Below are 143331 nucleotides of genomic sequence, written 5' to 3' on the forward strand. Positions count from 1 at the left end.
CCTCTTTTTTTTCATCATCTGTGTTATACTTTAGTGATTAGGGCTTTGTTCTGCAATGAACGTAAGAGTATCCTTAAGAGCTTGGAGAAAATCAATCTTAGAATACATGTATATAAATAGTTGGCCAACTCAAAGGAAGGCAAAATAACTCAAATACATTGGGAAACAAATACATAAAAGCTCAGCCCAAATAAATAAACTGAAACGGGAACCCAAATCCTTAATTTTCTACCATAGAAAGCAGCGTCCGTCACCATCATTGCCACGAAAGTCTTGCTAGCAACTACCGAAGTAGCAACACCAGAGTTCATTGTTCATATATCCCTGACTAGTCAAATACTCACTTAGATGATTATACCACATTCTTCCAGATTGCTTCAAACCGTAGGGTAAACTCTTCAACCAAATTGAGAACATGTTCTGAGGTTTGGAAATATTTGATCCAGTCAACATAAGTCCTTCGAGAACTTTCATATAAATTTTCGTATCACGATCCACATAGAGATACGCAGTTTCTACGTCCATTAGTTGCATACTCAGTTTTTCGGAAACTACTAAACTAATAAGGTAGCAAAAAGTAATCACATCCGTAAAGGGTGAATAAGTTTCATCATAGTCAATCCTGGGGCGTTGTGAGAAGCTTTACGTAACAAGACGAGCTTTGTAACGCATAATTTCGTTCTTCTCATTACGCTTCAGAACAAAAACCTACTTGTAGCCAACGGGCTTCACATGTGGAGGTAAAAGCTACAGGTCCAAACACCTTACGTTTCGCAAGCGAATCAAGTTCGACTTAGATTGCTTGTTTCCAGTTTGACCAATCATTTATACGTCGACATTCATCAACAAAATGGGGTTCAATGTCATCACTCAACATGATCCCAGTAGCTACTGCATATGTTAATGCATCGTCGACGATCATTTCATTTTTACACCACACATTATCTAAGTTAGCATAATAGACTGAAATCTCATGATTCTCGGGAGGTGGATTCGTCTCTTTAAGGACGTTTCCGTAATCTAGAATTTTATCATGAGTTGGATAAAATGAGTAAGCGACAGTCGAATTCACGGTAGGCTCTTCAAGTGCCCGTGTCGTGGGTTTCCTCTTCCAAGGGTGTGAATCCTTTGAACCAAGTGGTCTACCATGCTTTTGTGTAGGGGCGGATGATTGGCTAGCCGCTAATGTACATGGAGCACCAAAGTTAGCGTCCTAGGCCTCCATGAGGGAAGTCCGTCGTACATTTGGTACATCTATTTTTACAGGCACATTCGCAGCTAGAATATGTAAGCTTGTCACCCACGCTAGATCGGTGAAAGCATCTAGCATGCTCTGAGCTATGCTCTAGAAATCTAATATGCGCTGCACTTCAGTTCAGACTAAGCAGTGCCAGGATCTAAATGAGACAAAGTGGGAGTCGTCCACGATAATTCACGTAGTTCTTCAGGAGCGTTGACGTTCTTATCTCCCCCTAACGATAGGAATATTGTCTCATAAAAGTGACAATCCGTGAAACAAGCGGTAAACATATCGCCAGTCAAATGCTCTAAGTAACGAATAATCGAAGGATAATCATATCCGACATAGATTTTCATCTTTCGCTGAGGCCCCATTGTGTACGTAAGGGCAGCGAAATTAGCACATAGACCACACAACCAAAAACGCGCAGATGGGATATGTCAGGTTCGTATCCGGTAACCAACTGAAGAGCTCTATATGGTTGGGTCGTAACAGGCCTCAGGCGGATCAACATAGCTACGTGCAATATTGTATGGCCCCAAGCAGCGATCGGGAACTTGGTACATATGACCAATGATCGAGTAATGTAAGCGCTTAATGAATGCCTCTGCAAGGCCGTTCTAGGTGTGAACATAGGGTATAGAGTGTTCAACTTCAACCCCAACCAACATGTAATAGTCATCAAAGGTTTTAGATGTGAATTCTCCAGCATTATCTAATCGAATATATTTGATCAGATAATTAGGATGGTGAGCCCTAAGCTTGATAACCTGAGCCAATAGTATAGAAAATGCAGCATTATTTGTGGACAATAAACACACGTGTGACCAACTTATGGAAGTGTCAACCAAAACCATAAAATATCTAAATGGTCTGTATAAATGGTGAATCGGTCCACAAATGTCCCCCTGAATCCTTTGCAGAAAAATAGGAGGATTCAAACATATCTTGTCATAAGAAGGCTTAGTAATAAGTTTTCATAAGACATACGATTCCTTGAATTGAACCTAAACTTCAGGTTAGTGGATGCATGTGTGATGATTTAAGGATATGGCACATCGTTGTTCGTCCAAGATGTTCCAAACGATCATGCTAAATTGTAATTTGGTGTGCGATCCAAGAGGTAGGGCCAGCCACGTAATGGCTTTCTATGAGGCGTATGGTCGTAGTATACAGACCACTCAGGATACGCTATGTCTTGTCTATGTGGGTTTCAGCATGGTAATTGTTATCTTTAATATCCTTAAAACTCAACAACAATTTTTTGGAACGCGGAGAATAAAGTGACTCATCAATGGTCAAAATTGTACCATTGGATAACATTATACATGTCTTACCGTATTCTTCAATCAAGTTGGATGGACCTGAGAGGGTTGTCAAATGTGCATTATTAGGTATGAAGTTAGTGAAATAGATGCATTCACACAAAACAGTGTGTGTGGTTGCACTATCTGCTAGACAACTAACTTCCTCACTAGTCATACCTAGAATTAAAAATTAATTCGAATCAGTCACATGCATAAAAGTTCTTAAAAGAAATATCCATTCAAAATAATTTAAGTATTCAAGGACGAAAATTAATTAAAAACTCAATATCCAAAAAACAAATCACCAACAAATAATCCAAAGATAAAGGAAAATTGTTCAAAATTTAACCAAAAAACACAAGGGGGGTTCAGCCACTACTATGTATGGAATTCGGCCCCAATGTCTAATTGCAACTAAAAAATAGTTTATGTCTAAGATTCTAATCTTCCATAGGGGTAACGGCCTCTTGAAAGTCAGAAACCTCCATCTTGGTACTTTTCAATTTGTCCACTTGCATAAAGTTTGATTCAAACTTCTTATGAAGAAAATGATATTCAGCTACAACCTTCTGGGGAGCTCGGCAAACACAGGACCAATGGTCCTTTGAACCATAGTGATAAAATATGTTTGCATCCATGGTTTCAGGTGCTTTGCCTTTATTCTTGAAGTTTGGGGCCTTGGGAGCGAGGTTAGGACACTTTTGGGCGTCATTTCCTCTTTTAGATGGGCCTTGGCTTTGTTGACCTTGACAGGGTGGCTTCTAGCCACCCCTACCATGCCTCTTTTGGCGTTTTGGGTGTTGGTTCATGCTATAGTGTGCTTCGGGCACAGTAGTCACCCCAGTAGGTTGAGCTTGATCATTTCAATAGCTAATTTTGCTTTTCAATGAGAAGTAAAACAGAGATCAAATCCGAGAACTTAGTGAACTTTTGAGCTCTATATTGTTGTTGCAGGACAATATTAATAGCAGAGAAGGTCGAATAGGTCTTCTATAGGAGATCCTTTTCAGTCAAAGTCTCATTACAAAACTTGAGAAGTGATCGGATTCGACAAACTTCATAATTATATTCATTCATAGACTTAAAGTCTTGCAAGCATAAATGCTGTCAATCATGTCTTGTTTCAGGCAAGAAGATGTCATTTTGGTGATCAAAACAATCAGCCAAAGCGACCTATAGTGCTTATGGATCCTTCTTAGCAAGGTACTCGGTTTGTAGTACGTCATGAATATATCCTCGGATGAAGACCATGGCAGTGGCTTTTTCAACTTCCCCAACTTGGTTGTTCGTCGCATCTTCAATGGCGAGACGCAAATTCTTTGCAGTGAGGTTGAGCTTCACATCTTGGACCAACTTAAGGTAGTTCCTTCCAAAGACCTCTAAAGCGATGAAGTCGAGTTTGTTCAAATTCGACATGTTCCTATCACAAAATAAATGGAAAAAATGTGGTTAGCGTAATGGAGAAAAAAATCAATTCATTCACATATATATTAGAACCTTCAAGTTCTAATAGACATGTATTAGTTAAAATTCGCATGAAAAAATATTTTTAAGGAAAACTTCAAGTTTTCAAACAAGGCATATTTCTAGAAACTTCATGTTTTGAAATAATTATGAACTTCAGGTTCATATGTTCCTGCAGACAAACACAAATATATATACAGAAATATGCAACAAGAAAATATTCAAATAAAACTTCAAGTCTATGATTAATTATTTGGACTTCGCACCAAACTTAAAGTGTGGGTGAAAAATATAAAACCCAAATTGTCTAAAAAAAATAAACAATTAAACTTAGGACCCAAAATAAGGCCAAAGCCCACAAGTGGGCTAAGCAAATTTGGAGCCATGCGCCCTAGGCCAAAAATTAGGCTGGAGTAGGCTCGGGTTGATCAAGCCATAAATACATGGTGGGTTGTAGGCCCAGTAGCAGCAAATGGTCTGCAAGTGTGTCGGGCCCAAAATAGATGGCCTAGACTGGGGGGGGCTCATCAGGTGTAACGTAACACGGGGGAACACCAATAACTGGCTTGGGCTGGTGTTATGTGGGCCGGGTCCAACAAGAACCTAATTGGTTTGTTGGATTTAGGTATGGACAGCAATTAGCAACCCAAAGGATGCTGTGCGATGCAGGCCAAGAGTCCGAGGCCCAATACAGGCTCGGGTCGAGAATACCCAGGACACCCCAACGACTCTGGGTGTCAGATTCGAACCGGGAAAACCTCTGGCGTCACTTTAGGTTACTTTCCTAGGGGGTCACGGCACGGGGATGCACAGGGGGGTTTAACTGGGAACCCAAATTGTGGATGGAAACCTAATTTTGGACGTCTGGGGGGGGGGGGGTCCGAGAACATAGAGGATTTGAGGAATCCGTTGAAAAATTCTTCGATGTTCATCGGTTTTCTAAGAAAAACCCATCATCATCGACGATGGTGAGGTCCTAAACACGACTACAAGTCATGATTTCCCAGGAAAAACGGTTGTGAGGTCGTGGCCTACTGTCGACGGCCCTAGGTTGTGGGTTCGATGCCAAAACGGCATCGTCTCAAATGGAGCAAGAGTTCTACTTTGATGCATCGCTGTCCAAAATGGCTCATGTGAGCCGTATTGTGTCACGGGTCATGGGTTCGAAGAACCCTAGGGTTTTTTCGATTTTTTTTTTCAATTAATTCAAAGCATATAGAAATTTAATGAATGAACATATATTTGATTCAATTCATAGCAATATCAAATTCACATAATTCAACAATTATGAATATAATGCATACACAATTTATGTAAAATCTAAAATTCGAAAAACGTAAAGTTGGGTCATGCATTATGGTGAATGTTCATGCTATCAGGGCTGCAAAAATATGAAGATAAAAACCGTTGTTTTGGAAGAACCTGATTGCATGATGATATGGATGAACTGGTTTGATGCAGAAAGCTTGCACGTCATATTCCTAAGCGCAACGATATGAGCGTGCTGATAACGTGTTGTAGCCTATTTTATCTGACAAGGGGAAGGGGGCCAACAACAGAGAGAGGAAAGAGATATGTTTGTAGAATTGTGTAGAGGGATGTGTGTGTTATTCCCCCTAAGTAGTACCTTTATTTATAGTAATAAAAGGGAGAATAATTTCTTCATCCCCAAGGAATACAAGTCCATATAAGAAAGAATAACTAGAATCAAATCTAATCTAGGATTTACACAATCACAATTAAACTAGAAAGTTTATAATTAGAAAATAATTTTTGTTTTTTAATTCATATACTACTTAAATAATAATTGCATATTAGAATATATATATATACCTGATTTAATAATAAAATTTCATGTGGGTGTACTTAATATTACTTGAGGTGCTAATATAAACTTTATTAACCAAAAAAAATAAAAACACACACACTCATTAGTATTGATAAGTACTTGGAAGCTTGGATTATGTTTTCATTAATTAGTCACATTTTAAAGGTGTGACTAAATTATTTTAGACTAGACCTCCCACTTTTTCTTTTTTGATAATAGCTGTTCATCCATATTTAGCATTCCATTCATTAATAGCTGTTCACGTTTCAAGGCTGTGACTAAATTATTTTAGACAAGGCCACCCATTTTTTTTTTTTTTTTGATACTAGTTGCTCATCCGCCAATTAGTACTACGGTCTAGTAACATTCCTCTTTATTTGTAAGTAAGAGGTCTTAGCGATTCTCGTTAAAAGCGAATTTGAACCACATTATTGCTAAGTCATTGCGAGGCTTAGCTCTCCCCCATCCCCTTAGTGTAGATAATATCGTTTGTTAAAAAAATGATATTATCTACACTAAAATGAGGAGGTGGGCTTAGTCTCACAATGAGCTAGCAATAATATTGTTCAAACTCGTATTTGGTGAGAATCAAACCTAAAACCTCTCATTTACAAGTGAAGAGGAATATCACTAGACCATAATACTAAGTGGCAATAGTTCACGTTTTAAGGGTGTGACTAAATTTTTTTTTTTTTTTAAGAGAAACGATAGCATTTTATTGAGAGAGCAAACATCAAGCAACATCAAAGAAGACCTCCACAATCGAGTCCATAGGCTCCTCAAATCAACGAAAATCAATAGAAGAAGAAATAGTCAACTTGGCCATACAATGTGCCACAACATTAGCAGTGTGACGCACATAACAAACCTACGAATCCACGAAGGCCTGCAAGCTAACATGGATGTCATCCACCAGAAGATCCACGAGTGAAGACCCCTAAACTCGGCTGCCAATAGCTTAAACCACCTACAATGAATCACTCTCCACAATAATTCGAGGCAAATTCCGTTCCAAGGCCCACCGAGGGGGTGTGACTAAATTATTTTTTACAAGACCACCCTTTTTTTATATAATATATGTTGATCCATATTTAGAATTCCATTAATTAGACTAGCCACTCACTTTTTTTTTCTTTTTTGATAATAGCTGTTCACCTTTTTTTTTTCTTTTTCATTAATTAGTCACGTTTTATGGGTGTGACTAAGTTATTTTAAGACCAGACCACCCTTTTTTTTTTTTATGATAGCTGTTCATCCTTATTTAGCATTCCATTAATTAGACTAGACCACTCATTTTTTATTTTTTGATAATAGCTGTTCACCGATGATAGAGATTGATGCTTCGAATGTTATCAATACCCTCAACAACGCTCATTTGGATTCGTCGGCTTTGGGGATGCTTGCGGAGGACGTGCTGCACTTTACTCCTGCTTTTACTGATTTTAAATTTAATTTTGGTACCCGTTTGTGTAATGGGGTGCTCATTGTTTAGCTAAGTTTGTTTTGTCTATTGGCAATGAACTAGTTTGGATTGAGGAGGCTCCCACTCTTATTCAGGAGCTCCTCTAAGACATATGTAACTCTCTTTGAGTTTGCTTCAATATAATCATTTCACTCTAAAAAAATAATAAAATAGCGGTTCACCGATTTTTTTTTTCTTTTTCATTAATTAGTCACGCTTTGCCACTTAGTACTACGATCTAATGATATTCTTTTTTACTTATAACTGAGAGGTTTTAGTTTCGATTCTTACTAGAGACAAATTTGAACCATATTATTACTAGCATATTGTAAGGTTAAGTCCATCATCTTCCCCTTAGTGTAGATAATATCGTTTGTTCAACTAACTAACAAAAAAAAATAGTCACAGTTTAAGGGTGCGACAAAATTATTTTAGACTAGACCACCCATTTTTTCTTTTTGGAAGGTAGCTGTTCATCCATATTTAGCATTCCTATTTAGCAATGTGCAAAATGAGATCAATTGAGAGTTGGATTTAAGCTTATCACTCTCCAACTTTTATGCTTCACATGTGGTTAGGTTTTCCTAAATCAAACCCTAAAACCATCCCTTATAAGTCCTTTCAGTTCTAGTCGATAATCCATATCAAGGTTCTAAAAGACGTTAGGCACTAGTCGGGCAGCGGGTTAGGATCTAGAGCTTAGGCGGCTAGGCAGGGACTAGGCGGTCACCTAGGTGGACTAGGCGGATTTAATTAAATCTATTGTATTTCGTGTAAATAAGTGTATGTTTATGCTTAAAATATATATGATTTTATCATAAACTATAAAATAGAATGACATATCTATTATGAGCTATTGGAACATAACAAAAACGTGGGAATAAGCATATAATATGTGTTCATTTAAGTATTCAACAAGTCTCTTACAATTTATTGAAAAAATAAAATGCAAAATGAAATTTCTATTTTTTGTCTAAGTGAGTTGCAACCTAGGCTGGTCTGGACGAGCTAGGCGGGTGTCTAGGCGGTCTAAACTGGCACCTCAGTAGGTCTAGACACCCTTTCTTAATTTTCAAATGCCTAGACATTAATCAGGGCAGTGGCCAGCCGTCTAGCACCTAAGCAGGGATTTTTAGACCAGTGATCCATATATTTCCCTTTGTTGAAATGGTACCAAGCATATAGTTTTTAAGGTTGATTTTACAATAAAAGCTTGAAGATTTAATACTGAAAAACTAGAAGTTTGTAGAGCAGAGAGAGAGGAGCAAAAGGTGCTTTATTTCTTGTGAGAGTATCGAATACAAGTTCATCTGTAGGGTTTGTCATCTGCAAGTTAGATTTAAACTTGTGAGCAGCTTAATTCTCAACACCCCTTTGTCAGTAAACTCTTTATTTCTCTCTCATCTAGTTTTTTATGTGTTTCCATAAGTTCTCGTTTTATATATATATATATATATATATATATAGGCTCTTTATAAAAGAGATTTCTATGGAGTCAAAAATAATTCAAAAAACCATGGAGGCGATACGTGAATTTTGAATTAAAAAGACGAGATTATCCTTCAGATACACCGAGATTCCCACACGCATGACACAGACAATAAAGCCTCAATCAAGCAAGAGTCAAAGGTGATCAAATATGGAATTTATTCAAAATTCCCTCATCAATCCCTTATTGATTTTATTCAAAATGTAACTTCTAAAACTTCCTATTTAAGTTAGGAATAATTACCATATTAATTTCAAGATATTATTTCACATAATATCTTGTAATTATTCTTCCATCATCACCATAATGTACCGGCCACTCTCCTCACCCTAGAGGTTGGCCACCCTCCTATAAATACCTCACTTATCTCACTAAAATGCTAAGTCATTTGCCACTCACAAACTCCTAAATACATTCTTTTTAGAATTCTAACTTTCGCATAGAAGATTCTTCGGCCAAAGCTTCATCTATTCATCATGGACACGTGAAACTTTTGACCCTAATAAAAAATGTTATTATATTGTAGATGCATTTTCGTCAAAAGAAGAGACAACAGAAATTTGCATCCACAATCTCCTTTTTTCTTTAAAAAATGGGGACTATTAGTTGTAGGACCCACACAATATCGAACTTCAACTATTTGAGCAGTTTATTTTGTAAATCTCAATTCATAGATCATCTTTCCAAAAATTCAATTCAATCTGAAACCATTTGCCTATTTAATTATCATGATGAATTTCATTGTTTCATATAAAACAAAGTGTTCGTTAATTTTTTTGAACCCAATTAGATGTCTTAAATATTTCAGATTTGGCTAATATTTTGCAAAGATGACCTATGAGGTACAACTTGAAAATAGACGGTTTGGATTATTGAAGTTCGATGTGGTGTGGACCGCACAACTAATCTATGTTTAAAAAAAAATGAGAATGATCCATTCCCTTAAAGGCCTTTTATATACTAGTCTTCATGCACGCACAAAAAAACATTTTTTGAATCACGACGTTCTACGCACGACTTATACATTTTAAATGTATTTATATGCGTAAATTGACGAAAGGAAAGTCAAATATTTAAAGTAAATGAATAATCTTATATCATGCTAGAAGAAACCCCTCATAAACCAATTAAAGCATCTGAATCCATATAATAAAATCAGTCTCTTTTGAATTTATATTAAGAATAGAGAAACACTGTTCATTGGGCCTTGGCTTTTTATATAAAGATCTATATGTTGAAACACATACTAAGTGGCATTAAATATCACAATACAAATATAGACGGTCCAATGGCCCTGCAGCTAGAAGAAGAGGAGAACTTCTGCAATGCCATTGAGCTGGTGTCTTCTTCTGTGCCTTCCATGTCTATGCAATCAGCAATCGAGCTAGGTGTTTTCGACATCATAGCAAAAGCCGGTCCTGGTGCCAAGCTCTCTTCATCAGAGATTGCAGCCCATATCGGCAGTGGCACCAGGAATTCTGAGGGACCAATGATGTTGGATCGTATTCTGAGGCTTCTAGCCAGTCACTCTATTCTCAGCTTCTCTGTTGTTGCTTAATGAAGAAGATGGGCCTGATTCTCAGAGGCTCTACAGCCTTGGCCCTGTGTCCAACTACGTTGTGACTAATGAAGATGGTGTTTCTTTAGTTCCCTTGATGGCATTGATGCAAGACAAGGTCCTCCTAGACAGCTGGTCTGTTTAGTACTAATCTCTTGCCCTAATTAACCATTGTCTCAACCCTTCTATTTTAATTCATCCATATTTTGCCACATAGTACTACAGTCTAGTGGTATTCCTCTTCACTTGTAAGTGAGAGGTCTTAGGTTCGTTTCTCTCCAAAGGAAAATTTAAACCACATTATTGCTATCATATTGTGAGGCTTAGCTCACTCATTCACCCCATTAGTGTAGATAATAATAATATTGTTAGTTAAAAAAAAATGTTTTCGTAAAATTATTAGAGATAATTGGAGCAATGGTCCTGAATTTTAGCTTAATTAATTTTTTTTTTTTTGGAATAAAAGTTTAATTGGAACTTGATCCTTAAAATTAAATATGTGAGTACTAGTATATGAACTTGTTAATGATTGTTAGAGGAAACTCCGTTAGAACTTTGTCCTTTTTTTCCACTTTAAACCTTTTTAATTTTAAATGGAATTACTAATTAAGTGTGTTACTTCAAAAAAAAAGACTATTGTTTCACAATATGACAAATTCAAAGAACAATACTTATAGGTTTTCATGTTTGAAATCACTTTCAACTTATTTATTCACAAACAAATTAGAAATTTCCACATCAGCCATGTCTCATTGGTGAAAAAGTTTTGGTGTCTCTCTAGTTTTATATTCTTTCTAATTAGCCTAATTAATAGTAATTTATCCTTTTAACTCTAACTTGGGTGGTACACATTTCCATTGATAGGTCCCAACTGAAAGATGCAGTTGTTGAAAGAGGAATTCCATTTAACAGAGTCCACGGCACTCATGCTTTTGAGTATGCAGGTTTAGACCCCAGGTTTAATCAAGTTTTCAACACAGCAATGTTTAACCACGCCACTATTGTCATGAAGAAGATTCTTCAACTCTACAAGGGTTTTGAGAAACTTACCCAACTTGTTGATGTTGGTGGTGGTTTGGGAGTCACTCTTAGTCTAATCACTTCTAAACATCGTCATATTAAGGGTATCAATTACGACTTGCCTCATGTCATAAAACATGCCCCTCCATATCCTAGATGACTTTAGTTAATTTGATTTATAATACTTAGTTGGAAAGTGATTTCTACACAACGATCCTTTGCCTCTCCAGCTCTCCCTACACACTTATGTTTCAGCTTTACATTGAATAAATCATAGAGAATCAAGAGACATAAATAAGCAGTGTACAAAAGAAGAAAAATACGTGCGGAAATCATTTTCCTTCTTAATTAGTTTTTTTTATCTTGCACAAGCCATGCAACTTAAAATATCAGTTAATTTATTTTTGCAGGGGTGGAACATGTTGGAGGAGACATGTTTGCAAGTGTTCCATCTGGGGATGCCATTTTTAAGAAGGTAATTTTCAATTTATCGAGCATTAATTTTGTTTTTCCTTTTCAGTTTGAGGTCATACGTACAATGGTAACAATGTATCTTTATAATAAATTTGAAGTTAATACTTCACGATTGGAGTGACCAGCACTGCCTAAGTCTGTTGAAAATTGTTACAATGCTATACCAGACCGGAAAGTGATTATCGTGGAAGCACTTCTTCCAGTGATGCCAGGGACTAGCACCACCGTGAAGAGCACCTCCCAAATTGATGTGCTTATGATGACTCAAAACCAGGGAGGAAGGGAGCGGAGCCGAGAAGAGTTCATGGCTTTGGCAACTGGTGCAGGATTTAGTGGCATTAAATATGAATGTTTTGTCTGTAATTTTTGGGAGATGGAGATCTTTAAGTAAACGCCTGCTCAGGAAATTTATACCACCTTATGGAAAGTGTACTTGTCCTATAGCCTCTTGCTCCACCAAGAACAAAGGCACTCGATGTAATTCGTAATCAATTAAAAACACTTGCCTTTGCATTGAATAAATCCTTCATAAGTTTTCCTTGAAGTTTAACCCCATAAACTGCAAAATGTTTATATGTATTGTTTCCGCAGTCAACACCTTTGGGTCGAAGAAACAATGCATTTTAATCAATTTATCACCAGACTGTCATGCGTTGAGACTAGTTGAATTTCTTTAGTCATGAACTCCCACCTTAATTTATTGGCAAGAGAGATTTCTGACTAATTCAAATATGTTTGCATGATATCACTAGTAAAAAAAAAACCCTTGCGCGACGAAACAGAAATAGTCGTGCAGGGACTACTTTAAAAGTTATAATAACTTTAGCCGTTAGATTAAATTTTAATAATTCAAATCTCCTAATTTGATGGATTTGGAGGAAGGGATCCGCCTTTCCAAATTAAAAAACCTATTTGCTTTTGTTCTCACCCATCCCTGCTGTCTTCAGCTTTCCTTTCTTTACTCTCGCACCCCGACTCCGACGATCAACCACCTGGTGGTTGCCAGCTACAACGACCACCACCTCTCCTTCGTCTCCCTCCCTTGGCCACCCTCTCACCCCCTGGTGCTCATTATCTAACTTTCCTCTCTCTGACATAAATTGACGAGATTGGGGAAAGAGAAATTGGGTATTTTATCGAGTTCTTCAGTCGACGACAAGATACCTATTTCTTTCCCTATATTTCTTTAATTGTTTTTGGATTTTCTTCTTCAATCAGTTGTTTAGTTGCCAAGCTTAGACACCCAGTTATCAATTTCCTTTCTCTCCAAAAATCAATGAATAATGGGGTGAATTTGTAGAAAGAATAAAAGGAACCAATTTATTGTGATTGTGTATTTATTTTGAAGAAGAGCGATGTGGTAGATAAATTAACAGAAGTCGGTTTAGTATGTGAGATGTTCTTAGTTTTAACCAGGTCCTTAGAATGTGAAACTTTAGTTTTAACTAGAAATTGGTATCCTGCGCATTACTGTGGGATTAGAAATTGTAAAAAAAAATTATCATAGACGATTAATATTATTTATATTAAAAATGTTATAAGATTTTAACAAACAAAAGATTTAATCTATACAGTCCACACACAAACAATCGTAGAACTTTTGTCTCTACATAAAAAAAAAATTAAAAATTAAAAATTAAAAAATTAAAAAATTAAAAAAAGAGACATAAAATCAAAGTCAATCACTGAAGCACCTAAAGTTTCCCTCCAGTACTCTTGTTTGTGAAGAAAGCAACCTAGGCAAGGAATAATATGAAATATTAAAATACATGTGCAATTAATTTATACATCAACAAGATTATACTACCAAAAAAAATTGAGGATAAAGTATGGTTACCTAGTCTTTTTTTGGTGGAAAAGAATCGTTTTATACCAATTAGAGAGGAATTTTTTCAATGATTTTATAGTCTCTTATTTAGATCAGTGCATTTTTATATTGTAAATGGTAAATATTGAGATTTTATGTTATAGCTAAACTGTCACAGCCCGTCCTGGAGATGTACGTTAATTATGTTATCGACGGTGTGAAATTACCTAAATATCCTAGGATGTTGAGAATTATTATGGGATGTAGTGGTTTAAACTTAAGATTTTGGACCAATTAATTATATTCCTCTTTTATTGGATCCAATTAGAACTAAGTGTCCTCTTAGTTGTGATTGGTGTGCATTTTGGGACCACACAGACATCCCTACCCTCTCTCTTTTCTCTCCCGTACTCTCTCTCTCAGTTTCACTCTCTCTCTCTCTCCTTGCTATACGTACGGACAAGGGCAAGAACACCCCAAACCTCACAGATCGAGGAAGAAAATGGTACCATTGTGTTCGTGAAGACCTTACGAGTTCAAAGGTATCAATTTCAGGTAAGGAAACCTTCGATTTCACGTGGAAACCCTAGCCCCGATTTTGGTCACTATTCATGTGGACGTAAATATGTTGGTTTCAGGGAATTTCAAGCTCATAGAGAGCTTTAGGAGGTCCTAAGGAGGCTTGGGGTGGTTCGTTGGATAAATTTGGGCGTCGAGATAGCTAGTTTGGAAGTTGACCGGATTATCGAGCTTCCTCAAGTAAATTCTAGTGGATTTAGAGGCTTAAAAATAGTATAACGTGATTCTACATGTGGTTAGCTTTCCAATGGTTCAAATTCCATGAAAAATGGTGCAAAAATGAAGAAGTTGTGACGATTTTAATATTTTTCCAGAAACCGGCGAAGTCACCGGCGATCGGCGACTCGCTGGAGAAGACAGGGGAATCTTTCGTCAGTTTTGACGGAATATGCTAACGCCGTGAGTTAGTTTGGACGGTTACCGTTGGGTTTAACGGAATATTCCTAACGTCGTTCCTGTTCCGTTACATGTGCCTAGCACATGGCCGCACGTGGGGGGCGCGTTTTGCCGTGCCCTTGCCGGCGCATGGCAGCCCGTGGGAGCTCGAAAAATTTATCTAAAAATTTGGGGATGATCCTGAGGTTGTGTAGGTCACTGTGGTGTATTCATATACCCATTTTGAGCAATGTATGAGAAGTTATTAGCTAGTTTTGCCTATGTGCTTTAAAATAACGTTTTTATAGTTAATTTGCATATAAGTGAGACTTATCCCGAGGACGAGCGTATCCAAGGGCGACTCGGGGGTTACGACCCCGTCAACATACCAATGAGTGGGCTTTTGTTTTCAGTATATATTTATATACTTGAAATATTTCCCAGAAATGCATTTTTAAGGAAAGTATGCTTTGAAATAATATGCCAAATGCTTTTATATTCTGAATATGCATTTCATGGTTGCATATATATATAAATGTGGTGCTGTGGGGGCACAGGTAAGTTCAGGTAAGTTATGTTTGGTTATGTGAATCATCGATGATATGACATGTGATTGAATAATGTTGAGCTCATAAAACTGCACCTATGGTGATTGTGATTTAGCCAGAGATATGAAGTACATGCCTGTTTATTTATGTCACCTCCCGCACTATATGCTCATATTGGATCCAACTTAAGTGCACAGTCTTGTTGTACAGACCTTATTTATGGTTCCGACTCGTAGGTGACTAGCGATTTATCGCCTGGCTATTATGAGAGAGTAAAATTGAGCATAATTATATTACACCCAATCTTGTCGTACAGACCCCTTTTTAGTGGTTACGACTTATGCAGTATATTGCTGTATAGGTCATTGTAGCGACTTCGGCTAGATTGACTTTTGAGCTATGAATTCAGCCGTACAGACTACCACAGGGGTTCCGGCTAACATGTCATATTTTTATGAATTTATTCTTACCTGAATTGCTTACTCTGTTATATCTTAGCATGACATACATTTGAATATGATTATATGAAGCATAAATTGAATTGATATGATTTCATATATATATATATATATATATATATATATATATATATATATATATATATATTATGCATATGCTTATTTATTGATTCTGGGAAAAATTATACATGTTTTACAACGAGGGGTTAGTATATTGATAAATGAAATGGTTTTGTAAACATTTGTTTTTGCCCACTCACGTTTTCTATTTTGCGCCCCTCCAGGTTTTAAGTAAGCTTGTTGTTGGTGGCTTAAGGACGTCGGCAGTTCTGACTTATCTAAATAATAGTAGGGCATTCCTGGTACTGTATAACTAGTACTTGTCCTACTGAACTGTACCTAGACTTTTATGCTCTTAATATGAGTGTTTACTGTTGTAACTAACTCATATCACTCCCTGTTTAGTAGTGCACTCTAGTAATTTGGTTTTTGATTATTCGTATAATTCTTATCATTATTGCTTCCGCATTGTGCAGATGGCTACGTCACTCTCACATGACGGCCAGCATGCCTTGATCTCGGCCGGGTTGTGTCATAAACAATCAATCTAAAAACCAAGTTAACACCCATAAAATTATCCCCTGCATTATCAAGAGGACCTAATTCACTTCTTAATTCTACCTAACATGTATAACATTTCATTTGTAACTTAAAACAACAGAACAATAATGAAAATGGTAGAAATCAAACATTAATTTTGAAACCAATGAATAAAAAATAATCACCATTAAGAAATTCAATAACCAAGCACACCTCTTGTGCTTTCCCAATATCAATATTTCACACTACAATTGGTAGTGAGAACACATATAGGGAAAAAACAAGTTGAAGCAAAACCCTTGATAATATTGTCATGGATAAAAACAGTGGGGCAGAGCGTTGATAAAAAAGAAAACAGTGATCTTTTCTCTTTGTATTTTCCACACCATACAGTTCATCAAAGAAAATAAAAAGAGTGAGGTAAATCTTGGAAGATCGCCTTAAACCAAATAGAAAAGAGGATGCCTATTGAAAGTAAGAATCCAAGTAACAATCAAACCAACATAGTAAGTCATGAATCAACCATCTGTGTTTTCCATTTGAAAATGGGAAAGGGCCGATTCCACCGCAGAGAGGGTCAAGAGAAAATTTTGGCTTCAAATTAAAGTCAAACAAATCGACCAATCTGTATAATTGTAGAACTATCTAACATAAATTTAAACATTCATAACTCTATATGTCAATTTACAATACCCAATATGTGGATTCATCTAGAATCCCGCCACCAATCTATAACTAAAAGAAAAAATAATAGAATTGTAAGACAAAAGGTACCTGCTTTGCTTTCTCACCCTCTTTTCGGCGCCTCTCCTCTACCCTCTGCTTGTTCTTCAACTCCTTTTCGTGCACTGTAAGCACCCCCACACAAAATTCGACACAATCAAAACCAAAAAATAAAAAATAAAAAAAGAAAAAATAACAGCTCTCGTAACTAAAATAAAACCCATATGGATTAAAAACAAAAACCCAGAAGTGGGAAATAGCCCAACAAAACATGACATATATATACATATATATATATATGTATATATATTTAAATTGATATTAATAGGGAAAACACAAAACTTGATAAATCTAATGAACAATTTCCTTCAACCCAATAAATATTTTTCCTTAAATAATCCAGAAACTCCACTGTCTTGTCATTAATACTACACCTATGCCTCAGTCCAATACTAATTTTTTTTATTTGCCGAAAAGTGGAAAAAACCCAAAAGGCAAATAAAAAATTAAAGTGTTATAGATGATTTTAAGATGATATTATTTTACATATTGTTGATACACAAAACCGGAGGTCTTGGAACAATGTAAATTCGACCGTGAATCTGCAAGAAATGTAAATAACACAAGATGTATTGTGGTTCACCCTAAGGTTTGTGCTATGTCCACACTGATATTGTATTTCTGAGAGGATTATGAATGAGAGAGTGTGAGAGCCTCTGTAATGAGAGTGAGGCTTTGAGAGGGGGTGAGAGGGCCTAGGAATTGGTCTCCCCTAATTGTGAGGGTAAGGAGTCCTTTTATAGAATAATGGCTCCTCACTTATTACATATTTGCCCCTTCCTTTATTACATAATTACATTTAAGTCCCCCGAGTATTTATACGAGATCTAAATACGAAGGCCTTAAGTATGGTATAAACACATATAATATGTTTATACTTAAAGAGATGATTTTAAAGTGTTATTTACCAAAGTGATGATACTATTTACAACCAGCTCAAATCACACTGACAGTTTGCTCTTTGAGCAAGTTTTTGACAAACCTGAACAGTAAAATGGACAAATTAAAGGTTGTAGGAGATGAATGAAAGGGACCGCTCCACTGCGTATTTTTTTTGCTTTTGCTTTCTCCAGACATCCCTTGCTTTTTCTTTTCATTTCCTTAACGAGTGCAATATTTGCAAGAATGACAGGGACCGCTCCACTTGCAAAGCCTATGACCAAGATGTTGGCTCCCCAACTCAAAACCTTCATGGCCTCTTTCGTAAGCTTACCTCCAACCAGATCATACAAAACATCAACCTTTTTAAGCTTTCGGGGATTTCAAGAAATCCTTCACACTTAGGATAACATTTTTGCTGCTCGAGTCCACCATATGATCAACCCCCAATTGCTTCAAATACTCCACCTTTTCAGCTCCCCTAGCTACAGCGATAACAATGGCTCCCACAACCTTGGCAATCTGTATGGCTGCAAGGCCAACTCCTCCAGCTGCACCAAGGACCAGCAATACTTGACCGGAGGACAAATTGGCCCTATGAACAAGTGCCACGTCTTGAGCTTGAAGTATGAGCAAGTGTCCTTGCGGCTGAGCTGAGAGAGTGTCGGAGTGGAAGTGAACAGAAGACGGTCGTTGGGTCCCACATCAAGCGACGGGTCCTTCTAGTCTACTTGGAGCTGGGGTGCACGAGAATTTCCACCAGGGAGATCCGCGTCGGTCTCCGATACGTCATCGCCGGCGGTAGCTGATGGTCATTTTTGGATTTTCCCGTCTTCTTCGCCTTCTTGGCCATGGTATCCTTGGACGTCGAGTAGTTCATCGTCGCCGTCAGCCTCCAAGGGTCGGGTCTTAGGCCAACCGACCCGACTGCCCATCGGAGAATGGTCTGGAACATTTTGCTGTTCTCAAAGGTTTTGCGAGGTTTATGGGAGGAGGCCAACGAAACAGCAGAGAAAGAAGAAGGTTGAGAAGGTGGCTCGCTGGAGAAGGTGGCTTACTGTTCCCAATTTGAAACCCTAAAAGCAGCAGAATTTGTGAAATCAAATCTAGGGGCTTTTGGTAGCGTGATTTTGGAGCGAAGGAAATGAGATCGTTAGAGCAGAAAAAGCTCTACGAACAAGAACAAAGAGCATAAGAAAGAAATAAACTTTTCTGAATAACAGACACATTTTTTTTTTTTGCAGATTCATGGCGGAGGTGAAAAATTGAGAGAGAACCGACATAACTTTTCGTGTCGATTCCCACAGACGGCGTCAAATGTTGATGCACAAAATCGGAGGTCTTGGAACAACATAAATTCGACCGTGAATATACAAGAAATGTAAATAACACAAGATGTATCGTGGTTCACCCCAAGGTTTGGGCTACGTACACACTGATATTGTATTTCTGAGAGGATTGTGAGGGATAGAGTGTGAGAGCCCTTTGTAATGAGAGTGAGGCTTTGAGAGGGGATGAGAGGGCCTAGGAATTGGCCTCCCCTAATTGTGAGGGTGAGGAGTCCTTTTATAGAATAAGGGCTCCTCACGTATTAATATTTGCCAATTCCTTTATTACATAATTACATTTAACTCCTCCGAGTATTTGTACGAGATCTAAATACGAAGGCCTTAAGTATGGTATAAACACATACAATATATTTATACTGAAAGAGATGATTTTAAAGTGTTATTTACCAAAGTGATGATACTATTTACAACCAGCTCAAATCACACTGACAGTTTGCTCTTTGAGCAAGTTTTTGACAAACCTAAACAATAAAATGGACAAATCAAAGGTTGCAGGAGATGAATGAAATTTCAAATTTATTAACCATTAATGGATTAATGAAAATTTGACAGTAACACTAAACATGGTAGTCATACAGATTAGGAAGTCATCCATCTATAAACCAGTCCTCATAAGTTCATTCACTTGCACTATTCTTCTATTGTCTGATAAAGAAAACAAAATTCCTGTAAGTACTCCCTAACCATATGAGCAATAAAATCTTTCAAAAGGAATCCCTATTTTCTCCACATTAAAGAAAACCATAAAAGCATTATTAATGACTATATCTGCAAACCAAATCTCTTTTTTTGTACCCGCTAAAGTACACATATGAATATCAAAACAAAAACCTCAAATTATCATAGCATTTCCTTTCTATCTTAATTTTTGAAAAAGGAAACACAATGGAAGAAAAAAAATCGACAATTTTATCTTGTAAATCATTACTACATAGAGTCAAAAGAACTTCAATTAAAGAAGGAGGGAAAAGAGGTGCAAATAACTGGTGCTTAATAGAAATCACTGCCTAGTCATCAGCTCTTTGTAAGCAAAGATTAGAAAAGTTTAGGATCTAGCATGATAATTTAAGTTACTTGAGATTTTTCAATGTTCGCAATCATTATGCTACTATATAAACTGATGTATTCTTCGAAAGAATATAATTGGTGTGTACTTATACGTAACACCACATATTAGCCTTAAAATCAATATTAGAACTTAATTAACTTGCACAACACTCATTTTATTGCTTACTCACCAACTTAAATATTGGCTCTTAGATAAGAGATGTAATGGTGACTTCTTAACCTTATATGATGCACGGTACCAAAAATCGCAGAACCTCCAAAACTCTCTGAATGCCCAAAATTCACAATTATATAATCAACAAAACCCCTTGGAAAATGTTTTATACAATAGTTTTCAATATTGTTAACAAAATGCACATGTTTATGCAAGGAGTTAAACAAAATGTAAATCTTGGTATTCTTCCCTAAACTGTAGAAGCCCGCCAGACCTAAACTCTTTTCAATCTACCCCGAGTTAGTAATGATCTACTGTAGGTTCTTTTGGTCTAGATAGCTATTGAATGCAATCTGAGCGTGAAGGTTACCTGATGCATGGTGGTTTAATTATCACCTGTTGCTTTTTGAGATGGAAAGGGACTAATTCTTGTCTTTAGCTTAATGATATCAAATTCAGCTTGGTTCCAAACGTACTGCAGAAGCCAATTGAAAGTTAATGACATCTTTGCAAGTAAACAATAGTTTAATTTGTCATAAAATTTGATCAGCTCTGCATCACAGAGATGAGAGCACCATATAAATTTAGGTTCCTAAATATTTTCAGCAAGTCAAATGACAATATTCTAAAAACGAAAACTACATTCTGGTTCTCAAGAAATATTGTAAGCTAGGAAACACCTGAAGTTGAAATAAAGAAGTGTTGTCAGAAATAACAATTCCCATCTGTTTTGGTCTTATGATCACTCACTCCCAAATTATCAGATTCTTAATACCATTTTTTCAAAACCTTGCATCTCCCAAATTATCAGATTCTCAATACCATTTTCTCAAAAACTTGTATACAACAACTAACCTTCTATTGTTTTCAATGTTTATAGATTACCGAGCAGTGTAAATTTCGGATCCTTTCTTTAAAGCCAGAGCAGATAGACAAACTAATTGTAAAATAAAACATAAAACTGAGAGAAAAAAAGATACATGGGATAGGTGGAAACTTGTTTGCAATTTCCCATGTATATCCATAGCACGATTTTGAATTAATCTGCACAAAAAATAAGTTTTGCAGGACACATGATACCAGGGAAAAAAGGGTATACAGAGATTATGATAAATTGTGGGATGTTATGAAAGACTTCTTGTTAATACTATATGTTACCTCAGATTCTTTATAAACACCTCTAGGGGTAACAAAAGTAAGTATTCTTCACTAATTAACTCTCTCAAATGGGCTCAATTTTCAGTTTAAATTTGGTCAACCGTTTAGAGTGCTTAACGTTTTTAGATTCTTCATTTCTTAAATAGACTAAAAGAGCAAAAATTAAAATGAAATTAAAAAGGTGAACCTGGTGGTCGCCGCCACCGCCGATGAGGAGATCGAGGGGATTGATTTTAGCTTATCGGTTGAAAAGCTAGCTTTCTTCTTTCTTATTCCCATTCAGGTTCTATTATGTATCTTTTTGTTCCTTCAAAACACTACCAGTAGTTCTAACCACGTGCCATTGGATCATAGTCCAAACAATAAAATTAAAAAAATTCTATCACATCAAGTTCAAGCCTCCACTTACAACAAACTAATGTGTGCAGATTGGGCATTCATGTGGCTTCCCTTTCTCCAGCCAAAACCAAACAACATCATGCTCATCCTCTGCAATTAAAATACAACAACAAAAAGACATCAAAATGATAGGAATAAGAATTTAAATGATTAATTTTTTCTCAGATTCTCAATCTTCTCTAATCAAATCAGCTAACCCTTTTCAAAACCCTACAAATAACAGATCGAAGGGTTTATGCAGACCCAAATTCAACCATTAGAGAAAAGGAAGTGGCGATGGACTTCTGGAGAGATAAAGTTGTTTGAATGAGGAGAGAGAAATTGAATTTTGGAGAGAGATGGAATTTTAAAGAGATAAAAAGCAGAAAGGCGAGCAAGAGGAAGAGAGAAGGAAGGCATTTGGTGGATTTGTGTTTGTCGTTCGTGGGTTCCGATTGGAGAGATCTGCACTGGAAGGAAATGGAAAGGTTTACTGAACCTTCTAGAGAGAGCTCGAGAAATCTGAGAGAGAACACGCGTCCATGATCAGCAACACGCGTCCAATATGTATAAACCTGGCAAAAATGAAATTAAACAAATCAAGTAAGGGTAAAATTAGAAATACACTGTGCTTATGAACATTATTTCAGTTCATTTTCTCTTTTAGTAAATATATAATTTGCTATTATTTCTTTGTCTTCCTTTTTTTTGTTACGGCTACTGGCGACCAATAGAAGCAATGAGCAAATGGACATGAGAACTTCAGAACTTTCTGGATGAATATTAAGAAAGTTGGTGTACACCTTGATACATGCACTCAACCCTTTGTAATTTATGATGTGCGTTTTTTCGTACGAACTTATTGTGGGTTCACACTAATTAATTTATTCGTCTATTATCAGATCAAATCCTCGTCACTAAATAACAAAGACCAAATGTGAGGTGTGCAAGTTGAGTAAGGTAGTGTGCTCACCCATTTGCACTCTAAGTTCGAATTTTCCATTCTGTAGTTTAGGATATCATTTTGTGAAAAAAAAATATCAAGACAAAGGCACCATCTATTGATATATAATGATAAATAAGTGTGGTGTTTAATTGGGTCAGCCTTAAAAGGTGCAAGACTAATACTGGAAAATCCTATGGTTCAACAATTGAATTGATACTAAATCATTTTGTTGACTTGGAATTATAACAAGTAAACATTTTTGGCTTCCCAATTTGGTGGTGCTCTTCCTTTTCCCTTCTGTTATGATGAACGTTGTTGCAGAAATGTGTTATGCCCTGTGATTTGTAGTTTGTGGTGTACAACCAAAAGTTGAGATATCAGTGCTAAATAGAAAATGTTTTGTTGGGAGGATAGGAAGCTGAAAATATTAAAATGATTGAACGTCTATAATTTGATAAGTCAGCTTTTAAAATATCTATATTACGCTCTAATCTAATTATGTTTTGATGTAGATTTACCTTTGTTTATACATATATGAAATTCTTATACTTTCATGATTTTCAGGATTGAAGGTGCTCAAGCTCTGATGTAGATTTATCTTCCAGTTGCTTGTGAGTCTAAATTTAATTCAGTTTATTTATAGTATTTTCAAACACTCACTTGCATATATTTATGTTCAATAATAGGTATTATTTGTGGTAGACCTATCCCATCCGAAAGATGATTGAATATATTGAAAAGAAGATGGCGAAATTGTACTCTCAATTTAGGCATCGGTTACATCGGCACTACTTATCATGTGAAACACCTACAAGAGGACAAGGTAAACTTCCAAATGATCTAATGTTGAATGGGAGACCAAGAAGTCATTTGGAGTGGTTATGCGATGATGTTTACGCTACTACACTCTTTTTTATATGTATTCTATACAATCTTTTCTTGTATAAGTCCAAGTTAGATACCAATGTTTTCTTATATGGTTAAAAAAACAATTTTTTAATTAAGAGTTGATTTTGTGATAAAGCTGTGATAAAGCTCTGATAAAGCTGTGATAAAGCTCTGATTTTGTGATTAAGAGTTGATTTTGTGATAAAGCTCTGATAATCTATGTAATGTTACCGTACAGTAATATAGGGGTGCTTTACAAGTATTTTGTTAACATTAGTCATAACCATATGCATGTATTGTTTGCATTCGTATGCTTCTCATCGCTTTTAATTATACATTTCAGATTGGTAAAATTTGAGAATGGCTACAAGAGTACTAGAGCTGAAAGCAATTTATATAGTGTTTATGAAAATTTGAATTAATATGTACAACTGAAATATATCACTTTATGGATGCGTTTGTTGCACCGAACTATCTCGGACTGGACTAACTTCAGGGACTAAACTAGGCTGGCTTGGAATAGAATAAGCTTGACTGATTTAGTAAAGCGTTTGGTATAGTATCGAACTAAGAAACATGAGTCAAATATTATATTATTTAATTTGTACCTATTAAAATTTTATTATTAATTTATATTTTAATGAATATTATATTATTACTTCAACTTTTTCTTTTGTTCTTTTCTAGAATCATGTTTTCCTATTGTTTTCTCCCCCACTATCTTCCTCCCCTCTCCCCTTTTTCTCCCTTATTTCACCCTCCTGTTCTCTGTACCAGGTTGCTCCTTGCTTTGTTGTTCCTTTTGCTTTTCCTTTGCCTTCATGTGTGAGATAGGGGTTGAATTTTGAGTTGGGGGCAAAATGCATGTGTTATTGGCTCGAAGGTGGGAGTTAGGGGCTGAATCTGGTTTGGGTTTCTGGTTTTTTTGGTTTTCTGGGTTTTTTTATTTTTTGGGTTCAAATTTTGAGAGTTGGATTTGGTTTTGAAAAGGAAAAATTGAAAAAGTTTTGCTTTTTTGTTGCGAGTTTTGCAGGATCTGGGTTTGAAAGGGTTGTAGAAGGCGAGGAATGAGCAGATTGGAGGGGTGAAGCAGGGAGGGTGAAGCGTTGCAGAGTTGGGCTTAGCCGTCAGCCTGATTTTAGGGGGTCTCGCTAAGACCCTCTAGCGAAGCTCGTAGTCCGGTTTAGTCGAAGCGAGTCTCATTAAAGTTAGTCCCCGTGTGTAACAAACACAAGATTACACTACCATTTAGTCTAGTGTAGTTCTGTGAAAGCTAAGGAAGGCAAACAAACGCGCCCTATATATTACAAGTATGGGATTTCGGAACTTTCCAAATTGTACACGTGTCTAGTTAACTAAATCTTCTATGTATGTCATATACCACAAAGAGTCAAATGGGATGAATTTTTTCATATTTATGTGATGAATGTCAGTTGCCACAAAAACCATGTTTTCATATTTATATTTCACTCAAATATAAAGTAGACCCGGGAGTCAATAGCGGAGCTAGGAATTATTTGGTGGGTGGGCTAAACTAAAATTATTACTAAGAGATCAAATGGTTAAAAAAAATTTGTTACTTACATAAAGTTACACAATAACAAGTCTGAAAGCAATAATTTAAAGTAAGAAATTTAACTATGAATAAAGCAAGTTTCAACTAGATTTAACAAAGAAAACATTTGAAGTTGCAACTTATAGTAGAAAAAAACATACATCATCAATCTTGTCATAACAACTTAACAAATAAAAGAAAAAGTACCTATTCAAGTTGTGCCCTTCGATCCTCAATGGAATTGAAATCCTTTGTTATTTCTTCTGAATCCATCTTTTCGGCAAGCTCTTTTCAATGTATAGAACCATTGAATCTACTAGAAACTCACTTTCCATCTCCATCTATCAAACTATCAGAAAAAATATATTAAACTTGAAATTGAATTTTTAAAGTATGAACTCTTAAAATTAAAGCAATAAACAAATAAAATCATCAAGACATAAGAATAAAGTGATCAAAAACTTATCTATTGATGAGAAAAATCAATAAACTTTCTTATGTTTGGTTACTATAAACTACAGATGAGACGAGACGAAAGCTTTCTAAAAAGTGAAAAAGGGTCACTGTTGTACCCCAAAAGTCAAAAAAATAATAATAAACTACTCATAGGAAACCTAAAATAATAAAATATTAAATCCATTCTTTAGAACCGGATGACTACTCCTAGGAAACCTAAACTAATCACTATAGACTACTTCCTAGAAACTAATCAAATAAAAAGATTTATTGAAATGTGTGTGTCAATGTGTATGATTTGAAATATAATAATAATAAATTTTGATATTGATTAAAGTAAATAATTTATTTAATATTTATTAACTCTTACCTTCTAAAAGTAGTATTATTTTTCAAAACTTTTACTTATTGGGTGGGCTATAACAATTAAAAATAATAAAATAGTCTAAATCATCAGTATTTTTAACCTTAAACAATTAAAACTCTCCCTATGCTAGAGCCCACCCTAGCCTTGTTACTGCCTCCGCCGTTGCTGGCAGTTTCTTACACAACACAAAAATGACGGGTTTCGAGTCAACACGATAATTAATCGGGTCATTATCGGGTGATCCGTTAAGAACCCATTAATAACGGGTTCTTAATGGGTATACACGCGAGTAACACGTGAGTAACCAGTTTTGACCCATTAAGAAAAATAAATTATAATTTTAAAGTTTAATTACTAAAAAATTTATTATAAAAGCCATATTGTATATAGTGGTATATTCTATATTAAATATATATATTTTTGTATTATTATTCTATGTAAGTTAAAAAATTAAATTTTATTCATTTAATTATTTTTATTATGAGAGTTTCTTATTATCACTAATAGGATAAATTTTACTTTCATATGTTGTTGTCCAAAATTAAAATCAACTAGTATAGTAGTAGTATAGGCAATAAGACATCCCTACAAGTATAAAACATGTGAAAGAATATATAAACACTCGTGATTCATCATTCCTCCACGAGTAGACAATGGTTACACTTACATTATCGTTTAGATTTTTAAAACCCTCCAAACCGTCATGAATAGTGTTTTTTATTTGAGTGTAAAAGTAATAAAATTAATAATAATTATTGTAGAAGTGTAAGAAATGTAAAAAAAAAAAATATATATATATATATACACACACAATCACTCGTAGTGACAAGTTTTACAACTTTCGTGAAGGGGTCAACTTCGAAATCCGACACTATAATCGATAAACCTTAAACTTGTATTTAACCGTCGATTGTCGTTTAAGCTTTATTCTTTATATTGAATATCATTTTTTAAATTGTCTTTTTTTGAAAACATGATCTTTTAGGGGATGTAGGAAGATGAACGGCTCGGATCTTTGATATCACGTCCCGATATTTACGGTTAATTGAAATATGAGCCGATGTTATGCAGTTTGTAGAGACTTTATAAACACCAAGCAATATTTTCACTAATGGTAAAACTTTGAAGATAATATCAACGATCCGAACCGTTCATCTTCATATATCCTCTAATAGATCATGTTTTGAAAAAACAAAATCTGAAAAAACAAAATTTGGTGAGAAAAATGAAGCATAAATGTAAACAACAATCGACGGTTAAATTTTGATCTATGATTTATATGATTATAGTGGCACATTTCAAAGTTAAGCCCTTCACGAAAGTTGTAAAGCTTGTCATTACGAGCGTTTACATATTTTTTCTATATTTTCACACCTCAAATAAAGCCTCACTGAGAAGAGAGTGCTAATGTAGAAAGCCTCATTGAAAATATCATCAATATAACTCTTGAAGACAATATATCAAGCCAAAGTTCCAATACCATTTCCCATGGTGATTGATGAAAATTGAAGAGTTTGATTGTAAGAAAATGTGCAAGGTTCCAAACCTTGAAACATAACTCCCTTAATTTTGCAAATCTTTTGAACATTTGATATTTTGTAATGTTCTAATGTTTTTTTATTTTATTATACTCTTATTTTGGTTATGTAAATATGTAATACTTGAAAGACAAATGTGTTTTTATGTTTTGAATGTGATAATATAGTATGTATATACTTATTTAGTATTATGTTTTTCATTTGATTATTTATTGGTTTAAAATATATTTTCCTTAACGGGTAACGGATCTGGTCATATTACCTATTAATATTATCGGGTAGATTTCGGCTCAGGTCATTTTACCCGTTTATTTTAATAGGTGTTACACAACACGACCCATTAAGATATCGGGTATGACACGAAAATGATACGAACATGAGAAACACGACACGAATGTCAGGTCTAATATAAAGTGATAATTTGGTAGGAATCCAGATCCTAACCCAGCAGGGCCGGCCCTGAGGGTAGCCAAGGTAGGCGGTCGCCTAGGGCCCCCAAGTTCGGGGGGACCCCAAATTTTTTTATACATGTATATAAAATATAAATAAAGAAAACGTAAGAAAATCACAATTTGTTCGTTGGTGCAGTGGAAACGGTTCCACTCCGTTTTCATTGGGGTGGGGTGGGCAGTTCGAAACACCTTTTAGGCATTAGTTTTTTATTTTTTCAAATCTATGAAATTAAAGATTAAAATTAAAGATAAATTGCTCTTTAAAATTTTTAAAATTACAAGAATCAAAGGGAGTTAAAATAATTCAACAAATATTAATTTTGAATGAATTTAAAATTTTCGACTTTAGAAAAAAAATAACAAAACCTCATGTTAGTGGGTTGTTTATGTTTAAATTCTTATTTATTTTCAAAAATATTTTAAATAAAAATTGTATAAATAGAAAAAACTTGAGTTTAAATAAAAAAACATACAAAGGCCACACGTGTGACAAGAAGCTAGTGAAATTAATGGCCTCAATCTGTCCAAATGCATTTTTTTTTTCTTTTGCTTTTGAAAATAACCTAAAAAAAATAACAAAAACTAAAATAATCATAACTTTGTAATCCTTTTTCTTTCAACTTCCCAGTCTTTCTATTTCTATTGAATGTTTAAGCAACTATCACTTTGTCCTGAAGATTGTAATTTGAGGTAACCAAACTTTGAATTTAAATTTTCTTTTTCAATAATTTATTGTTAAACTAGGTTATTCTAAAATTTGATTCGCTAGTGTGTGTTGATTTTAGAAAGAACACAAGACAACCACTTGGCATTGTTGAATTATTATATTCGTCAATCAAGTTTTATTGTTTTTTACTCTCTTGATCATCAAGTTTTATTGCTCTTCACTCTCAATCTTAGTGCATTTGTGTCTAAAGACATGTGACATGTAATATTAAGTAATGTTAGTATATCTTTTTTCTTTTGATATTATTTTTTAATGATATTCGATGAAGAAATATATTTTTTATGTAATTAGCGATTTTTGTTTTTACTACATACAAATATACAAAGAGTCAGTGGTCCAAAAACTTTAGGGCCCAACTTTGAAGACTCGCCTAGGGCCCCCAAATTCTCAGGACCGGCCCTGCAACCTAGATATTCTTTCAGAACCCCAGCAGAGGGAACACTCTTCCTTTCATCTCTCTCTATGACCTCTAGGTTTTGTCTCAATTACTTTCTCAATTGATGTTATAATAATTGTTAAAATTGTTAGATTTAGGGTTTGGATAAATTAATTGTAGGGATATTGATTGTGGTTTCAGTGTTTTGGTATGTCCCCTGCACAGTGCAAAATTCCGGTACTATTTGGGAGTTTTGGTATTGCGAGTCCTGTGTTTGGCTTAGATGTGGGCTTGAATTTGGCTAGTGCTAGTTTATCAAAAATAATAATACTTAGTCTTGTTATTTTTATTGCAGGTGTGGGCTTGAATTTAATGTAATTGCTCTTACTTATGAGGCTAGTGATGATGAATTTTATTTCAGGAATATCGTATAATTTGTCCCTTTATTATGTTTTCTTGTTGGTTACTAACTTGTGTTAATCTCCCATTCAACTGATGATGAGAATATTGTATATTTTGCCCCTCTATTATGCAGAACACACTGAGCAAGGAGCTTTCTGCAAGTAAGTTTGATTATGCTAGGTATATATTGTATATTTTGGTTTTTTGTGCCTTGTGTTTACACACATGGATGATGTCCTTAGCATTTTCTTGGATGTCGGAGTAGTTTGTTCATGTCCAATGCTAGACATGAGCAAGGAGCATTGTGCAACTAAGTTTGATTCCCCTACTAGTTACAAACTGTAGCCATTAATATAATATCAAGTTGTTGTGAGAATGTTCTTAAGTTTCAGAATTTCCTTTGTTTTCTTGAGGGTTACTAATCAATCCCAGAGTTGAATTGCTGCTTAACTATTATTGTGTTGGCATCTAGAATAGCTTTCGACATTTCCACCACAGGAGACTTCCTTCAGGTAATTTATCTTTTGGCGAATTCATATTAAATTGTTGTTGGTTACTAATCTTTCCTCTCACTTAATCTTTCTTCTCACTCTCACGCACTCTCTCATCTCTCTCTCTCCCCGAAATGTATTTTCTACCCAAATTTTTTTTTCTTTCATTAATGTGTTTTTGGAGTTAATTAATTGCATTTGGTGTGGGTGGAGTTTGGGGTATGCCAATTTTAGGAGAGATTATGCCGATTTTTTGGTATTATTTTATGTTGTTTTTTGGTTATTTGACCATGTTTGTTTTGTTCGTAGGGAATCGTCGAGACTTTGAAGGCGAAAGTTGAGGATTAGGACGCTATCGGACCATATCGCCCACCACTACCACCACATTAGAATTGTATTATAATTTTATTATTGTACTCTCTTAATTTATGTGTACATTTTTAATATAATATATATTATGGATAATTTGATCACTATTTTTCATATGTAATTTTATTTTGAATATGTCAATTTAAATTAAAGTAATTAAGAAAATAAAGATACAATTAAATTAAATTAAAAAAGTACAAATTCGAAAAATCTTGCGCTACCAAATATTTCGTCGCGCAAACAATTACTATAACTAAATTAAAATAAGAGAAATAATAAAACAAAAATAAAATGCCTTGTGCAACAAAATATTTCGTCTCACAAACAATTAATTTCGTCGTGCAAAGTATTAAATTAATTTAATTAAATAAAAAATAAAAAACCAAAAACTTTGCGTGACGGATATTTATTTTTTTCGCGCAAACCCTATCGTAATGAGTTTTGCTCGACCAATCATGCGCACCAAAAATTTCGTCTTGCAAGATTTTGAGCGACAAAATCATACTTTGCACAATAAATCTTATTTCGTCGTGTAAAGTGTTTTTTTATAGTAGTTTATATTGTGTCACTATGATTTGAACATGAAGATTGAACTTTATTTGGAATGCGATTCAGTGCTCATGTTATGAATAGTGTGATGCTTGAATATTATTCATATCTCAGAACCACCTATGTTTGTGAGTATGATCGGCAAAATATTTTTCTTAGAACTACAAAAAGGAGAGATATTATGGCAACATGTGTAAGTTTATATTTGATGCAGTAAGAATTGGGTGTTTATTTAATTTTTTTTTAGTACATCGATATTTTTACACTAAGGGGAGGGGGAGTTCAGTGAAACTACACAATGGGCAACCTAATTTGGTATCGAATTCACCATCCACGAGATTCGAACCGAAGACCTCTTCCTAAGAATTGGGTGTTTATAAATACACGTTATAACTTAGTAGAATAATTTGTTGAAATATCCCACATCGATTATATCTATGTGAAAAGAAGAGTTTAAACATCTCAACCTCACTCCAACTAATACCGAGACCTTTTGTGATTATACCTCACATCTAACACATTGAAAGAGATGTTTTTGCTTTTATTTATAATGAGCCTATTATGCTATGCTTTTCATGACATAAAACCTCACCTACAACAATTACAACTTGTTTGTATTCATCATTATGAAGTTAATATTGTCTACTATGTCTTAAAGGTTTGGTTGTCTAATATTTTTTGGGACCTTTTGCCCTTTTCATCCCTTTCCAGCCCTCAATTCCTAACTTCGTCACTGGCTGTGATTGAACCCGTATTGAAGTACCTTTCTTCGCCGCCCTTCATCATCTCTTTTTGCAAGTAATTTGTCACTAATTATATAAAAACAACTAAAAATTAGATAATTATAAAAATAAAAATAAATGCTCTTGGTTTCAACTTTTTCCAACATTTATCCATCAATCAACCAAATATATTGAACGATCTATTAGTTGAGAGTGATAAATAAGAGAGGACAAAGAAATTAAGAAAATAGGATAATGGCCTCAAAAGATTGGTAAATGTTCTTAATTCTTCTTCATATGTATATATTAGTCTCATAATAGATTACCAATAATATGATTCAAATTCACTTCTGACGAAAATCAAACCCAAAACATCTCATTTACAAGTGAAAAAAAATATCACTAGACCGCAATACTAAATTGCTTTTCGTACATAAATTTGTTCCAATGTGATTCATCATTTATCCATCATACATACTTTTGAAAAACATTAAGCAATAGGAAATTGAAACATTTATTTCAGCCAACCAGAAATTGACATATTATGTGCCTATACAAATTTTGGCAATGAATGTAACAATTTCTTCCTATGGGATAGAGATCCCAGTCGGATCTCCCCCACCAAGTCCTAAGAATCTAGAGATTTGGACTAATGAAATTTGATTCAACTGTTACAATTATTATCATTTTTAGAAAAACTCTCTTATTTGTAGTCGTTTGATCAAATTTCAATAATCTGGTTCTCCAAATCCCTAAGATTTGATGGGCTGAGATCTGGCTGGGCTCCCGTACGTTCCTATGTTACGTCCACCACTATTTCTTTTTGAATTATCTTTTGTTTTTAGTAAACAAATTATTTGAGGCTGCTATGATTTTATGCCACGTGTCAAATCGTTTGTGGCTGAGTTCATTTCTTTTGGCTGAGTTTGTTTTTCCCCCAAAACATGCCGAATTTAGTTTTGTTTATTATTTTTATTTTTCACCTTTGAACCTCATCCACAAACTCTTTCTTTCGAGGTTACATTCGTAGTGGAACGAAATCCACTTTGGATCTTACACTCATGCCCATGGACCGAGCACTTTACACCATTCATTTTAAATTATACAATCCTTATTAGCTCATTTTATTTACACATATAATTTATTTTTAACGTCCAGACATATCTTTCTTGAATGGTTCAGATCTCACTTCACAATCGCGAACAATGATTTTAATATTTATTATGTGAACGACCTATACTATATTAGAAAAACAAAATTTGTCCCTTTTTTTGGTAAATCTGCTACGTTCACGTTGTAGACTTAATTATGGTATGTCATGTGGCATGGCTTTTCCTCATGTATTGGAGAGCAACGCTAAACTCGTATTATTGATACAATGTTATTTACAAAAGCAATTTTACACATTATATTACCCCATTAGCACAAGTCATCAGAATAGTAGTGTATATGAGTTATGAAATCTTTTTCCATGTAAAAAACTATAACATGTAAGGAATTTCTCACAAAGGAAAGCTTCCCGCGAACTTTTATCTTGGTATACTTTTATTTAAGTTTAATTTGGATTGGTGACTCTATTGGATGATCCTCTAGAGCAAACCAGGCAAGGCAATGAGTCACTCTATTGGATTGGCGACTAACATGGCCAAAACAAGTTTCAGAGATCCATATCCTATGTATCTAATAAATAATATGAAACTTACGAATGATTAGTAAAGACGTTTACATGGATTAATAACTTAATACAACAGTGTGAAAAATATCATGTCGCAATTGATGTCGCTTTTGTTTCATGATATTCAAGTTTGAAATTTGGAAATTCATCTTCTGTATAATCTTATGAGGTTTGATTAACATCTTATTCCAAAAGTAATTTTTGATGTACTGTATTAAGATGAAAGGTTGAACAAAGAACTGTATCAATTTGGTGGCAGTCCAAGATCATTTGTCATGTTTCTCTCTCATTTATGTCGGCGCCCTGTGAACGGTCTGTTCTATGTCCACGTGGCAGCTTGCGCAAACCGCGTTCGTTGTTCCGTACAGTATACGAGTCACCAAACCCTTAAAAGGATCCTCTTAGTGGGATCACAGATATTTATGAATTGTGTCCATTCATTGTATATTGTGCTTTTAGTTTTTATCAGGTTCGAAATGATTTATGATATGATAATGTACGATAAACGAATTTGCAAATTTTCACAAAGAAAATCCAAATACGATCCGGATTCAGCAAACCCAACCGGCGACCGACGCGTTTCCCGGGTTTGTTTCCATTACCGACTCTTCAAACGCTACGTCATCGGGGGGCCCACAGTGCACAGCTGGAGGCGCTTTTACGGACGTAGCCTCAGGAGTCAGGAGGATGAGTTTGTGGATGAGAATCCAGGATTAAAGACGGAAAAATAATTAAAAAAAAATGCGAAATAGAAAAAGCAAAAAGCGGATGTGTGGGCTAGAGCCTACGACGCACTGAGCCGCTAAGTGGTCGACACGTGTCGTGATCCTGAGGCACGTCGTGGGAAGGAGGGAGGCTGTGAGGCTTCGGCAGCCTCAAATAAATAAATAATTAATTAATTAAAAAAAAAGGAAAAAATGGGTGGAAAATAATTTGTGGCTGAGATTGCTCGTTCTGGGAGCTTTGGTGTTAGGTCTCTCTGACTGAGAGCGCTTTCTCTCTACTCACCCAAACTCTCATTGTTTCTCTCTCTTTATTAGACTCTTTCTGTGGAGGCTCTTGGATTTGGTTTTTGGTTTTTGAGTTTTCGAACGGTTCCGATCCAGTCGCCATTGCCGGAAACTATGCCTTCTCCGGCGAGTGTCCGGTGAGCTACCGGACTCTGTCAGTCGCTCTTCTCGAATAGAAAGCTCTGAATCCGCCATGGATGTCTCAGAAGGTACGCTTTCGTTTTCTTTTGGAATCGACCTTGTTCTTTACTCTCCGTTTGGTTGCTGATGAGAAAATTCAACAATTTTATCAAAATTAACGAATGAATGAGTGAAAGATGAGCTTTTGAGCTTCGTTTTCGATTGAGAAACCGACTCGGAAGTTCATCTGTGCTGAGGAAGTGGCGAATAAGCTTCGATTTTGAACAATTGAGCTGAATTTTCTGGCTTGATTTGATTGATTTTCTCGGCAACCAAACGGATGTCTTAAGATTGGAGAACAAGGTCCGAGTCACTATAGAAATGGCCTGTTTGTTTACTGATCGAACTTTCTCTCTCTTATTGTTCGCCATGTTTGTTCTTGCTTCGTAGTTAAAGGTTTTGGCGTGTACCGGTTCGTTTTGGTGAGGATTCTGAATAAAGAAATTTATTTTTGTACTTTCGGAGAAGCGTCCATCTAGCTCTCTCTGTGTTGCGGTGGAATCTGAAATTTTAATTCGATCACTTGTGCTTTCGATTCGGTTTTCGATTTCTTTTACTTTCATGTGAAAATTGGACTGCTTAATTCTACTGCTTTAGAACCAGAGACGGATCTCTACCGATTGCTGTGCCTTATTTTTCTTTTGCAGTAGCTGTAGGAGTAGAATCACCACTTTCTCGGCCTTTCTTTAGTAGTACAACCGAGACGGCTTTACTCGTAATAGCTCTCGGTGCTTTTACAAATGAGAGAAGGTCCTTGTTCTATCCATTGCTCGTCAGGGAGGATTTGAAGCAGCGCGAGCTACCCGGTTCCGGTAAATGGACACAAACTCATCTGGAGAAGACCTTTTCATCAAGGTAACCTAGGCTGGAGTCTGCTTTGTTGAAATTGGAAGTATATTAGTGAGGGCTAAGTAGATGAATCATTGGATTTGAATGTGTATTAGTGAGTGCTAAGTAGATAGATTATTGGATTTTTGTTAATGGTAGGCACGAAAGCCTTATACGATTACCAAGCAACGAGAGCGATGGACAGAGGAGGAGCATAATAGGTTTCTTGATGCCTTGAAGCTCTATGGCCGAGCATGGCAGCGCATTGAAGGTTCCAATTCATTAGCTTTAATTTGGTAGTATCCCTTGAGTTCATTTCTATACTTACAGCTATTGGGAATGGGCTGCAAGTGGATTGATTTTTATTTATGAACTGTATTTCTTTTTAGTCTCGAGCTGAATCTGCTAAATATCTTTTGTTAGAAATGACTCGAAACCTTATTTTTGACGTTTTTTTCCTTATTTGAGACATCATCTTTCTCCTCTTCTCCCCCCTTTTCTTCTGTTTTTGTTTAACAGATCATATTGGAACGAAGACTGCTGTGCAGATCAGGAGTCATGCTCAGAAGTTCTTTTCAAAGGTTAATGGGTACCTTCTCGCCTTATGGTTATTTGATATGTACATTTTTTATTCCGATTGCTTGGTTTTCCAAAACATTGATCCTTTCATTTGCACTACTAGGGTTTTATAAAATGCAGTTGGTAATTTGTTTTATAATAACAGGTGTCACATTTTTCTGTTGCCGTGACTATAATCATCCTGTCATCTCATTTAGCTATGAAATACTATGAGGACCGTTACAGATTCTTGTAAATGCTACTCTAGTAGAGTGCATTTGTTCATTCATAAGCTTGCTAGCCATGCTAAATTTGATAAAAAGGATAGACCAGTGCATATGGTTCCCATCAATATGAGGTCTGGAAAGGGTAAGATGTAGCTGCCCGTACCAGAGTTTTCAGTGATGCTGTTTTTCCATGACGCAAACCCTCAACCATCAGTAGTTTGGGGCAAGCCATACATTGGGTGAAAATGTTATCTTTGCATTTTTAATGCTTATGCATGACATATCAAATGTACTGTGAATAGACTGAAATAAAATTTCAAACTTGAACAAACACGGCTATTAGTTTTTTGAGTTTTGAGGGTAAGGGAATTTAGTTTAGCTGCATGGTTTCTTGCTCATTCTCACTCTTTGTCAAGAAATTCCTCTACAATAGTTTATCTCCAAAAATAGGTCTTAATGGAAAATTTGGAAAGAAACTTTTGTTAAAAAATGGAGGCCAATTGTTATGATGTTGTCAAGGAGATTTCAGCAGTATACGATAGGTCTTAGATATAACATGATAAAGTCTTTATCGACCGTCTGACTGTCCATATTCCATCTACAGTTAGGAAAATATCGGTGGATGGACTGTGTTTTTTTAATACCCTGAAGATGTTAGCCATGAAACCAAAAAGTAAAAGATGTCAGTTAGCGCCTTAGTGAACGTTTACTAGTCATCCACTCTAGGGGATGGCTTGACCTTATAGAAAAGGGCAGCCTTGAAAGTTTGGAAAGCTATATAGGTTGGTCTCGCATCATTATACCTATGCAGCCATCTGTACAGATCAGTAACTGGGAAGTTGCAATATATCATTTATGTCAAAAGACCACAAGCAAATTATGGACTATGATGTGTACACTAATTATTCTCTCTGCATACTCAGAGTGATGTTTGCTAACTAAAAACCGACACTTATTACACGAATTAGCTTAAGATTGACGGATCTACGACAACTTTGATTCATGCATAAGCCTTCTAGGATGTTTATTAGGTGTGGATGGAAAGGCACACGATTTTTATTCTTACTACAGTCCGTTCGAAATTTTGGCTCAACTACAGTGGTTACTCTTAGGCTTTAATGAAAGAAAACTTTACTGTTAGGTTTAAAGGTGAAACAGAGAGTACAGTTTGGGGAAATATATAGCTTTTTGGTCTTTTATGGGTATAGATGTATAGTGGGAGTAATATGAAAAAGTCGCTATGGACCTTATGACTCTCCCCTCCTCTTGGAACATTTTGTTAGAAAACGATGTAATACGCAATCTGCAGTTGGGAAAATATCAATTAATGGATTGTGTGTTTTTTTTTTCATGCTGTGAAGATGTCTGTCATGGTCCTTACTGAGCGTTTTCTAGTCATTCATTTTAGGGGAGGGCTTGACCCTAGGGAGTTTGAAAAACTATATAGGTTGCTCTTACATGATCATACTAGTGCAGCTATCCGTAGTTCGGTTACTTCCATACATATCAGTGACTGGGAAGCTGTTGCAATATACCATTTATGTGACAGGCTAACAGTCAAATTTTGGACTAAAAAGTGATGGCACTTAGTAGATGATTAGCGTAGATTGATCTGTCTACTAGGACTTTGATTAGGTGATTGGAAGGACACATGATTTGTTTCCGACTACACTTTGGACAAGCTTTAAACTTAAAGACACGGAAGCTCAATTCATCAGGCAGCAGAGATAAACAGAAAGATCTTTGCTCCAGTACCTCCATCGTACTTGGTCTCATAGCCACCTCAAATCTTTTTGAAACCGTGAATATGATCATTTACTGTTTCTAATGCTTATCTGTACTATATGAATATTTAAGTTTCCATTTGTTTGGTATCAGATTTTAGAAGCTATAAAGGAGAAACAAATATCGTATACAAATTTATTTGGTAGGTAAACAAAAGTAAATTCTGGGGGACCATGTTAGATGTTGTCGTAAATTGGTCAGTCCCAATGAATTAACATGCCATCAACTTCCTCCGATTATTGTTGTATCCTCAATTGGAACTCATCTCTCATCTGAAACATAGAGTTCAATTTATTGAGGGTATCAATGGACGTCACCCTTTTAACTTTACAATGGAGTTGTTCCAGAATGGTCTTGATTGGAACTTTAGGGCAAAAAGCTTCTGCTCTTATTCAAGACTTTCCAGTGTCGTACATTTTAGCCGCTTACTCATGGATAGTTGAAAATGACCTTCAGTTTCAAGCCATCGTCCTCTTCATATTAACACTCCTTGACCATACCATGAGGTCATTATCCTCTTTCTTTCTCCTCTTCCACCTAGAGACTAGAGTACACATTTCTTAAGCATTGTTACACATTACATTGATATGCACTAGTTTTTTCTGGGTCTACAATTTCTGTATGGTTATCACATACATATTTCAGAAAAGAAAAAAAAATGGGTTAAATTTTTTATTCTCGAGCTCTTCCAATTTCACCTGAGTAATTGAGACATTTCGCTCCATTCCAATAATTCTTATATCAAACTTTGAACATGAATACTGACACAAACAGGTTTTGCTTTCAGCTGGAGAAGGAGGCACACAATAAAGGTGTTCCAATGGGACAATCAATTGACATAGATATCCCGCCTCCACGTCCCAAGAGGAAACCAAGCAATCCTTACCCTCGAAAGTCTAGTTCAGCTGCCACGACATTGACCACTCCGCATGTGGGAGCAAAGGATGGAAAACTTTTATCTTCAGCATCTTCTTCACACTGTCCACAAGTAGTGGATTTGGAGAAAGAGTCACCTCATGAGGTTATTATTTATATTATCCATTTTTTCAATCCGCAGACTTTTTATGTTCTCACGGTTCATGTTATAGTACTTAATCTGCAATTTCCTTATCAGAGACCTACTGAAGAAGAAAATCCGAAAAATGGAATAGAAAATCAGGATGAAATTTGCTCAGAAGCCGTCACTTTGCTCCAAGAACATAATTGTTCCTCTGATTCTACTGCAAACAAAAATTCTCTACCTACACAGGTGGTGCTGAGAAATGCTTGCACTTTTCAGGAGTTTGTGCCTTCGCTGAAAGAGGTAATAAGTCAAGATGTAACAACTGAATCTTATGTTACTATTGAACTTAATGGAAATCAGAATATGAAGAAAAATGATGCCAAAAAGATAGTTCAAGTTAATGGCACAAGTGGAGCCTCAGTGTCAGAGAACACTAATGCTCTTCATAAGAAGTTGGTTCAAGGTGAGAAAGCAGATGATTTGAATTGTGCATTGCCAACAGATGGGATGCAAGGCACTCAGAACTACCCAAGGAATGTTCCTGTACATGTACTGGATGGCAGCGTAGGAGCGTGTAATCAAACTACACCTGCAGATATGTCATTCCCTGACTCCGGTTTCCATCCTATGGGGAAGGTTCATGGACAGCCTAACCTATTTGCAAATCCAGCCGCATCTACTACTACTGAACATGAAAGTAATGCATCAAGATCTACTATTCACCAATCGTTTCCAGCTTTTCACCCTCCCTTCACACCATTCCACCATGGTCAAAAGGACTACCAATCATTTCACCACATTTCCTCAACATTTTCTAGCCATATTGTGTCGTCTCTGCTACAAAACCCTGCAGCCCATGCTGCGGCTAGCTTTGCAGCCACATTTTGGCCTTATGCAAATTTGGAAAATATGGAAGACTCTCCTGCATGCTCCTCTGCTGGAGGTTTTCCACTGAACCCCCCTCCAAGTATGGCAGCAATTGCTGCTGCCACTGTAGCTGCTGCAACTGCATGGTGGGCAGCCCATGGATTGCTTCCCTTGTGCGCTCCTGTTCAAACTTCTATGAGCTGTCCTCCCATGCCCATGACTGGGGAGATTCCGTCTGTGAATACTGATCAAGATCCTGCAGTGATGATAGAGAGAGGCGAGAATTCTCTTCAAATTCCTTCTGTGGAGGATCAACAATTGGAGCCGGAACACTTGGAAGCTGTGGATGCTCAGCATTTAGCTTCACAATCACCAAACAGGTCATCATCGCACTCTGATAATGGAGGTGCAGAGCCAAATACAGAATTGAAGTCTGCTGATGAGGAGAAGGCTGTAGCATCAACTGCTCAAGTTAATGATTCAGACAATGCAAAGAGTAGAAAACAGGTTTTCTTTGATATTGTTCGGTTGCATAGTACTGACTACTAGTCCTCCTTTCAATGCTTTGTACCCTTCATGTATTTTCAATAAAACGTGTGTTTCTTATTAAAATAATAAACAAATGTCAGGTTGACCATTCTTCGTGTGGCTCCAACACACCTTCCGGCAGCGACATAGAGACGGATGCATTAGAGAAGCATGAGAAAAGCACAGAAGAACCAGAAGAACCAGAAGAACCAGAAGAACCAAAAGAACCAAAAGAACTTGATCTAAATCTGTTAGCATCTGATTCTAATTATCGTCGCAGTAGAAGTATCAGCAACATCAATGATCCATGGAAAGAGGTTTCTGAAGAGGTAGTTTAACATATATCTGAAGCAATCGATTTTGATCAATCTTTCGTTTTTTTTTTTTAATCAATTAGTCTCTTATCACGTTAAATACCTTTGTTAGGGACGGATGGCCTTTCAAGCGCTATTCGCAAGAGAGGTACTGCCCCAGAGTTTTTCACCGCCTTCACACTGCCTCACAGTTAATGAGCATCAGTATGCTACAGAAGCAGCAAATCAAAATTCTGACGAGAAAGATAGGAATGCATCTGCATCACAATTTGACTTGAAATCATGGATGTCATTTCCGTATCCTCCAGAAGCGGAGAAAAGTGTGTCACCAGCACGAGGCAGCAACACTGAAGGGCTACTGACACTAGGACTTAGCCAAGGGAAACTCAAGGCCCGTCGAACAGGATTCAAGCCTTACAAGAGGTGCTCCGTAGAGGCCAACGAGAACCGGGTGGCCAATGCCAGCAGTCACTGCGAAGAGAAAGGCCCGAAGAGGTTACGCTTAGAAGGGGAAGCTCAAACTTGACATTCCATATTGCGTGCAAAATCAACGGAAACCTTTGTTTTTGCACGCAGGTTGTATTTTCCGCTCCTTTATATAGTTCGTTTGTGTTTTAATTTCGAGTCCAGCAGATCAGAAACTTGTCTTTGGCGTGTGTACCATAATCTATATACATTTGATCGTTTCACTATCTCGAAGCTCTGCAACTGCAGTTGTAGACTCGCGTAATTAGACCCTCGATAAAGATCATTTCAAGTGTTTGATTGATGGACCTTGATGATTACATCTTTTATTTGTATTATTAAGAGAAATCCTTGATGCACAAGTAATTTTTCGGAGTTTATAGATGCTTTGTTTTGACGATTTTACTCATCATCGCTATTGAAATGCAGCCTGCAAGGTTGCCCAGAAACCCTCGTGTTCTTGCGAGTTCAATGGAACACGCATTTTGTCATGTCATGTGAGGAGCTTTTGGACAGAGACATGTTTTCATAGCCATTTCAAGTCTGCTAAATTGCTGATGCCCTAACCCTAACTTTAGATCCCTTATTCCTTTACCCCTTGTGTGTTTCTTCAGCTCATTTTATAGTTGTAGAAAATGGGTTGTGGGTTTACATGTTGATTTCAATCCCTTTGTAAGTAAAAATATAATGTGTTTTATACTAATATTATGTTTCGGGCTAACTACATTTAACACCCTTTAAGTTTATAATGGTTTTCATACTGAGTTACGTGATTCCTATTTTCTTACTTTGCACAAGGTTTTGGAATTGTATCAATTTATTCATTCTGTCTATTTGAACATCCAATCTTCCTAAAATGGATGAGTTTCTTTTCTCAAATGTGGAACAAATATGGCTTACGTGTCAACTCAGCATATCTCTAAAGAAGATGTCAAATTTTAAATATAAAATTTAAATTTGAAAGGCTATGTGGGTAGTCTGATGTTTTTTAAATTTTCTTTATAGCGGATATGTCAAATTAAACTATTATTCATTATATTATTATTTTTTCTAATATAATAAATATTTTTTGTGATGACCCGTCCCTAATCTTCCATGTAATTTCTATGTGAATTGACATTTTTGCCCCTGTTGGCAAGTGACGTGGGCATGTTTATTCACTCTTAAATTATTTTTCTCGCTATCATAATTAAATATTACTCGTTGATACAATCGCCTGAGCGAGAGTTTGACCCAAATCGGATTTGTAATGAAAAGGTTACGTCTCATTAAAGTACGTAAACACGGGTAGAATTGTACACACGTGTGTGCTAATTTATCAGTGTTAAGAACATTGATTTTCTAAGCACTTTTTACTGTTTAAGTCTGAAAACCCTATCTCCTTCTTTCTTTAAAATTGGACCCATGCCATTTGTTTTTTCACCAATCAACATCTATCCCTCTCTCACGCAACCAATCAGAAACCCATTCCCATTTTTTGTCACCCAATAAGAATTCACTTCACTCCCTCTCTCTTCTTCTTCCTTCTCTCTCTAACCCTAGCTCTCTTTCCTCTGCAACACTCAAGAACGACATCAAACAATCACAGATTGAGACTTAAAATACCACCATCGTGATCCTCTCATCCTCACGAACTCAACCATACCAACCGATTCTCGAATGGTTGAGTTTTAAGTGGTCAACGCAGAGCAACTCAGGAGCTCCGACTCGGTCGAGTTGGTATCGTCATGATCCCGACCGAGTTACAAGATTTTAGGATGTGGGGAAGCTTCTACTCAACTCCCTGGGGTCTTTAGTGAAGGTTTGAGGAAGCTTTGACGTGAAACAACCCGATTTTGAGAAGTCAAGGTTTTGACCAAACCTTGCAAGGCTTTTTCAGACCATTTCCCGTCCATTTTTGGACTTCCAAAAGTATAGATTTGTTCTCCTCATCACGAGCTTCATTTCCATATAAATTTCGTGAAAAATAGTTGAGAAATGAGCAAGATATTAAGGTAAATTTTCAAAAACCGACGAACCAAACGATGGTGACCAACGATGACCACCTGAGAAGACGACGGAATATCCTAACGATGTTAACATTTAATGGAATATTCTGTCACTTTAACATAATATTCTTAACGGCCGTTAAGGCCTCCATCAGTCTTTGCCTACGCGTATGGCCGTGGGTTGGACAGCGCATGAGGGCGTGTCTGGTCTCCGACCGGTGAGTGGTTGACACGTACAGGTTTGTGACTTCGAGTAGAACCATTTTCGTATATTCAAACCTTCCGTTTGAGCAAATTATGGGGATTTTTTCCTAGCTTTTATGTATATGTGTTATTTAGTTAATTTTTATTAGTTGTTTCGCATATAGGGGTGACTTACCCTAAGGACATACGTGGATAAGCGAGACTAGGGGGCTACGATCCTACGACATACCAATGAGTGGGCACTTTGTTTTCATATATTTATATATTGTATAGTTTCCCTAAATGCTTTTAAAATGAATTTATGCATATTATGCCACAAGTTATTTATTTGTAAAAATACTGTTTGTGGTTGAGTTTTATATTGTCATGGCATTTCATATGCATTTTACCTGCTCATAAATATTATATTATTGTGAAAGGCTAAAGTAATTCTACAGGATGCGCAGGTAAGTCCAGGTGAGTTTATGGTGTTGTTTGGAACAATTGAATTGTATGGCATGCTTATATTCACATAGTTAGCTCATCATTGCTACACCTCGGTGTTAGTGCTCCCGCCTCAGGCTAGGGCTAGGGCCAGCCTTCACGTGATTGTTCACCTCCGGCACCTAATGTTGGCCTTGGATCTAAGTTAGGTGCTAGCCTGTCGTACAGGTCGCATTAGGTGACTTCGACTCGTAGGTGACCCGCGCATAGCGCTAGCATTCACGTGATCGTAGCACTAGAGTGTATATATTATTACACCTAGCCTATCGTACATGTCACATTAGGTGACTCCCGACTTGTGTGTTAGCATAGATTGATGAGCCATAGGTGCAGTCGTACAGGTCACATTAGGTGACTCCGACTGCGTGCTAGTATAGATTGTTGAGCGCATGATTATATTCATATTGTCGTTGAGATGTTCTATTGTGGCATATTCCTGAATTTATTGTTGGCATGCACTCCTCACTGAATTTTTTTATTAACAAACGATATTTTTTATTTTAAGAGAGAGATGGTAAGTTTAGTCTCATAATAGGTTAGCAATAATGTGGTTTAAATTCGTCTTTGACGAAAATCGAACATAAGACCTCTCACTTACAAGTGAAGAGGAATATCACTAAATCATAATATTAATTGACTATACTCCTCACTGTTTTGGGTATAATCATTTTTCTTTAACAGTAAGAATTTATGTTGTTTTAAATGGAAAAAGGAAGAACAAAGAATTGATAAAAGTACTTTGATGTAGGTACGTAGGCATTTTGTTCAAACATTCAGCAGTGCGATTTGTGTCGCCTTCTTTTTCCCTTTGATTAAGTTGGATTCTTCTTCGGAAGTGCTCACTTGAAAATATTTAGGGTTTCTAAAATTTAAAAAAAAAATTGTATAGGGTGGGTTATTGGCGCTCGCACTATATGGCACTAGAGGATTACCCGGCGATTCTGACATAGCTCCATTCTAACGTAAGAACTTATCTCTAGTTGTGTAATAAGTACTTCCCTCGTTCGACTGCTTTAACCTTGTATTATCTATGCTCTGAATATTTGCAATTTTTTGGGTGTAACCACTGTTGTGCACTCATCTTATTAGTTTACTAAGTTCTAGTTTCGGTTTTAATTTATTCACATTTTTCTTTCATCACTTGCACTTTTGGTTACATCACATTCACGTGACGGCCAGCACACCTTAATTCTGGTCGAGGCATGTCATTTTTAGAAGAAAAAAACAATAATTAAAATGGTAAAAAAAACATTTAATAATTAAATAAAAATGAATTTGAGATCTACTACTAGATAAATACTCTTGGCATCAAATCCTCTTGATAGTACAGTAGTAGCATCTAAATGTGCAAATGTCGTGGCAGGAGTAGGATCGGTCAATTGTGTCAATTTTGGCAGCCACCACTTTGCTGCCAATCCACGTCATGCCACATTAGAATTTGACATTTCAATTGAAAAACACTATTGTAGTCCTTTTTTACTATTATTGCCATCTCTTTTGAAAATGCTCTCCCAATTGAGAGTTCCACGCTCATCTTGTCATCTCAATTTAATGAAAGATCAAATAGTCCACTAAACCAAAGACTAATATGAAACAATTAAAACTTGACGACCCATTTTCAAAAGCCAGCGTGAAATGCAGTTAGTCCTTATATTTAGTAAAGAGGACGGAGCAGGAAGAAATAGTAGTAAAAACTAAAAAGCGTGAAATTTGGCATTTACTTTACAGGGGAGAAATTACCACCATTCCATATTTACAGTTGTTCTGTTTCCATATAAAGAATAGACAACTTAATTTACATAAACTCATGCAAAAAAGGCCATCTCCTTCCTTCCACATTTGCATTCCCTGCACAGGCTATATTATATATAGTCCCCTATATATATGTATATACATATATGTATATGTCTCACTATCATCCCCCCAGAGTTTAAAACTTCCCTCCTATCTGACCACGATTTACCCCCATACCAGTAATATTCACAGAAAAAGCCGGTTTGTCAACAAGGGCTGTACAGAGGCAGTCATATTTACTTTGCCGAGGAGCCGCGGGTTTGCACAGGAGCAGGCTGTGATTTCAGAAAGTTGACCCGACGGGACTCCAAGTTCAGAATATATTGTTGGATTCGCTTCTTGTTGGCAGGAGTTAAGGAAAACGGAGGTGTTAGTGGCAGAGACGTTGCTTCTCCTGCAATAAAAGAAAGGAGAAGCATAGCCTTGGAGTACAATGCTTCAGCACTGCATTTGTTCTCCATGTACTCGTCTACCTGGAAAAACATGGGCAGAATCTAATTGGTCAACGATTGTGCAATCTGCAAACACGGTTAGAATTGTAATTCGAAAAAGAAAGAAGGGGGCACTTGCGCAAGTAAGTTTACTTACAGCACCACTTGTGCCAACTTTGAGCGCTTTTTGGTAAATAATTTCCATGGCATCCGGCAATTCAGCAGCACCTGCTATATATATCACTTAATCAGCAGAATATAAGCAGAAAACTAAAAACTGTGATCACAGACAGCTTCTCGACAGACTAACCATCCATTTCTTGGATATGATAGGATAGCTTCTCTGCTCGATCAACAGCAACAATGAAACCTTGCTCTGCCCACATCAAAACAGATGAAGGCTGGCTAAAATCTACATTTTCTGAGGCGTTTGTTGATGAAGCTGCACCTCCCTGCAAGGATTCATTAGCTGAGCTACCTTTAGGTGATTTATCCTCTTTAGATGATGCCAGCCAAGTGCTGCAAATTTGAATAGATTTCTTCCATATGGCCAAAACAAGAAGTTGAACCGAAAACGAGTCTAGAAATAGTCCTGCATTGTACTGCAACCAAAAGTAACAATTACTTTAATACAAACCCCAAAAAAGTCAAGAGTTTTGTCCAATCATGCTAATATAATTAAGTTCTTTGATACACTCCTGTAAATAAAACATACTATGATACTGAACTAAATACATGATATCCAGTGCAACAAAATGAGACGAGCACATTCCACAATGTATAACTGTAACTGACGCACCTTTTCCTGCGACAGGTCTGCAAGAACCTGAGCATACTGATGTAAAAGATGGAGCCTAGTAGAAGGATGCAGTATAGATAGTCCTTGCACTTCTAGTAACAGTGTTGATTCACAAGATGCTGGTAATTTAGCTGATCCACTAGTTTGTGAACTTTCTGCACCCACAGAACTAGCTACCTGCTCCTCGGTTTTCACTATAACTGTTTTATCACGATCTTTCTGCTTTGAAGCACTGAGAGAAGCTCCAGTTGTGGAATGAAGTGGCAGGGAAGATTCAAGGTAATGAGAGAAAGAATTGACCATAACATAGTCCTTCTCGATGGACTCCATTGAATCAGAAACTGGACAAGCAAGGAAAACCAAAATAAATAATTCAAAAAAAGCACAAGGATAAATAGGGAATCCCAAACACAAATACAGACCTCGAAGCTGATCCTGCGACTTTGGATCTCGGGTAATAGATGAGTTGGTAGTTTGCCAGAAATGCATTTGCAATATATTGTCGGAGACAGAAGAACTAGGCTGTTCGACCGTTGATTGAAGTGGTGGAAGCACTGAAGGGTGACCAATATCCACTTGATACCTACAGATTATAATATAAGAAACTATTGTAATGACTGCATGGGTATATAGTATAAGATATCTTCCTTACTGGATATCCAACTTGTACAAAATGTCAAATGTACTATAACTAATAAATCATGCGCTTTGAAAGTTATGAAACCAAATGCTTTACCTAGAATCTCTGAGGAATTTGTGATTGAAGAACTCCGTAAATGATAGTCGCTCAACTGCAAATTGAAGTATTAATCTTTACATGGTAGCTTTGTTGAAGGGTTAAGTAAACTATTGATATTCACACGACACTAGCAGTGAACTCTCACTTTCTTGACTCTGATTATAAATTAGTTAAACTACAAGCATAACAAAAGAAAATTCTTTATATAACAATCATGACCTGGATTTAGACGTAACAGGCTTCTGCAGAGATCTACACAATCTGGATGCAATTCTTCCAAAGCACCTTCTGGAAACCTCAGCTCAGTCGATGTCAGAATATTTTGGAAAAGCTGTATACAGTATAAATCATTAAAATAAACAAGATAACACTTCCAAATCTAACATATATATAATATAAATTTCATATAGTCAGCCCTTACCTGGGTAGAATATGTGATGCAAATCCTAAAATCTTATGACCAAAAAATTAAAAAAAAAAAAAAAAAAAAAATATATATATATATATATATATATATATATATATATATATATATATATGTATGTATTAAGATTTCCACAGACCTGTAATTGATTATTCCCATCAAATGGTGGCTTCCCAGTCACCAGCTGAAACAAAATTGCTCCAACACTCCACAAATCGGCCTGCAAAGACCATAATAACAGATTAAAGATGAATAAAGAGGGCAGAGATTCCCGCAACGTTGTCAGCAATGTTAGTTTCATATTCTATCACCTTTGCATCATACTTTTGGTTCTGAATAATCTCTGGAGCCATGTACAGTGGTGAACCACATAGTGTGTCAGCCAAGCCCCCAATGAGGGATCTGCAGACAGGAACATCAAGACAATGACCAAGTGTAATATACATTTAGAAATACATGTCACCGATGTTTTATTTTCGTATATTGTCAACTGAAGTTGCTTCAGATCATTTTAAAAAATTGATCTTTAGAGCGGAGGTGGTGAAAAATTTAATAAATCTCTCTATGTACCATTGAAACAGTTCATGCCATCTCAAATTTCCACAAATTACAATATATATCTGCATCTCTCAGTAGTAGATGTTAATTTCATAAACCACAGGTTATGAATGGAAGATTTGGATAACAGAGGGAACTCAGAAGCTGATGTACAACAAAAAAAATCCTTCTTGGCATACAGTCAAGTTGAAGGCCATAAATATAGTAAAAGCTTTGGGCTAATCCGATCGCATGTAATATAAGTAAACGACACAAAAATAATTTATCCTGCTTATCAGAAAGCCAAATAATTGGGATAGTGCTGAACTCGTATTGGTTGGATATGTTACCATTCCATTTGGAAACTACTGTCAAAGCATGATATCATACAAGGCTAATAAGTAAACTTTTTTACTCAGGTTGCAGCTATAAATTAAAAAACAATGTGGAATAGGGAAATGTCAAAAAGAATATAAGTCGTTTACCTTGCAAAGCCAAAATCCCCAATCTTCAAATGTGGGGTATCTTCAACTGTCGTTGACAAGAGTAAGTTCTACAATTTTGGCCAGAAATCAACAAGTCACGAACCAAGAAAAACAAAATCCAATTTTTCCAACAGTTATCAACAAAAACATCAAACGTCATAAACATACACGCTCACGAATCATGACTCGCGACAAAACAAAAAAGCCCAGTACCTGCGGTTTTAAATCCCTATGAATAAGGTGCTTTTCTTGAAGCACTTGCAGTCCTGCAGCTGTTCAGGAGAATCCAAATCAAACATGTCAAAATTCCCACTTGCAAAAAAGGAAGAAAACAACTAAACTATCAAATTAAGAACATTCCCACCAGCCTAATTAGCCTAATCATCCAAACATTATTTCCATATCTAACACAGAACACAAACCAAACTGGCCAACCATTCAGTTACCATTCAACTTTTATCCATCTAAAGAGCCCGAATTTAATCCGAAAAGCGTTGGAGGCAAACCCAATCATCTAAATCCCCCCAAAAATATGAACTTCCATTAAAAACTTGGATTAAAAGCAGAATTGATCACAGAAAAAGAAAAATACCCAATTGCCTCATAAAGTGCCTGGCAACAGTTTCTGAAACTTTCCCATGTCGGCGAATATAATCCGCCAGGTCGCCGCCGTCACAGTACTCCAGCACAAGGAAGATTCTGTCCTCGGTCTGGCAAAATCCCCAAACCACCAACATTACACATACCGGAAAAAATAAGGAAACAAAAACAAAAAAACCTCGTAAAAAAGGAAAACAACCTGGATGGCCTCGAAAAGGCGAATGATGTTGGGGTGGTTGATGGTGCTGAGAATGGATATTTCTTTGAGTACGTTGTCGCTGACTTTTGGGCTGAGCGGCTTCTTGTCGATTTCTTTGACGGCAACTTCAGTACCGAGTTGTCGGTGCCGTGAGCGCCAAACAACCGCGAAGGAACCCGACCCGACTTTGGGGCCCAGTATGTAGTCTCCGATGAGGCGGGACTGGTTGGGGTCGCCGTGATCCATGTCCGCCGCCGCCGGGGTGGTGGGTCGAAACTCTAATCGTCGTCGCTGCGGGAGAAGATCATGGGTCAATTTTTAAAATTTGGGTGTTGACTAAAGCTGTGAACTTGAGTGTGGGTTTTGGGGAAGCAGGTCGACGGTGGCGATGACGGTGGCTGTTGCGTAAGTGGGAGTGGTGGTTGTGTTTTTGTGAGGATAAGAGAGAGCAATGGTCATACCGGAATTCGGAAACAAAACCCAACGTGAGAGACTTTAATCACATTCTGTGTGTGTGGAAAAACGAGGCCGATTGTAATGCTCGTTTGCCCAGGAGGGAGGGAGAGAGAGAGAGAGAGAGAGAGAGTCCCAAAGCAAACACTTTTGCTGAGTGAGGGATGTTGAGTGGAATGGATAGCCTAAAAATCTAGAGGAAAGAGTAGAGAATATAAAGCTAAACACAATTTTTCCTTCCTTGATACGTCTCCTTCACTGGTATGGTGGTAATCTTCTTATTTTTTATGTTTTTAATTTGATTTTGTTCTTGTTTATTTTTGCACACAAAAAGGATTTATACAAAAAAAAAAAAAAAAACCAAACAAAAACAAAGAAATCAATGATTACAGAGTATTGGTGTAATCATATTCTCCATCCAGTTTTAGCAATCATGGCTAGATTAAAATTCATGAGATTTTAGAACCTCAAACTTCCACGTGATCATTGCTAGGTGGCCATAATCTTTCTCTTCAATCCACTGCGTTTCAGATTTAAACTCTTCATCTCATAAACATAGATTATGTATATTTTTACGCGAGATACCTTTGTCTAAAAACCATTATTAATGATGGTCTAGTCCTAATGCAAATGGGATTAGGATACTGGCCTAGATTGGAATTCCCTTGATCGTATGGCTAAAGCGATGGTAAGCGCACAAACGGAGAATGAGGGGGATTGACCAGATTGGAAAGCCCTTGATCATATGGATACACACAGAACAGGCTTTGATTGGCTGTGAACTTACTGCACAATTGCCCAAATATTAGACAAATACGAACTCAAAGGCCCACCCACAAGTGACCGAGGCTTGAAAACGAACTTCCAAGTTTGGTTTTCTGTTGTGTACCCGACTTAGGATTATGGTATCAAAGTACTTATTTTATGAGAAGAAGAAAAGAAAATAGAACAAGTTGTAAATCATTAGAGCATCTTCAATGGTGCCCTAAAAACAGTCTCTACCATCATATGTCTTTAAATTTAAGGACTTGGTGGTTTCTAAGGGGCGGAGCTCCAGTCCCTACAATAGAGGGACTTCTTGCAACCCTAAAATTCTTCACAATTGAGGACTATATAAGGACAACCATGTTGGAGCCCATTGGGATTTTGAGTGGGAAATAAGGCCCACCCACATGAAAGCTTACATGTAACTCTTGAGCTACTTTCTCCAACCGCGCGGCTGCCCTACTAATCGCCAGATAGCTACTGAAATTTTTTTTTTCTATTGCAAATCAATGTCTAAATTTGCTTTGGGATTTTTATTATATAAACCTCAAATTTAGGGTATATACTATAGAGACTTTTGCATTGGAGATACTATTCTTTTAGGGCACAATGATTCTTTTTAAGTTCATAAATAAGTCCTTAAAGGTAACGGTGGAAGTCCCTAAATAAGGACTCCCATTGAAGATGCTCTTAGTGACAACTTGTGTCGGATTCTTCATGTCCAAATGAATTTGCATGTCAAACATATCACCTATAATGTGTTTTAACTTTTTTACACAGCGATGGATTGAGTGCAATTTGAGTTGGTTCAACTCAAAACCAACATAAATTTCAACCCAATCTTTTTGGAACAATCTTTAATAAAAATGCAAGTGAATCCTGAAAAAAAACACTTAAAGTGCTTCTTACAAGAAGCACATAACTGATGCTTTTTGCAGGAAACATTTTAATTGCTTTTGGAACCTAGAAACATTCTCTAAATGTTGTAAATAGTATAATAATGTATGCCCACATGCATACAGTAGACATATCATATGCTTAATAGTGTTTTTGTTTGTTTCCATGGTGATGCTCTATAAATAGAGCTTTACGAATGTTCAACTAAAGCAGAGAAAAAAGGAAGAGAAAAATATCTAATAGTAATAATATACATTACTTCCTCTGCAACAGCTTGTGTTGGTATAATAATCTGCAACTGCTTCGTTCCTGTCCCGAATAAAGGTTATCTCTCTATAACTTTTACATTTTTATAACACGTTATCAGCACGAGTCTCTAAGTATAACCATGTCTCATTTATATTCACTAAACAATAAAGGAAATCATTCTCTCATTTCTCTCCGCCGAACGAAAAAAAAAAATGTTTCCTCTAAGGTTTTTCCTGTTCATCTTCTTCATCTGCCTCAACTGCGCGGTATATCCTCGCGACGAACTATTTGCTCCATGCCTGCTCGTAGTTCTCCAACTAGCGGTTACATACATCTTTGATTACTTGTTTGGTTTGAATATTGATTACTAACATAGTATTTATATTGATTTTACTGCAATCCAAGATGGTGCGGTACAATTGCCCATCTTGAACTGCAAATTTCATCTTACTGCGATCCAAGATGGTGCGGTATCATCGCCTATCTTGGACTGCAGATCTAATTTTACTGCAAATTTCAGGTGGAGCGGTATAATCGCCCACCCTGCTCTGCATATTTCAATTTTCTTGCTACTTGAGTGGTGCGGACTAATCGCCCATTCCATGTTACATTCTTTCAATGAGAATGGTGCGGTACAATCGCCCTTCTCATTCACCCTGAAAATCTCGAGCCAGAAGTTTCGAGTGCTTATCATTTTGGCCTAAAGATCAAAATGAAAAAATTTGTGAGAACCAGAAGTTCTAACATCACATTCCTCTAGGAATACATATTACTGCAAGTTCTTACACATCTCATTTTCTTTCAGAAAAGAAAATGACGAACTTGGCTAAGCTTGAATATGCTGCCCTAGACATTACCGGGAAGAATTACCTTACTTGGGTACTTGATACCAAGATCCATCTGGAAGCAGGGAATCTTGGAGATACCATCAGGGAAGAAAGCAGCTCATCTTCTCAAAATCGGGCGAAGGCTATGATCTTTATTCGCCGCCATCTTGATGAGGCACTAAAGAGTGAGTACTTAACGGTTGAAGATCCGTTAGCTCTCTGGGAGGCCTTGCGAAGCAGATATAATCACCAGACAACGGTGATTCTTCCAAAAGCTCGCTATGAGTGGTCTCACCTGAGAATTCAAGATTTCAAATCAGTGGCGGAGTACAATTCTGCGTTGTTCAGGATTACCTCTCAGATGAAGCTCTGTGGGGATACCATTACTGATGAAATATTGCTGGAAAAGACTTACAACACATTTCATGCCAATAATGCGCTCCTGCAGCAGCAGTATAGAGCGCGAGGCTACACTGAATACAACCAGCTGATATCTGTGCTCCTGGTAGCTGAACAGAACAATGAGCTCCTGATGAAAAACCATAATTCCCGACCTACTGGATCTGCACCATTCCCAGAAGTAAATGATACTTCCCTCGAAGTGAACGCCACATCCTCTGGTGGTAATTATCATAAACAAGGACGTGGCCACAAACGAGGTCGATGGAATAAGAAAGGCAAGAACCATGGTGGTCAGTTTCACAACCAGGTTCAGAGGCATAATTCTGGCCCGAGCTTCAAAAATGTGAATCGTCACAAAGGCAAAGCTAACATGACCAATGCTCCCAGGAACTCTGAAGGAGCCTGCCATAGGTGTGGTGGCAATGGGCATTGGGTGCGAACTTGTCGTACCCCAAAACATCTGGTGGAGTTGTATCAAGCCTCCCTCAAGAAGAAGGGTGTCGAGACCAATTTTCTCGACCAGGCTAAACCAATGGATATACCTGATCCAGTGTTTGATTTATCAGGGCAATTTGACGCAACTCACCTAGATGTTTCAGACTTCATTACGGAAAGGGGGAATGAAGTATATCGGTCCGACTAAATCGTTTATGTTTGATGTACTTTTATTATGCTGAACTTGTTGTCTAAAACTAGTTTTTCAGATTCAATAAAAATGGCATGTAAATTTCCTGTTATAAATTGTTTGTTAACTGTGATTCCATTTACTCAGAAAGCATGGATAAAAACTGTGGTTATTCTCAGAACATAAGAAATGGCGGAGATAATTGTCTTGCAGACAGTGCAACCACACATACAATACTTCGTGATCGAAAGTATTTCTCAAGCTTAATGCTTACAAAAATAGGGGTAACAACAATATCAGGACCTTCAGATGTGATTGAAGGCTCAGGGAAAGCACAGATTATGTTACCAAATGGAACAATATTATCCATACAAAGTGCATTGTATGCTACTCGATCTACTCGAAATTTGTTGAGTTTCAAAGACATACGTCTAAATGGATACCACATTGAAACGAAAAGTGCAAAAAATGTGGAGTATCTATGCATTACCTCCAATGATACCCAGAAGCGTATATTAGATAAGTTGCGTGGTTTTTCGAGTGGATTATATTATACATACATAAGGACAGTTGAATCACATACTATCATGAACCAGAAGTTCACTGATTCAAAGGTTTACATGCTTTGGCATGACCGTCTGGGTCATCCAGGATCCACCATGATGCGTAGGATCATTACCAACTCTAATGGACATCCATTATTGAGCAGAGACATTGCTATCTCAAATGATAACCCTTGCAAGGCTTGTTCTCAAGGGAAATTGGTAATTAGACCATCACAACTAAAGGTTGATGCTGAATCCCCATCATTTCTACAAAGAATTCAAGGGGATATCTGTGGACCTATTCAACCATCTTGTGGACCATTTCGATATTTTATGGTTTTGGTTGATGCATCCACTAGATGGTCACATGTTTGTCTCTTGTCTACTCAGAATGCAGCTTTTGCGAGACTTCTTGCTCAGATAACTAAGTTACGAGCACAATTCCCAGATTATCCCATTAAATCAATCCGACTTGATAACGCTGGTGAATTTACGTCTCAAACCTTTGATGATTACTGCATGACATTGGGCATTGATGTTGAACACCCTGTTCCTCATGTCCATACTCAAAATGGTTTAGCAGAAGCATTGATCAAGCGGCTTCAGTTAATAGCCCGCACTCTGCTTATGAAAACCAAATTGCCAGTTTCTGCATGGGGACATGCCATTCTACATGCTGCATCATTGGTTCGATTGAGACCTATAGCCAACCACCAATACTCCTCAATACAACTCGTGTTTGGACATCAGCCAAACATTTCACATTTACGAGTTTTTGGTTGTGCTGTTTATGTGCCTATTGCACCTCCGCAACGCACTAAAATGGGACCTCAGCGTAGACTGGGAATTTGTGTGGGTTTTGATTCACCATCTATTATTAGATATTTGGAACCCTTGACAGGTGACATGTTTACAGCTCGTTTTGCTGATTGTCATTTTGATGAGACAATCTTCCCATCGTTAGGGGGAGAAAAGACCGTTCCAGAAGAACGGAAAGAGCTGACATGGGTTGTTCCCACCTTGTCTCATTTTGATCCTCGAACCCTTCAATGTGAAAATGAAGTGAAAAGGATCGTTCATCTTCAAAGCATTGCCAATCAAATGCCAGATGCATTTAATGACGCTATGAAAGTGACAAAATCGCATATACCAGCTGCAAATGCACCTGCCAGAATTGATGTCCCTGTTGGACAAAATAAAGTGGCAGCGAATGATTCATCTGGTGCACGCCTGAAGCGTGGTAGACCACCAGGTTCAAAAGATTCATCCCCTCGGAAGAGAAAGACGAGGGCACAACTGAATCCAAATGAAATCATTCAGGAAGAGAGAGTCAATGACAAATCCACAATTCATGCCTCTGGACTTCCAGAAGAAGAAAATGGCCCTGAAGAGACAGAAGTACATGAAAGCAAAGAAATCTCCATAAATTATGCATGTACTAATGAATTGTGGGATCGGAATGAAATAATCATTGACGATATGTTTGCATTCGCAGTAGCCACTGAAATCATATTAAGTGATGATATTGAGCCCCGCTCTGTTGATGAATGCAAACAGAGACAAGATTGGCCTAAGTGGAAAGATGCAATCCAGGCAGAATTAAATTCCTTGGAAAGGCGAAGTGTTTTTGGACCAGTAGTCCAAACCCCAACTGATGTAAACCCCGTAGGTTACAAATGGGTATTTACAAGGAAACGCAATGAGAAAAACGAGATTGCTAGATACAAAGCACGACTCGTTACACAAGGCTTTTCACAAATACCTGGAATTGATTATGAGGAGACATACTCTCCTGTAATGGACACAATTACGTTCCGTTACTTAATAAGTTTGGTGATTTCAGAAAAACTTGACATGCGCCTTATGGATGTCATCACCGCGTATCTATATGGAGAATTAGATACTGACATATATATGAAAGTCCCAGAAGGACTTAAGTTGCCTGAAGCAACAAACAAACCACGGGGTATGTACTCAATCAAGTTAAGGCGATCACTATATGGGCTGAAACAATATGGGTGAATGTGGTATAATCGTCTCAGTGAGTATTTGATTAAAGAATGATATATCAACAATGTCATCTGCCCTTGTGTGTTCATTAAGAAATCCAACTCTGGATTTGCTATAGTGGCAGTATATGTTGATGATATGAACTTAGTTGGGACTCCTGAAGAGCTCCATAAAACTGCTGAATATCTGAAAAGCGAATTTGAAATGAAAGACCTTGGGAAAACCAAATATTGTCTAGGCCTGCAGATCGAGCATTGTGTTAGTGGAATTTTGGTCCATCAATCAACTTACATTGAAAAAATACTGAAGCGATTTGGCATGGACAAGGCTTATCCACTTAGCACCCCAATAGTCGTTCGTTCTTTAGACATTAAGAAAGATCCATTCCGTCCAAAGGAAGATGATGAACTGGTCCTTGGTCCAGAAGTACCATATTTGAGCGTAATAGGTGCTTTATTGTATTTAGCACAATGTACTAGACCAGATATAGCTTTTTCAGTTAACTTGTTAGCCAGGTACAGCTCTGCTCCAACAATTCGTCATTGGAAGGGAGTCAAAGATGTTCTACGATACCTTCATGGGACAACAGATATGGGTCTCTTCTACTCAGACAAGCCCACAAATGAACAGATCCTTGTTGGATACGCAGATGCTGGTTTTCTCTCCGATCCGCATAAAGCCCGCTCACAAAATGGATATGTGTTCACTAATGGAGATACTGCAATTTCATGGTGATCAACGAAGCAAACGCTAGTTGCAACATCTTCCAATCATTCAGAAATAATTGCTCTACATGAAGCAAGTCGTGAATGTTCTTGGTTAAGATCAATGATCTATCACATCCGGAATTCATGTGGTCTACCTTCAAAGACAGACACTCCAACTGTCATCCATGAAGATAATGCAGCCTGTGTCGCCCAGATGAAGGAAGGATTTATCAAAGGTGATAAGACTAAACACATATCTCCAAGATTTTTCAGCGCACATGAGCTTCAGAAGGCTAAAGTTATTGAAGTCAGACAAATCCGTTCCAATGAAAATTTAGCAGACTTGTTCACCAAATCTCTACCAAAGTGCATATTTCAGAAGCTGGTGCAGGGAATCGGATTACGTCGGCTTACAAATTTGAAGAATGCAGAATCAGGGGGAGATCCAATTCAGGGGGAGCATCCATGATACATGCATGTTGTACTCTTTTTCCTTCGCTTAGGATTTTTCCCACTGGGTTTTTCCTATCAAGGTTTTAACGAGGCAACATAAGCATGCTCAACACCATCCGGATAAAGTTGTACTCTTTTTCCTTCGCTATGTTTTTTTTTCCCACAGGGTTTTTCCAAGCAAGGTTTTAATGAGGCAACTGATGTTGATATGTGGGCATCCAAGGGGGAGTGTTGTAAATAGTATAATAATGTATGCCCACATGCATACAGTAGACATATCATATGCTTAATAGTGTTTTTGTTTGTTTCCATGGTGATGCTCTATAAATAGAGCTTTACGAATGTTCAACTAAAGCAGAGAAAAAAGGAAGAGAAAAATATCTAATAGTAATAATATACATTACTTCCTCTGCAACAGCTTGTGTTGGTATAATAATCTGCAACTGCTTCGTTCCTGTCCCGAATAAAGGTTATCTCTCTATAACTTTTACATTTTTATAACACTAAAAACAATTTCAGTCATTTTAAAAACTCTTCCAAACGAGCTTTTAAGTGAAAATTGGCTAATCCTAATCAACCCCAATCCAATTTTTTTTTAGTGCGGTTGGGTTGATGCTTTACCCTCTTAAACCGGACCCACTCATATTTAACTCATTTTATTGGGAAAAATCATAAATTGTCACATCCCGGACTCGACTCCACCGTAGCACAATTTTGTCCACTTTGGGCCCCGACCACGCCCTCACGATTCTGTTTCTGAGAACTCAGACGAGAACTTCCCAATGGGTCACTCATCCTGAGATTGCTCTCGCTGCAATCTCGCTTAACTTCGGAGTTCCTAAGGAATCTGAAGTCAGTGAGCTCCTAAAAGGCCTCATGCTAGGTAGAGATGAGAATATACATTTAAGACTTACAGGATCCACTCCCCTAGGCGATGTGGGATGTTACAATCCACCCCCCCTTAGGGGCCCAACATCCTCGTTGGCACACTTCCCGCCAAAGATTGGTTCTGATACCAAATTGTCACAACTCAGCCCAGGCCCCACCACATCCTGGGCTCGACTCCGCCTTAGCATGATATTGTCCACTTTGGGCCTCAACCACTCCCTCATTGTTTTGTTTCTGGGAACTCACACAAGAACTTTCTAGTGGGTCACCCATCCTGGGATTTCTCTCGCTGCAATCTCGCTTAACTTCAGATTTCCTAAGGAATTCGAAGTCAATGAGCTTCCAAAATGCCTCGTGCTAGGTAGAGATGGGAATATACATATAGAGTGTGAGGTACAAATATCAAAAGTCCTCACAAATTAGGCACCCATTGTCACAGCCCGTCCCGAATATTTAATTTTTGATGATGTGAAATGACAGTTTTACCCTTGAACGTTTCGTGATGTTGTGTGTTTTGGTTCCAATTTGAATGCTAGGGTTATAGTAAGAACTAACCTTAGCTTAAATTTGGAAATTTGGAACTTGGATTAAAGGTTAGTGTGTAAATGGTTTGGTTGACTTGGTAAAGACCACACCCACCTACCTTCTCTTTTTTCTCCCCCGTACCCTCTCATCTCTCTCGGACTCTCTCTCTCTCTCTCTTCTTCCTCGTACGGACCAAGCTCGAGGTGAGCTTCCCAATCATAGATCGAAGATTCTAAAGGCACCATTGCATTCCTCGTGCCATTTTGAGTTGGTTGGTACCCATTTCAGGTAAGGATTCCTTCGAAATCTAGAGAACCCGAAACTCATTTTTTATGCACTATTCATGTGGACGTAAAACCTTGTGTTTCAAAGGATTACAAGCTCACAGAGAGCTTTAGGAGGTCCTAAGGAAGCTCGGGGTAGTTCGTTGGAAGAGTTTGGACGTCGGAGGGTCGAGATCGAAGGTTTTCAAAGTTGACCGGATTATCAAGTTTTCTCAGGTAAATTCTAGTGGATTTCAAGGCTTAAAAATAGTATAACGTGATTCTTCATGTTGTTAGCTTTCCAATGGTTCAAATTTCATGAAAAATGGTGCAAAAATGAAGAAGTTAGGACGATTTTAATATTTTTCCAGAAACCGGCGACCGGCGAATCGCAGGATAAGACATAGAATATTCCGTCAGTTTTGACGAAATACGCTGACGCCGTCAGTTACTTTGGACGGTTACCGTTGGGTTTAACGGAATATTCCTAACGGTAGTTAGGGAATCCGTCAGGATTCCCTGCTCGTGGCCGTGCGTCTTCCCGTGCACTCGCGTGATGGGTCCAAAAATTAATCTAAAAATTTGGGGATGATCTTGAGGTTGTGTAGGTCACTATGGTATATGAATATACCCATTTTGAGCTATGTATGAGAAGTTATTAGCTAATTTTGCCTACGTGCTTTAAAATAATGTTTTTATAGTTAATTCGCATATAGGTGAGACTTATCTCGAGGACGAGCGTATCCAAGGGCGACTCGGGGGCTACGACCCTTCAACTTATCAGTGAGTGGGCTTTTGATTTTCAATATATATTATATACTTGATATTTTCCCAGAAATATGTGTTTAAATAATAATATGACATAAATGCCATGCATATAAGTTTATAATTCATACATGATTTGGTATGTAGTACTTTATATATATATATATATATATATATATATATATATATATATATGTGTGTGTGTGTGTGTGTGTGGTGTTGTGGACTCTCAGGTAAGCTTAGGTAAGTTGTGTTTGGTTATGTGAATCATCGATGATGCGATATATGATTGAATAATGTTAAGCTTATAAAATTGTACTTAGGGTGATTGTGATTTAGCCATAGATATGGCACATGCCTGTTTATTATGTCACCTCCCGCACCATATGCTCATATTGGATCCAATGTAGGTGCACAGTCTTGTTGTACATACCTTATTTATGGTTCCGACTCGTAGGTGAGTAGCGATTTATCGCCCAGCTATTATGTGAGAGTAGTATTGAGCATGATTGTATTACACCCATTATTGTCGTATACACCTTTTTGTTTGGTTCCGACTCTTGTGTAGTATATTGCCGTATAGGTCATAGTAGTGACCCCGGCTATAATGACTTTTAGAGTTATGAATTCGGCCGTACAGACTACCATAGGGGTTCCGGCTCACATGTTATATTTCTATGAAATTATTCTTACCTGAATTGCTTACTCTATTATATCTTGGCATGGCATATATATGAATATGATTATGTAAGCATGAATTAAATTGATATGACTTCATATATATTTATGTATGTTGATGCACAAAATCAGTAAGGACTTTAGTACAACAGAAAGTGTTAAGTTTGTGACCTTCGCTAGATTGCTTCGGTCACTAGTATGGATAAGTATGTAAATGGATGGAGACAAGGAAGCAAACATAAGATATACGTGGTTCACCCAGATTGGCTACGTCCACGGAGTAGAAGAGTTCTCACTAATTGTGAAGGGTTTACACAAGTACATAGGTTCAAGCTCTCATTTAGTGAGTACAATTGAATGATTTAGTAGAAATGACATTAGGAAATATTGTGAGAGAATGATCTCTATTTATAGAAGAGAGTTTCTAGTTTCATTCTGACATTGACACGTGTCGTGTTGTGATTGGCTTCTGATGTTGACACATGTCGCGCTATGATTGGCTTCTGATGTCGACACGTGTCGCGCTGTGATTGGCCTCCTGGTTGGAGGGAAACTCTTCTGGGTCATTGATGGTATAACGTTGACCGGTGCTCAGTAGTTTCAGGATTGGTCAAGTATGGTACAAGCAGTGCTCCCCTAAGTTCCCGAGTGAGGGAAGCTCCTCGGTTGGGGACTCGCAAGATCCAAGCTATTGAGTAATCACGAAACTTCTAAGTACCAAAGTGTGGTATCATTTTCACTTGCCTTATGTGTCTCATACGTATATGTGGCATCTTCTTTGGAAGTACTTTTCCTCCATCCAGGGGTGTTATCTTTAACCAATGAAGATGCACAAGGTAATGTATCAATTTTACTTGAAGCTTACTTGTAGTTTCGAGCTTGGTCAAGTGCAATACAAAACTCTATAGTAGAAGTCCCCCAAGTCGCCGAGCTAGGAGATTTGCCGAAAGAGGTAACAGACAAGGTAAGCAATCAGACTTCCAAGCAAGCAACCTGGATCGAAAGTTCAACTTCGGCTTCCAGTTGATTGTTCCCATTCTCCTTGTGTCATAAACAGCAACAAGGATAAGGAGAAGCAAATGGAGAAGAGATGATATGAGATACTTTTGCTTTTGAAGAAGTAAATTTCACAGGCTTATTCTTGAACTGAGCTGGAGGGTTTTCTGGTTTCCTCCAAAGTATAAGGCCAACTCAAGAATTTGAGGGTCAAAACAAGTCCATCAAATCAAGAGTGCGTTCGACCTTGATGATATGGGATATTTTTGCTGTTGACGAAGTAATAGATGAATCGGCATGTGTTCTGTTGCGTTTGTCTCCACATGCTTCCTTGTATCCTTCTCACTTGCCCTATCCGTTCCTCAGGCAGATGTGGTATCTTTTCTAGAAGCATAAGATGTTGAAGACGAGTACTCGAGAACAATGTCAGGTAAGTAATCAGGCAAGGGGTTCCAGACAGTCAGTTCCTGACTGGAAGCTTGATTCCAAGTGCTGACTGATTGCTTTCTTTCTCCTTGTCTTGCAGGTAAGAACAAGGGCAAAGGAAAAGACAGGGAAAAAGCATGACATGGGATACTCTTGCTTTTAACCCTGATGATATAAGATACTTTTGCTTTAGTGTGGTTGGTTTGCATAGGTATTATTAGGGGGGAAGAAAGCTGAGTATTTCGAGAGGCTTTATTGGGAGTGCCCTCTCAGATATGAGGAAGGGTTAAGCATTTTTGCAGGTCTGCCTGTCCGTGGAGGATGGAGGTCGACATATATAGGAGTCTCTCTAACAACAAGTAGTAATGATATTCATTTACCCTTCTTGGTCGTAGCAATGTAGTGGGAGTTGCAAGCTTCACGTGTTTTAACTTTGTCAGAGCACTTTGAAAAAGTGGTATGTGGTATCTAGAAAGCTGATGTTGCGTGTGAAGATTGCAGACAAGCTTTATCCAAGGAAATCTGGCTCTCGAAGTTTGAAGAGCGATGCCTCTTTGGTTTTCGAACAAGCAATCATGTCGGGGATCTGGCTCTCGAGATTCGGAGAGCGGTGCCTCTTTGATTTTTGAGAAAGCAATCCTGTTGAGAGTCTGGCTCTTGAGATTCGGATAGCGGTGCCTCTTCGATTTTTGAGAAAGTAATCTTGTTGGGAGTCTGGCTCTCGAGATTCGGAAGGTGGTGCCTCTTCGATTTTTGAGCAAGTAATAATGCTATTCCTTTACCCTTCTTGGTCATAGCAATGTGGGTGAAGCTTTTGTGGTGGGAGAAGCTTTTGTAGGTGAAGCTTTTGTGGTGGGTGAAGCTTTTATTGGTGAAGTTTTTATAGCTGAAGCTTTTGTGGTGGGTGAAGCTTTCGTAGGTGAAGCTTTTTTAGGTGAAGCTTTTCTGGTGGGTGAAGCTTTTATGGGTGAAGCTTTTGTAGGTGAAGCTATTGTGGGTGAAGCTTTTGTAGGTGAAGCTTTGGAATTGAAGCTTTGTAGGTGAAGCTTTGGAATTAAAGCTTTGTAGGTGAAGCTTTGGAGTTGAAGCTTTTGTTGGGTACCATGAATTGGTTTTGCTTCACACTATCTTGATCAAGATAGTGTGAAGCTTTTGAGAATTTGTAGTTGTCCTCCATTGATGAAGCTTTTGTTGGTGAAGCTTTGTTGGGTACCACGAATTGATTTTGTTTCATACTATCTTGATCAAGATAGTGTGAAGCTTTTGAGAATTTGTAGTTGTCCTCTATTGATGAAGCTTTGTTGAATTTCCCTTTTTTTCTTTTTTTTTTTTCTTCTGGGAAACTAGAAATTTGAAAATGTGGGAGAGACAACATATACAAATTTTGCTTCCACACTGTTGAGCAAGAGATTGTGATGCAAGCCACACCTTGTAGTAGTCGAAGGTTTGGATGAACCATATAAATTGAATTTGCTTCGAACAGTCTCGAATTTGCCTCGAAGGTTTGAGAATTGTAGTTGCGCTTCATTAATGAAGCTTTTGTTGGCACCATAAATTGGTTTTGCTTCACACTGTCTTGATCAAGAGTGTGTGAAGCTTTTGAGAATTGTGGTTGCCCTCCATTGATGAAGCTCTTGTTGGCACTATAAATTGGTTTTTCTTCACACTGTCTTGATCAAGAATGTGTGAAGCTTTTGAGAATTATGGATGAACTCATTTGATGAAGCTTTTGTTGGCACCATAAATTGGTTTTGCTTCACACTGTCTTGATCAAGAGTGTGTGAAGCTTTTGAGAATTGTAGTTTGCCCTCCTTTGATGAAGCTCTTGTTGGCACCATAAATTGGTTTTGCTTCACACTGTCTTGATCAAAAGTGTGTTAAGCTTTTGAGAATTGTGGTTAAACTCCTTTAATGAAGCTTTTGTTGGCACCATAAATTGGTTTTGCTTCACACTGTCTTGATCAAGAGTGTGTGAAGCTTTTGAGAATTGTGGTTGCCCTCCATTGATGAAGTTCTTGTTGGCACCATAAATTGTATTTGCTTCACACTGTCTTGATCAAGAGTGTATGAAGCTTTTGAGAATTGTGGTTACCCTCCATTGATGAAACTCTTATTGGCACTATAAATTGATTTTGCTTCACACTGTCTTGATCAAGAGTGTGAAGTTTTTGAGAATTATGGTTAAACTCCTTTGATGAAGCTTTTGTTGGCACCATAAATTGGTTTTGCTTCACACTGTCTTGATCAAAAGTGTGTGAAGCTTTTGAGAATTGTGGTTGCCCTCCATTGATGAAGCTCTTGTTGGCACTATAAATTGGTTTTGCTTCACACTGTCTTGATCAAAAGTGTGTAAAGCTTTTGAGAATTGTGGTTGAACTCCTTTGATGAAGCTCTTGTTGGCACCATAAATTGTTTTTGCTTCACATTGTCTTGATCAAGAGTGTGAAGCTTTCTACGAGTTGTAATGTTTGCATTGTTACAGAGGGGAAATGTCTGAAGCAGATGCAAGAAGGCTGAATAACTTTATCTTCGTATGCCATACACTGAAGTTGTTGTTGGCTTACAATAAGACTTTGTTGGTGACTATAACTCTTGTTAGGCATAAATGCTCCCCTAGTTTAGTTGTCAAACTTGAGGGTTTTTTATTATTTGTGAATGCTAGGAGTTCACATGTACAAGTTGTACCACTCGTCTTTTGGTAAGTGGAATGGCTGGTGAGTTGCTTTTATTACTTGGTTAGTGGTACGAATGTGAATTCCTTCATCACCTTTCATCACATTTCATCACCTGGTTGGTGGCACAAGGATGAGTTCCTTATTCACCTGGTTGGTGGCATGAATGACAAGTTGCCAAATGATATTAGAGTACGGGTTGTACATTTCATCACCTGGTTGGTGGCATGAAGATGAGTTCCTTCTTCACCTGGTTGGTGGCATGAGTGGCAAGTTGCCAAATGATATTAGAGTACTGGTTGTACATTTCATCACCTGGTTTGTGGCATGAAGGAGAGTACGGGTTGTACATTTCATCACCTGGTTGGTGGCATGAAGATGAGTTCCTTTTTCACATGGTTCGTGGCATGAGTGGAAAGTTGCCAAATGATATTAGAGTATGGGTTGTACATTTCATCACCTGGTTGGTGGCATGAAGAAGAGTACAGGTTGTACATTTCATCACCTGGTTGGTGACATGAAGATGAGTTCCTTCTTCACCTGGTTGGTGGCATGAGTGGCAAGTTGCCAAATGATATTAGAGTATGGGTTGTACATTTCATCACCTGGTTGGTGGCATGAAGAAGAGTACGGGTTGTACATTTCATCACCTGGTTGATGGCATAAAGATGAGTTCCTTCTTCACATTTCATCACCTGGTTGGTGAGAATAAGGGCAAGGTGTCGATGCACATTGTAGCAAGTGTCGAAGACATAAAGTATGTTGAACCCTTTCAAAGCACAGTTGGCTTATGTATAGATGTGTTGGAATGTATAATGTTTATGTATGATGTTTATGTTGAATGATATGAGTGATGCTTATGAATGTTTTGCTATGCATGAAGGGATCCATGTTTTTGATATGTGAACCATGTTGGTTGTAACACTTAGTATCACATACTTTGTGTCAAAGTACGCATGTTGAAGCTCTAAGTTGGAGTATAAGGGTAGGTCAACATAGACCAAGTGTTCCAGTGCTAGGAACGCAAAAGACTCAGAAGAAGTTGTCTAAATTCCCTCTTCTTTAAATATTTGCCAAATGGGTTGTGTGACAAAAGATCTCAAGCGGTTGAAAGTCAAAACATTTGTAATGTGTATACCTTCTTATAATCGCATTTCCTTCAGTACCTAGTCTTCCACTTTGAAAGAGTGAGGCTTGGCCCCATAGTCATAATAGTCGACGGTACGTTTACCCTTGGTTGTCTTGATACGAACTTTTATCCCTCTTGTTGTAACGGGCTTGCGGAGAGTAAAAATCATTCCTCTTACCAAGAGACAGATACGTATGGTGACTTAGCGAATAGCTAATTGAGGTAGGAGATGATGCAATGGGTGTCTGAATGGCCAATATCTCCTCACTTGGTAAAACTTGACTTCCACTTCCCACTTGTTGATAGGGGTTAACCATATGGGGGTTCCCTTGGTATGTCCTTGCTTCGGCAGATACATGGTTGTAAGCCTATGCCATCACCTCAGAGTAAATCTCCCAGGTGTTGGCATTGATCATGTACTTGAAGAAACAATCACGTAGGCCTGCCGTGAAAGCCTTGAGGGCGGTCTTGTCATCTGCCTCAGCGCAACGAGAATACTTATGGCTGAAGCGACCGGCATACTCTCGTAGTGACTCGTCCGGCTTCTGGCAAATAGTGTACAAGTCATCTGCATAATGCAAGCGATAGGTCTGGAAGATGTGTTGAGAAACAAACAGTTTCCTCAATTCCTCAAATGAGTCTACTGTCTCATGTCGAAGACGTCAATACCAGTTTAGAGCTCCGCCAGAAAGGGTAGAGGGGAAGAGAAGACATCGCTCTTCATCGGTGTGCATCTGATATGCCATGGTGGACTCAAAGAGGTTAAGGTGTTCAATTGGGTCCTCCCTTCCAGTATAAAGTTGTAAACCAAGCTTTTGTTTTGTCTTCGCTTGAATGGGGGTGTCGATGATCCTTCTCATGAGAGGGCTAGGCCTGGGTTGGTTCCAGTCAGGTATCTCGGCCTGACGTTCGGCCTTCAACTTGTTTACTTCCTCAATGAGTTGTATGACAAGGGGGTCTTGAATGGAGTCATGTACCACTGGGATTTTCTTTCGTAAGTCTCCATCGCCTCTTTGAAGTAGGAAAGTTTGAGCAAGGACGTGTGATTTTTCCTTGGACTCGCCGTACTGACTTCTAGGGCGAGTCTGTCAGAATACCTCAGAGTCCCATTTACCTTCATGTTCCTCTAGGACATGTCATTCCTTCCCTAGATTGGCAGCTGGCCTGGGTCGTAGGAGGGGACCAAGTCTTTCAGAAACCCTTGGGTCATTAATCTTCGAACATATGTGGAAGGGATTCTCTCGATGTTGCTTTAGGAAGTCCCGGCAGTCACGATAAACGGCTTTCAATCCTTCCAACCCTTCTGCAATGAGGTGTTTTCCTCCACTTCTCCTGCTTCGGGTCGAAGCAGCTGGGTTGAGAGAAGTCTCATGTTGATCAATGTTTTGATGATTAGCTTGCTCCTCATCAGGAATACCCATGTCGAAGGAAGGTGACCCTCCGTGTTGGGGGGCACCCAGATGATGGTTGATGTCCACAGGGGCAACAAGCTCGCGTGTTTGAGTACGCATAGTTTCGTGGAACGTTTTAAAGAGTTTCTCATACTGCTCCTAGAGGACCTCATTCTTCATTGCTATCTTGTTGTTTTGAGCTTCTAGCTCATCGACTTTAGCTTGAAGAGCAACCCTCTTTCCTTCATTCTTTCGTTGTTTCGCACTACGTGCAAGAGGGGTGTCATTCTGTGTGCTGTGGCTTCCTTCGCTCCCCATGTTGGAGAGGGATGTCTGGTCAAAAGAGAGTGTACGAATGGTGGAAACCAGCTTGACAAAGCTAAAGATAGTGGGAATAAGTGTCGTTCCCACAGACGGCGCCAAATGTTGATGCACAAAATCAGCGAGGACTTTGGTACAACAGAAAGTGTTAAGTTTGTGACATTCACTAGATTGCTCCGGTCACTAGTGTGGATAGGTAAGTAAATGGATAGGGACAGGGAAGCAAACACAAAATGTACGTGGTTCACCCAGATTGGCTACGTCCACGGAGTAGAAGAGTTCTCATTAATTGTGAAAGGTTTACACAAGTACATAGGTTCAAGCTCTCCTTTAGTGAGTACTAGTGAATGATTTAGTACAAATGACATCATGAAATATTGTGAGAGAATGATCTCTATTTATAGAAGAGAGTTTCTAGTTTCATTCTGACATTGACACGTCTCGTGTTGTGATTGGCTTCTGATGTTGACACATGTCACACTATGATTGGCTTCTGATGTCGACACGTGTCGCGCTGTGATTGGCCTCCTGGTTGGAGGGAAACTCTTCTGGGTCCTTGACGGTATAACATTGATCGGTGCTCAGTAGTTTCGGGATTGGTCAAGTATGGTACAAACAATGTATATGCTTATATCTTGATTCTAGGAAAAATTATACATGTTTTACAGCGAGGGGTTAGATATGTTGATAAATGAAATGATTTTTTAAAACATTTGTTTTTGCCTACTCACGTTTTCTGTTTTGCGCCCCTTCAGGTTTTAAGTAAGCTTGTTGTTGGTGGCTTGAAGGCGTCGGCAGTTCTGACCTATCTAAATAATAGTAAGACATTCCTGGTACTGTATAACTAGTACTTGTCCTACTGGACTGCACCTAGACTTATTATGCTTTGATTATGAGTGTTTACTATTGTAACTAACTCCTATCACTTCCCATTTAGTAGTGCACTCTAGTAATTCGGTTTTTAATTATTCGTATATTTCTTATCTCTATTGCTTCCGCACTGTGCACATGGCTACATCACTCTCACGTGACGGCCAGCATGCCTTGATCTCGATCGGGGTGTTTCACCCATCTTTCATATTTCAAGTCGATAAAATATGAACAGCTTCTAAAACCTTTCTCCAAGTACTATACACACAATATGCTATGTGTTTGTGTTAATGATTTTTATTTTGAGTACGACAAATTTGATTACATAAATCTTTCTATTTTTATTTCTGCAATTTTATAGTTTGCAAGACAAGTCATGTGGTTAGCGGTTTTATCAATGTTGTAATTCTAAAAAAAATACATGGCTTTAATTTGAAGATGTGCAGATTGTTAACTTCTTAATATTCTATTCATTTGTGTTTCTTAAGTGATTATGTACATAAAATGGCTTGGGCTAATAAAACAATTCAGGAAGATTTGTTGGAAGGGGAAGGCATTGAGGAGAAATAGGAGATGAATAAATTGAGGAAGATGAACAAGAAAGTGAAATGGAGGACGAAGAATTAGAGTAAGAATTGAATTTGTGGCTTGCTTTCAAATGAGTTCAATAAAGATTTCTCTTACCAAAAAAAAAAAAAAAAAAACGAATGTCCCAATAACTCCATTGGACTCCAAAAAAATCCACTAAACTTCGGAACAAAATTCATAATATCAAACATTCATTCCACAAATATATTCCTTCGCTACAAATATCACGCAGGCGACTCTCCTCATATTACACTTGTGAAACCCAACTTTACCCCGACTGCCATTCTTTTTCTCAAGCTGCCAAACATTTGACATGTTCAGCAGCCCTAATATGATCGATCAACCTTCATCACACAGCACGACACCCACCCCGGCCCAAAAGGATTTTAGTAGACCAAGAAAGACATATAAGCTACATTAGCATATTGATAAGCTTCATGTCCTGGCTGTATTAAGCATGAATTTGGTGATAGATCTCATTGGCTTGCTAGGTTAAGGGGGGAATTTGATCTCATTGCTGTTTAAGATACAAGTTTGTTTAGGTATTCACATCATTGTTACCTCTTACTGCTAAGGTTTTAGGCAATAATCGAGAGAGAAACTTAGATAAAGTTGTCTCATACAGTAGACATTTCAAAAATGTGTTGGACCCACACAACCCATTTATTTTATGAGTGTAACCGCATGGGGGTAACCCTACTCAAAAATTTCTCCAATGACAACATACTAAGGAATTATTGAACTCATCTTTGGAGATCCACGTACATGTCTCAAAATAACTTCAAGACCCCTTCAATTACAAGAAGTACTAATTTCAGCAGCCCCCAAAACTTTGATTCTATGCTCAACCCGAAACATATCTGAGCTGGGAACATGTAAGATTGAGCCACATAACCCAGGCCAAATTTGGCATCCCAACATACATAGAGTTCGGTCACAACTCACAACTCGCAGTAACATTATCAAGATTGCTAAACCCCAGAATTAAATTAAATTAAATTTGTCATCTCATTTGACCATAATTTGAAATTAGGGCGAGAGTGAAATCAACTCAACTGTGAAATATATTACAGATGTCACAGCCTTGTTGCAACAAACGCGGCTATGAAAACCCACCAAGCGTGGTGTTGGGGTTAGAGAACAACTTGGTTGCATAGTATATTGCAGCAGATTATATAATGAGGAATGCTAGAAATATTTTCATTTTAACTTTTTTGTTCTGTAATATTGTATGATGATTCGAACTGCTTATTTTCTAAATCACTCTTTTAACTAATTTTTTTTAAAAAAATAAACTAAATTCAAAATTCCGTAGTCACGTAAAATGTTTTTATCCAATAAATAGACGGATCATGTTCTTCAATTAAACAATGAAATTTTAACAACATTAATCAAATGGCTAAAAGGTTCCTGATTTGGATAATTTTTTTACAAATTTCATTTTTAATGTGTGTCCTAGAAAGTAGATGTTCCAATCATTATGAAATATTAGAGGATGAAAAAAAAGAGTCGAAAATATAAGTGATATTTTACAATAATGTACACTGAAGGAAAGAGGTAAGGTTCGAACCTGTAACACAATAGATTAAAAAAAGGGAACTTTAACGAAAAGCTCCTGGTACTGTTCATTTTAATGAAAAACCACATTTTTACACTAAAAAGTCAATCCTGATACTATTCACTTTACTATTATTTTATCCTTATCATTAAAACTTAAAGTTTTCAAGCCCTTTTCATTAGTTTTCCTTTAAAAAAAAACCTTAATTAACCATTAAGACAATCCACCAAAAGCAAAAATATTAACCACTTTTTAAGAGCAAAGATAACATAATTTTGTGTGTGATAATATTGTGTAGATCTGACATTCCGTAATTCTCAAACTACGTAACTTAATCGTACGTTATTGCATTATAAATACCAAATCTCGAAGCCCATGCAAAATAAATAATATATATGTGAACATATAATATCAACGTTTGGAGTGAATCGAAAATCTCACACTTCGGCCACGCCCATAGCATGCACGGCATTCCATATGAATATACGGTACGAAATGTAGGCCATTCCACAGACCATAAATCGTCTACTCTTTTTCAAATTCCCAAGCTACCCTCCTTCAACATCTAATTGCATTCCTCACCTTGCTAATCACCTAGCTCTACACCATTGTGGGGCCCGACTCCACATGGGGAAATCGTATCATGTGGTATTAGAATATCGTTGCATGGAATAATTATTTTACGTGTTATAATGATGATTATCGTAAAACATAAAAGGCAGAGAAAATTGAAGTTTGCATATTATCATTGAACCACACGACGATATACTTTAAAATACGCATATTATTAATAAATCATACGATGATATTTTTATATTATACAATAATTTCTATAAGGAACACTTTTGTTGTCAAGTGAGTGCTAAGTGACACTAGCTAATTACAACTCAATTAAAACTCTCATGTATTTTGCCATGATTTTTAACTAAAATGTTAAATATGACAATGTTTTGAGAAACAATACGACATTTACAAAGATACCTACGCTAATGGGTCGTGAACTCACCCACAACAAATACAATAGGCCACAACTTAATATTAAACTCACAAAACATGTATTGTCATTGGATTTATATAAGTCAAATATGAGACTTCATTCAACTAAGTAGAGACCGTATGCCGCTAGACCAACTGATATTGATCTTGCATAAAGATGACAATATTGAATAGCATACGATTTTAACAATGGTTATACTACTCAGCAGTACCACTTGAGGAGATAGCTTCCCCACACAAATACTCTCCTATTTTACATGGCAATTCATGAGCTTCACTTTGTATTGAACCCATGTATGAGTCATATTACACTACTTAAACCCTCTCCCACTTGCCAACAAAAAAAAAAATCCTCTCTCACTATTCTATTTGCCACTAGCATATAAGCATAGGCAATAAAAAGGCCGAGTACTTACTAGGTACAGTCTCATCAAACCTGCACTCCTTTCTTCTTCCTTAAGCAGATATTTCTTTCCAAACATTATCTCAGCGGTTTGAGTACTGGCAATGTTACCTCTATTTCTACCTTCCTTTCTCCTCCTTGGACTCCTTAATTCCTTACCATTTTCTCATTCCCTCCATGATCAGCAACAAAATCTAGAGCAACCCAATTCACTTCCCGACCAGCTTTGCCATGAAAAATGTGGACAACTTCAACTACCCTTCCCATTTCACTTGAACAAGTCTTGCAGTTCAGTCTCTGATGCTTTCCACCTCTCTTGCCAAAACTCAACAACCCTTTTCCTCAACATTGGTTCCGAAAGCTACCGCGTGCTAGAATTCTTCTCAGATGGTCTACTAGTGGACTTTCCGGGCTTCTCTTCGTGCAGCCAGTACAACGACTTGAACTCCTTCGATTTCTTGGGAAATGATCATTTAGGAGTCGCAGTTGAAAACGTGGTTGGCTTGTACGATTGTGAGGACTCTTCTTTGTGCAAGACAGATTGTGAAACAAATGACTTGCCTGGTTGTGATGGCAATGATAATGGCTCTCCTGCTTGCTGCTACCCCCTCTCTGATCATAGCGTGTGGCATCTCGGTGACAAGTTTTCGGTTTTTGCCAAGTTTGGATGCAGGGGGTTTTCCAGTTGGGTTGTGGAAAGAGGGTCTAACTTGGGGAAGAGAGGGATAAAATTGGAATGGGCAGTGCCAAAGAACTCATCCAAGGGAGTTTGTGATAGCAATGCTTATATTACTAATGCAACAGTGGTTGAAGGAGGGGTGAGATGCATGTGTCCAGATGGGTTCCTTGGTGATGGCTTTGCAGCTGGTGCAGGATGCTTGAAATGTGAGTAATTTATGATAATGTTTCAAATATCTATTTTTCACTTTAAAAATCATACTTTGACTATTAATTGCATCTAAGATTGAATTACTGAGCACTTCCGAGCTCGTCGAGTCATTATTGGTGCATTTTTGGAATAATCATATCAGTTTTCAGTTTTTAGTTTTAATTTGTGCATATGATTATCTCTGTGTATGCCATGATTGCTTTCATGATGGAGACAACTCTAAATAATTGGGAAAAAAAAAAGGGGGTTCATTTTCTTCTTTCTGCAGATTATTCATTTCCTTGTTTATGTAGTCTATTGCAAATCTAACATGTTCTTTCATAATAAAGATAAAGAAGTTTGATGTTCTTTAATCAATTGCATGCCTTTGAAGAAAATTGTACTTTATTTTAAGGAAAAAAAAAACACTCTGACAACTATGTCAGCGTGTTCAATTGGAGAACAATTCTTCGACTAACTATTTGTCATGTTTTATATGATTCTTAGCTTTAAAATTCCTTTGGTGCCCCTCTTCACTTGAAATGTCGCCATGGTTTTTTATTTCTTTTATGAAGTACTGAGATTGAAATGTATTTTTCTACGGTGTAATGTTATCATTTATATAGGCCTCTATGTCAAAAGCCCTTCTATTTTTTCACAATGTTGGTGTTGCGCTGAAAACTTTAAAACAACCACTAGTATAACCATGGCATTACTTACAATTGACATGCCTTTGGCAGCATGCATCAAGGACAGAAAGGAAGCATATGGCAGTGATTGCTTAAAGGAAAAGCATGGTGGCCGGAAACTTGTAATTTTCGGTGGTAAGTGACGGAAGAATAAAGAAAATAAACCAATGTCAGCATTATTAAAGCTTCCTATTCATTGTTGTGGAATAATATCATGACATGTTGAACTGCAGGAGTTCTAGCTCCAGTTTTCATCATAGCCTCCTCGATTGCACTTTTGTATATACTAAAGCGGCCTGCTAAGCCTGGGACATTTGATCCTGCTCAGAAAGTCCATTTTCACAACACAATATCATTCCGAAAAGCTAGTAGGATGCGGCTATTCACTTACCATGAGCTAGAGGAAGCTACGAAAGGGTTTGAGGAGGATCAGAAACTTGCACATGGCAACAATGGCACAATCTTTGCTGGGGTTCTTGGTGATGGATCGCACATTGCAGTGCACAAGGTGGAATGTGAAAAGGAAAAAGACCTAATTCAAGTCCTATCACAAATTGAGGTTTTATCTGCAGTTTTGCACCAAAATATTGCGCGACTCATTGGATGCTGCATTGACTTGGCCTACACTCCACTGCTGGTATATGAACATCCTGCGAATGGTACCCTCGAGGATCATTTGCATCAAAATGGAGGACAAAATGTTGCTCTTGACTGGTACAAGAGGCTGAACATTGCCGCTGAAACAGCAAGTGTTCTTGCCCTTTTGCAATACGAAATTTCTCCTCCCATTTTCCACTGTGATCTCAAATCTGCCTGCATCTTCATTGACGACAACTTTTCTAGCAAAGTTGCCGGATTTGCGCTACTGAATTCCAGTCCTGGAGATTGTTCTCAGTCACACAATCACGAAGGTTCGCACTTTCAGCAAAATGATGTTTATGCCTTTGGTATCATGCTATTTGAGATGATTGCAGGCTCAAATTGCTTGGACTTGCCGGCGGTAGCTCTGCAAAAGATAAGGAGTGGGAAGGTGGAAGAGATTGTGGATCCACTTCTCTACTATCACGAGCAACCTTCACACATGCGTGAGCAGATAGAGGTGGTTGCAGACCTTGCCATGAGGTGCTTGTTGTTTGGTGGAGATGGGAAGCTGGGAATGTATGACGTTGTGCATGAATTAGTACATATTAGAAGAGACAGCAGTGATGGAGGGAGCAAGAGAGGGCCTGGACTAGAGGAAACATTTTCAAACTCGAGCCTGCTTCAGATGATTTCGATGTCTCCTGATTCGAAATATGTGCCTTGAATTTGTTATGACTGGTAAAAAAATGTGACTGCAGCTCAACAAAATTTGCAGTTCATTTCACTTTCCATAGAAGTTTACATGCATTTATTTGCTGCTCTTATGTGTTGTGTATATCAACAGATCAGAAGTGAATTCAAATAGATCAAAACTTCAAAACTTGCATCTCATATAATCATGCCTGCCTGCCTGTCTATGTTCATCAAACGAAACTCTAATGATGGAATACTGAGTGGAAAAAATATTGTAACCCTCATGATATAAACTCACTCTTTCCATGAGTTTTAAATCTAATGCAAATTATAATAGTAAACCATGGGAGAAAAATTTCATGCAATTCGAAATAGGTAAATTGTGTATCTTCCTCTACAGCCGAGAAATGTTTTAGTGTGACACTCGCATAAAAAAAGAATTTCCTAAGTTCATGAAAAAATCAACCGTCTCTCAAATTAGTAACATCACTTGGAGGTCGATTAAGACTTTTATGGACAACCTTCACGAGTCTTTAAATGCAGTGGATTGGATATGCTAATTAATAAATTTACGTTTCATTTGTGAGTTGTCAAAATGCAATGGATTTGGATATGCTAATTAATAAATTTACGTTTCATTTGTGAGTTGTCAAATGATGCAATTTAAATTGTTAATCCTCCTGTGCATGCACCCGAATTTCATTGAAATCTTGATCAATATATTGGCAGTAAAACCAGCAATATTAGAGGACTCATCGCCATGAGTCTGAGAAAATTAAGCTAGGATATCATAAAACCAAACTTCTAGGGTTCAACCGTTACAGATGGGGTTTGCTGCTACCTTCTCTCAGACACTAACACGTGGCACTGCCTCAAAGTTTTAACCAATCCCCGCCTTTCTCTCTGTCTCTCTCCCTTCCCCTCCCAATCTACTATAAATATGTATGTCATGCAAAGACTAAATATATTCTTAGCACTTATTTCCTATTAATCTTTGTCTTTCTAGTTTCTATCTCAACCCCAAACGTCCTTAAGGTGCGTATGCTTCAATCTAATCTTGTAAATCAATGATCTTGTCTTGGGTTTGATAGCTCCAATCCTTACTTCTCAGTTATTCTGCTGACGTGTTTGCATGAGAGAAAGGGTGTTAGCTTGTTATACATTGTTGGGTTACTCCCTGACACTTCAAGCTTTTGAAGTCCAAAAATCGGTTAAAACCTTTTCTTGTTTCAACATGTCAGTGATGTTGAAGATCTTATAAACTGAAATGTTGTACCTAAATGTGTAAATTATGATGGCCTGCGTAGTGGCATATGCTCAGAATTTGCTATTTACATATCAATTGTTCATGTTTTATGATTAAATGCATGTTTTCTGCCTATGTTTCATTAGATGGCTTCTGAAGATCAAAGAGAAGAAGCTAAAGCAGCTATTCAAGAACACAAAAAAGCTCCTAAGTTAAATGAGAGGATTCTTTCTTCTCTCTCAAGAAAATCAGTTGCTGCACATCCTTGGCATGATCTTGAAATTGGTACTCATATATAACAGTTTCATCATGATATATATACATCATGTTGCGACTAATCATCATGTTGCGAATTCTTGTCTGCAGGACCTAAAGCTCCCCATATTTTCAACGTTGTATGTATCCGCTCGTACTTTATCAAGTAACTAGGAACTAGGGGGATTTATAGAAGTTTTGCAAATTGAATTGTTTGATGGATTGGTACAGGTTGTTGAGATCTCAAAGGGAAGCAAAGTCAAATATGAACTTGACAAGAAGACAGGACTCATTAAGGTATGAAATTTTTCAGAGTTCTCTTCTAAGATCATTACTTTCTCCCTATGTTATATATTTATCTATATATGTTAAGATTGTTCTTAATGCTTCCGACAATTTCTCAGGTTGATCGGATTTTGTATTCCTCAGTTGTCTATCCTCACAACTACGGTTTCATCCCTCGCACATTGTGTGAAGACAATGATCCCCTGGATGTGTTGGTTCTCATGCAGGTGACATGTTTAATTTTCATATACATCGATTCTGCAAAATATCAGTCTGCCAAACTACATCGAATGGTGATGGAAGTAGAAGAGAATCAGATTGCCAAATAGGCCAAAAACCTGGCACACAAGTTGTGTTTGTGTCGATTTTGTATCAAACCAGTTATTCTAACGGATCGTGTCATGGCACACGAATTATCTTAACGGGTTTAAGAATTCAAACCCGAACTTGAACCGTTAGAATTAACGGGGTTACCTGACATGTCCCTTTTGCATCATTAAGAACAAACTTCACATAAGTTTCTTTTGATTCGTAAGTTTCTTTTGATTCAACAATAGGACTACAATTTCATTAAGCACTTCAAGTTTAGATCTACATTCCACATAAATATTACTTCCAAAACACATCATTTTACGTGAAAAATATAGAACAGGTATAATACGTGAAATATGGAACGAGTATAATGTGTCAAGTATACATAAGTACATGTATAATATGCATATTATACATGAATTTACGTGTACTGTGCTTATGAGAGAGCTAGAGCTTTTAGTTTAACAGGTTCAAAAGGGTTACCCACACGTAGACCTAAATCAACACTTTATTTAACGTGTCCTTAACAGGTTGACTCAATAACACACCTAAACCGTTAAGCCTTGACCTGAAACCTGTTATAATATTCATGTTGTTTCATTTTGGGTTAACAGGTCATGTATAAGATTGCCAGGTCAAAAAGACACCATAATATAACCAAAATGCTACATGTTCCTTGACCAACAAGTTTCCATTCTAGTCTCATTAATTAGCTAATTAGTCCATCATAATTTCATATTAGCAAGTTGATTTATCTAAATCAGCGAAGTTAAACAGGAACCTGTTCATCCGGGCTGTTTTCTGCGAGCCAAAGCGATTGGAGTAATGCCTATGATTGACCAGGTACTACTCCATAGCTCTCTAGCAAATTGAAACTCTACCACTACTTTCTGCTTTTATTTGTTTTCCCTCACTTTTATGGCTTTATGCTTTTAATCCAGGGAGAGGAAGATGATAAAATCATTGCAGTCTGCGCCGATGATCCAGCATATAATCATTACACTGACATCAAAGAGCTTCCTCCTCATCGCCTCACTGAGATTCGTCGGTTCTTTGAAGACTGTATCCTTTACAATTTTACTTTGAAACTTAACGTATTCCTTTAGATGTATATTTGAATGTTATTTTGGGGGTTATAACATTTTGAAGAACAATTGCAAAGTGGTTGCTTAACACATTGTTATAGACAAGAAGAATGAGAACAAAGAGGTTGCAGTTGACCAGTTTTTGCCTGCTCCCAATGCTGCTACAGTTATCCAGTATTCCATGTAAGTCTTTGCATCTAAACACAATATCAACCCACTCACACGGGGATCATAGCTCACGTCGATAAGAGCATTGACCCTTACACCCGAATTTCTGTGTTTGCTTCCCCCTCCCTAAATATTGCTCGTATAAAAATAAAAAACAAAATCAAGTCTTCCAATTAAGCAAAAAACATAAGAAACATTGAAGGAACTGACTTGTAATTTTGTTGGCGCAGGGACCTTTATGCAGAGTACATAATGCTCACCTTAAGGCGATAAAGTTACATACAGGTGGCTAAAATATTTACAATAAGTCATTTCATCAATGATATAGCTGAAGATTTCAGGCTAAACTTCAAGTTTTTTACTTTGCTGTATTTCGGATTATGATTATATAACCTTGTTCGGTTGATTAATCATATCACCAAAGAATGTTTGTTAAACATCATGTGTTTAAGGTTTGAGTGTGCTATAATAACTTCCCTTTTCTTAATAATCTGCTTCAATTTTGAAGGGCTTTGTAGTTCTGTTGGAAATATTAGTATTTTAGGTATTATATTGTTTGAGTTTTCTTCTAAGTTTAGTTTGGGCCTAACCTGTTGGTATTAAGGTGAGGTTTGTTTGCTATAAATATAATGCTTTGTAGCTTCGTAGAATAAGTTGGTCACAATGTAGTCTCTTGAGGTTTTATAGTCATTTGCATTCTAGTTTGTTTAATAATATTTTTATTATTGTGTAGTCTTATTGTGCACTATGATATTTAACATCAGAGAGGTTTAATCCTTCGGAATTTAATCGGTCCTTGATTCGCATCAGCTTATTTGTGTTCATTGTTTAGATTGTCGTTGGTTTAGTTTGAAAAAATATATATATAAAATGTCATCGCCTTGAGCTGCCGGAGCCACACCGCACCGGAACCAAGCCAAAACCTAAAGTATGTAACCAAAGCCACCGCTCGCACCAGATCCTGCCTAGAAACCGCTCAGCTTGCACTTGCTCCTCCATCTGCACCAGTTCAAACCACCGCCTGCCATTGATCAACGCTGCCACATCACCACAAACCCACTGCAAATACAAACTAGTTTGCTGCCAACCTTCCCGCTACGCTGCACCAGTGCTTAATTGTCCAATGCAACCCGCTTGTTGCCTGCATCCGCTGCCCCACCACCGTTGTTGCTCGACCCTGTACTCCGCTGCAGTCTTGAACCCACTGAACTACCGCTGCAACAGAATCTCATCGCCACTGCATGCTGTTGTCACCCTTGCCGCCTGCAACCAAAAGTCTCCTCCATCGAATTGTTTGCACTTGCTGTTGTTTTTGAAATTCTTGTCCTTGCCTTTTTGTTGTTGATTTGACGGTTGTATTGGAGTTTTAATGAAGTCTGAGGATTTCTGCACTTGAGATATGAAAATCTGGTCCGTTTAGCGACAAGTTCTATCCATACTCTCAACATTAGCCAGTCTGAATCTTCGCCAGTTCGCCAGTTAGGTCAAGTCAAGTCTAGTTTGCATGCCTGCTAGTCTGCCTTATGAAGCTAGTCCACATCTGCTTGTTTTCAAACCCATGTCGTATACCGTCATGAGTTTGACGGAGGGTGTTAGAAATATTAGTATTTTAGGTATTATATTGTTTGGGTTTTCTTATAAGTTTTGTTTGGGCCTAGCCTATTAGTATTAGGGTTAGGTTTGTTCACTATAAATATAATGCTTCGTAGTTTTGTAGAATAAGTTCGTCATAATGTAGTCTCTTGAGATTTTATAACCGTTTCGGCATTCTAGTTTATTTAATAATATTCTTATTATTGTGTAGCCTTATTCTTTGTGCACTCTGATATTCAACTAGTTCAGCATTCTCTCTTGCATCACAAATCCCGAGTTTGATTCTCCTCTCCCTCGCTATCGCTTCTTATAAAAAAATTGATTCAGTTCTTATTTATAATAATGGTATCTTATATCAACTTAGATATGAGAGAAAATAATGCCTTGCTTTATAAGAATGAAGTTTTAACAAAACACTCCCGGTACTGTTCACTTTTAATGAAAAACCACATTTATACATTTCTCTGGTACTATTCACTATACCTTTAAAAAAGGGTTTTTCATTAAAAGAAATTTTTTTTTGGACTTTTCGTTAGTTTTCCTTTATAAGAATGCATCTCGACTGGTTACATCAAATCAATGACGACTGAAGCTTGTAGAAGTACAAAAAGTTAGCAATCCATATTTCCAGTCGACTCAATTGTTGGAGTAAAATCCATTTCCTATCCTGGTTTGGTTTCACAGTTTATCTAGGACGAGTAAGGTTAGAGATCTCTTAATAACTAAGGCTTCTTCAAGCTCGTCAAATAAGATCACCTGTTTAGAACTGTCGAGTTTGGAAACAAAGAAATGAGTTCTCAACTTTTACAATCACACAATAAGAACCTTATTCACATGAACTGTTCTAGAATTGGTAAAAATCAAGTCCAACGCATCAACTTAATGTGGTCTTTATAATGCCTAAACATTTTGGTTCTCTGAGACCAAATTACAAGAGATCGCCGCATCAAATCCTATCTAGGAGCCTAGCAGATTTGACAATAAACTCACACAAAAAAAGCAATAAAAATCCAATATGTAACGACCATAAAAGGATTTTGGGCATCTTCACCCATTTCGAAATTGATTTTGCGTTAAGTGCTCAGTTTTTAACACTGTTGAGGCAACAAGTAGTGTTGCAAATACCAACACCCCTTAATAACATCTCTTATTTCCTTGGCCTTAATAACACATGATATAGGTCCTGAGAAGATTATTACACATAAACTAAGTGAGAGAGAATTAAGATATATTTTTTATTATACCCAAATTTTTCTTATCAAAAACGACAAAAAAAAAAAAAAAAAAAAAAAAAAAAAAAACCATCTTTTGGTATAGTGGTTGGTTCACACCCTCCTAAGCACATAACTATATATTTAAATAGGAAAACTAACCAAAAGGGCTTGAAAACTTTAAATTTTAACCAAAAACCATGTTAAAAGTTTATTTAATGGTTAGTACAAAACCTAATATCAAATCAGCCCAATAAAACCGGCCCAACCAAAATAATTTATTATGCTTCCAATTGTACCCCTAACGTCAAGTTTCCTCACCCGTTTATTTGGTCTGTTTCCTTCATATGCAGAGAGAAAGTCTATAAACTCAGATTAATTTATGTAATTTTCTCATTACATCTTGCCATCATCCGATCTTCTCCGTCAAACTCTGAAACACCCGAGAATACCTTCTAAACGATGATTTCTTGGAAGAGTGTATCTCTATGACTCGCAACCCTCAACAACACCGTCCTTTCTATTGTAAAAGCTGCCTACTTGAAAGAGTCAAGAATGATGATTGTTTAGAACAATGCATTGTTTAGAACAATGCAAGGGCCACTTAAGGAGGCAATCTATTAAAGAATGTTGGGGCAAGTGTGGCTGCCATAGACAGTGTGGAAATCGAGTAGTCCAGATAGGCTTAAATTGGAAGTTGCAGGTTGGAATCTATTTAAAATGCTCTTTCTGATTATTGTTAGTTGATGGAGTGAGGTATTTGTTTTATTATTGATGTAAATCTGTGCATATATTGTTCATGAGTTTTAGTGGTTATATTCTCGAAAGATGTGATAAACAAGTGCAGATCTTGGTTCGGAAAGAAGCGGAGATGTCGTATGACTTTCCTAATCTACCTTTTATCGAAGAAAACTAGCTAGTTGGATCATCGTTGCCGTACCTGAGGTGCATACATTACCGAATACATCCTTCATCATCTGTTTATGTCCGTCCCCTTGGATCATCGCCGGCGTACTTCACAGCGTCCTATGCTATCTGGATATCGTTTCTATTGCGCCGTGACAAATCCAATATCGGCTGTCGAACCGACAAAAGTCGATATTCAGAGGACATTAGTATTGGAGAAGGTTTGTGCTATTGAATTTTGATTTGGAAATATTGATTATTTTTCGGTTCTAAATGTTCGGGCTGTGATATTTTTTGTTTTTGGGTGTTTGAAGTTTTTGGTTTTTAAATTAATTTGCAAATTTAGGATTTCAAGTGTGATATGATGAGGAATTATTGGTCCATGTTTCTGATTTAACCGTGACCAACAACCCTTAACCATCTCTGATCGCTCTTCCATTTTTACCAATTTCAAAATTTCATTTAAAATATTTTTAGTTTTAATTTTTTTAATTTTGTTTGAATTTTGTGTTTATCTTGCAAGAGGTCGCACTTGGTGTGATGGCAAGTGCCTTCGCCCATGAGCGGTAGGTCTCGGGTTCGAGACTTGGGAGCAGCCTCTCCATAAATGGGGGTAAGGCTAGCCGACATTCACGTCTCCCAGACCCTGCGTAAAGCGGGAGCCTTGTGCACTGGGTACGACCTTTTTTTTTTTTTTTTTTTGTGTTTATCTTGCTCTGTGATTATGTGCCTACAATGGGCAATGTATGTTATTCTGATTCAGAACATGACTGGATAACTTTTGAGAGCAATTAGTTTCTAATTGTTGTTTAATTTTTGTTTTTGGGTTTAATCTTTATTTTTTTTACAATTTAATTTTGCAAATTAAAATTTTTGTTGCTGGGCTTTATGAGAGCAAAGAAGTTGCCAAGAGAGAGGTTCTTCGGTGCATCAACCAGGTGATTGTGTGCTAATGAACTCTTAATACAGTTTGTAGTATTTAGACTTGTTGAGTCACTAAGAGAGAGTGATTAGGAAGTTAATTGAGCTTGTTTCACATTCTCTAACTTAAATTACAAATAGTATGCACTTCCAGAAGTTCAATTAGGTGGACTTCACTTGCAGTTCAACATGGGCTAGCTGCAATTGGTCAAAATTGATTGCCCATCGTTTTCCTTTAGGCTTTCACATCTCGAAATGCAAATGGCTCAAAATAATTTCAACTTTAACAAGTATGTTTATTCTGTGATCCAAATGCAATCTTCGACCCTCTTAACTTTTTTTTTTTTTGCACACAGCCAAATGGAGATGACCCAAAATTTCCTGATTATAGATTTATCCAGATGCAGTCTTCTTTTGTTTGTCCTATTTCTTAAACGGAACACTAGTACTATCACTGTTTCATAAACTAAACACTGACTATTTGTTACACGAAACACTAGTATTATCACTGTTTCGTAAACTAAACACTGACTATTTATCAAACGAACACTAGTACTATCACTGTTTCATAAACTAAACAGAACACTAGTACTATCACTGTTTCATAAACTAAACACTGACTATTTATCAAACAAACACTAGTACTATCACTGTTTCGTAAATTAAGCACTGACTATTTCTTAAACGGAACACTAGTACTATCACTGTTTAGTAAACTAAACACTGACTATTTATCAAACGAACACTAGTACTATCACTGTTTCGTAAACAAAATCGAACACTAGTACTATCACGGTTTCGTAAACTAAACACTGATTATTTCTTAAACGGATCACTAGTACTATCACTGTTTCTTAAACTAAACACTGACTATTTCTTAAACGGAACACTACTATCACTGTTTCGTAAACTAAACACTGACTATTTCTTAAACGGAACACTAGTACTATCGCTGTTATGTAAACTAAACACTGATTATTTATCAAACGAACACTAGTACTATCACTGTTTCGTAAACTAAACACTGACTATTTCTTAAACGGAACACTAGTACTATCACTGTTTGGTAAACTAAACACTGACTATTTATCAAACGAACACTAGTACTATCACTGTTTCGTAAACAAAATCGAACACTAGTACTATCACTGTTTCGTAAACAAAACACTGACTATTTCTTAAACGGAACACTAGTACTATCACTGTTTCGTAAACTAAACACTAATTATTTCTTAAACGAAACACTAGTATTATCACTGTTACGTAAACTAAACACTGACTATTTATCAAACGAACACTAGTACTATCACTATTTCGTAAATTAAACACTGACTATTTCTTAAACGAAACACTAGTACTATCACTGTTTAGTAAACTAAACACTGACTATTTATCAAAGAACACTAGTACTATCACTATTTCGTAAACAAAATCGAGGACTAGTACTATCACTGTTACGTAAACTAAACACTGACTATTTCTTAAACGGAACACTAGTACTATCACTATTTCATAAACTAAACACTGACTATTTATCAAACGAACACTAGGACTATCACTGTTTCATAAACTAAACACTGACTATTTATCAAACGAACACTAGTGCTATCACTGTTTCGTAAATTAAACATTGACTATTTATCAAACGAACACTAATACTATCACTGTTTCGTAAACAAAATCGAACACTAGTACTGTCACTATTTCGTAAACTAAACACTAACTATTTCTTAAACGGATCACTAGTACCATCACTGTTTCATAAACTAAAAACTGACTATTTATCAAACGAACACTAGTACTATCACTGTTTCGTAAACTAAACACTGACTATTTCTTAAACGGAACACTAGTACTATCACTGTTTCGTAAATTAAACACTGACTATTTCTTAAACGAAACTGTAGACATCGAAATTTCGGTAAATAAATGTTGACCGATAAATCAAAGTTTCAACGCTCATGTATTACATAAATTTTACACGTAGCGTGTGACTCAACGAAAATTGAAATGAGTTGGAAAAGTCATCAAATAGGACACGTGTCAACACCTGGCAGAAACGACTTATTTCATCTGGGATGTTATATTCAAAATTAGGCATTGGAAAATTCTATAAATACAAGCCCATTTCATTCATTTAAAGGAACCAATTCATATTACACCTTGAAGCTCTGAAGCTCTGAAACTCCGAAGCTCTCAAGCATCCAGGTTCCCGAAGAATCAAGAAAGCCTTCTTCGTTCTTCGTTCTTCGTTCATCGTTCTTCCAAGATCAAGCCCCGACGGCCCTTGGATCAACCATTCACCAATTCAAGATCAAGCCCCAACGGCCCTTGAAGAAAGCACCATCGTTCATCATCCGTTCATCCAAGATCAAGCCCCAATGGCCCTTTGGATCAACAACGTCGACAAATCCACGCATCCAACCGTTCTTCAAGATCAAGCCCAAAAGCCCTTGAAGATTCGTTCATCCAACTGTTCTTCAAGATCAAGCCCAAAAGCCCTTGGAGATCTGTTCATCACTGTTTCTTCAAGATCAAGCCCCAACAGCTCCTTGAAGATCCGCTCAAATCCACCTTCAAAGATCAAGCCCACGGCCCTTTGAAGAAACTTCCAACAGTTCATCCAAGATCAAGCCCCGATGGCCCTTGGATCAACGAAACATCCACAAATCAACACCTTACGGAGATCGAATCAGATGATCAAAATAGAGAGAGATTGTAACCAAAAATCATCTAAATACAAATATTTGTTTGTGCACGTTCGTTCTTGTCTCTTTCGTTTCAGGAATTTTTCGTGTTCACAAATTGGCACGCCCAGTGGGACAATCTATGCCTCTCATCTCTTTCTCCGTTCAAGAAATTCAAGCGCACTTCCAAAATTAATGGCATCAAGGAAGGCTCAAACTGTTCCCGCAACCGGCGCAAAGAACAAAAGCGTCATCGTCGCAACTGGTGTCACTTTGGGCATCACGACTCGAAGCATGGCAAGAGCTACTTCTGCCGCCTCTTTCACCTCTGCATCAACTCTGCCAAGGGAACAAAAACACCCAAGGCACAAGCCTTTGATCACCTTAGCCTCACTAAGGGCACCAAGGGGGGAAAGCCCAAGGAAATACTCCGAATCCATGTTCTCCGATGCCGATTCAAGCGACAGTTCAGCCATGCAAGTCATGACCATTGGAGCAACTTCAATCGATGAGCAGCTGGCTCAAATGAATGAAGCAATCGCAAGGCTAACCCGAACTGTGGAAGAAAAAGACTTGCAAATTGCAGCACTAGTCAACCGACTGGAGGCGCAGGACGGCGATAAACCCGACCCAGAGGATGATCCACTAAAGGGAGAAGCTGGCGGAGACGAAGAACCCCCGGTGAAGAAAATCGATGGGAAGCCGGAGCCGGACCAAGCAGCGGCACTCATGGGATCTCTTTCTATCCAGCAGCTGCAGGAGATGATCACCAACACCATCAAGGCACAGTACGAAGGGAGCTCACATACCTCCTTGTTCTACTCGAAGCCCTATTCCAAGAAGATTGATGCCCTAAAGATGCCGAGGGGATATCAACCACCAAAGTTCATGCAGTTTGATGGAAAAGGAAACCCAAAGCAGCACGTTGCACATTTCGTCGAAACTTGCAACAACGCAGGGACGGAGGGAGACTACCTCGCCAAGCAGTTTGTGCGCTCGCTGAAAGGAAACGCCTTTGAGTGGTACACGGACCTAGAGCCTGAGTCCATCAACAGCTGGGAACAGTTGGAAAGGGAATTCCTCAACCGCTTCTACAGCACTCGCCGCACTGTGAGCATGCTAGAGCTAACGAGCACAAAGCAGTGGAAGGACGAGCCAGTTATTGACTACATCAATAGGTGGCGCACTCTAAGCCTCGACTGTAAAGACAGGCTCTCGGAAACCTCTTCAATCGAGATGTGCATCCAAGGCATGCAATGGGGTTTGTAATACATCCTTCAAGGCATCAAACCACGGACCTTCGAAGAGCTAGCCACCCGCGCCCATGACATGGAGTTGAGCATCGCCCATCATGGGAAGAAAGAACCGATCGCCGACTACAAGAACGACAAAGTTCTTGGGCCAAAGTTGGAGAAGACTGCGTGGAAATCCACCAAAGAAGCAATGACAGTCAACACATCTCCTGTCAAGATCCCTACACGAGGCAAGGCGATTCAAGCCGAAGGCTTTCGTGATCAAGAGATGCGTAAACGCACTTTGAAGGAGCTTGAGGAGAAGACTTATCCATTCCCCGACTCTGATGTGGTTGCCATGTTAGAAGACTTGCTGGAAAAGAAGGTGATTGGTTTGCCTGAGTGCAAACGACCAGAAGAGATGAATCGCATCGACAGTCCAAGGTACTGTAAATTCCACCGCTTCATCAGTCATCCGACAGAAAAATGTTTCGTGCTGAAAGATCTCATCATGAAGCTGGCTCAGAAAGGAATCATCGAGCTAGATCTTGACGAAGTGGCGAAGTCAAACTATACCACCTTCACTTCTGGCTCTTCCGACTCAAAGTTTTCACCTCAACCGCTGGGGGCATCGTCCAAGACAAGCAAAATTTAAGGATGGACTCAAGTCACTCCTAAGAAATTGCACAAGAAGCATACGTCTCCTCCACAAGTCCGCCAATCGGAAAGGGGGCAAAGCAGCTCTTGTCAACCTTCAAAGCAACGTGAACGTGTTGAAGATGATGAAATTGCGACACAAAGATCGTCCGTTGCCATCACGATGCGCGACTTCTTGCCCGAAGACTTCTTCAATCACGCAGTCAAAGCTCCTTGCTATGAAAATTGTGAGGAACGCCTCTCCCGGATTGCTTGACGAACCAACAATGCTCCTTGTTCGCACGAGCCTACACTGCACGAACCAAACGCTCCTGGTCTGCACGAGCATAAAAGGCAACACCAACGCTCCTGGTCTGCACGAGCATAAAAGGCGACACCAACGCTCCTTGCCTGCACGAGCTAAAACTGCAACACGGCACCAACACTCCTTGCCTGCATGAGTTAAAACTGCAAACGGCACAAAAAGAAAATACCCAAAAAAAAAAATGTATGCATTTCGAACTACGTTTTGACTTGATCTCTTTCTTTGGAATGGTACGTAGGCAGCTTGAACATTCAATTTTGAGTTCAGTCACATCAAAATAAAAAATAAATGCTTTATTGAAGAAGGTCAATTTTATTACAAAATATATATATATATATATATATATATATATGGACAGCAAGAGGCAGGTTTTATCAGTTGAGAAACAAAGCCCAAATGTCAGGCGCAGCCTAGGATAGCAGCCTCTCCTCCAAACAAAATCTGGCCCAAGCCCACTCTCACTCTTTGTCATTTATCAAGGGAGAGACCAAGGCCTGCTCAAAATTCGCTTACAAATCCAAGCCCTACTTGTCCACTTCAAGCTCGGGTCTAGTTCTTCATCATCATCACCTGCCGGTCGCATACCCAGATTCTGCCATGGCCTCCGAGGCCTTCTGGTTCGGAACTCTGCTGCAACCCAGATTGCAAAGTTGCTGATTTTGCAGAAAGATAGCGCACTTGGCCTTTCTCTGCCTGGCCTGCGACTCTAGGATCCACCCCGCCAACAAGCTCACCACAAGCCACCAGCGAGTCTGGATGTGTGGGGTCTGCCAGCAAGCCCCAACCGCCGTCACCTGCAAGGCTGACGCCGCTGCTCTCTGCGTCAGCTGCAACACCGACATCCACTCAGCTAACCCCATCGCCCGCCGCCACGAGTGGGTCCCTGTCGAGCCTTTTTACGACGCCGCCGAGTCTATCGTCGTCAAGTCAACAACTGGCCCGTCATCCGCCGCCGCGGCTCTCAACTCCCTCGTCCCAAACGGAGACGTTGTATTTAACACTAAAGACATTGAAAACAACGCCGCGTCGAGCTGGTTGATCCCCAACCCGAATTTCAACTCGAAGCTCCATATGGATATCGCTCCGGACATCCTAAAGTCCTCCGATGATCTCATCTTCCCCGAAATTGATTCACTGCTGGAGTTCGATTACCCTACCTCAGTACACACTATTTTGGGTTCGGGTGCGTGTAATGACAGCGTTGTTCCGGTTCAACCCGACCCGATTCCACCGCCATCGTTCAACATGAACTACAACATTTCGGGTCCCGCCGATCACAACTGCTTCGACCTGGACTTTTGCAGAAGCAAGCTCTATTCTTCATTCAACAACCCCCTCAATCTCCACTCCTACAAGCACTCTGGGTTGGCAAACAAGAAAACCGTGACCATTCAGGGTGTGGGCAAAGATCAATCTGTGCTGCTGGCAACAAGTAAGTCCAAGAAGCAGAACAAGCCTGCTGCTCTGCTGCATAAGTCTGTGATGAAGCAGGAGTTCCGCAGGATGGCGAAGGCGGTCGGTAATCAGGTGGCGGATAACCATTACAGGCTGGATCTGAAAAAAAGCAACCCTTGCAAGGTTGAGTGCTGTTCACAAGAGCCTCAAGATTGCCAAGTCTGGTGTCAAGAAGAGGAACAGGCAAGCTGTTAAAGTCTATGGCAGGAAATGAGTAATGGGGGCTTCGGAGATTTCAAGTTCGTCACCATCAGTGATCCCAAGCCCAAGATCAATGGATGAGATTCGACCGTCTCGGACGATGATTGGGGTGACTTCGTAACTGATAGCACGAGTCAGATCAAAGCTCAAGCGCGTCATGGTCAATCACGACACCGACAACGATGACTTCATTTTGCCTCGACGAGTTCAATGCCTTCTGGGTCTCCGGCTCCAAGGACAGCGGCGCCGCTGAGCTCAAAGACTCATTCGATCTCCAAATGACCACACTTACGATGCCATTTGACTCTGCCAACGCGCTAATGCGATTGTCGATGACGACGAGAGTCCAGCACAGCCTGGGCCACCCTCCGCCGTAGGCGACCGCCAGGGCCGCATCGCCCTCCTTGATCTCCCACCTCATGTCTTCCGCCAACGATCAGCGCTCCCAGGCGGAGCTCCTCTTCAACCTCTGCAAGCTTGCCGTACTCTCCCCCATCCCCGGCGCTCAGATCCTTCAAGCCGTCTCTGCGGTTGGGCTGGAGCCACATACGAGCTTGAGGTGGCTCATCAATACGGTGTTCACGGGCAAGCTGGTGTTGTTTCAGACGACATGAATGGGCCCATTAACAATGAGCGGCAATCCCCTTCTGCCCATCAGTACCAAGCAGCAACGGCGACGGCAAAGTCTCCGACATCAAGGCTGCACCGCTCTTCTCTTGCACCCTCCTCCTTCTCTTGCCTCGCAGCTGCCACCAACTTCAAAGACCGCTGTCACACGACTAGCTGGTCGTGAAGCTCGAAGCACATCTCCGTCCGCCTTCGTCCTTCCCTGCAAATTCCCCATCCCGTCATCAGAATTTATACAAAAAAAAATATAATAAAAAAAAAGGGTGGTGGAGCAAAACAAAGTGGTGTTGTCACCACGTGAAAAAAAAAAGGGAGTGCATCAGGCACCATGTGCAAAGAAAAAAAAATTAAATAAAAAAATAAAAGAATAAAAAATTTACATATAATAATTATAAAGTGTCTTGGGTGCTGGATCAACACCATTCTGAAAAAAGAAATATGTATATAAAAATGTTTAAACTTTGGTGCGGCTGGCACCATAATTAAAGGCAAAATATATATATATATATATATATATATATATATATATATATATAATAAATTTTAAAAAAAAATTGATCTTTGGTGCGTCTGGCACCATGTGACAAAAGAAAAAAAGAGAAAAAAAAAAACAAAAGAAAAAAAAAGGGATGGTTGTACAGCGTCAAAAGAAAAAGAAATAATAAAGAAAAAGAAATAATATATATAGATATATATATATACATATGTGTGTACATAATATATATATAGCAAAAAAAAAAATTGCATTGAGAGAAATAAAGTCCATTTTATTTATTTTTCTGGAAATTTTGCATAAATTTGCATTATACATACCTTAAAAAAAATAAAAAAAAAATCAAATCAAATTTACAAGAGGGGATCTTCAAGGACGATCAGGTGCCACCTCACCACTCGGCAGAGCTCCAGAAATGAGAGGCGCTGGAGGTCGACTGTTTGAAGCCTCACCACTCGGCGGAACTCCAGGAAGAAGAGGAGCCAAAAGTTGATCATTCGGAGCTTCACTACGCGGTACAGCCCCAGAAGACGAAGGTAAATGTTGTTGGAACAAACCCACAAACCTCTGATGATCAAGTAAAATCTGACCATCAGATTCCTGCATCTGGTCAATCTTCCTCTTCATGTTTGTCGCATAGCTATGTGCGAGCTTATGCAACTGTTTATTCTCCTGCTTGAGCCCTCTAATCTCCTGTTTGAGACTCATCACTTCAGCCGCCAATGATTCAACTTGACGGGTTTGAGCAAATAGGCGTTGGGCCATATTAGACACAGAACCTGCACACTGCACACTGAGAGCCAGAGAATCCTTAACAGCCAACTCATCAGACCGTTTGGAAAGTAGTCTGTTATCTCTGGGGGTGACAAGGTTTCGGGCCACCACTGCAGCGGTCATATCATTCTTCACCACCGAATCCCCAACGGTAAGAGGACCAGTGGGGGATATGAAGGATGGGCGCCATATGTTGTCTGGAGAAGGCGGGACTGCCTCTTCACCAAGATTCAAGTCAAAACGACGGTCGGAGGGTCCAGACATTTTCAAAGTGTTGAAGGAAGAAGAGATCGGACAAATCAAGATCTTAGAAGTACAAGAGGGGAGTTTTCACAAGCGAAAATTCAAGTGTGCTTTGAAACGAACTGCATGCCTCTATAAAAAATCAGCACTCGACGAGATTTCAGAGATCGAAGAGGCGAGCTCAGAATTCGAAGAGGCCATTCAAAAATCGAAGAGGCAAGCTCAGAAATCGGAGAAGCATCTTGCTTTTCCAGACGCGTCGACACCCGTCACACGCAAACTCAGCTTTGCAGAAATCACGGGCAATTTGTCGAAGCGCCGATCCCAGATATCGAAGAGGTGCCAGTCTTTTTCAGCCTCGTCAGCACCTATCACATGCACACTCAGCTTTACGAAAATTATGGACAATTTGTTGAAGATTTCTGATAAAGAAAGCACGTGAAGCCATACTGATCAATCACGCATGGGTTGCCGACACGAGTAAAAGAATAGTACATCTACAGGTACTAAAGAAATTCCTATAATTGTCCACCTTCACCCTTCATAGCAAGGCAGACATACAGAACCTTTCTTCATCTCCTAGAATGCCTTCCCAACGAAGCCTCTCGAGTCACTCAGTGTTTCTTATTCCTTGGGGTACCTCTGCAAGCAAATGACACCAAAGCAAAAATATCTCATATCATCAGGGTAGAAAGCAAGAGTATCTCATATCATGCGTTCTCCCTGTCTTTTCCTTTGTCCTTGTTCTTACCTACGAAGACAAGGATAAAGAAAATAATATGCCGGAACCTCCACTCAAACTCGGGCAAGGAACCGACTGCTTGGAGCCCTTCCCTGATTGCCTACCTAGCACTGCTATCGAGTACTTGTCTCCCACTGCTGCTGTACTTCCAAAGAAGTTGCCACATCTTCCTGAAGAACAGATAAGGCAAGTGAAAATGATACCTTGCAGCATGTGGAGACAACGTGCAGAAGGAACAAGCAGAGAATAATGCGGCATGCACAGTCAACTCAGCAGAAGGAGTCCAAACTGAGGAACTCGAGAAGCTGCCACATCTGCCTGAAGAAACAAGCAGAGAAGAATGCAGCATGCACAGTCAACTCAGCAGAAAGAGTCTGAGATGAAAAACTCGAGAAGATGCCATATCTGCCTGAAGAAACAAGCAGAGAAGAATGCAGCATGCTCAGTCAACTCGGCAGAAAGAGTCTGAGATGAAGAACTCGTTTTGACCCTCAAATTCTTGGGTCGACTTACTAGGCGTTGTAGGCTGCACGTGCCGATTCACCACCCTTGAATCAAATCCTTAAAGATCAAGTCACCAACTGGAAGAAGAGTTCATCAATCTTGAAGATCATACCGTTGACCAAACTGCTCAGGTGTGAATTAGAAAGATTGAACAGAGCAACAAGTCATCACCTTCACCTCGTGCCTGCTTGTCATGTGTTCGAGTTAACCTTCAAGAATCAAGCCTCAACGGCCTTTGAATAAGTTTCCAGCCAAATTCAAGATCAAGCCTCGACGGCCCTTGAGGAAATCACAAGTCCGATTCAAGATTAAGTGTCTACCACCATTGAATCAAAACCTAGTTCAAGAATAAGCTGTGGAAAATCAACAATTGGAGGAATCCAGAAAATCCTCCAACCCAGTTCAAGATCAAAGCTGTGGAAAGTCAACAAGCGCAACAAAATACGTGCCGATTCACCCACTACCAAAGCCAAAGATCATCTACCACATGAAGCTCCTTGTGGTCCAAATTCAACCTTCAAGATCAACCCTCGATGGCCCTTGAAGAAATTTCAAACAAAAGTTCAAGAACAAGCCTCAACGGCCCTTGAAGAAATCTCAAGCCCAATTCAAGATCAAGCCTCAAACGGCCCTTGAAGAAATCTCAAGCCCAATTCAAGATCAAGCCTCAACGGCCCTTGAAGAAATCTCCAGCCCAATTCAAGATCAAGCCTCGACGGCCTTTGGATCGACGTCTACAGTAAGGGACTTCAAAACGTATCTCCTACACGCGACAAACACATGTACACGACGCGACTTGAAGTGGGGGCATTTGTAGACATCGAAATTTCGGTAAATAAATGTTGACCGATAAATCAAAGTTTCAACGCTCATGTATTACATAAATTTTACACGTAGCGTGTGACTCGACGAAAATTGAAATGAGTTGGAAAAGTCATCAAATAGGACACGTGTCAACACCTGGCAGAAACGACTTATTTCATCTGGGATGTTATATTCAAAATTAGGCATTGGAAAATTCTATAAATACAAGCCCATTTCATTCATTTAAAGGAACCAATTCATATTACACCTTGAAGCTCTGAAGCTCTGAAACTCCGAAGCTCTCAAGCATCCAGGTTCCCGAAGAATCAAGAAAGCCTTCTTCGTTCTTCGTTCTTCGTTCATCGTTCTTCCAAGATCAAGCCCCGACGGCCCTTGAAGAAAGCACCATCGTTCATCATCCGTTCATCCAAGATCAAGCCCCAACGGCCCTTTGGATCAACAACGTCGACAAATCCACGCATCCAACCGTTCTTCAAGATCAAGCCCAAAAGCCCTTGAAGATTCGTTCATCCAACTGTTCTTCAAGATCAAGCCCAAAAGCCCTTGGAGATCTGTTCATCACTGTTTCTTCAAGATCAAACCCCAACAGCTCCTTGAAGATCCGCTCAAATCCACCTTCAAAGATCAAGCCCACGGCCCTTTGAAGAAACTTCCAACAGTTCATCCAAGATCAAGCTCCGACGGCCCTTGGATCAACGAAACATCCACAAATCAACACCTTACGGAGATCGAATCAGATGATCAAAATAGAGAGAGATTGTAACCTAAAATCATCTAAATACAAATATTTGTTTGTGCACGTTCGTTCTTGTCTCTTTCGTTTCAGGAATTTTCCGTGTTCACAGAAACATTAGTACTATCACTGTTTAGTAAACTAAACACTGACTATTTATCAAACGAACACTAGTACTATCACTGTTTCGTAAACAAAATCGAACACTAGTACTATCACTGTTTCGTAAACTTATCATTGTTTCGTAAACTAAACACTGACTATTTCTTAAACGAAACACTAGTACTATCACTGTTTCGTAAACTAAACACTGACTATTTATCAAACGAATACTAGTACTATCACTATTTCATAAACTAAACGGAACACTAGTACTATCACTATTTCGTAAACTAAACGGAACACTAGTATTATCACTATTTCATAAACTAAACACTGACTATTTATCAAACGAACACTAGTATTATCATTGTTTCGTAAATTAAACACTGACTATTTGTTAAACGGAACACTAGTACTATCACTGTTTAGTAAACTAAACACTGACTATTTATCAAACTGACACAGGTACTACACAATTTATTAAACTGACTGACTATTTTTGAACAGAACCAAAATAACCCATCCTAATAAGTAACAATGAGCGCACTTACGACAGTGACTTTAATTATTTGACTATTAGTCAATTAGGCAACCAGAAATTGGATTACCAAATTAGCTAATCCTAACCCACCACCCTCATGACAAGTCATCTTAGTTATGTGTGCTATGCTGATGCTATATATATAAAAATCAAACAAGTAACAAGCACGTTCAAGGAAACTTGGATAAATGGCTCACAAGTACTATAACAATGCACTAGTGCTACTAGTGTTTGTCAGCGTTGTGGCGCAGGAAGAAACGTTAATGGTGGGTGTTGCTCAACGAGATCTTTTATTATGGTCTCGTTTCTTTGAAAGTTTGCTTTATATATATAGAACAACATCCAAACCAGGCTTTTCATAGTACAACATCCAACCCAGGCTTTTCATGTGGATTTTCTTCCTTGGAACAAGCTGCTTCTTCTCAGCCCTCATCGATGCATTCTGAATGGAATTAAGACAAGCCATTTTTCATCTTCTTCGTCACACCATCAACCAGCTTATTGCCAGATGATGCGGCCTCCTCCCTTCCCCTTTTTCGTTCCATATACACATACTTTTCAAAGTTGCTAGAGGCTTGGCTATATCCAAAACGAAATGCAGCTTCTTTCTCACACAAACTTTTATAAGAGATTAGCACGGTGAAACGCAAATCACCGTTGTATCTAAAAATCAAGAAGTCTCAGCATTCTACGTAATGGTCTATCACAAATGTCGGCCACCCATGATGCAAGAACAAACCACCATTCTGTTGAATCAATTCAATACTCCACGCACTGCCGCTAGGGTCAAACAACAAAACTAACCCAGTTATTCTGCCTTCCACTTTTCTCATGAATCTTCATGGGATTTTCAGTCTTTCGGAGCTCAAATCATCATAATAAAACGCAAAAAATGAGGGCTCCTCGCATTCTGAGCTTCCTCCATTGAAATTAGCTCTGCAAGTTTCAAACTCTTATCAGAAAACAGAATCTCGGTGAAATTTTCTGAGTAACCAAACAGGTCCTACCATTTTCCCCTCCGATTTAAAATTAACGAAGCAAGAACGAACAAAATTCAAGATGGGATTTGTGATCGTATAAATTATTAGGTTTTTTTTTCAATTTGTTTTTATGAGGAAGTGGCATACTTGTAAAAAAAAAAGGAAAGTCTATTTCTAATGGGAGTGGCTGACGGAGTGAGGTTCCATTAGGGGTAAGAGCTGGAAAAAAAAAATATTTCGTTTTGGGCTTTTAATTCAGCCCATGTGTATTCAAGGTTATAGGGCCTGATATATAATAGTTTTGTCCATATCATGAAATATAAAGCCCTTTTGGTTAAATAATAGTATAGAATGGTTTTTGGTTAAAGTAAACTTAACCCAAGCCCTTTTCATTAAAGCTCTCATATTTAAATACATCACCCTAGGAAACAATAGCAAGATTGACCAATTAAATTTTCAAATAATATACAAGCTACTAGAACCGCCATGTTTATGGTCATTTCCACGTACTGAACACTCTAGTTATAGATCCATAAACAACAAAATATTGCACAAGTACCAAATCATGAATAGTAATGCCAAAGTAATGGAATTAAATTATTATTTTAGAATACCGTCAAAATAATATTATATTACAAAGATTGATGTTGAGTTAGTTGAGATTTGCCCAAATAATCCCATCTGAATTTTTACTATCCAGGTGAGGTTCACCTATCTTGTACGTGTTACTATAGATTGAGATTTTCTCTATGTTTGACTTAATTAATTCTTATTTGTTATCATAAGAGCAACTTTTCGGGTAAAAGAGGAGTTCAAATGTATAATCTCGAGAAGGATCGGAGATATTTAACTAAAAAGAGGCATTTTAAAAAATTTGTGTTTTGTTATGAGACAAATCAAAATAGTTTTCACCACTTCATCTACATTTGGTGTAATGTCTTAATCCGTTGCTTTTTTCTCATTCTCAAATCTCTCTTTATTGTTATTTTTTCACGTATTGTGTTAATAGTCTATTACTCATTTATACTAACAAAATAATAGCAACTCAAAAAGTATTTAGACTTGAGAATGCAAGATAAAGCGATGAAAGGGGGTGGGGGACTTTAAAAATTGAGACGAATCTATTGAGAGGAGGCACATGGTCGGATGATACACACACACACACACACACACACATATATATATATATATATATTTCTCTCTTAAATTTGAGTGCAAAAATAATGCTAACCAATGGAGCTAAAACAACAAAGCTTTATTTCATTACATGGAGTCGGCTAAATGAGTCCTAGAACGCCAATATTCTTAGTTTTGTATCTAGTTTTCTGTTAACTCCAAATACTCCATGTTTTTTTTCTCAAAATGTCTTTTCAAGTCTTTCTTGGTTTTTCTCTACCATTTTTTCCTAGAACCTGTCTCATAATTGCATTTTATAACCATAGCATTCATAGGTATTTGTTTCACATATCTAAATCACCTTAATTGATTTTCTCTCATTTTATCTTTAATTGCGATCACTTCTATTTAACAACTAACATGGAAAAGTAAAAAATTAAACACGGTCTTGATTTTTTTTTTTTTTTTGTCAAACGATAGATTTTTTTAGATTAAATGTTAGATTAAAGAGTCGACGAAATTCAAACTCACATCGTAGTAAAAAGGCAAAACACGATCTTGAATTAATGCAGGGTAAATACTCATTACAACGAGTTCAGACCCTTGTATGTTGAAGCAATAAACACATTTTCATTTCATTTTCTGAATCCTTTTTCAAATTTAACATAAAACAAAAACAAACAAAAACAAAAAATCAAAGTAAAAGATTAACCAACTTCGAAGGTTCAACGTAAGGGTTGGGTATTCAAGTAGCGACCTTCTCTCGTAGGTAGACACGAGGCAATCCCTCAAACGTTTTGACCAACCCCTTCCTTCTCTCCTCCTTTCCCACATAATATATAAATATTTTATGTTCATCCAATCACTCCAGCCTTATAAGTACATTTGCTCTTCAATCCTCTTTTTCTTAGTTTCAAGTTTCTGCATCAACAAACACCAAGATTCCCCAACTGCCCTTTTTGCACTTTCAAGGTGTTTATTATATTTTTGCTTCAGTTCATGATTCTGTATTATGTTTTATCATATATAAACCATGATTATTATCAAAACCTTTGTCTTAGTTTTGCTTTATATCTTTGTTTAGGCTTCCTAATCTTGTAATTAACGATCTTGTCTTTGATCGGGTTGTTCTTGTTCATCACATTTTTCACAGTAAAAACGTGTCTTTGACTAATCAACTGTGCTATAAATTGCAATGTCCAAAATGTATGAATTGTGAGGGATTTGGATATAGGGATTTAAATGGGCTTGTTGATCTTTAATCACCATGTGTAATCCTGTAACATTTACCTCAAATCTCCTAGTAATCCTGTTATATTTAGCTCAACATTTGGATTGGTAATTTTGTTTTCCCAGGCCATGATTTATTCAAGTGTGTTGATGTTTCGCTCATCAATATCCTATTTTTTGTTTGAATGTTTTTTGTTCCTAATAGCTGCAATGTGATGTTTTACCCTTTTACTTTTTACCTGAATATGGTTAGAGATGTCTGAAGGAGAAGAACCTAAAACTCAAAAAGCTCCCAAATTGAATGAGAGGATCCTTTCATCTCTGTCAAGAAGATCAGTTGCTGCACATCCATGGCATGATCTTGAAATTGGTACCTACAGCTTCACCCTTACTAGATCTCTCTAGCTTTTGCTCATACCTTTCTTTTTGGGTAGCGATTTTGACGCGCCTTTTTCAGCCATCTGCACTCTAAACTGAATATTTTACTATTTGTCCCACACTCACGGATGGAGGGCAGGAGGCTAAACAATGAGCGTTAAAATCACTAGCCCCTTTCTTTTATTCTTTCGTTTCGGTTCTTTTCCTGGAAGAAACTGATCATGTTGCGAAATCTTTGTTTGCAGGACCTAGTGCACCCGATATTTTCAACGTTGTATGTATCTGCTCCTTCTTTATCAAATAACCAGCATTAGTTTCCGTTGAGCCAAAACAAGTGACTAGAGGAAATCATAAATGTTGTCAATAAAGTTGCATATTAACTGAATTGTTTGTTGGATTGGTTCAGGTTATCGAGATAACAAAGGGAAGCAAAGTCAAATATGAACTTGACAAGAAGACAGGAATGATTAAGGTATGAAAAAAAATTCACAGCTCTGAATTACCTTGAGAGTTACTTTCTTCATATCTCAAGTATCTAAGTTCAGATTGTTCTTAAATGTTTTGCATAAACTCTCAGGTTGATCGGATTTTATACTCGTCGGTGGTGTATCCTCACAATTACGGCTTCATCCCTCGCACCTTGTGTGAAGACAATGATCCACTGGATGTTTTAGTCCTCATGCAGGTGGTTTTTCAGATTTTCAGTCATCTTTTCGAAGAAATTTTCATTATCCAAATCCATTCGAACATAACAAAATAATTAGTATAATTCATAAAGTATTGATGAGTATTTATTTAAATAAATGAATTAAAACAGGAACCTGTGCTTCCGGGTTGCTTTCTGCGAGCCAGAGCCATTGGAGTGATGCCCATGATTGATCAGGTTGAGCCTCTACCATCTTTCTATAACTGTTCAGTTTTGTGCATGAACTTTCACAATTACTGATTCATGTTTTTAATCCAGGGAGAGAAAGATGATAAGATCATCGCAGTCTGCGCCGATGATCCAGAGTACACACATTACACTGCACTCGATGACCTCCCCCCTCATCGCCTTTCTGAGATTCGTCGCTTCTTTGAAGACTGTATCCTTCAGTTCACATTCATACTTTAAAACTTAATGCATCGCTTTAGATTTTAAGACTTCAATGGAATTACAATGCTGCACCATTTTTCTTAACATATTGCACAGACAAGAAGAATGAGAACAAAGAGGTTGCAGTAAACGCCTTCTTGCCCGCTAGCACTGCTCTTGAAGCTATCCAGTACTCAATGTAAGTTTTATCTTTAGGAACCACAAGCTTCTGAGACATGGCGATCGAAGCTCTAATGTTTCTTGTTGCTTAAGAAAGAGAAAAAAACTGATGCGTGTCTGACTTTTATGTTTTGGTGCAGGGATCTTTATGCTGAGTACATAATGCACACCTTAAGGCGGTAAACATACAAACCACTAATTACAAATAAGTCATTTTTATCAATGGCAGAAGGAAGATTTCATGCAGAACTTCCCCAGTTTTACTATTTCTGTTCTGGATTCGATTGGTGATTGTTTGGTTGACTAGTAAAGTTAAGAGGAAGTCACTGGAGAATGTTGTTTCCCTTTCCATTACGTGCGGTTTCACCGTTTGACAGCGGTATCATCTTCTGGTTCGGATCTTCTTGCTTCAGTGGTAGAACATCTCGCCCCTGCATTCACGACAAGATTCTGACTCTTGCTCTTGGCGTCCTTGGACTTTAAAACGGAAAAGATTACCTATCTTCAAAAATTCTTCGAATTAGAATGTCTAAACAATTATAACGAATTTCCTTCATTAATTTGCTTATTTAGTTTTATCCAGCTGGAATGGAGGATGTGTTCCAATCCTAAATTAAAATGATGATTTATTTTCAATTTGGACATTGAGAGAGGCAGTACAACTTTCATGAAAATTCACTTCATCTGACAACATCAATTCATCGGCAATGAAACCCTAATAAACCTGAAATGATTTGGGGTTCAGGGTTCACCTCGTCCGGAATCTCTGGATAGAGGAATGTTTGCTACCTTCCTTCTCTTTGACATTCTCTCATTTTGTTCCCATTCTACAATTTTTTTTTTTTGACAAACGATATTATCTACACCAAATGAGAGGGGTAGGCTTAGCCTCATAATGAGCTAGCAAGAATCGAACCTAAGACCTCTCACTTATGAGTGAAGAGGAATACTATTAGACCATAGTATTAAGTGATTATTCCCATTCTACAATTAGGTTTGATGAAAGAAACTGCTCGTCTTTTAGGTCACTCTTTAAAAATCCCATCTACAAAATATAAATCAAATTGAAAACTTTCATTCTTGTAAATATTACCGTATGAATGGACGCATCCGGTGTTTTGGTGGAATAGTGAATTACCACATTGTTGATCAAATGTTTAAATATTTTTTCGATTTGGTTAATGTTTTGCAAGAATAACTGTGAAAGATCACAAACTGACGGAAAATATAAAAAAGAAAGGGAGAAAGTACAGGGGACATAATTACAAAGGGAAATGCTGCTACTAATTAAAAGGCCACTGGGTACGAGTAGACTTGGCATTTTTCAGCCAACCCGTTAATCCGACCTGACCCATTAAAATTAATATTCGGGTGGATGATAAACGGGTCGGGTGGTTAACGGGTCAACCCGTTAATCACCCATTAAATAACGGGTTATTTTGGGTGAACCCGCGAAATCTGTTAACCACCCGTTAAGACCCGTTATTGAGGATTTTTGTGTAATTTCAACAATTCTAATAGAAAACCCTCATGTTCCTCACGTCTCTCTCTCGCACCGTCGCACGGCTTTGGTCTCCGCAAGTGTTGCCATTGCCGTCGGTACTGGCAATTCCTCCCCACCTTCTTCAAAACTTTAACCCCACGGCTCCTTTTCCATTTCTTCCCCACCTCTCTCTCTCTCTCTTCTCTCTCTCTCCCTCTCCCTACAAAACCTTCATCTTCGACGTTTCTGCTAATCAATTCATGTTATTTCTAATATCAGGTAAGTCTCTCTCTATCTCTCATTTCTTTGCTTTAGAATTCTTATGGAAGATTGTTGCAATTTTCGGTAGACCCTTATTGTTTTCTGGATTTTGTAGGCCATTTTGTGTATGAATCAATGAGGTTCCATTATTTGCTAATATGGGTTGATTTGTTTTGTCGTAAATATGTTGAATTGCAGTCTCATTTGTTATGTATGAGCTTAAAGGGAGCTTCTTTCCCCTTCCCAACTGCTCGCTTTGAATTTGTCAAAATGTTAATTTCGAAATGTTAGCCATAAATGTTTCGATTTGGGTTTGTTTTGGTTATTAGTTTTGGTTATTCGTTTATCCTTTATGCGATGAGGATACACTTCAAAAGTTATGAAATTTTGAAAATTGTAGTCATATTGTAGTTTCGAAGTATGAATTTTCCCGATTTTTCTGAAATATTGGAAGGGAGTTGGTTTTCCAGGTTCCAAAATAAAATGTAATTCTGGTATAGGACCTTTTGTGTATGTGGAGAATGAAACTATTATAAGTGGCATTCGAATTTTTTTTTTTTTTTTGGGACAAACAGAGAACTTTCATTAATAAAAACTAATACAAGAAATGGAAGGCCCAGAGGCAAGCCAAATACAAGTAAAAACAACCGACAAGCTCATAAAGAGCAAGCTTACATCAACAAAAACCCTTGATCTGGAAAAAAAAAAAAAAAAAACAAACTCCACCACGCCAGCTGCACCGCCATCGTCGATCCGTCACCACCACCAAGAGAAAGAACCCATGAACAAACTAGATGAACGGAAAATAGGGGTGAGCGAGAAGTGGCATTCAAATTTATTTATCAATTTTTCGATTGAACGTTTAATTATTGTTTATATTCTTGTGCATCGTAATAAAGCTCCAGGTGTTCATCAAATCACTCAATGACTTGCATATGCACACAAACCGAATGAAGGAAGGAGGTGGCTAGCACAAGCACTAGGATGCTAAGAACGGGTGTAATTGATTTGGAAGAAATGTGTAAAAAACAAAAACAAAAAAGGTTAACGGGTGAAACGGGTGACCCATTAGCTTAACGAGTTGGGTTCGGGTGACCTGTTAAGCTTAACGAGTTAGGTTCGGGTGACCCGTTAGCTTAATGGGTCGGGTTCAACCCGACCCAAACCCAATAAACCCGACCCGTTTACAGGTCTAGTTACGAGATGCATAGAAATTAGAAATCTCTCTACTATTTTTCATCTCATAAAAAAGCCATCGCCACATTTGAAATTAGGGAGCTTTAATGAAAAAGGTTTGGGCCAACAAATATTTAACCAAAAACTATTCCAAAATGCTATTTAACCAAAAGGCTCAAAGTTTAATAAAAAACCATCCTCTTCTCATCCTTCTCTGGCTTTGCGGTGCAAGCTCCACGCATCACTTTTCACTTGGGTTTTTTCAACTGCTCTAACAACGGCAACCCCAACAACATCTTCGGTGTCGAGTTTGATGTCTTCGAAAACCAAATGTTGCACCCACCCCTAATTTAAATTGTATTTTCACTAAATTTAAGATTATCTTGCTTTTAAAATTGTTTTTGGGTCTTAATTAGTATGCCCAAGGGGCCCACCCCTTGATTTTGTCCCCCGTGATCCCTTCTTCTTTCTTCTCTCCTTTTCTGCATACTCCATTCTCTCTCTCGAAACCCACTCATATCTCTCCCTCTCTATCACCGTGAGCACCTACACACACACACACACCCACCACCACAACTACCTACCTACGACACCACCATCACCTCTGGAACTTTCTTCTCTCTCTCCCCCGTCTCGGCGAAGCTCCGGGACACCCAGAGAACACCCAAGTCTCCCCCGACACCTCCGGCAACTTTCGAGACAATTTCCGACCAAACCACGGTGAGTTTGCTGGCGTGCAAGGTATCAATCTCTTCGTCTCGCTGAATACTACAACTTTCCTTTTTGTTTCACCCAATTTCGTTGAGTATTGAAAAAGTTATATCCATTTGAATCTTACCCAGTTTTTAGCGAGTCCGACGGCTTTCGAGGCATTTTTCGGCCAATCCACGATGAGTTAGACATTGTGCAAGGTACCATTCTCTTCATCTCTTCGAGGGCTACAATTTCTGTTTTTAAATCACTCGATGTCGTTGAGTATTGACAAAGTTATAGACGTTTAAAGTTTGTCTAGATTTCCGGCCGAAATACGGCCTTCTCTTTCAATTGGGACCAACAACCCATGTTCTGAGCTCAGGCCGGGCTTTCAAGCCCATATCCTTTTGAACCAGGCCCTTTGGGCCGTGCCAAACCTAGGGCCTTAGGCCCATTATCCTTTTAAACCCAACCCAAATCCTTTAATCTATTTATATTTATTTATTTAGTTTTATAAAAACCCAAAAGAACTGGGCCGGGCCTTTTAGCCCAAGCCCCTTTTTGTGCAGCCTAGGGCCTTCGGCCCATTACCCCAAAATCCATCAGACATAGCCTTTGGGCCTTGGACCCCTTTTATTTATTTTTGTATTTTATTTGTTTGAAACCAAACCCTTTAACATTTTAAAACCCTTAACCCAATCCTCTAACCTATTAACCCAAAACCCTTTTTAAATTAGAAAACCCTTAACCCATTAACCCATTATCCTAAGCCCAACCTACCTAAACCTAAACCCTAAACCCCTAAGACCAGAACCTAAACCCTAGCCGGCCCAAAACCCTTTATGGGGAATATTCCGTTAAGGAGTATTCTATTGGCGTTTATGAAATTTAACTGGGACCCTTCTTAGGGTAATTCGACGTTCTGAATCCGTTTCCAACATCCGTTTTCCCAAATTCAATTGTTATAATAGAGTTTTATTAATTGGACCATTTATGTGCTTAGGGGTAATATTTGTGGCGTTTCTATCTTCGCTAGTTGCGTGGCTTTTAAGCAGCTAAATACTGTGAGTGGACCCCTTCTAAAAATGCATGTTTTAATAGTAGAAGTGCCTACATGAAAAGCATGATTTGATGATTACGTTTTATGAAACGTTTTGTGAGATAACATGCTTATTGAGGCTAGTTTGAATTATTACTATTTTTCATATAACTCATGTTCTTATAGAATATCCGATGGATGACGATATGATATTTAGAACATGTTTCGAACACTTCTTTATAGTATAGATGATGGATGACTTTGTACTATGAAGTTGTTTTTCAATATATATATATATATATGTTAATTGGTTTTGTACTTACCTAGTGGTCCTTTCCGCTACAGGACGTAGGGATAGATTCAGGTTCGTCCCGGGCGATGGTTTGGTGTTGGCATAGGGCTTGGAGTGTGTTTCCTCTGGCTATTTAGCACAGGGATGGGGAGCCGGCATGGGGCCTGAAGTGTATTTTCCTCTGACTGTCTGCTTAGAGACGGGGAGTTGGCATGGGACCTGGGGGTTATCGGACAATTCACTAGTGATTATTATATATAAAAGTTATGATTTGAGATATTGCACGACATGCTAGGTTTCGGAAAACCTATGTTTATCATGATATATATGTGTTTTCATAAAACATGGGGGTTAGTATGTTGATAACTGTTTTATTATATCTATATCAACTTGGTCCACTCATGTTTGTTTTGCGCCCCCTTCAGGACTTAGAATCGAGGCATACAATCCCGGCATCCAGAAACTTCCACATCGGCATCTTCAAGTCCTCTCGGTGCAAGACCCATCCTTTGTTTCATTAAATTTTATATTATTTCCTTCGGTACTCTAGTTAGTCGTATGCTCTAAACACGTTCCTTAAATGCATATTCTTGATTCTTTTATATTTATAAGTTTTATCTATTCCTTATTCTCAGCATTTGCACTCAACAAATGGCTTTCGTCACCCTCGGGTGTCGGCCAGCACGTGCCTATCCTTGTATTTAGAGAATATCAAGATTGGGGCATGTCAGATTGGTATCAGAGCAAGGTTTGTTCAGAGCATACTTAGGATTCTCTTATATTCTCGTAAAGTGTTGGTTTTGACATCATTTGGATGTCAGGACTTCTAGATTTGGTGTCATTCGGTGCAGTTGTGCGAACATTTCTCTGTTTGAATGGTCACCTTCTGGTTGAAATACAAGAATTCGTGTCAGGATTGTGCCTCATCGGTGACGTGTTTGAATTGTTGGATGACTTTCAGCTTTGGATCGATACTCTACGACGTGCATTCCCTAGGAATGACGGGCATGGTCGGTGTTACTTGGAAGCGACTTGTTTTAGAAATCTCAGTTTGAGGAAGTTTGGTCAAGACCAGCTGTAAATCCGAAATGGCGATGCCACTCGGCCACATGCATTTCCTAGGAATTGCGAGCAGAGCCGGCTTTGCATCGAAATCTTGGGAAACGAAAAAAAATAAAAAATAAAATATTGGTGGTACGAATTGGTTAAGACCAACTAGAGATCTGAAGCGATGATATCACTCTGCAACATGCGTTCCCTAGGAATGGCAGGCAGAGTCATATCTCTTGGAAATTGCTCGAAACATTCAAAGTGTGTGCTAAATAAACGAGTAAGTGCTAGTGGTGACGACGGTTAGTAGGTGGTAGTTGGTAGTTGGTGGGAGCAAATCAATGTTCTTGGACTCGTTTCAATTGAGGATATTCGTGTGAATCTTTAGAATGAATCTTCAGTGATTGTTATATCGATAACATTCTTGCTTATTCCAACGACGAAGTCAAGTTCATGAACCTTTGACCGTCAGCTTCACATCAAATTCTTCGAGTGTTGACTTCGTTTACATTAATTGTTTTTCTTGGGAAGCTCCTCGGAAGCACACGCTATTCTCACCAATTTCCAAATGGAGTTACGATTCTTCTTGTTGTTGTAGTTGGACTTGGATGGTGAAGATCTAGTCTTGTTTAGATAAACAAACTCCTTGAATTTCACCTGGGTCTGGTACTCGGTGGTAAACCTTAGCTCCTTGTTCACGTACCTTTCGGTGGAAGTGAACTTAGCCTCTTGCTTATAGCTTAACTGACCAGTGCTCTTGTCCACTAATTGTTCAGCCTTGTAATTTTCAATGAAATGGCTTGAGGCTTTACCATATTCATCATTTTACGAAGATCGAGCTTTACTCTGAACTTCTCTGGACTCTTTGAGCTTTGGATTACTCAAGGGCATCACTTTAAGGTAGCCAATTGTGTCACTGCATGCATACGCAAGCTGCTTCGTATCTTTCTTCTTCGTCATTCTGTTGATTCAGAGGTTTTATATTTAATTTTTGAACTTTGAAGCAGCTCTCACAAAGTATTATGAATTGTGAAATGTCTTTGGCGTCGTCAAATCTTATTAACAGTTCTTAACTATTCTTGAGCTTAGACCTATTTTCTTTTGGCTAAGAAACCAGTCGATCTTACTGTGATGATTAACCAAATAATCATAGACAGTGACTCTTATTTCTGCATCTTCGCCTTCATTTGCTTATTTGTTTCTCAATGTAAACTGGATCATGCCGGAACAATACACCGAGGGTGAAAAAAAAAACGTTTGTTCTCGGCATGGTTTCTGGTTTAATCCCGATATCTTGTACTCTAGACTTAATGGACTTGTTTTGACCCTTAAATTCTTGAGTGTTCTTTCAGCCTTCTCGACATGGTTTCTCGCTCAATCAGTGAGAAATTCACGATCGATCATTTTAGCGAAAGTGTGCACCCAATTCGTGTCGATTCGAACAGGAACGATAGGAGCATAACCTTTTCACAAGCTTACCAGACTTACCAGAAAGAGTTCCATGTAGGTGTGAAGTTAAGCCGTCTTTTGGTAAGAGATTGGTGAAGATTGTAGTGTAAGTGATTAGTTGATTGCATCACTATCTTCACGCTAAATTGAATAGTCACCACTCATTATTTTGCTACAATTCATAACCATCATATCTTACTCTAGTAGACCTTTTCGATGATGTGATGTGTTCCCCTCAACGCAGCTTTCCACTACCTCTCACCAGGATCCTTCGGTTCGAGAGCACATGGGCGTGAGGTTTTAGCGGTCTTTTAGTAAGAGTTAGTTGAAGGTTTTAGTACGGAAGGTCAGCATATTGTATCACCATCTGACTAGAATTCATAGGCATCACATCGGTTATTTTCCAACGATACGTGTTCGTCTCAACGCATATTTCCACTGCTTCACTTCTGAACCTTATTGTTGTGAGTACATGGTTGTCGAAACACTTCTAGCAGATTTGTTTGGTGCATTCTGGGATGGCACTATAGCACGGTCGAGGCGAGAATTGGATAATCTTTACACTTCTCTCGAAAGGTGTGTGCTCTCTTTGGTTGTTAGGATGATCATTTGCGAGTTCTTCTTTCCACCAACTTTGGCCTTGTTTGACTAGAAATCTGCAACTAAGCAAAAATGGAGAGGTGGATTGAGCACTACAACAGCTCCCTAGAGATACTGCTTGTTGGGAAAGATGACTTCTCGTTTTCTGCTTGCTTGACTCGAGTTTTTGGGTCTACTACTAACATGGTAGCCACTTCTCTTGAATCCCAAGGTACATTTTTCAAAAGGGTTCTTTACTAGTGAAACATTGGAGTAGTTGGTCACATTTGGAAGAACTAAAGAGGATAGGATGCTTGGTGTTGGATAGAGTTTTACGACGATAGTTTCTGTTTTGTTCAGTTTGGGGTATGGCACTTTTGCGACATGGTACGAGGGTTTTTACATGCAACACTAGTTGGCAGGGGAGTATTGTGAACTGGTATTCGGAGGATCGAATTTACGATGTGTGAAATTGTGCACCCTCAGGAAATTACTGCTTGCTTATCGAGACAACAATGTGTTATCGATATTGCAGGCTGCAGACCGTTGTATCGATAACTTATTTGTTGGGTTCGTTAAGAAAGTGGGCAGGACAATCTGTCTTCAGCGGTTGTGCAGAATTGTTATACTTGGGACTCTAACCAAAGACTCATGTTCTCGAAGTGCGTTACGTTTTGTATGCTTAGGCGAGACCCACTCTCATTTTCTAGTTTTGGTTTTCCGTATAAGTATTTTAACTTCATTTACTTTAGTTATTTGTTTTTGGCGTTACAAATGTTTTGGGGGAAGTATTTCCGTTTTCAGTTTTAAGTTCAGCACGAGTTTTCGACCTATATGTTAGTACATATCTATTTTTGACGCTATAGTATTTTGCGTATTTATTTTTGACCTTATGTCAATATATGTTTTTGACTTTATATCTTATTAAAGTATGTTTTCTACTTTTACACTGATGGGGAAGAAACTAAGAGCTTGGAGGTATGATAGAGGATTTTGCAACCCGCTCGCGACGGTGTGGCATATTCTCTTTGATGCATCCACTCTGACTTGATTTCTCTTTATACATATATTCTTCTTACTATTTTCGAATATTTCAGTTTAGTAAGTGATTTTAAATTTCGGGGACGAAATTATTTTAAGGGGGTTAGATTGTTACACCCACCCCTAATTTAAATTGTATTTCACTAAGTTTGAGATTATCTTGCTTTTAAAATTGTTTTTGGGTCTTAATTAGTGTGCCCAAAGGGCCCACCCCTTGATTTTTTCCCCAGTGACCCCTTCTTCTTTCTTCTCTTCTTCTCTGCACACTCCATTCTCTCTCTCGAAACCCACTCATCTCTCTCCCTCTCTATCACCATGAGCACCCACACACACACACACACCCACCACCACAACTACCTAGCTACGACACTACCATCACCTTTGGAACTTTCTTCTCTCTCTTCCCCGTCTCGGCGAAGCTCCAAGACACCCAGAGAACACCCAAGTCTCCCCCGACACCTCCGGTGACTTTCGAGACAATTGCCGGCCAAACCAAGGTGAGTTGGCAGGCATGCAAGGTATCAATCTTTTCGTCTCGCTGAGTACTACAACTTCCCTTTTTGTTTCACCCAATTTCGTTGAGTATTGAAGAAGTTATATCCATTTGAATCTTACCCAGTTTCCAGCGAGTCCGACGGCTTTCGAGGCGTTTGCCGGCCAAATCACGACGCTTTAGACGTCGTGAAAGATACCATTCTCTTCGTCTCTTCGAGGGCTACAATTTCCATTTTTTGAATCACTTGATTTCGTTGAGTATTGACAAAGTTATAGACGTTTAAAATTTGTCTAGATTTCCAGCTGAAATCCAACCTTCTCTTTCAATTGGGTCGGACAACCCATGTTCTGAGCTTAGGCCGGGCTTTCAAGCCTAGATCCTTTTGAACCAGGCCCTTTGGGCCGTGCCCAACATAGGGCCGTAGGCCCGTTATCCTTTTAAACCCAACCAAAATCCTTTAATCTATTTATATTTATTTATTTAGTTTTATAAAAACCCAAAAGAACTGGGATGGACCTTTAAGCCCAAGCCCCTTTTTGTGCAGCCTAGGGCCTTTGGCCCATTGCCCCAAAACCCATCAGATATGGCCTTTGGGCCTTGGACCCCTTTTATTTATTTTTGTATTTTATTTGTTTGAAACTAAACCCTTTAACATTTTAAAACCCTTAACCTAATCCTCTAACCTATTAACCCAAAACCCTTTTTAAATTAGAAAACCCTTAACCCATTATCCTAAGCCCAACCTACCTAAACCTAAACCCTAAACCCCTAAGTCCAGACGCTAAACCCTAGCCGGCCCAAAACCCTTTATGGGGAATATTCCGTTAGGGAGTATTCTATTAGTGTTTATGAAATTTAACCGGGACCCTTCTTAGGTAATTCGACGTTCTGAATCCGTTTCCAACATCCGCTTTCCCAAATTCAATTGTTATAATAGAGTTTTATTAATTGGACCATTTATGTGCTTAAGGGCAATATTTGTGGCGTTTCTATCTTCGCTAGTTGCGTGGCTTTTCGGCAGCTAAGTACTGTGAGTGAACCCCTTCTAAAAATGCATATTTTAATAGTAGAAATGCATACATGAAAAGCATGATTTGATGATTACGTTTTATGAAACGTTTTGTGAGATAACATGCTTACTGAGGCTAGTTTGAATTATTACTATTTTTCATATAACTCATGTTCTTATAGAATATCTGATGGATGACGATATGATATTTAGAACATATTTCGAACACTTCTTTATAGTATAGATGATGGATGACTTTATACTATGAAGTTGTTTTTCAATATATATATGTTCAATGGTTTTGTACTTACCTAGTGGTCATTTCCGTTATGGGACGTAGGGATAGATTCTGGTCCGTCCCAGGCGACGGTTTGGTGTTGGCATAAGGCCTGGAGTGTGTTTCCTCTGGCTATTTAGCACAGGATGGGGAGCCGGCATGGTACCTGGGGGTTATCGGACAATTCACTAGTGATTACTATATATAAAAGTTATGATTTCAGATATTGCACGACATGCTAGGTTTCGGAAAACCTATGTTTATCATGATATATATGTGTTTTCATAAAACCTGGGGGTTAGTATGTTGATAATTGTTTTATTATATCTATATCAACTTGGTCCACTCATGTTTGTTTTGCGCCCCCTTCAGGACTTAGAATCGAGGCATACAATCCCGGCGTCCAGAAACTTCCGCATCGGCATCTTCAAGTCCCCTCGGTGCAAGACCCATCCTTTGTTTCATTAAATTTTATATTATTTCTTTCGGTGTTTTAGTTAGTCGTATGCTCTGAACACGTTCTTTAAATGCATATTCTTGATTCTTTTATATTTATAAGTCTTATCTATTCCTTATTCTCAGCATTTGCACTCAACAAATGGCTTTCGTCATCCTCGGGTGTCGGCTAGCACGTGCTTATCCTGATATTCGGGGAATATCAGGATCGGGGCGTGTCACCAAGAGTTCCAGGATCTTGATGACAACCATGTTGGTTTGGACATCAACTCCTTTACGTCTAATGCTTCGAGCACCACTGGGTATTGGAGTGGCGAACTTGATCAAGATTTCAACGAGTTGAAGCTCAATAATGGAATTAACTATCAAGTGTTGATTGATTTTATAGGCTCGAGAATTAACATGACCATGGCTCGTGCCGGTGTGGCAAAAACAACCAAATCGAATTCCTCCATTTCAAATACAACCAAATCAAAGTTCAAATCAAAGTAAAAAAAAATGAAGCATTCATTGGAACAAAGCCGCCGAACACAAGTTCAAAGAAGTTTAATGGCAGAAACTGGTGAAAAAGTGTCTAAAAAAAAAACCAAAACATAAAACTGTTTCTGAAGAATCCAAAACATAACATTGTTTCTGGAAAAAAAAAAAACCAAATACAGTGTTTGTTTTGTCTGGCACAAATAAACACTATATCTGGAAAGAAAAGAATCAAAATCCAAAAACAGTGACTTAAATTATAGAAACAGTGACTTAATTTCAGAAACAATGACTTAGATTCCAGAAACAGTCTATGTTTTAACCTTTGACTGTTTCGTTTCTTTCATGCATCAGTTGATTATATTTAAGAAACAAGGTGCTTAATTTGCTTTGAATCCAAATACATTGAATTTCACTATTTCTTTTCTAGTTTACATTTAAGAAACAATGTGTCTATTTCATTTGGATCCAGAAACAATGACTTAGATTCCAGAAACATTGTTACTTAAAATCCAGAGACAGTTTATTTTTCAATCCAAAAATAGTGACCCGTCGTTATTATTGAATAGCATGCAGATCTCAAATTTATTTTCTGGAGAAACAAATGATGAACTCTACTGATGAAGAAAAATTGAAAAACAGTATCTCAAATACACTATGAATAATAACGACGATCACATTTCAACGAAATAATACAAAATATAGCATGAGGATCTATATTTTTGTTTCAAAGAAAAAGAAGGTCTGCAAAACAACGATGAACTCCATTAACAACGAAAATCTGGAACTCAACCTAAAAAAATTAGGGGTAAAATCGACAAATCATAATTTATTATAGTTGGGTCATTTTTAGTTGAACTACTTTAATATGAGCCTTGTATTAATCATTAAACAAAACTTATAACATGGTTTTTTTATTAAAACTAAAATTTTTCAATCCTTTTTCATTAGTTTTCAGTTCTTGGCTGGGCGTAATTTGATCTTCAAGATCGCCACTATTGCAAGAAGCGGAAAATCAGACCAAACATAAAGTATGCAAGTCTTGTCTTGACGTGAATAGTTGACAAACCTAGCAATTACAAAACCATTTGATGTTCTATTTAACATGTTCTGGGTGTTGCACCTAGTAAAAATAAGACATGCCAAGGACAATTCCAGTGCCCATGTGAGTGATTGTCAGTTATTCATACATGCCTAATTGACCTATGTGCATAAATGATTTCAAAATGTATTAACGGCAAGCTGTCTACTTCTCTCTTCCATCTTATTGCATGTGTGAGAAGTTAAATTTTTAAAATGCAGTTAGTTCATGAGACTAGAACTTGTGACTTAATCCCGATAAATTGGAGACTGAGTGTTACTTAACCAAATGGTCATGTGCATATATTCGTGAGTTCGAATAGGTAAAACCACATTATATTTTGGACCCAAGTTATAACCAGCTAACCGAAACATTGTTAAAACAAATTCCCTGCTTGCATTGTCTACTTGTATTCAATTCGATAAAGCAGTACATTTTAAACGCTTAAACGCCACTTAAGGTCTAAGTTACAGCTTGTTCTTGGTAAATAGCAATGCCGAGGCATTCACAACCAGAAAATTAGAGTTGCAAACACCGGCATCCGTCGTGCCATCACGAGTATAACTTATTTAAAAGTTCCAAGAGAAGAACTGCTGCCGAGTCCTTGGCCTTCTTAACACTGGGCATAGGCTCCCCGACACATTCGTCTGTCCATCCCCTGTCCGAGGTATTCACACGTACCGCAAATGTGAACTTCTTTGCATGTGCAGGGCCACCCTCATTCACACACCTAAACATGCAAACATATCAAACGTTTTGAAACAGTCAAAAACCAACTAAATTTAAAACGTAGTACGAGCTAGAAATTTTTATCTCGAATCCCTACAAAGCTATGACTTCCAAACTTATGTTTAATTCCACGTACTTCCTCTCTAGTGATAGTAAGTGTTAATGATGAGTTCAAAATTTCTTACCGGTAAAACGGCATGGGCCAATTTTTCCGCAAGCATATGTCATTCAAAGTTTGTCGAGTAAATGTTTGGCTACCATTCTTCTTCTTCTTCCCATTCTCCTCCTTCTCTTTTGCTTCAGCTGTTTCCTTGTCTTTCAAAACAGCAAGTGCATTCCTAGCAGCCAGTTTCTGTGCCATCTTCTTTTGCGGATTCTGAGCAATTGCCATCTGGATGCCATCAATGAAGACTTCGACTGTAGCCACATTTCCACTTCGAGTGGCTTTGTATTCCAAGCCTTCAGCCAGTTGCTGGCATCTTTCTTGCAGCTCACGCACCGGATGCATTGGCAGTGTCTCTGGAGTAACCATTGGTTGCAGCAGAGGTTGAAAGACCTATGACCACACAGATGGAAAGACCAGAAATTCATGGATTAGTTTCCCAAACTCATCACCAAAAGAACATTGAAAAGTGAAAATGCAGATTAGCTAGTGCCTTGACAGAGATCTACCTTCCAAACAGCTCCGGTATCACGTCCACTGTCAAGAAAAACGGCACCAGCAATAGATTCAAAAATGTCACCCAGAACCTTTGGAGCTTTGCAATCTCCCAAACCAAAGGAGTTGAACCCTGGCTTTGATAATTCATTTCCGACTTCCTTCACAAAGTCATGAATCTGTAAACAGAATCCAAAAACACTAAATTAGGATCTAGGCTGTGTGCTCGCAGCTAACCTGCCTAATCCGTAAACAAAATAAGATAACCATCAGCTCACCATTCAAGTATGAGAATCCAAAGTTTTAAGTGTAAGAAAGAGACTTGAGTACCTGTTTTTCAAGGGCAGTCGACCCATGCCGAAGGTGCACATGGAGATAATGTTTCACAGCAACACGTGCAAAGTTTTCATTGTTAACAGCAGCAGCTCGCAGATCAGTCAACCTGCCCGGAGGTAGATTTGTGTACGTGAAGAACAAGTGCCTGGTAATGAGATGATCTAAGACGGCATCACCAACAAACTCCAGCCGCTGATAGCAGGATACTCCAGCAGATGGTCGAGAAGCATGACTAATGGCTTCTACCAAAAAGCCCCTATCACTAAATTTAAAATTCAGAGCACCTTCTAAGGCATCAAAGTTGACACTCCTAAGTACACTCTCTGGAACGCTAGATGGCTTTGGTATGCACTCTAGCCCATCGGGGTCAAGCTCTATCTCAATTCCAATCCACTTCATGAGATGGTTAGCAGCATTTTTCCCACCTTCAACATAATAAACTCCGATAAGTGCTTCGACAACATCTGCAAGTGTCTTGCTAGAGAGGACTCTATAAGAACTCGAGTCACCTTCAAGCTCCCCATCCTCCAGCTCATCATCCTCATATATATCACCAGGGCGATCCATTTGCCCTACAGGGTTTTCCTCCTCGTCAAACAAGGACGATTCTCCATCGTTCGTATACTCATCAAAGACGGGTAACACCCCAGGTGCAGCCCACCGAGATGGAGAAAAGCGATCTGATTGGATATATGACTGAAGTCCTTTTTTCAATGCATACTGGTATAAAACCATGTTGCTAACCATTTGTTGCCTCATCCTAGTAAGCTGACCCTCGTGTTTCTGAGGGTATTTAAGAAAGAGAAATCGACTAACAACCCATTTCAGGTAAGCATCACCCAGAAGCTCTGCTCTTTCATAGCAAAATGTCTCCTGGCATGAAGCGGCTGTCAGGGCTTCTAGGATCTGTAGATAGCAGGCAACACACATTAATCAAGTAGTTAATAGCCACTTAGAATAAGCACTTGAGATGATAAAATACCTTTGAAGCAGGGACAGAATAGTTTATCATATCTTTGAGTTCAACTGCAAGCAGCATGCTTTCAACCCTTCTCATTATTGAGGGTAGTCTCTGGGCACCACGGACAAGTGATCCGGGCAATGGGTGTACTAAACAAAGCTCGGGAGGGAGGAAAACATAGTACGTTTTGTCAAGAGTTTCTTCAGATTCACCATCTTGTTCTGCATAAAATCTCCATTAGCTCAAAAAAAAAAAAAAAAAAAAAAGGTGAAATGTAAATTAATTTAAGGGTAAAGAATAGAGCATACCTTCCGTGTGTTCAAATCGCGGAGACAGGAGATTCTTGCAATATGAGACACCCCGTCCTCTTATTAAAGGTTGTTGCTTATAGACCAACTCAACTCCATACCTATATAAAGAAGATCAAAGAGCCAAATGCACCCTTCACTGTGCAAGAAGAAAGAAGAAAGCTTCTCCAATCTGTAAGGATTCGCAACTATTGGCACTGGAAAATTTATTGGAACATTTCATTGATGAATCAAAATTTTCCACCCGACAATAGTTAACTACTTCCTTCCAGATTAAAACTAGGTGGTGTTTGGTCTGTGACATGAATAAAATTTTCATTACCCTGACAAGTGCAAATGAAAATGTTTTCATTCACTTTCTAACATTTCTAAAAACAAAATGCTACTCAGGAACCAAGCACCACCATAGCTTTCCTCTTCTTCAAGCACATAATCTCAGGTGCATTGTAGCCGTCCATTAAGAATTGACTAGTTTCTAGGTTTAGGACAATAAATCTAGAAAGGCATAATAAAATAACTAAAAAAACATCAGAATCTAGAATGGAAAAGTGTATCATACTTTTGCTTGTAATAATCAGCATATGAGCTGTACTCCACAGGGCCAAGGTAGCCTTCTTTCCGGGGGAAAGAGTTTTCTGCCGTCATATCATAGCATATTGAATCCACATAAAACCTCTTCCCTGAGTGAGCAGCTGTCACAATCCTCCCGACCAAGCCTTCAACACTGACACATGTAGGATCAGCCATAAATAACTTGTCTTTGGGCAAATCTACCGGCCTTCTAATATCTAGGGCATCCCGATCAGGCATCAATCCGGAAGCTTTAACAACATCAAACTGTGCCACAGCTCCTCTGATACCATAGGTTGGATGGGATTTTTGTCCAAAAGCCATGCCATGACGCAATTTCGCGAAACCATACTCCCTTCTGTCTCCACCTAGAGTACGCTCACTTGTGCCAAGGGAAACATCAGGTCGAGCTCTTTGAAGGGGATTATTCCAAGCCTCTGCACCATTTATATTTTCAACCAGATCCCAATCTATTTCTTTCATAGGATCCACACACTTATCGCTAACCACAGGGACAAATAAATAAGCCTTTGCAGGATCCCAAGGAGTGGTGGAAGGTTTGACATCCACGTCCAATACAATACTCATCAATCTTACATGAAAACTTTTAAGGGACGCCAACTGTACACAAGAAATTGAAAATTTGTTTAAAAATCTGTAGCTGAAAATCTAAACAGTAAAACCGTTTTAAAATTTATCACATTCGAGTAGGGTAAGAATTATCAACCTGACTTTCAGTAATATATATTGAACCCCTGAAGACAAGGGATGCCTTTGTAGTCATGGTTCGAGCGATAAATAGATCCATCGACATCGATAACACCTATTAACAGAAAACCAGTTAGCAAAGAACAGGGAATGAAAAATAGATGTCATCACGCCAAAATGGAAATAACGTACCTCTGCATCCAGTTCATTTCCTACTAGAACTGCGAAATCTGAAACTTGATTCAAGAAAGGATCTTTTGAAGAGCCAGAGTTTACACATTTCACGCCATACATGTAAACATGAATCAATTCCGAGTCACGGCCCAAATCTCTTCCAGATAAGATCCATTCTCCCTGAATGCCAGAGAGTAAACAATGAGTACCGTAACACATATACATAAAAAGCAGGAACCTTAACCAAAGATCAGCAGAGATAAGCTAAAGCATATGACATGCAGGATGAACTTACCTTGAGAATATTAGCTACACCTTCGGGATAGAACTCTCTGTGCCTAGCAGTTCCAGGAAGTGGATCTCCATCATCATTCTGGTCAACCTGTTCTTTTTCTTCCCCGCTTCCCTTGTCTGGCAAGAGCATGTCGGTAAATGCTCCCATCTCATGGAGTTTCTTGCAAGCAGCCAAGCAAACAGCCTGCACGATAAGGAAAAGATAAGCCCAAATCCTTGGATGATGTGAAGCAAAGGTATCATGATCGTAAAAAACAAAAGCATGCCTGCTGTGCAAGGTGCATAGAACTGGACACGGGACCCTCAAGTGTCTCAAATTGTGCGTTACAAGGGAGTTGAAGTTTGCATGAATATTCAGTGTGACCTCCTTGCTTCTCATGCCTCACCATAACAAACTCAGGACGAAGAATTGAGTACCTGAACAACAAATTTAAAGCAAAATCAGTAACATGGACCTACTTATAGATGTCGTGGCAAAAACATTACTCTGATGAAAGAAGAACCTGTCGCTGGGAAGCTGAGAGCAGTAGAAATGGATGAGTCCAACAGCAGAGTTTAAGCTCACAACAGCACCGGTTGACTCCACCTGGTACACTGTCCCTGGCGTTGTATCCACTGAAATTAGCCTATCACTATCCTTCAGATGACTCAGGTCAGTTCTCTCTATTGCTTCCTTCCGTAAAGTCTCCTCACTATTCCTGGCATTCCTTAAGAATGCTTCATGCGCCAGATTTCCTCTACAGGGCACCCAAAAGAAGAAGAGAAGGTTTGATGTCAGTTATCCTATGAAAGATAATGAACTGATCAAAGTACAATGTGACAAATTTCACACAAAGAAACAAATGAGTTTTAAGTAATATTAGCCATTGTTATATGAAAAATCAGTGGTGACCATTACTGATATTAATGGTAATATGGAGCCCAAGCAACTAAGTACCTCTCCACCATTAAGATGTAATCAGACCCAGGTTTTCTAGCACGACCCCTGGACTGAATGTAAGCCAAAACAGTTTTTGCAAGGTCAAACCGAATAACAACATTGCACTGCCGGATATCAAGTCCTTCCTCAGCAACACTAGTCGCAACTAACAGTGTCACCTGCGAAGAAGTAAAAGAAAGTTTTAGATCGGAGAAGATTGAATCATGACGACCGCCTTCCATTCAATTTAGTACAAAAACATGGTATTTATACATACACGGCCATCCTTGAATTTGGCAATAGTGTCCTGCATTTGGCAACTTCTCATTTCCTGACTATTGTTGTGGCCGATAAGGCTAGCACACTCTATAAAACCTAAAGAAGGAAGTTCTGCGAAGACCTGCATGTTTGGAAGAACACTATTGGGTGAGGAAATTGAAACAAGAAATGATAAAAAAAGACAAATAATATCTATGCATTCTTTAATTCGAAAAGAACAATATCTAATAACAAATACTACCTTGGGAAGAACTAAAGCAGACACAACTCGCTCCACAAAGATGATTGCACGAAAATCTTCTGTATGCTGATACTTGAGAAGTACTTTCACCAGTGACTGCACTTTTGGAGTCACCTTCCCATCAGCTACAGCAGCTCCCATTATCACATCTACATGCTCCCCGCCAGAGACAACTACACAGCACAGAGAGATAACTTTAGATGAAATGTCGATCAAATGAACTCATTAACTCGGGGAATGAATGATGAAGAGCATGCTCGAAAAAGTAAACAACCCGACTAACCATGACTATCAGGTAGCTCTCCTTCCTCCATCTCATCAGGGTCATTTCCATCACAAGAAACGCCATTTTCTGAATCTGCTACTTTTGTTTCCTTGTCCGAAACAGCTCCCTCTGATAGCTGACATTGTAAGAGATTTACAACTTTGCTCAGGTAGGATTCCTGAAACTTGACATCAAGCTGGTAGTTTGCCCTCTCGTCATTTTGTAAGGCTGTCAAGAAAGATTGTGCAACCTGGGAAAGAAACCGTGTGAGCAATAGTTTCATAAATGATTATATAACTAACTTAGGCAGAAATATTATTAAATTGTACCTTGTAAGCACACCATTGACCCAGTTCACCGAGCGCATAATTAATAGCCCTCAACTTTTGAATTAGGTTAACAGCCCCATCACTTTCTGTTCTTTCGGAAACACCATACACTTGGCGCAGCTCTTCCTTGGCCCCAGCATCTCTGGCTCCCATAAATTGCCATTTACTTTTTCTAGAGCTGAACTTTGCAGCTTCTTCAACTTCCGTTTCCATCTTTTTTAGCTGCTCATGAAGGGACCATAAGCTAGCTCCTTTATCATACTGCACCACTGTTTCGGAAGGCATTGGAACATGCTTTTCAAGCTCCTTACGGTCCTTTATGGTACAAACAATGGAATCTAGTTTACTTTCAAGATTACGAATCTTTATTGCACAATCTATTTGGCTGGAAACACCTGAATGAAACATAATCATAAGAATTGTCAATATATTTTGATTTAAAATGTCACCTTGAAAGTATTAAGAGTTGAATTTAAGACACACGATCTTGAGTAATTTCATAACTCGACAAAATAAAATACCTTTTAAATTAACAGGAGAAGCAGTCATCCCAAATACAGACGGTCTCTTCTCCTTTGAGGTTGTATGATAGAACTCAGACATCACTAAAGAATATGGATGTTTCTTCACAGCGTGATGACACTCATCCAGAATCAAGAGATTGATTGCTTCCATTTTTATAATGCTGTGCCTCAGAATGTTCAACAGAATTTGAGCTGTCATTACCAGAACCTGCAGGGGAAAATGTCAAATTGTAATCAAGGAACCGAGGACCGAGCAGGAACCATCCTAAGCTACAGGATTGACAGGAGTGGAGTAACCTATCAACCTTCTATTCTTGATACAGTAATGTATTGCTATCGGACGCAAAACCTTTTAGCTTAAACCCCCATAGGATTTTTCAAGGGAGCGGAGCATTCAGTTTTAGAAATTAATTCTACACTTTAGGGTTTGTTATTCTTCTGGACAAATTCTTGCTCTTCTCCCTTTTCGTTTTAGATTTCTTGCTCTTCTCCTTTCTCGATTTCATTTCCTTGTATTTTCAAACTTAAGTTTGTTAATGTACACTGCCAGTGTACTTTTTGGACTCTCTCACTTTTCCCCTATAATACTATCACTCAAATGCTAATGTGCACTAGAAAACATTAGAGGGACAACCATGCGGACGGAAATTAGATGACTCACGCCAACACCAAGCACAGGTCACAACAAACAAATATACATTATAAACGCATAAGAGAAGTAGAACAAGTAATAGCAAGTGAAATGATACCCAAAGTTTTACCGAAATATATCATTAGAAAATAACAGCATTTAGAACATAAGACGAGTAACAAAATATACAGGATATGTTCTAACAACTAAAACGGTAAGACCTACCTGTTTCGTGTCGAATTCATGCTGCCATCTTCGGGTGTCCCAGAAATCTTGGCCCATCTCACCACAATAATGGCCCACTTGGAAACCAGTTCGCTCACGAATAACTTCAGCTTGCTGAATATGAACAAGACAAAAACATACCATAAACTCAAAAAGTGCAAATTACAACGGATGGACACCACATAAAGTACTTCTAAGCAGAAAATGAGCACTTCAACTTACACACGCATTACCTGATAAACAAGGGGAACTTTAGGAACGAGAAATACAGCGAGCATCTTTTTGTTCTGCTTTTGCTGCATATCACTGCAAACACTTTGCATGAGAAGCACGGCAATGAGTGTCTTTCCGGCACCTGTTTCAAGAAAAGCTATTGTATTTCTCTTCTTTGCTTGTTCAAGCACATCCAATTGATACTTCCTAGCTTGTTCCTCAGGAATTTTTTCTTTAACCTCCTCCGGTTTCTTCTCAGCCTTCCCATTGAATTGCTGGTTTTTCATATCAGCTATCCTACCCTCTTTGTTATGATCAGGTTCATAAGTCCCTAATCGAAAAACAAGCTCATTCGTTCCCAACTTATCCCTCTCCCAATAACCCTTTGCCTCCCTGTCTCTACCACCCTCCCTCCTATTGTAAGTACCATAATTCTCTCTTCTCCTAATCCGATCTCTATCTCTATCTCTATCCGTCCGATCAATATCCTCGGAATCACGAGGCCTCTTCCTACCAAAACTCTTGTCCCTCATGTTATATTGCCCTCTGCCTGAACCATACCTCCTTCCGTTATCCAAAGCAACCCTCTTGGAGAACCTCTCTTCACCATCCATATCTCTCTCCCTCACAACCCCATTACCCCTCCTCTTTTCAAACCTTTGATAACCATTCCGATCACCCTTACTCTCTCCATTATCAGCCTCCAAACTCCTCCCTCCACTCCGAACATTGTGTCCAACCGAGTCATCAGCATACTCCCTATTCACAACCACCGGCGGCTCAATCTTATCACAACCCTCAACAACAGCAATGCCAGTACCACCGTTGGCATTCACATCTGAATTCGGACCAGTCGCACCAGGGAGGCCAGCACCGCTCTTGATACTGTCAAGAATGTGATCAATCCCCCCGAAAAAATCGCCCACCAACCCATCCTCCTCCTGGTTGCAGCCATTGCCATTGGCCACCGCCGCCACCAAAGGAGGACCACAAACTGGAGGTTCACAGAACTCCACGAAATCACCAATCACATCACACGGTATGTCCTCACAAGCATCCAGCCAGTACGAAGGCCGAACCGCCTCCTCACTGGGAGCACCATTCCCAGTGTCCCCAGAAACCCTAGCCTCCTCCATTGCTAAACCCCAGTATATATTTCAGACTATATCTATATAAATAATATGTATAACAACCTAGATACTAAAATATTGTATAAAAATCTAAAATTCAGCTGAATCCAATCAAACAACAACAACAACAACAATTAAATCGAAATCGAAATCGAAAGGCGAAGATTGTTAGAGGGAGAGAGTAAGAGAGGAGTGGATAGACCGTTCGGATACGCAGAATGAATGAACGATTGAAGAAACAATGGCGGTCTTTTATGAAGAAACCCTAATTAAAGACCATAACTTTTCTTCCTTTTTTTTGTGGGGATTTTTTTTCTTCTTTTCTGAGATTCCCACGGTCTATCTACGCCTATTCTGCTCTCTATCTCTCTTCTTCTTCTTCTTTGACCGGACCCTCACGCTTCCCCCGTGCTCTCTCACTCTTGATTCCTTTGCTCTCTCTCTCTGCTTTCAGATTTTTAGAGAGAGAGTGAGAGAGGAGGGCAAAATTCAGACACTTTCCCTATATGTACTTTTGATATTCCTTTTCTACCCTTTTTTCCAACATCGGGAAATTCTCTTTTTCCACTCTACAGATTTTTTCGTTCTTCCTAAACACTATCATGTGGTTTTATCATTCTACGTCGGATAATATCATGTGGTTTGATAAGATAAAAGAGGCTTGGAAATGGAAAATCACTCTTTATTTTTTTTCCATGTTTGATAAATTACTGCAAATAGTCTAATATCTTAGTGGATTGCATACTGAAATATCATCCATGAGCCATAAGTTTGAAACTTCCCTAACCCCTTTAAATATTGTAATAGCTCCAAATCCTTCTAATAATATGCAATAAATTAGGGTCGGAAAAAATTAATAAATGTCGTGAAATGAGGTAGGTATAACAAACCCTTGACAGATGGAGGATTTGCATTTTTCTCATTTTTTTTCCACCATTTATTGCAAACCTCTACAAAATTTATTGCAGATGCAGCTTTACTAGTGGCAGAAAGTAATCATGCATTTACATCTAATGCGGTTCGATCTCTCCCAAATTTCTTCTTTTCTAACATATAACTATCTTAAACCATTAACGTTATCGCTCTACTAAATATATGTAATATATTAAATTACTAATTATCAAACATGGTAAATTTAAAAGTTACTTTTATCATATTGTTCTTCACATGCCAAATTCACTCTTCAAATGTACTTATAAGACAACAAAAACACATGTTCTGGTCTGAAACAGTAACGTTATATGATAGTGTTCCGAAGAGTGAGTTCCTACGCGTCAATCAGCCCCGCCACTTGGGTGTTCAACGTTGTTCTGATTCGTTGGCGATCTTAGCCTTTTGAACGTGGCGAATTGTTGGACAGCAACATTCGGATTTCAGACAACCTACTTTCCCACTGGATTTGCACTTAACCACTCGGCTGTTGAATGGACTGTGGAATCATACCTGTGACCTAGGGGAGTTCGGATCTCCTGTACCAATTTTCCACTGCCAACCCTGTGACAACACTAAGTTGGTGACATCTGTCCCTTCTCTTTAACTCGCATGCAGAAAGTAAAATTAAAAAACCAACAAAATTCAAATAGAAAACCAGAAAACCCCAGGCCAACGAATGCCTCGGGCCTCGGGCCACCTTACTCCTCCTTGTCGCCGGCAAAACATCATTGTCATCATCTTTTTCTTTCGCCGCGCCAAAGATCGACGGATCGAGCGAAGAATTGGGCGTTCATGGTGACGGCAGCGACCGCGATAGGGTTTTGGTTGGGCCTTGAAGAATAAGTAATTACTGGTTTTGGGGTGGTGGCACTCATTTGGTGTAGGTGGTCCTGCGCAGGGCCGGCCCAGGCCCAGTGCAGGCAGGGCGACCGTCCAAGGCCCAAAAAAATTAGGGGCACCAAAATTATTAGGGCGGTATATTTATATATTTTTTTATAAGAGTATAAATTTATAAAATTTGGTTCAAAGACATAGAAATTTAACTAGAAGTGGTGGTTTGTCATTTGAAAATAATGAGGAGGTCTTGGGTACAAAACACCATGTGTGCTTATTTACTTTCTATTTTTTACAAATTTCTTTTTATAAGAGTATAAATTTATAAAATTTGGTTAAAAGATCAAGAAGTTTAATTAGAAACAATGATTTTTGTTGTTTAAAATTAACAAGAGGTCCTAAGTTCGAAATGCTATGTGCATGTTTATTTTTTACAAATTTTTGTTTGGTTGTTAATTTATTTTTAGTTACTATCTAGTAGCTATGTGAGTTGTTATTTTTAAATATTCGTTTTAATTCAAGTATAATCTTCAACAAAGAATAATATGTAAACCAAATTTGCAAATTATATGACGTGTCATCAAAATGTTTAATTTAGTGCCCATTCATTAATAATACATATCAATTAAAGACTCGAAAACATCATTATTTTTAGTCCCATATTGACAAGGTTAGTAAATAAGAAAAAAAACATCTCACGATTTATTCAAAAACACATTCAAAGTTCAGATGAAAAACAAAACTCATCATCTATCTACTTGTAAGCCCGAAGTTTTTTTGTTTCCCTCTCTCAATACAATAAATTAGTCTTTCTGTGTTTCTAAATTATTGAGTTTGAAGTGTTTTTCTAAGTATAATTTTTTCGATGTCTTATGTGTGAAAATAAATAATTTTCTTACATGAAATCAGGGCATTTTTTTTTACGTCGCCCCAGACCTCAAAAATCTCTAGACCGGCCCTGGTCGTGCGAATGAGTATTGTGGCAGAGGCGGGGTGGCCAAGGCCATTGAGAAGGTTCAAATGCTAAAAAATCTTCAAAAATTGATCGCTAATTCATGAGTGGGTTATATAATTTTATGAATGTTACGGACTATTATATGGCCAAAAAGAGCATCAGGTTTTTTTTTTTTTTTTTTTTTTTTTAACAAATCATAGATTTTGTTAGGTTAGTCACCGACAGGATTTGAACTCACGCTTTCATGCAATGACTCAACACATTTCCACCATTATGGTATAAGACCACTTGTCATCAGGTTGGTTAAATGTAGCCTCACTTTTAGTATTTTTGGGATCAGCTCTTCACTTGCAATAATTAATTTAATTTAACGACTAGATTTGAAAACATATAATTGTAGTTTAATTAAATTAAGCAATAAATTTGGAGTATAACTTTAAAACTAGTAAATTATTAATGGAGTTATGTTTGACCCCTTTGGTTGGAGTATTGGAGATGATATATGAGTATGTGGTATATGAATATGAACTAACACGGTTCATTCAAAAGTAATTTGTTTTAGGGCTATAATTTTGGACTAGGATATATGTAACCTTTCGGTTGAAAATGGTCTAACGGAAATGGGTGGGTGGGGGAGCTTTGTTGGGTTGGGGTATTTTATTTTTTATTTGAGTTTTTACTTTTATTTTTTATTTTACAAAGGATAGAGAGTTAAGTTGTAGTGAAGTCGGCACTCAGTACTACGATCTAGTGATATTCATTTTCACTTGAAGGTGAGATGTCTTATATTCGATTTTCGTCTTTGAACCTCATTATTATGAGCCTATTGTGAGGCTAAGCATGCTCCCTCCCTCTTTGTAAAGATAATAACGTTTTTTTGTTTTTTTAAAAAAAAAATTGTAGTGAAGTCGTGGGACACTTGTAACAACCACAGTGCGGAGAGACGCTGGATAGAGGGGATTTTGGGAACAGGAGATCCGGACCCTATCCATGGGATGGTGAAGCCACCGCAATGCTCCTCACGAAGTCAACCATGACGGGGCTTCCTGACCGTTGGATCCGAGACAGTGGACGAGATGGGAATAATTCGCGAGATCGGGTTGAATATTTTTATTCCATCAGATTTTGTGTTGTGGGGCCCCGAAATGAGACTGGTCAGGTACAGATGATGCATTGGTTGTGGTCTTCCAGAATATCTGGTCCCCATCTTTTGCGACCTTGTTGTGATTCCATATATTAATTAACTTTAATGTTGTGGACTCAAATGCTGGGCATTAAAATACAAAGAATGTTGTGGACTAGTTTTTTTTTATTTTTTTATTTTTGGTGGGTGGACTAGTTATTCTTTAGGAATAAGAATTGTCTGTCCTCCCACTTCCGGTGTCCTCCTGCTTTGTGTGGTCACGGTTAAGTTACGTCAACTTTTTATATTGTTTTTTTATAGAAATAATAAGACAAAAATGAATAGTAATATAAAATGTTGACGTGGCTTAACTGTGACCACACAAACAAGATGGCACGAGAGGGCACCGGAAGTGAGAGGGCAGACAATCCTTGTCCATTCTTTAGCCAATGTTCGATATGGACGACTAGATTGATTAGGCTAAACTAACTAAGGACTCGTTTGATATCTATTTTCGTTTTTAATTTTTAGTTTTTTAGTTTTAAATTTTTAGAACAAAAAAAAATAATTTTTTTTTGTTTTTAATTTTTAGAAAAAAAATTGAAAACGAAATAGTTATTAAACGACTCATAACTAGCTTTTGTGTGCAGTCAAAGGGAAAAAATGTAAATTGTCTTCTATGGCTAGTTTGGGATTCTTTGTACTTTTTTTTTTTCAAAACTGCTTCTGTTGTTCTGTGAGAATAAACAGCTGTGAAAAAAACAGGTAAGTGTTTGGTAACATATAGTGCTAAAAGGGCTTTTACCAAAAAAAGGAGACTGAGGTAGAATTGTCAATATGAAAGTTTCATTAAATTATACTATTCACCCACCTCCTATAAAAAATGTGTTTTTTATAAGCATGCTTACAGCTGCTTATGCATTCTGTGCATTCTGTTGTTTTATACCCATGATTTTGAAGAAGGAAAAAAACAATTTTTTTTATCTGCAAACATAATTTTATCCCCCAACTTTTTTAAAATGCTGCTTTCTAAAAAATTTAAGCAACCACAAACAACCCTTAGTGAAAGGACATGAAAGTTGCCTTGTAGCAAAGAAAATTATATCCTCAATAGTGCCACGAGTATGATCTATTCCTTATGGTTCTTGGTACACTCTACACAACGCATTCTCCATTCACCCAATTCACATGATTTACCAACAAAAAAAAAGCCCTCTATTCACATGGGCCGGCTTATAGCTATGTGGACTGGGCCCAAAAATATTTCTTTTAAGACTTGAACTACTTCCTAAGCCCTTTTCTTAGTGTTTTGGTAAATGGGCCTAATATGAAAACAAAATTGATCACACACATATTACCAATTTTTCTCTAGTGCACCTGCGGATTCGTATACATTTGAATGGGAACCGTTGGATCAAATCTTGATTGTCAGTAGAAAAATGAAAGGTTGAGTTACAGCCGGGGTTTTGATTTGAAAATGATGTTTAAGGTTTGGGTTTGAAGAGATATTAAAGCTCACTCTTGGATTTTTAATATTCGATTGGATCAAACAGACTCGGTAGTAACTTAACCATTGCTCTTTCTATTACCCATCCAGATCAATATGAAATGCACTACTTTTTTCTATCACGAGATTAGCATGTTAAACATTTGCATTGAGTTAGAGCCTACCCAAGTTTAGAGGCGGTTCCGCCTTTGTATCCAAGTTTTTTTCTAAGTTACATTTAAATAAACTAACGATTTCATTAAATATCTCAAATCAAATAATTAGATCCACTCTCTAGTTTCATTAACATCTTCAACTAAAACTCAAGCAAACATACCAAAAAAGTCGTACAAAGAGAAGAAAAACAGAAGTTGGGTACTTTGGTCGGTGGTTTTGGAACCCTGGTCCGGTTTCGGTTTCCCCTTTCAGTTTAATTTCTAGTTGAAAAGGAACTACCCAATAGTAAGTCGACTTTGCTGAAAATTGAAGTACACATTATTTATTATGTACCGCCAAAGCCAACTTTTTGGGTGTTCAGAGTATTCGGTACCCCAAGTATTTTAACTAATAAAACTTAATTTTTATATAAAAATGTCGTACCCAGTGCACAAGGCTTCCTCTTTACGCAGGGTCTGTGAGAGGTGAATGTCGGCTAGCCTTTCCCCCATTTATGGAGAGGCTGCTCCCAAGTCTCGAACCCGAGACCTACCACTCATGGGCGAAGACACTTGCCATCGCACCAAGTACGACCTCTAATAAAACTTAATTTTTATATATTTAAATAAAAATCTAACAGTTTAAATATTTAAAATACCAAATACTCCAGAACACTTAAAAAAATCTCTTCCACCAAATCCCCCTCCAAATCCACATTTCAAAATTTTTTGCTGCATGTGGAGCACGCTTTCGTCCCCACATGCACACATAATAGTGACAGCCTGCAAATATACAAATTGAGTTTCCCCTTCTATATGCAATTTGAGTACTCAAAAATCTACCTTTAAGGTGTTTGTGTTTTTAAAGAAAGGCTAATTAAGGTGACCACCTGTTCCATTTTTTTATTTAATACAAAAACAGTCGAGCAGGTGGTGATCTTCCATATTTTGATCTTGTTCCCTATAAGTGCTGCTTACTTTCGATTAAAAGTTCTTACCCTAGATCCCATACATGCTGAAGAACATATGAAGTCCCACGTCCGAAACTTGACAAATTAAAAACATAATCTATATTAGTGGTTTTACTTCTAATTGTATCGAGACGTTTTATGATGAAATTTCATACATGATGATCTAGCTAGCAGGTGATCATTAAATTAGAGACGACATTAACGCTTGATTCATTAATAGTGGAAAGATGAACTCTCTCTCTCAATTTTTTACATTGAGCACGTGGTGATCTACCACATCCACATGCATTTAGCGGCAATGTAGCATTTTAAATTGGACCACTGCAAACATACTATTTATTTATTTTTCTTTTAAAAATGGACCAACTAATGGCAGTGCCACGATAATCAACCATTTTAAAAGCCGGAAAGACTCATAAAGACATTTCAACCTCCTTACCGTGTGGAATACGGGCCTTGAGTTCATCTCTAATCACTAAACCACCTCGTGATGGTTACTGCTAACGTACTACAGACCTGATCATTTCATGATCTGCATGATCTTTAACAAGCTTGTACATCAAAATATATATATACGATACCAATTAAGCAGGAATTGTAGCTGGGTTTTAGTGGGCTATGTACCCAGCTATTGCAAGAGGTCCTCGTATTACAAGCCAAAGTTAACTACTAAGTGAAGAATAATTGAAATTGTGTATATATTTTTCTATACCTAAATTTGTCAGATGTATATGCTTTCCTATATGCATGTATCTATAAGGACCTAATTAATTAATCACATCCATGGAATTATAAAGAGGGTTTGGCTATATCGGAAATTTTATTTTTCTCATGTTCATAAGATTTTGAATACGTTAATACATCAATTGGTAATGTTCTTAATTATGTGTAAATATTAATTTGGATGGTGAAAATGAGAAACAGCCAGTGGCTAGAGAAGTACTTTTCTTTACAAAACCGACTTTATAAGAAATTGTAGAGAGGTATTTTTCTTAAAATTTCAATGTATTCTAAATAAAAGTGCTTTTAGTGAAAGAGTTTCTTAAGCAAAAGTGTTCTTAGACAAGTATTTCTAAACGGGCATTATTGTAAATAAATATTCGTATAATGTGACAGACTTTGAGTGGAATGATAATGCTACATCACAATTAAAGGTGGTAAGTATGACTATTTCCTCACCAATTTTTCTCGCACTCTATGCAGTTACAAGTTTATTCTCAATATGCTATATTTTATGTATATGTGATTCTCACATGTAATATATACAATAAAATGATTCTCAGAAAGAATTCTTTGTGAACTTATATGGAGCTTGAAGATTTTCAAATCCATATCAATTTGTATTGTAGTGGCATTTTCTTCGTATAAATACATAATCTAATTAGGATATATATTTCTACACTGTAGTTACAGTTTCATGTACAAATAGTTTTGCACTGTAGTCACAGTTTCGTCATATATATTTTGTCTCATGGACACGTAGAATCACCTAAGTTGAGGATGTACTAAGCTAAAAGTTGGATGAAGCTAGGTTGCTTTTGTCTTTGCACGTGTGACGAATAATGTATGAAGTATTAATATTGAACTTTAGTAGCATTTATATTAGTTTTCTGTTTGAATTTCAATTAGTAAGTTATGCCATTAGGGTTATCCTAGTCGTGAGGTTGTGTAGAGTAATGGGTCGGAGTATATTAGATCTAGGATCAAAACTCTCCATGTAACAAAAAAATAAATTAATACGTAAACTAAAATGTTGCAATTTTATAAGTGTTGTGAGATTTTCTACTTAATCTCAAAGCTCTCAATTACAAAAGACTTATAACGTATGAACATGCGTCGTGAGCAAGAAGCTACCATGAGTTATAGTTGATCATCGTTTTCTAAAAATTTAAATATAACACACATACTTTTATATAGTTCTTCTATGTTGTACTTAAATATATATTGCACTTGCGAATAAAAAGGTACTGATAGGAGACTAAATTTTTAAACAAACTTTATAAACCAAATGATGTAGTTGTTAATCACTGGATTATCACTAAAGTATTGATTAACGTGCTTATTTTCTATTTGTGATATATTATTTGGTTTGCAAATTTGGTTTAAAATTTTGATCTCTCTAGCATTATTCTGAATATAATATTGACAACATATCAATCACATATTGACAATTGTATGTTCCCAGTATCGACAATATAACGACTAAAACAATCTCTTAGTAAAACACTAGCTCTAGTTTCTATCTTCACTGTGTATTCTGTTTGTCATAAAAAAAATGGAACTTTAACGAAAAGCACTCGGTACTATTCACTTTAACGAAAAACCACATTTTTACACTAAAAAGTCAATCATGGTACTATTCACTTTACCCTTTATTTTGTCCTTATCATTGAAACTCAAAGTTTTCAAGCCATTTTCATTAGTTTTCCTTAAAAAATAATGTTAGCCCTGAACGAGTCACACCCTATAAAAACCAGCTAGCCCCCCGCATGTAAAACTTCCTGGTCCGGCACTGAAGGTTAAACCGTTGAAGTATTAGGGCAGAAAATATACGTGACACAATCGAGACTGATCAATTGGAAGACAAGTAGTTCTTGTTGGTTTCTTTCTTTAAACTAAATAATACAATAGAGTACTGTACATAAAGGCATGGTATTATTCGGGATCACATGTTGACAGATCATAGTGCTATATATGTTAATTAATCGATTAATTAAACATGAATAAATAGGGAGAGGTATGGCCTTTGCTACGTAGACAGGGGCCATGCCATGTGTAATGTAATGAAGAGGAAAACGACTTAACAGCCTGAGAGAGAGACTGAGAGCCCCAACGGTTTCTCAGAAAAGGCAGGGCGCGCGGGCAGAGAGAGAGAGAGAGGGCATGAATGAATAGAAATATTATTAGTAGCTAGCTAGTATAAATAGACCATTAGAGTGGGGTTACAAATAAACATACTTTGTAGGAGGGGAAAGAGAAAGGAGATAAAAGGGAAAGACAGAAAAGCAAGGGAATGGTGGCTTTGATCAGCACAGCAATATGCTGCTTCTGCTTTCTGCTTTCTGCTTTCTGCTTCTGCTGGTGCTTGAAAGTTGATGCTTGTTAATCTTTATAGTATATGATCTTGTGCTGTTTTAGGGTTGTAGCTGTGGTGCATCCCAGCAAGTGATAAATGTTGCCCCCACAATACTACTGCCTTTTTACACATTTCTAAAGGAATTATTTGGGTAATATCGCCTTTCCCATTCACTTTGATGCTCTTTGGTTGATTCGGTTGCGTCCCCCTTGCCTTACATCATGGTCCCACTTTACCCACACTCACATATGGTGTCTCCCATTAACCTTATATATATTATGTGTTATTTGATTACTTAACACAGCTAGCTAGCTAGCACCCTCCTCCTATATATTATGATAGGATCTTCTATATAATACATATAGGCCATAGCTTCCTATGTATAGTCCTAGTCGATCGACTCTTGGGCTTGACTTCATTAGTAGCCATTTTTAGTGGCAGAGCTAGCATGGGATCATTGTTTGTCCATAAGTTCAACAACTTCAAAAACCTTATGTATATTTGTATGTATATTGTATCGAACCCTATAAACAGTTAAGGCAAACTAAATACAACCTCCTCCTACTTCTTCTTCTTCTATTTTTCTTTATCATTTATGTCTTCCTTTTCTCTCTTCTTGTGTGCAACTCTATTGTGGGCGTCAAATGCTCGATGAAGTGCCTTAGTTGACAAGCCTTGACAATCTTCAACATTACTTTACAGTTTCCTATAGCCACCTTTGGCAAGCCTCTACTGGCATAAGCCTTCAGTAGATGTTGGTAAGAATCGACATGTTTCTACCATGTACTCAACCGAAATGATCTAATGAAGTATTTTTTGGTAGAAATTATGACCTCATTATTTGAAAATCCTGGCTTCATGTCATCATCTTCATATGAAATATGGATGCATGCCACTCTACATATGGTTTGTGGCAAATAAACTACATATACTATATATGAAGGAATGAAATTTCTAGTTGATTTATATTGTAAAATGGGTTCACACATATAAAATCAATTTGCAATATAGGGAATGACCAACTTCTTATAAGTCTTTACAAAGTTTTTCCTTTCACCGATATGAGACTCTTTTACTTTTACAGTCTCACATCTAACGCAAAACTAGTTGTTACATTGAACTCTCGATGTGAGACTCTCTACGACTGTGTTTAGATGAGAGATTTTCAAGTGTGAAGAGATTGAGCCCAAGTTAATAAAAGGAATGAATTACAAAATGTTAGACATGAAGGATTATAAATGCATCATATATAAAACCACTAAAGTATGTAAGAGGTTTTTGAAAATGATTCCCCTTATCTAACATTTTGCGATTTATTCTTTAATTATTAATTTATCTTTAATCTCCCGAGACTTTGAAAATCTCTTATCCACATATAGCCTAAATATCAACTCTTTGAATTTCAAAGCTTTAATTTGGAATAAAACACACTCTCATGATATATGAAAGGCGGAGCTAGTTCTGCCGCAGTACATTAAATTAGGAATTTTCATGAAAAAGACTTGGATTAAGTTTAATTTAATAAAAAATCATGCTATAAATTTATGAAAAATTATATTTAAATCCATATAACCTATTTATACACTCAACTTAAATTTTAAATGTGAATTATCTTTTTTACCCTATTGCATAATTACCATCAAATATAAGATGAAATTAACAATAAAATTAAAGTTTATTAATAAACCCACTTAATAATCAAACTCTACAATCACTTCAAACCTTACGATTACGCTATATTTATCATACATTCATTCTAGCTAAACCCTTAAAACGCTATCATAGAGAAAAATATGCTCTTCTTGACCAATGGATGATGATTATGAAGTTTTGAAACCTCCAATTAAGGTATGAATCGATTTATGCAAGTTTCTTTACATTTGATTTCAAATTTTTTAGGATTTAGAAACAAAATTAACGCCTTCTCTATTACACTTGCCCAGAAACTAAATCTAAGTTTAACTCCGTAACAATAAATGTTCAATTTATAGCCTTCACTAGAGATGTAATTTTCTTGGCTTAGAGCCTAAACATGTATTATCCAAAGCCTTCTACTTGTTTCTGTGAAAACAGTTAATCTTCTGGGCAAGTAAGATGCGAAATTGACTAAAACATTGACACACAACAAACTATTTTTATGATTTCTAAACTACACGTTGTCTATTTTATATAACTTAACCATTGAATATAATTTATACCTAGCTCTCATTAATTAAGCTTGAACTTGACAAATGCAGGAGCAAGGATCAAACATTAGCACCGAGATGACACAATTATTTGAACTCAACTTAATTGTATATCAGAGTGACGAGTACTGCACCATTTACATTACCCACTGGTCCTTGCCCTTGTATATTAGAGTGGCAAATATGCAGCAAAGATTAAGTATGAGACAAATAGGTAAGAGATATTACTCTCTTTACACCTTGAATGAGTTCTAGAATATTGATTTCAAGTTTTTATTTTCTAAATGGGTGTAAAGATAAATTTAGATATTGAAGTGGGTTTATGAGGGTAATTTAGGTAGTAAATTGATTAAAAGTAATATGGGTTTAGAGAGTAAGTTGGGTGTAGAAAGAGATTACATGGGTTCAAATAAAATTTTCCTAACTTTATTTAATGAAAAAGATTTAAATTTTAATGAAAAACCCTTAAACTATAATAAAATGACAAAGAACTTAACTTGGAAACTTTGATGAAAATGGCTTGAGCTAAGTTTATTTTAACAAAAAATCATGTTATAACTTTATTTAATGAAAAAGATTTAAATTTAATAAAAAAACCCTTAAACTTTAATAAAAAGGATAAAAAAAACTTAAATTTTAATGAAAAAGACATAATTTTAATGTTAAATTTAAAAAAAAAAAAAACAGACGCGCGGGAACCGCGTGTCCTCACACATACTGTTTATGAAACTTACTACATTGTTTATGAAACTTACTATATTGTTTATGAAACTTACGACATTGTTTATGAAACTTAACGGTACTAAATTGTGTATGAAATTTTGCTACACTGTTTATGAAACTTAACAGTACTACATTGTTTATGAAAGTTAACGGTACTACACTGTTTATGAAAGTTAACGGTACTACACTGTTTATGAAACTTATTACATTGTTTATGAAACTTAACGGTACTACACTATTTATGAAACTTAACGCGCGCTGGGCACATATATTTATATTTTATGTTGCATGCGTATGTTTATATTTTATGTTTTTTTTTATCTTTATCATTAAATAAAGTTATTAGATAATTTTTTATTAAAATGTAAAATTTTAAACCCTTTTTCATTAATTTTTCTTAACTTTTTAATTGGTTGTGAACTAGATGTGCATACCACGATGATATGGGACAATAGTTACGGTTTTGGAATGACAGTATATGTCTGAGGAGATGGAGGAGGAGGAGGAGGAGGAGGAGGAGGAATCGAGAGAGGGGGCCGGGTGGGGGACAAAATGCCAGCACCCGAACAATGATGGCGGGAACTGTGGAAGGTAACCACCAACTGTATGTATGTAAGGTAGTCAGAGTGTCGTTGTGCGATTCTAGTTTGGTTAGAGAGAGAGAGAGAGAGTGGGGCATATTGTTGCATGCATGTGGTCCTAGAAACCCTAGGGCTTCTGCTCATGGCCCTCGACCTAGATAGCTAGCTATAGCTATCCGTAGATGATCGATGATACAGAAAACAGTAGTACGTTGCCCTAATTATCATATAATAAGAAAAAGTCCAAAAGATGAATAGTAAAAGAAGGGAGAGCAACTGAGCAATTAGCAAGAGCTAGCATCACTACTGCAGCAACTGCACTTATATATATGAATAAACGAAAAAATAGAGAGGGAGAGAGAGAGAGAGAGAGAAGTAGGTTTAGGGATGGAGAACGATTATGGCGAGCGGGTAACCGCGATTATTTATTCATAACCGTTTATATTTATACCCGCATAACCGTTTACCTGTTGGATAATTGTCTAAACGGTTATATCTATATCCATAATCGTTTATAAATAATTAATCATACTTATAACCGTATACTTATTTAACCGTAATCATTAAATAGCCATTTACCCATTTAACATTTTTAGATAGGTTCCCCGACCCCATTAGGATTAGGGCTTCTGAGATGTAGCCTTTAGCAATACCTAGAGAGAGAGAGAGAGAGAGAGAGAGAGAGAGGGCAGGGCGGCACCACCAAGCAGTGAGCGAGTCAGTGATGGCCATGCATGCATCATCCCCCATACCCTTTCCTCGAGCTTAATTTTAATTTGATGTAAACACGTGACATTTCATCGGAAATTCTCGGTAAAAGGTTACCTACCGTTTCTGTGAAATGCTATATATGCATATACATAATCGATATTTGAAAAGTAAGCTGCTCTATAATGTACATGATTCAAATATAAAATCTCTTACTTTCAAGCGAAGAATAATACCATCAGACCGTAGTACTGAATGATTTCTCACCCTTAATTTAAATATATCCTTATTATTCAAAACATGCTTGACTAGAACTTTGCATTGATCTTTTCTTGTTGAAATCGAAGGATAGATTTTTAGTCCTTGTTCAACTCGAGCACGAATGATGAGAAAGTTTTTAATGTGATAGACATGTTGTGATGAACTAAATTCACTTATTATCATATGGGTAGACGACATAGTTGATATATCATGGATCTAAACTATAATATTAATAAATTGATACACATATTATTAGATAAATGAATTTATAACACTACATGACAGTGTAACATACACGTTGAAAATTGTCTCGTCAATCTTAAAAAGATGGTCAATTTTTAACAATGTAAACCCTTGCAATTACAACTTCTTCGTGTAATTCAATTCTTTAGAATTCACCTTCGTGGCAGCTTTCTCATAGACCCATACCATAGACTAGATTTTTCTCTCTTCAAAATGGATATAACTAAACCCTAGGAGAATGATTTATGTGTAATCAATTACTTCAACCCAATACATGGGAAGAGAATCTTAATCCAACATGTCAAACTTCTCCTAATAGCTAGCTCCTTTTGATAATCCTCTAAACATACGAATTAAGATATATAGGCCTGCATTATAAATTTCAATGTTCTAATTAAGAAGTGGGGCTGGTGATTGTAAATGAGAGTTGAGAGTTGCAAGCGCAATAAGAATTTTGGAAACCCGATTTCAAGGTCAGGAAAAGTTAATATGAATGTGGTACCCCCTGAAATTTTGTCCAAGCCATAACGTTGAAGATAATACTGGACCACAATAATCAAATCACTTGTATAAGGCCGCATGAAAACGATATGCAATTACCATGCACATATAAGATGTAACACATTTAAATATTGTGACAAAAAAAATGTAACCAAACTTTACAAGAGAGTTACCTTATAGTATTAATTAGCAAAGTCTCACACTAGTGAGTAATGTACTCACTTTTTTATTTTTCCCAATAAAAATTTCACATGTTCTTTGTTTTTTAAAGGCCAAGAAAAATCAAATAACATGTTAATTATTTTTAAAATAATAAAACATGTGTTCATATATTATTGAACAAAATGAAAAGGTGAATACTGATCACCGGAGAGTACCCAAGTATTATTCTTAATTTTGTTTCGTTTAGAGTAATGTTCAAGATTTTTCTTTATATAAGGAATGCTACCTCCTCTTCGGATTGCCTTGTTGAAAGTGATCTATATATAGAATCTGTTATTTCTTAGTCCTTTTCCCCTTTTTTTTTCTTGCCAAAAGTCCTTTTTCCCTTTTAGACTACTATAACTTTGTTAAGCATTGATATTCTGATGCAAGGTTGAATTGTCCGGCTCTTCTCGATCATATGTTTTTCTTTTGGTTAGTCCTGACTCGTGAGATGCATTTTTCCTCTCATAAACCAAAACCCTTTTTTTGTTGGAGATATGAGTTTAGGGTCCTATCTAATTGTGCTTTTGTTGCTATCAATTTATGAATAATACTTGCATTCTCTTTTAAGGGAATGAGTTCATTCCTCCATTTCTAAAAAATGTATCTTCATCGTAATTTTTTTTATGATCGGAACTATTCAATCTGTTAATATTCATTTGAAGATTATTCCTACAAAAATTCATTCGAATCGAATATTATTTAGTCATCCAAATATGTCACATAAATCAACAATGAAGGTATCAAGCATCATATTCATGTTGAAGCGTTGATTTATTTCATACATTTAGATACGATTTCCGATTCGAATGATTTTTTGTAGAGTTGATTTTCAAATGAAAATTAGAAAATTGAACCGTTTCAATTATGAAAGTTATATGGTGAATATACATTATAAGTAAGTGGGTGAATGAGCTTATCCCCCTTAACAGAGGGAATACAAGCATTATCCTTAAATTATAAATGATCTATTAATCTTTTGTTTTAGGATCAAAATAAATGATCTATTAATCTAATAATTAAAAATAGGCTTTTTAGCCAAAATAGTCCCTGAAATTTGCATAACACATCACTTTGGTTCCTGAGATTTGAAATCAATAGAAGTGGTCCCTGAGATTGTCCACTACCAATCATTTTGGTCTTTCTGTGCAAAATTTTGTTAAATAAGGATTAAAATGACAAATATTGCCTTAATTTAATAAACAATAGGCCAAAATGATTTGACAAAAATTAAAGGTATTTTGGTCATTCTATTCTTATTTAATGGAGATTTTTCAAGGAAGCACCAAAATGAGTTGTAAACACGAAAATTCTGTATCAAATGAAACGAGAACATGTGTAGAAAGTAGATTTGTATTGATTTGAATTTGTAGGTTACAATCTCTATTTACAATTTCCTCTTATTTAGTCTTCAAATTTGATGTAGATGCGTGATTGTTGATTCAAGGATCGCGATGACTTGATCTCGGACGAACTGTTGAACGATTGCTTCAAGTTTTGAGCTTGAAAACAACGCGTGGATGATCTTCACCTCAAGGGTGCGGCAAGGGGTAGTGTTTGATGCGGATTTCGTTGCTTCAAGGGTCTTGGCGACTTGATCTTGAAACAAACGTTGCTACAAGTTTATAAGCTTGCAACAAAGTCTTGAAGGAATCGGTACGAGCGCTTGTTGATTCTTCAAAGAAGTGCTTCGGCTTTGGTTGAGAGAAAGCTTTGACTTTGGTTGAATGTTCTTCGAAGAGAGTTTTGCCAGAGGTTCTTATGTGTAGAGATTTTTCAACCCTATGCTTGTATGAGGACCTTGTATTTATAGGCTTTTCAAAGCTTGCCTTTGGATGGATTTGGCTTTGATTTATGTCCTAATTTATCCACGGGAGAATTTAGGCATGTTTTGTGTCTTAATTCCCTTGCTTGGCCGAATTTAAGAGCCCTTGTTGCCTATTTTGTGAGCAATCTTCAATTCTTACTAGTTTTATGAAGATGCTTTGACTTTCTTTCCGGTTTTAGGATCAATTTGGACCTTTTTGCAGAATTTAAGAGAGATTTCTCCCCTTTGCCCCATTTTGGGGAAGTTTTCTACTTCGTTTGCTTGACTTGTGCCACATGTCATTGATGGCTTGTCCATTTGTGATGAGTTATGCAAATTTCAAAGACCATTTTGGCTAAAAAGCCTTAAAAATAGTATACTAGCTAGTTAGGCATTGCTTAAGGTCAAAACTTGTGCATAATTTGGAAGATATATCACAAATTCAACAGGCTTCACTAGTGCACTTTTATTTTCAAAAATGGAAATTCCAGACATGTGCACTATTTGGTTCACATATTAGTATGCAATATAATATAGTGAAAGTCCAATAAAACCAAGAATTTTAGGCCCATATTTCACACGGCACATTCTGAGTCGATTCCTGGCCCTGGTGAATCACATGATAAGGGCTAGGGGAGGCTGAAATGCCTTTGTGAGTTTTTCTGGCCACCGGAAGAATGGACTACCATGGCAAAGCTTCCAGCTAGTCCCATTCTTAAAGAGAAAAATAAATAAAACCAAGATTATCATATTAAGAATGTCCTCCATTCAAATTAACAACAAAATTGCTTGCAAAGAGAACCCATGTTTAACGTAATAAACTTCGTCAGGTAATATGGATGAATTTAAATAGCGTTTAAAATAAAATTATTTGTACAATATTTACTCATCACTTTATTTAATCATTACAGTCGACGGAGAGGGTCGGAATTGTGCGAGCAAGATGTGAACGACTCATGAAGCATTGGTCTAAGATTAAGGGGACTCCATCCGACCATGGTGAGAAGTTTGGTGTGTGGTGTGCCTGATCATCCCCTGGGCGCTTGGCTTGGCCATAGCTTTTGCCACTGGCTGGCAGGACCAGCAGCAAGCACTACACGTACAATCGATGACACCAAAAGTCAAAAACTCCAAACCTAACTATCTATCTGGCAATACAATACAAACGTGTCCTCTCTACGAAGACAAGTGGCCTCCAATTAACAATAATAGTTAAGTACTCTTTACTGGCAAATTCATCACACAGTAAATTGAGCTAGATCTTTCTCTCTGGTTCTGGTTCTTAATTACTTAGCACACGCAGAAATATACGCACATATACATCTATATACATATAGAGGGAGACAGAGAGAGAGAGAGATTGCACCCAAAAAATTATTGAAGAAAAGGACAACCTCACATGACCCAAACCCTCATCTTTCATGGGCCCCTACGTATAAAAATTTCTTCTCCTCCTTCTTCCGATCCCTCTCTCTCTCTCTCTCTCCCCGCTCAGACACAGTTTTTTTCTTCTAAACAAGAAAATTGGAAGACGGAATTTGATGTTTTGCTTCTCATTGTAAAGCTTCACAAAAGGTAATTAGCTACTCAATTAACCTGTAAATTTAAACATATATATGTGTATGTATGTATGTGTGTATCCATCTCTCTCTTTCTGTCTCTCTCTACCCCTCTAGTTTAGTAGCATAGTTTGGTCAACACTGATATGCCAAGAAGCTAGTTTACGACTTCCTGACCTTATGGTTGAGCTGTCCATGGCTAATTTTGTCACGTTTTATTAGGGTTTGCGTTTTTCGGCTTTGGTCAAGGAAGGCACCGACCCTCAGAGATCTGATCAGAAGCACAAAAAGATAACAATTTTCATAAAGGTATAATTTGAGGTGAGCGTTCTTACATGCAAGCCAGTTTTTAATACATAAAATTTCTTATTATTATTATTTTATTCAATTATTCATTTCCTACACTAATCAGGTGATAGGGTTTTGGATAATATTGCAAATTATTGTGATAGAATATAACAAGATCATGGACTTTATGCAAAGAGATCAAAAGGGGTATTCTGACAAAGAAGATCAAGATCAAGAACAAGAAGATCAAGAGGAAGAGGAGGATATAATCACCACAAGTAACAGCAATTATGGGTCCTCACCAAAATACAAAGGCATCCTTCTTCCTCCTCCTCCTCCGCACTACCACCAGCAGTACGGCCGGCAAAAGCCGTGGCTTGATGTTCAGAATCACGGCTCTCCGGAAGCCATCAACTTCACGGACTTATCACTAAACAAAGATCAGGTTTCTGATGGTGGTACGGACCAGAATTACTGGCCTCCTAATTCTGAAAGAGAGCACATGTTTGACAAGGTTGTGACGCCAAGCGATGTTGGGAAGCTCAACCGCCTGGTCATTCCGAAGCAGCATGCGGAGCGGTACTTCCCACTTGACTCCTCATCGAACGACAAGGGCTTGCTTTTGAATTTCCAAGACCGGACGGGAAAGCCGTGGCGGTTTAGGTACTCTTATTGGAATAGCAGCCAGAGCTATGTCATGACAAAAGGGTGGAGCCGTTTTGTGAAGGAGAAGAAGCTGGATGCCGGTGACATTGTATCATTTGAGCGAGGGGTTGGGGAATCGGGGAAGGACAGATTGTACATTGACTGGAGGCGCCGTCCTCCCCCTCCTCTTCCGCCTCAACTACATCCTCATAACCATTATGGCGGAGGCAGGGTTTACTCGCTGCTGCAGCGGCCGCTGCCTTCGTCTGTGATGTCGTCTATGCCTCTTAGACACCACGAACATTTTCTTCACTCGAACAACAATGTTCATCATCCGTACCACCACCAGCATCACAACTATCAGCTCATGAATCAACAATATTTACCGCATCAGCTTCATCACTTGCAAGGTGGGGGGGATCAACATGTGATTCATCATCAATATCCAATGGTGATAGATTCGGTGCCTTTTTATCAACATGGTAATTATAAGAACAGTGCTACTAGTACCAGTAATAGTGCTAGTGCTAGTGTTGCTTCATCAGCTGGTAAGAAGCTTAGGCTTTTTGGTGTGAACATGGAATGCTCAAGTAGTCCAATTGAAGAGGATGATCATCACGAATGTCAGATATTGTCTTCAACAGCAATACCCTATCAACCTCATCTTCCATCGTCGACATCTTCACTGGCTTTTCCTCCGCTCGAATTCATTAGGCTGCCCAATACAAGTAGTAGTAGTACTCCACCAGATCATCTTTTCCTCTCCAACAAAGGGAAATCTACAACTTCGTTTTATTTGGATCCCTAGAGAGTTTGATCGTTTGCTGTGTCAATAACGACTTTTCGATCTTCACTAGTTCAATTTCCTCTTGAATTAAAGGTACCCCAATGGACAATGGTCCCCCCATCGACACAGGTCTAGCTGTAGATCAGCTGCCTTCCAAATAAAGGAACAATCTACTTCACTTGTCGATTTATTTGGACATATATGATGATCCCAAGCTCGCTAGAAAAGAGTTCATTTGCCGTGAATTAGCAGGAAAATAAATATATAAACAAAAGTGAAAAAGCATTTTTCTTTACATCAATTTACACTAGTAGTCGAATTTACTTTTTCAAATTGATCAGAGTACTACTACTACCGCTGCTGCTGCATTTCTTTTTTCCTTATATATATATAACTGGTTCGTGCTTGAGCTCTCCAGTATACATATATATTTATATATAAGTATATATATGTATGTATTGTTAAAGCCCCACATCGGTGGTGGGAAAGAAAACCAAGGTGTTTAAATATGATTACCCCACTATAACTAATATCGAGGTTTTTTGGGGTAAAAACCTCACACCTGATAGATTGGGCAGGTGGTCAAGGTGGGGACAGTATCGGTGTCGTTAGAGTGGGGTAGACCCCACGATCCAAAAAATCCAACATGATATCAGAGCCAAGGTTCGGGCCCGTGCAAGCTAACGAGTTTGTCGCCAAAGAAGGAAATAAGTCAGGA

At 37.8% G+C, this 143331-nt stretch overlaps 9 protein-coding genes, 1 long non-coding RNA gene, 1 other non-coding gene and 2 pseudogenes across 20 annotated transcripts; 9 read left to right on the plus strand and 4 right to left on the minus strand.

The window, feature by feature from the left end:
* The first annotated feature begins 10054 nt into the window (after nt 1–10054).
* Nucleotides 10055–12334, plus strand: LOC126622726 (caffeic acid 3-O-methyltransferase 1-like; annotated as a pseudogene).
* A 5903-nt stretch (nt 12335–18237) lies between these two features.
* Nucleotides 18238–18826, minus strand: LOC126614163 (uncharacterized). The gene is made up of 2 exons (XM_050281756.1): nt 18632–18826; nt 18238–18519 (listed from the first exon to the last, which is right to left on the minus strand). Exons 1-2 carry the CDS (start codon nt 18824–18826, stop codon nt 18238–18240), a joined length of 477 nt encoding a protein of 158 aa, XP_050137713.1.
* A 1632-nt stretch (nt 18827–20458) lies between these two features.
* LOC126622806 (uncharacterized) lies at nt 20459–22469 on the minus strand. The gene is made up of 5 exons (XR_007623546.1): nt 22197–22469; nt 22010–22089; nt 21788–21886; nt 20813–20917; nt 20459–20554 (listed from the first exon to the last, which is right to left on the minus strand). It is a non-coding gene; the product is annotated as an uncharacterized LOC126622806 (long non-coding RNA).
* An 11988-nt stretch (nt 22470–34457) lies between these two features.
* LOC126622078 (protein LATE ELONGATED HYPOCOTYL) lies at nt 34458–41483 on the plus strand. Of its 4 annotated transcripts, none has more exons than XM_050290763.1 (9): nt 34458–34710; nt 35072–35103; nt 35329–35536; nt 35669–35780; nt 36029–36090; nt 38867–39100; nt 39194–40456; nt 40579–40806; nt 40904–41483. In XM_050290763.1, the coding sequence occupies exons 3-9, from the start codon at nt 35498–35500 to the stop codon at nt 41315–41317; spliced, it is 2352 nt and encodes a 783-aa protein (XP_050146720.1). In that variant the 5' UTR covers nt 34458–34710; nt 35072–35103; nt 35329–35497; the 3' UTR covers nt 41318–41483. The 4 variants fall into 4 exon arrangements, with proteins under 4 accessions (XP_050146720.1, XP_050146788.1, XP_050146860.1 ...); XM_050290831.1 differs by having other exon boundaries at nt 35332–35536; XM_050290903.1 differs by lacking the exons at nt 34458–34710; nt 35072–35103; nt 35329–35536 and having other exon boundaries at nt 35667–35805.
* Nucleotides 41484–45619: 4136 nt separating this feature from the next.
* On the minus strand, nt 45620–50638 carry LOC126622338 (serine/threonine-protein kinase ATG1a-like). 3 transcript variants are annotated; one of them, XM_050291135.1, is made up of 14 exons: nt 50401–50638; nt 49940–50230; nt 49733–49850; nt 49354–49412; nt 49141–49208; nt 48430–48520; nt 48258–48338; nt 47914–48025; nt 47692–47746; nt 47378–47538; nt 46956–47296; nt 46467–46758; nt 46314–46387; nt 45620–46198 (listed from the first exon to the last, which is right to left on the minus strand). In XM_050291135.1, the coding sequence occupies exons 2-14, from the start codon at nt 50183–50185 to the stop codon at nt 45962–45964; spliced, it is 1935 nt and encodes a 644-aa protein (XP_050147092.1). In that variant the 5' UTR covers nt 50186–50230; nt 50401–50638; the 3' UTR covers nt 45620–45961. The 3 variants fall into 3 exon arrangements, with proteins under 3 accessions (XP_050147092.1, XP_050147030.1, XP_050147183.1); XM_050291073.1 differs by having other exon boundaries at nt 49940–50638; XM_050291226.1 differs by having other exon boundaries at nt 46314–46384; nt 49940–50636.
* A 2478-nt stretch (nt 50639–53116) lies between these two features.
* On the plus strand, nt 53117–54175 carry LOC126614179 (uncharacterized). Its single transcript, XM_050281762.1, has 4 exons — nt 53117–53315; nt 53451–53597; nt 53709–53978; nt 54099–54175. The coding sequence occupies exons 1-4, from the start codon at nt 53117–53119 to the stop codon at nt 54173–54175; spliced, it is 693 nt and encodes a 230-aa protein (XP_050137719.1).
* An 18174-nt stretch (nt 54176–72349) lies between these two features.
* LOC126618044 (probably inactive receptor-like protein kinase At2g46850) lies at nt 72350–75323 on the plus strand. The gene is made up of 3 exons (XM_050286120.1): nt 72350–73226; nt 73950–74033; nt 74132–75323. Exons 1-3 carry the CDS (start codon nt 72446–72448, stop codon nt 75202–75204), a joined length of 1938 nt encoding a protein of 645 aa, XP_050142077.1. The 5' UTR covers nt 72350–72445; the 3' UTR covers nt 75205–75323.
* An 820-nt stretch (nt 75324–76143) lies between these two features.
* Nucleotides 76144–79014, plus strand: LOC126618251 (soluble inorganic pyrophosphatase 1-like). Its single transcript, XM_050286307.1, has 9 exons — nt 76144–76208; nt 76566–76704; nt 76786–76814; nt 76906–76971; nt 77079–77186; nt 78049–78114; nt 78213–78333; nt 78458–78539; nt 78755–79014. Exons 2-9 carry the CDS (start codon nt 76566–76568, stop codon nt 78795–78797), a joined length of 654 nt encoding a protein of 217 aa, XP_050142264.1. The 5' UTR covers nt 76144–76208; the 3' UTR covers nt 78798–79014.
* Nucleotides 79015–82946: 3932 nt separating this feature from the next.
* LOC126634128 (small nucleolar RNA U54) lies at nt 82947–83024 on the plus strand. The gene has a single exon (XR_007627207.1). It is a non-coding gene; the product is annotated as a small nucleolar RNA U54 (small nucleolar RNA).
* A 5752-nt stretch (nt 83025–88776) lies between these two features.
* LOC126618244 (zinc finger protein CONSTANS-LIKE 5-like) lies at nt 88777–89709 on the plus strand (annotated as a pseudogene).
* An 8466-nt stretch (nt 89710–98175) lies between these two features.
* On the plus strand, nt 98176–100925 carry LOC126618269 (soluble inorganic pyrophosphatase 1-like). Its single transcript, XM_050286321.1, has 9 exons — nt 98176–98343; nt 98855–98971; nt 99225–99253; nt 99386–99451; nt 99557–99664; nt 99797–99862; nt 99944–100064; nt 100172–100253; nt 100375–100925. The coding sequence occupies exons 2-9, from the start codon at nt 98857–98859 to the stop codon at nt 100415–100417; spliced, it is 630 nt and encodes a 209-aa protein (XP_050142278.1). The 5' UTR covers nt 98176–98343; nt 98855–98856; the 3' UTR covers nt 100418–100925.
* Nucleotides 100926–113466: 12541 nt separating this feature from the next.
* LOC126618036 (endoribonuclease Dicer homolog 1-like) lies at nt 113467–123109 on the minus strand. Its single transcript, XM_050286109.1, has 20 exons — nt 121478–123109; nt 121245–121358; nt 120386–120596; nt 119865–120259; nt 119554–119785; nt 119271–119443; nt 119028–119150; nt 118769–118929; nt 118335–118568; nt 118098–118248; nt 117833–118015; nt 117556–117717; nt 117383–117478; nt 116645–117276; nt 116086–116186; nt 115799–115998; nt 114811–115722; nt 114495–114659; nt 114008–114378; nt 113467–113823 (listed from the first exon to the last, which is right to left on the minus strand). The coding sequence occupies exons 1-20, from the start codon at nt 122591–122593 to the stop codon at nt 113646–113648; spliced, it is 5910 nt and encodes a 1969-aa protein (XP_050142066.1). The 5' UTR covers nt 122594–123109; the 3' UTR covers nt 113467–113645.
* An 18045-nt stretch (nt 123110–141154) lies between these two features.
* LOC126618167 (B3 domain-containing transcription factor NGA1-like) lies at nt 141155–142914 on the plus strand. 5 transcript variants are annotated; one of them, XM_050286255.1, is made up of 2 exons: nt 141155–141214; nt 141306–142914. In XM_050286255.1, the coding sequence occupies exon 2, from the start codon at nt 141360–141362 to the stop codon at nt 142632–142634; it is 1275 nt and encodes a 424-aa protein (XP_050142212.1). In that variant the 5' UTR covers nt 141155–141214; nt 141306–141359; the 3' UTR covers nt 142635–142914. The 5 variants fall into 5 exon arrangements, with proteins under 5 accessions (XP_050142212.1, XP_050142213.1, XP_050142218.1 ...); XM_050286256.1 differs by having other exon boundaries at nt 141313–142914; XM_050286261.1 differs by having other exon boundaries at nt 141346–142914.
* The last annotated feature ends 417 nt before the right edge of the window (nt 142915–143331 follow it).

Source organism: Malus sylvestris, chromosome 1 (genome assembly GCF_916048215.2).
Source record: "Malus sylvestris chromosome 1, drMalSylv7.2, whole genome shotgun sequence".
Taxonomy (NCBI): domain Eukaryota; kingdom Viridiplantae; phylum Streptophyta; class Magnoliopsida; order Rosales; family Rosaceae; genus Malus; species Malus sylvestris.

What these genes read in the sequence shown, in the direction of transcription:
- LOC126614163 (XM_050281756.1), bottom strand. Translation starts at nt 18,826, where the DNA reads ATGTTCCAGACCATTCTCCGATGGGCAGTCGGGTCGGTTGGCCTAAGA. An exon ending in GACCGACGCGGATCTCCCTG is followed by an intron (nt 18,520 to 18,631) that starts GTGGAAATTCTC and finishes CTCTCAGCTCAG; the next exon opens with CCGCAAGGACACTTGCTCAT.
- LOC126622078 (XM_050290763.1), top strand. Translation starts at nt 35,498, where the DNA reads ATGGACACAAACTCATCTGGAGAAGACCTTTTCATCAAG. An exon ending in CTCAGAAGTTCTTTTCAAAG is followed by an intron (nt 36,091 to 38,866) that starts GTTAATGGGTAC and finishes TTTTGCTTTCAG; the next exon opens with CTGGAGAAGGAGGCACACAA. An exon ending in AGAAAGAGTCACCTCATGAG is followed by an intron (nt 39,101 to 39,193) that starts GTTATTATTTAT and finishes TTTCCTTATCAG; the next exon opens with AGACCTACTGAAGAAGAAAA.
- LOC126622338 (XM_050291135.1), bottom strand. Translation starts at nt 50,185, where the DNA reads ATGGATCACGGCGACCCCAACCAGTCCCGCCTCATCGGAGACTACATA. An exon ending in GCCTTTTCGAGGCCATCCAG is followed by an intron (nt 49,851 to 49,939) that starts GTTGTTTTCCTT and finishes GGATTTTGCCAG; the next exon opens with ACCGAGGACAGAATCTTCCT. An exon ending in ACCAAAAGTATGATGCAAAG is followed by an intron (nt 48,339 to 48,429) that starts GTGATAGAATAT and finishes TGGTCTTTGCAG; the next exon opens with GCCGATTTGTGGAGTGTTGG.
- LOC126614179 (XM_050281762.1), top strand. Translation starts at nt 53,117, where the DNA reads ATGACGAACTTGGCTAAGCTTGAATATGCTGCCCTAGACATTACCGGG. An exon ending in GCAGCAGTATAGAGCGCGAG is followed by an intron (nt 53,598 to 53,708) that starts GCTACACTGAAT and finishes CACCATTCCCAG; the next exon opens with AAGTAAATGATACTTCCCTC. An exon ending in GCATTGGGTGCGAACTTGTC is followed by an intron (nt 53,979 to 54,098) that starts GTACCCCAAAAC and finishes TTGATTTATCAG; the next exon opens with GGCAATTTGACGCAACTCAC.
- LOC126618044 (XM_050286120.1), top strand. Translation starts at nt 72,446, where the DNA reads ATGTTACCTCTATTTCTACCTTCCTTTCTCCTCCTTGGACTCCTTAAT. An exon ending in TGGTGCAGGATGCTTGAAAT is followed by an intron (nt 73,227 to 73,949) that starts GTGAGTAATTTA and finishes TGCCTTTGGCAG; the next exon opens with CATGCATCAAGGACAGAAAG. An exon ending in GAAACTTGTAATTTTCGGTG is followed by an intron (nt 74,034 to 74,131) that starts GTAAGTGACGGA and finishes GTTGAACTGCAG; the next exon opens with GAGTTCTAGCTCCAGTTTTC.
- LOC126618251 (XM_050286307.1), top strand. Translation starts at nt 76,566, where the DNA reads ATGGCTTCTGAAGATCAAAGAGAAGAAGCTAAAGCAGCTATTCAAGAA. An exon ending in TTGGCATGATCTTGAAATTG is followed by an intron (nt 76,705 to 76,785) that starts GTACTCATATAT and finishes TCTTGTCTGCAG; the next exon opens with GACCTAAAGCTCCCCATATT. An exon ending in TAATGCCTATGATTGACCAG is followed by an intron (nt 78,115 to 78,212) that starts GTACTACTCCAT and finishes CTTTTAATCCAG; the next exon opens with GGAGAGGAAGATGATAAAAT.
- LOC126618269 (XM_050286321.1), top strand. Translation starts at nt 98,857, where the DNA reads ATGTCTGAAGGAGAAGAACCTAAAACTCAAAAAGCTCCCAAATTGAAT. An exon ending in ATGGCATGATCTTGAAATTG is followed by an intron (nt 98,972 to 99,224) that starts GTACCTACAGCT and finishes CTTTGTTTGCAG; the next exon opens with GACCTAGTGCACCCGATATT. An exon ending in CACCCGATATTTTCAACGTT is followed by an intron (nt 99,254 to 99,385) that starts GTATGTATCTGC and finishes GGATTGGTTCAG; the next exon opens with GTTATCGAGATAACAAAGGG.
- LOC126618036 (XM_050286109.1), bottom strand. Translation starts at nt 122,593, where the DNA reads ATGGAGGAGGCTAGGGTTTCTGGGGACACTGGGAATGGTGCTCCCAGT. An exon ending in GAAATGAACTGGATGCAGAG is followed by an intron (nt 117,479 to 117,555) that starts GTACGTTATTTC and finishes TTCTGTTAATAG; the next exon opens with GTGTTATCGATGTCGATGGA. An exon ending in ATTCTGTCCCTGCTTCAAAG is followed by an intron (nt 115,723 to 115,798) that starts GTATTTTATCAT and finishes TGCTATCTACAG; the next exon opens with ATCCTAGAAGCCCTGACAGC.
- LOC126618167 (XM_050286255.1), top strand. Translation starts at nt 141,360, where the DNA reads ATGGACTTTATGCAAAGAGATCAAAAGGGGTATTCTGACAAAGAAGAT.